Source organism: Harpegnathos saltator, unplaced genomic scaffold (assembly GCF_003227715.2).
Source record: "Harpegnathos saltator strain DR-91 unplaced genomic scaffold, Hsal_v8.6 scaffold795, whole genome shotgun sequence".
NCBI classification, from domain to species: Eukaryota; Metazoa; Arthropoda; class Insecta; order Hymenoptera; family Formicidae; genus Harpegnathos; species Harpegnathos saltator.
Window position 1 is genome coordinate 209,114 of NW_020230643.1, and position 140,887 is coordinate 350,000.

At 46.1% G+C, this 140,887-nt stretch overlaps 11 protein-coding genes across 23 annotated transcripts; 4 read left to right on the forward strand and 7 right to left on the reverse strand.

Moving 5' to 3' along the window:
* Positions 1-13: 13 nt before the first annotated feature.
* LOC112590364 (uncharacterized) lies at positions 14-476 on the reverse strand. Its single transcript, XM_025306650.1, has one exon. It carries the CDS (start codon positions 386-388, stop codon positions 23-25), a length of 366 nt encoding a protein of 121 aa, XP_025162435.1. The 5' UTR covers positions 389-476; the 3' UTR covers positions 14-22.
* Positions 477-45,152: 44,676 nt separating this feature from the next.
* Positions 45,153-66,128, reverse strand: LOC105186697 (DENN domain-containing protein 5B). 6 transcript variants are annotated; one of them, XM_025306657.1, is made up of 20 exons: positions 65,800-66,128; positions 56,930-57,039; positions 56,257-56,477; positions 55,472-55,666; positions 54,643-55,114; positions 54,098-54,234; positions 53,823-54,010; positions 53,578-53,750; positions 53,160-53,371; positions 52,863-53,069; positions 52,743-52,751; positions 52,337-52,511; positions 51,768-52,032; positions 50,988-51,095; positions 50,046-50,310; positions 49,403-49,670; positions 48,922-49,234; positions 48,572-48,748; positions 48,290-48,503; positions 45,153-48,180 (listed from the first exon to the last, which is right to left on the reverse strand). In XM_025306657.1, exons 1-20 carry the CDS (start codon positions 65,915-65,917, stop codon positions 47,991-47,993), a joined length of 4,017 nt encoding a protein of 1,338 aa, XP_025162442.1. In that variant the 5' UTR covers positions 65,918-66,128; the 3' UTR covers positions 45,153-47,990. The 6 variants fall into 6 exon arrangements, with proteins under 6 accessions (XP_025162442.1, XP_025162445.1, XP_025162444.1 ...); XM_025306660.1 differs by lacking the exon at positions 50,988-51,095 and adding an exon at positions 51,465-51,500 and having other exon boundaries at positions 65,800-66,127; XM_025306659.1 differs by lacking the exon at positions 65,800-66,128 and adding an exon at positions 64,770-65,085 and having other exon boundaries at positions 56,257-56,463.
* A 130-nt stretch (positions 66,129-66,258) lies between these two features.
* On the forward strand, positions 66,259-68,584 carry LOC105186689 (28S ribosomal protein S27, mitochondrial). 2 transcript variants are annotated; one of them, XM_011147070.3, is made up of 3 exons: positions 66,259-66,406; positions 66,513-67,753; positions 67,838-68,584. In XM_011147070.3, the coding sequence occupies exons 2-3, from the start codon at positions 66,689-66,691 to the stop codon at positions 68,132-68,134; spliced, it is 1,362 nt and encodes a 453-aa protein (XP_011145372.1). In that variant the 5' UTR covers positions 66,259-66,406; positions 66,513-66,688; the 3' UTR covers positions 68,135-68,584. The 2 variants fall into 2 exon arrangements, with proteins under 2 accessions (XP_011145372.1, XP_011145374.1); XM_011147072.3 differs by having other exon boundaries at positions 66,278-66,406; positions 66,601-67,753.
* Positions 68,565-71,709, reverse strand: LOC105186688 (coiled-coil domain-containing protein 22 homolog). Its single transcript, XM_019842996.2, has 8 exons — positions 71,572-71,709; positions 70,994-71,165; positions 70,614-70,914; positions 70,261-70,505; positions 69,757-70,173; positions 69,236-69,676; positions 68,954-69,141; positions 68,565-68,746 (listed from the first exon to the last, which is right to left on the reverse strand). The coding sequence occupies exons 1-7, from the start codon at positions 71,619-71,621 to the stop codon at positions 69,022-69,024; spliced, it is 1,746 nt and encodes a 581-aa protein (XP_019698555.1). The 5' UTR covers positions 71,622-71,709; the 3' UTR covers positions 68,565-68,746; positions 68,954-69,021.
* A 3,568-nt stretch (positions 71,710-75,277) lies between these two features.
* LOC105186691 (coiled-coil domain-containing protein 94) lies at positions 75,278-78,293 on the forward strand. The gene is made up of 4 exons (XM_011147075.2): positions 75,278-75,513; positions 75,600-76,307; positions 76,403-76,733; positions 76,976-78,293. The coding sequence occupies exons 1-3, from the start codon at positions 75,490-75,492 to the stop codon at positions 76,724-76,726; spliced, it is 1,056 nt and encodes a 351-aa protein (XP_011145377.1). The 5' UTR covers positions 75,278-75,489; the 3' UTR covers positions 76,727-76,733; positions 76,976-78,293.
* Positions 76,740-84,034, reverse strand: LOC105186690 (probable DNA double-strand break repair Rad50 ATPase). The gene is made up of 11 exons (XM_011147073.3): positions 84,001-84,034; positions 83,059-83,177; positions 82,435-82,656; positions 81,384-82,270; positions 81,087-81,206; positions 80,769-80,884; positions 80,441-80,583; positions 80,142-80,263; positions 79,630-79,969; positions 79,208-79,416; positions 76,740-77,063 (listed from the first exon to the last, which is right to left on the reverse strand). Exons 1-11 carry the CDS (start codon positions 84,032-84,034, stop codon positions 77,039-77,041), a joined length of 2,337 nt encoding a protein of 778 aa, XP_011145375.2. The 3' UTR covers positions 76,740-77,038.
* A 995-nt stretch (positions 84,035-85,029) lies between these two features.
* Positions 85,030-114,919, forward strand: LOC105186692 (spondin-1). Of its 4 annotated transcripts, none has more exons than XM_025306646.1 (17): positions 85,030-85,185; positions 93,285-93,486; positions 102,594-102,837; positions 103,526-103,712; positions 103,783-103,947; positions 104,064-104,187; positions 104,396-104,526; positions 104,893-105,109; positions 105,851-106,022; positions 106,363-106,684; positions 110,043-110,256; positions 110,700-110,870; positions 111,573-111,695; positions 111,876-112,024; positions 112,307-112,385; positions 112,582-112,683; positions 113,078-114,919. In XM_025306646.1, exons 2-17 carry the CDS (start codon positions 93,288-93,290, stop codon positions 113,254-113,256), a joined length of 2,778 nt encoding a protein of 925 aa, XP_025162431.1. In that variant the 5' UTR covers positions 85,030-85,185; positions 93,285-93,287; the 3' UTR covers positions 113,257-114,919. The 4 variants fall into 4 exon arrangements, with proteins under 4 accessions (XP_025162431.1, XP_025162433.1, XP_025162432.1 ...); XM_025306648.1 differs by having other exon boundaries at positions 106,363-106,585; XM_025306647.1 differs by having other exon boundaries at positions 104,893-105,082.
* Positions 114,920-115,043: 124 nt separating this feature from the next.
* Positions 115,044-116,286, reverse strand: LOC105186696 (mitochondrial translation initiation factor 3). Its single transcript, XM_011147082.3, has 3 exons — positions 115,857-116,286; positions 115,395-115,640; positions 115,044-115,249 (listed from the first exon to the last, which is right to left on the reverse strand). Exons 1-3 carry the CDS (start codon positions 116,142-116,144, stop codon positions 115,109-115,111), a joined length of 675 nt encoding a protein of 224 aa, XP_011145384.2. The 5' UTR covers positions 116,145-116,286; the 3' UTR covers positions 115,044-115,108.
* Positions 115,983-119,257, forward strand: xit (ALG6/ALG8 family glucosyltransferase xit). The gene is made up of 8 exons (XM_011147081.3): positions 115,983-116,099; positions 116,593-116,850; positions 116,938-117,210; positions 117,462-117,630; positions 117,693-117,902; positions 117,977-118,216; positions 118,384-118,529; positions 118,764-119,257. The coding sequence occupies exons 2-8, from the start codon at positions 116,705-116,707 to the stop codon at positions 119,197-119,199; spliced, it is 1,620 nt and encodes a 539-aa protein (XP_011145383.1). The 5' UTR covers positions 115,983-116,099; positions 116,593-116,704; the 3' UTR covers positions 119,200-119,257.
* Positions 119,258-119,297: 40 nt separating this feature from the next.
* Positions 119,298-121,504, reverse strand: LOC105186693 (abscission/NoCut checkpoint regulator). The gene is made up of 6 exons (XM_011147078.3): positions 121,063-121,504; positions 120,722-120,930; positions 120,408-120,645; positions 120,200-120,349; positions 119,990-120,136; positions 119,298-119,923 (listed from the first exon to the last, which is right to left on the reverse strand). Exons 1-6 carry the CDS (start codon positions 121,108-121,110, stop codon positions 119,726-119,728), a joined length of 990 nt encoding a protein of 329 aa, XP_011145380.1. The 5' UTR covers positions 121,111-121,504; the 3' UTR covers positions 119,298-119,725.
* Positions 121,505-137,057: 15,553 nt separating this feature from the next.
* Positions 137,058-140,755, reverse strand: LOC105188848 (DENN domain-containing protein 5B-like). Of its 4 annotated transcripts, none has more exons than XR_003114155.1 (10): positions 140,535-140,755; positions 139,522-139,658; positions 139,253-139,440; positions 139,008-139,181; positions 138,580-138,809; positions 138,269-138,475; positions 138,147-138,155; positions 137,689-137,911; positions 137,542-137,616; positions 137,058-137,431 (listed from the first exon to the last, which is right to left on the reverse strand). XR_003114155.1 is itself a non-coding variant. In XM_025306656.1 (8 exons), exons 4-8 carry the CDS (start codon positions 139,047-139,049, stop codon positions 137,836-137,838), a joined length of 564 nt encoding a protein of 187 aa, XP_025162441.1. In that variant the 5' UTR covers positions 139,050-139,181; positions 139,253-139,440; positions 139,522-139,658; positions 140,535-140,755; the 3' UTR covers positions 137,646-137,835. The 4 variants fall into 4 exon arrangements, 1 of the variants encoding a protein (XP_025162441.1); XR_003114156.1 differs by lacking the exon at positions 140,535-140,755 and adding an exon at positions 139,898-140,120; XR_003114157.1 differs by lacking the exon at positions 138,147-138,155 and having other exon boundaries at positions 137,064-137,431.
* Positions 140,756-140,887: the final 132 nt, after the last annotated feature.

Below are 140,887 nucleotides of genomic sequence, written 5' to 3' on the forward strand. Positions count from 1 at the left end.
TCTCTGGTGTGGTGTGATGGATTCATGTTTCGTCTACGATAACGAAACGGCGCAAAAACTCGTTTGGATTGCGGCTGAACATCGCCAAACACTCCTTTGAAATGGTCACACGGTTGCGCTTATGGTCGAGTGTGAGCAATCGCGGCACCCATCGCGCGGATAGCTTTTTCATGTCCAAATATTCATGTAAAATGTGATGTACCCGCTCAGTTGAGATGCCTACAGCCTCAGCCACTTCACGCACTTTCATTCTCCGATCGTCCAATATCATTCCATGGATTTTATCGACGATTTCTGGCGTGACGACCTCTTTTGGGCGACCTGAACGTTCGGCGTCACTTGTGCTGGTACGACCACAACGGAACTCAGTAAACCACTTCTTAACCATTGAAATTGATGGTGCAGAGTCCCCATAGTATTTATCAAGCTTTGCCTTGGTTTCGGTGATGGTTTTTTTACTCAAAACATAATGCTTAATCAGCACACGAAATTCACTTTTTTCCATTTTCGTTAAAATTCACGAGGTTATCTGCTTTCAATGGCTGTCAAACACTAACTAAATGGCGCAGCTTGCCCAAACTTGTACAGTAGTCTATTAATAGATGGCAGTTGACGGGAGCAGTGCTGCATTTAAAGTTACTGCGCGGAAAATTCAAAAAGTCACTGACTTATCAAACTGCCTTCGTACTTCCTGCCCTCCGTACTTTCACACCTCACTTAGAATTCCGTCTCCTCCGCTTTCCCATCTTTTAATCTCTTTATCACCCTCCCTATCTCCTCTTGCTCCAGTCTTTCTTCCCCATCCTCCTCCCCTACTCTATTTATTTCCCTCCTTATCCTTCCCTCCGCTCCTCCCATTATTCTCCTGAAATAATCCTCCCATTCTTCCATTTTTATCCCCTCATTCACTCCCCTCTTCCTCTTTCTTTTCCTATTTATCACCTTCCATACCTGCTGTTCTGTCCTAATCTTCCCTACCTCCTTTTCCCATTTCTCTCTTTGTTCCCTCTTCTTCTCCTCACATATCCTCTTGTACCTTAGTCTCTCTTCCTTATATCTCTCTCCCTCTTCCTCCTTTCGTCTCCATTCCCTTAACTCCTTTCTCACTCTCCTTTTCGCCTCCCTACATTCTTCATTCCACCATCCCCCTTTCTTCTTCTCTTTCCCTCTACCCAGTCCTCTCATCGTCTCCTTTATCTTTCCCTCTAAATTCCTCCATTCCTCCTGCACTCTCTCTTCCCTTCCCTTTTTCTCCTGAATTTTTCTCCAAACCCTTCTACCTCCTCCCTCGTCCATCTACTTTTTCCTCCTCTCCTCCCCCTCTTCCCTTTTCTACCTCTTCTTTCCCCTCTATCCATACCACTACCGGCTGATGGTCCGATTCCACTCTCTCTCCCACTTTTATCCTTTCTACCCCTTTCACCGTCTCTATGTTCCCAATCACATAATCTATCACTGACATCCCCCTTCCTCCTACATATGTCCATTCCCCTTCCTCATCCCGCCTTACATTTCCATTTAGAATCCACCATCCTCTCTCTCCTAAAAATTCGCATAACCTTCTCCCCTTCTTACATACTTTTCTATCCTTTGAGTTCCTACTCCCTTCCTCTCCTCCCTCCTCTTCGTCCCCTCCCACTACTTCCCCTCCCTCCCTCCCTATTCTCACGTTCTAATCTCCCCCTATTACCGTCTTTCCTTCCCCCTCTCCCTCTTCCATCCATCTCTTCATCCTCTCCATCTTTTCTTCTATATCTCCATTTATATATACCCCCACTACTCTCCACCATTCCCTTCCCAGCCTCACCTTTCTAACTATTATTCCTTCCACCTCCTCCTCTTCCTCTCTCCTCATCTCTATCTCCTCCCTCACTCCTACCACCATTCCGCCCATCGCTCTTCCCTTCCTGCTTTTTCTCCTTGCTTCCTGGAATTCCCACCTGTACCCCTTCGGCAACCTCCTTTTCATCTTTTCCCATCCCGTCCTATCTATCCATGTCTCACACAGTATCATCACATCCCATTCCCCTAATTCCTCCCAAAAATCCCCATCCTTATTTTCCAACCCCGCCACGTTCCAGAAAGCCAACTTATATACTTTTCCCACTCTTCCTCCCTCTCCCCCCTCCATCCTTCCTCTCCCCTCGTCTCACCCCCTCCTAGTTTCCTACCCTTTCCCACCACTTCTTCCGTATTTCATCCCATCTCTGCATTTTCCCATTCATCCACATCCTCATATACCCTACCTGTACCTTCTTGCCCTTCCTTCTCTCAACTTCTGCCTCTCTTTCTATCCTCCATTTTGTCTTCCTCTCTTCTGCTGTTAAATCATCTTCTATCCTTTCCCTTCTTCCTTTCAGTTTCTTCTTTGCCTCCATCACTTTCCTCTTCTCTTCTACACTTCCTAATTTTACTAGTACCATCCCTTCCCCTTTTTTCTCCTCCTTCCCTATCCTCTTCACTTCTCTCATTTCTACCTCTAGCTCCAACTTCCGCCATACCTCCTTCACTGCCTCCTCCACTCCTTTCTCCCCTATCTCCACCCCCCTTACCATTACATTCCTTCTCTGTTCCCTTTCCCTTTTATCTATCCTTATCTCCAACTCCCTTATCTTTTCTCTCTCCTTCTCCCTTATTCCTTCTGCCTTTTCCCTTTCTCCCTCTCGTTCCTCCAATCTCCTTACCCTTTCCTCTATTTTCCTTATCATTTCCACCCCCTCCCCCCTCTCCCTCCTCCATTCTTCCCACTCTTTCCTCCTATATTCTCTCTCTTTTCTCAGTTCCTCCCTTAATTCTCTAATCTCTCTTTCTCTCCTCTCTCCCTCCTTCTTCACTTCCTCTTTAAAACCTCTTACTTCTTCCATTAACTTCCACACCATTACTTTCACCTCCCCTTCTTTTATCCATCCTTCCCTCTTTTCTTCTCCTTCCTCTTTCTCTATCCTTCTCCCCCTCTGCCTCCTCCTCCTACCAACTTCCTGTATCTTTTGTATTATTTTTCACTACTCTTTCCTCCTCTCCCCTCTCTCCCTCTCTTGTCTTCCTTTTCCCCTCCCGCATCAACTCTATACTGCTTCCTATACTTCCCATGCTACTTGCACTGTCCCTTCTCAACCTTTCCGCATTTGTCGGCCTTCCCCTCCTTTTTTCCATCCTACCCTCCCCCTCTGTTCCTCCCCTTTCTCCACCCTCCCTCTTCGTTCCTCCTCCATCCTCTCCCCCTTCCCTTCCTCCTCAGCCTCTACCTTCCTTTTCTTCAAGTTCTCCGCTTTCTTCTCTTTGTTCCCCTTTCCGCCACCAGTCCACGCCACCTCCTTCACTCGCTTACCTCTCTCTGTCTTCCACACTCTCTCTCTGTTTCCTAACCTTATCTACCCACTCATTTCCTTAGCCCTCTATCACTTTTCCTCCACCTTCCCCTCCCCTTCCCTTATTCTCCCCTGTCTCTGCTACTCCCCCACCACATCCCTCGCCCCTCTCTCCACTCCACCACCCTCACGGTTTCCCTTCGAAATCCTTACTCACTCTCTGCCCTGTCACACTCAGCACACAATCCTTCGTCGCCGGAAACGGAAGTCCTATATATGTATATGTATATATATATTGTTACGTCTCAGCTCCTATTTTTCTCCCCTTTTTCTTATTTCTTTTTTTATCCTTATCGAGCAGTACATCTTGCAATCTAAACTTCCGGTTCTCCCCTCCCTCGTTCGATATGGACTAGGATTATATTATGTTGACATTCGTAACGGCGACCTATAATTGTGACTAGCATTTTATTTTAAGTTAATGCGTTAGCTTTAATGCCTTTTACTATTCCTTTGTATATGGAAAACCTTGTGTTAAATTTCCGACACCGGCATGTGTTAATTTGATATATCGATTTTGGATGACACATTTTATGTGCCAGACTCAACGTATGAATTGTGTTACTCTTTCCTGTTTTCTTTCTTTTCGGCACTTCTGTTCTATGTTAATTTGACACGTCGTTTTCTACAGCGCGCGTATGCTTTATCATTGCTTACGTAGTCTCAAGAATAACAGCCCGGTTGCGCGAGGGCTTGGCTATTATTTCTTACTATTATTCCAAATTATTTTTATCATAGCGGACAGACTATGCAGCTTCCCCATCTCTTGCTTCTTAACAATAAAAATAAGCACTAAGTGTGGGAAAGTTGTGTTATAACCGTTAACAACTTTTCTAATCGTTATCTTTATAACTCTGCAGTATAAGCATTGTGATTCTACGAATCTCATAACTGTTTTGCGTCAGCAGCACGGCCCAGCTTCGCTCTCAGGATGGAAGACAAGACATATCGCGTCGTAATTCTCCACCTTGTTTCTTTCATCCGACATCTCGCTAAACTTTACATATTATCCGGTTATTAGATCAAAGCGTTAGAAATGTAGTGTAAAGAAGTAAAAACCTATCATTATAAAATTGTACTACCCCCCCCGTTTGCTACTCTCCGTTAAAATTATTAAACTTGTTGCGCCGAATTCGCCAGGAACGCTTCCTTGGCCTATCATTGTAAAGCGTTGTACCTAAATTCGCGATTGCCGCATTATTGTCCACCCGCGGTTGACTATAAAATTGTAAACGTTTTCATTCTAAGATAACCGAACTGTTTAGGCGACACTTTGGTGGGGTTCTTATCGTTGTTGCATCCGGAGATCGAGTAACTCGCGTCTTGCTCCGACACAAAGAAGAAGGACTCCTCGGCCCGTCGGCGAACCGCCCGCTTCTTCACTCTCGTTGAGGCCGTCACACGTTTCGGACACGTGCTCACAAGTCTCTCCTTAACTATTGTACTTAAAGAATTTTCAAGTTCCATCATCTCGTGACGATCTCTCATATTCTCGTATATCTCCTTTTTTTTCTTTCTGGTTTTTTTCTCATTACAATTGTTGCAACCAAGTATATTCGTGACTTCAACCAATTTCACGATCTTCTTAATTAATTCGTACAAGAAAAGACAGACGAGACTTTCAGAAGCCGGGAGTGCAATATCGCGAATTCGACGTTCCGTCATCTCAGCTGGGAGGAACGCGGGCACGTACGAGAGCTCCTTCTCCCGTTCCGTCGGACGCCTAAACAGTGACGTTCCAGCCATCCGATCATAGTAAGCCTTTCGATATCCAAGTTAATAAACAATATTTGTCTTCCTCTATGTCGTTCGATGTGTTTCGCAAACCGTGTATTGTTCTCCGTACAGGGGCACTTTCCTCATAGTCATATCCACGTTATCAAATAAATTCTATTGAATCCAATAAAATTCCATGGGACGTAACAATATATATACAGGGTGCACGATTTATCTGAAGATATTGAAATATCTCGAGAACTATGCATTGGATAAAAAAAGTGGTTAATGAAAGTTGTTAGTCTCGAAGGGGGACATCCAATGATACCAAACTCGACCTCCCACCCCACCCCCTGGGAGTGGGGGTTGGGGGCAACTTTGAAATCTTAAATGGAAACCCCCATTTTTTATTGCAAGTACGGATTCTACGCCACAAAATACGTAAATTTTGTTCGAAACTTTTTTTTTGATTCGTGATAGATGGCGCTGTAATCGCAAAAAATTATATTTTCCGCAATTCTTCAGAAATGATCATTGAATTGAGAAATAAAAAATACCTGTTCAATATTTTTAAAGAACATAGAGATGTTCAATATTTTTAAAGAACATACATAAAGAACATTTTTAAAGAACATTTTAAAGAACGCCGGATTTCTTTCTGTGGGGTTACCTAAAAGATAAGGTTTATCAACAAGTGCCAACAACTCGTGAAAACATGGTAGAACGCATAAGAAACGCTTGCGCTGAAACTCCCGCAGATATGCTTCTATCCTGTGTACAGTCATTTGAAAAAAGGATCAATAAGTGTAATGAAGTTGAAGGTAAAAATTTCGAACACTTACTCTAATTAATTGAACAGTGAGAGGCAAGGGGACTCACAAAAAAGCACCCCGATCTGTGAGAGGCAAGGGGACTCACATTAAAAAAGCACCCGAAGGGAACATAAAACTACTACGTCCTCGTCGTTGTTCCTGTGTAACGCTAAAAGTTGTTTCTCGGAAAAATTCAACGCTATCTATCACGAATGAAATCAATTGTTCCAATAAAAATTTCACGTACAATCTAATTCTGCAATGAAAAATGTGGGTCCCCATTTGAGATTTGAACGTTATCACCCACCCTACCCCGAGAGGGGGGGAAATAACTTTTATTATGTTCTTTAAAAATATTGAACAGATATTTTTTATTTCTCAATCCAATGATCATTTCTAGAGAATTGCGGAAAATATAATTTTTTGCGATTACAGCGCCATCACGAATCAAAAAAAAAGTTTCGGACAAAATTTACGTATTTTGTGGCGTAGAATCCGTATCTGCAATAAAAAATGGGGGTTTCCATTTAAGATTTCAAAGTTGCCCCCAACACCCACCCCCAGGGGGTGGGGTAGGAGGTCGAGTTTGGTATCATTGGATGTCCCCCTTCGAGACTAACAACTTTCATTAACCATTTTTTTTATCCAATGCATAGTTTTCGAAATATTTCAATATCTTCAGATAAATCGTGCACCCTGTATATAGCGAGCGAGCTATAAGGAAAAAGCTATAAAGAAAAAGCTCGCTCGCTCCTCGTCGCGCGCGCTCGCCTTTTATCGTTTACGTTGCCCCTCGCCGCGCGCGCTTGCCTACCACCACTCGCTGACTCCGCCTGTATCAAATGTCTACGTGCTTACTGTGGTCGCCCTCCGCTCTCTACGCGCTCGTTGGCTCACATGTTTAATTAATAACTCGATAACTATTGGCAATTTGACATTATGATACATGACCTTTCTTCTCGGCTACACCCAATCTATCTCCAACTTTCGTCTGCATGATCAGCTATCAAACATCCTGTATATATATATATTTTATAGGTATATATTTTATTAAATATCTATATTTTGTAATATATATATATTTTTTATTTTGTACTAAATTTTGTACTAAATTGTGTAAAAAAAAATATATAATTTAAAGAATCTATAAAATCTTTTCGTATTGAATGAGTGCTCATTAAAGCTTTATTTGGAAATTGGACACAAACTTTTACATTTATCCAATATTTTCATGACAAATATTACATGATATTCTGTTCTACATGATATTGAAATTATTTTACTTATTGATTAATTAATTTATTTTAATAAATTACATAAATGAAACAATAACATTGAAGACAATTATTGGTTAAAATAAATTTATCTTTTAATAAATAAATTCTGTAAAGAGAAATATACGAGGGTGGTCCGATAAGTACTTAGCCTACAAAAGAAAAACGAAAATTTTGGAAACGTGGCGATTTATTTCTCAACATAGTCTCCTTTTAGCTCGATACACTTGACCCAGCGATGCTCCAACTTCTTTAACCCGTCTGAAAAATACGTTTTCTCGAGGTCTGCAAAGTAGGCCTCCGTGGCGCCAATGACCTCCTCATTCGACTCAAATTTCTGCCCGGCGAGTGACTTTTTCAAGTTTGGAAACAAAAAGAAGTCGCACGGGGCCAAATCTGGAGAATACGGTGGATGGGGCAGTAGTTCGTAGCCCAATTCGACCAATTTGACCGTGGCGAGGGCGGAGGTGTGAGCCGGTGCGTTGTCATGGTGGAAGAGCACTTTTTTCTTCGCCAAATGGGGCCGTTTTTTCTGCAATTCGGCGTCGAATCGGCCCAATAATTCGGCATAGTACAACCTTGTGACCGTTTTGCCCTTCTCCAGGTAGTCGATGTAGATCACACCTTGTGAATCCCAGAAAACGGTGGCCATCACCTTTCCGGCCGATAGGACAGTCTTCACCTTCTTCGGAGCACGTTTGCCGGGTGAAGTCCACTGTTTCGACTGTTCCTCGGTCTCTGATGTGTACCAGTGGATCCATGTTTCGTCGACGGTCACGAAACGACGCAGAAACTCCTTCGGATTGCGCTTAAACAGCGTCAAACACTGCTCTGAAGTGGTCTCACGGTTGCGCTTGTTGTCCGGAGTGAGCAAACGCGGCACCCATCGCGCCGACAGCTTTCTCATGCCCAAAATTTCATGCAGGATATGACCCACGCGGTCTTTTGAGATGCCTACTGTCTCAGCTATCTCGCGCACCTTCAATCGGCGGTCTGCCGATACGAAATCGTGGATTTTTGTCATGTTATCCTCCGTGGTAGCCGTTTTCGGGGCACCTGGGCGTGGCTCATCAAAAACCGACGTGCGACCACGTTGAAACTCGTTAAACCAATTTTTGACGGTCGCCATCGAAGGAGAAGAGTCACCGTACACAGCATCCAAGCGCTCTTTGATTTCGCTGCGCGATTTCCCTTCCAAAAACAAGAATCGAATTACCGACCGATATTGCTCTTTTTCCATTTTTCTAAAATCCGCGGACACGCCTGCTTCCACACGCGGTCAAAACAAAACTACGAGTCCGATTCGGCTGAAATTTCGACAGTAGCCGTCTACGAGAATGTACTACACGATAGTGTAGGAGTATAGAATATCCCGTGCATTTTGAGGCGTCGTGTCGTGGCAGTGGCACGCCCTACCTCCTCTCCGGCCCGCTGGTAGGAGGCGCGTGTCGTTTGTTTTTGAGAGTCGGCTTTTGTCAAGACCGCGAGAAGGAAAATAAAGAGAAGCTCCTCAGAGCATAGAGAGTGCATTTATTATTCGGAGAGAGCATTTATCTCTGTAGGAAGGAATTCCTACAGAATTCAGAAGTGGGATAACTCATGTGATTCTCGTGACTAAATTCACGCATTATTGGTACGAGAGCGACTGTTGCTGTGTGCAGAAGCGTAGAAAAGGCTGTGTGCCGGTAGAATACGCTGTCGTGTCGCGAGTGCCAGTTAGTGCGTTTGTCACAACCAAAATGGCGAGTCAAAAATACACTGTCGCCCAACTAAAGGAACTATTGAGGGAAAAGGATCTTCCGACGGCGGGCAATAAGGCCGATTTGATCTTACGGTTACGGGAAAGAGTTCCTGGTATATTGGATGAAGCGTGTCAGGTATCTGACGAAGAGATTGACACGGGAGCGGATATCGGTTCACGTAGACCGATGTCGGGAACAGAAGCTCGAATTGACAAAGTCAACTCGAATCCTCATCAGGTAAGAACTCGCGAGGATGATTACGAGTTTCAGTTCATCCAGCGCGATAGAAACTTGTTGCGACGTGAGCTCGAGTTGGTGAGACGCGAAGCCGAATTGGAAGGCCGAGCAAACGCGAGTGACGGCAGAAGCCCTGTTGCTAGCGAATATGGCGGCTACAACGTACGAATGATCAAGGACATGCTGAGTGAATTCGATGGCACCGGTAGTGAATATTGGAAATGGGAACGGCAGGTCGAATTCTTGCGCGACACGTACAATTTAGACGACCGTGCGACGAGACTGCTGATAACCTCAAAGCTCACGGGAAAAGCTTTGAGATGGTTCCACTCGAGGCCTGAACATATAAGACTAAGTGCCACGGATCTTATGATTGAGCTGGAACAGATGTTTCATCATCGCCCAAGTAAACTCACGCTGAGGAAAGAGTTTGAACGGCGAATATGGCAAATGGGCGAAACGTTTAACGAATATTGTCATGATAAAATAATTCTGGCGAACCAAGTACCGATCGAGTCTAGTGAAATTATTGACTATGTTATAGATGGTATACAGGATTCTAGGCTACAAGACCAAGCGAGGTTGCAGTGTTTCGAGAGCACGTCGAAGCTTACGAAAACTTTTGAAAATATTACACTGAGGGGTCATCCAAAACCCGAACGCAGCACTACGAGTAAGGATCCGATAAAACCGAGGAAGGATGTTAAGACAACAACACCTGAACGTATCGAGGCCAATCCAGTGCAAAAGGGGACCATGAAATGTTTCAATTGCAAAGAAAAGGGTCATCGCGCAGCTGAATGCAGAAAACCACGAGTCGTAGTCTCTGGAAAAACCAACGATCAAATCAACGACTCGAAGGGCGAGGCAGCGAAACTGTCAGTAGAGACAAATTTGATTCAGAAGTCTTCTAATATCGAACCGTATGAAGTATCTGTCCGCTATAAGGTATCCGATAACGAAAGTGACGCGCGTTTATACTGTTTTAAAGCTGTTGTAGACACCGGATCGCCGATTAGTTTGATAAAGCCTAAACATGCACCGATTAATTGTTGTCTTCCCGTCGCGACACATGATTATCGATACAATGGCATTAATAATTCGCAGTTAAAATTACTAAGCACTTTTGAAAAGGATGTTAGCATAAACGATATAGATGTACGTATTAAGTTTTTCGTTATACCTGATACTACGATGAATGCAGACGCGCTATTAGGAAGAGATTTCCTCTCGAATCCCGCAATAAAAGTAGAAATCGATGAGACACTACGGATCTCGCGGAATACGTTTAATTCTTCAAAAAAGGATGATTTCACTAAACAGATATTACATATCGACTATGTAGACCAAGTGAAAGATCAATTCGAACTAAATGTTAATTTAAATGCTCCTGGCGACGCAGTAATGAAAGTAAAAGAAATATATACCGATGAGTACCTTACCTTACTGGGGAAGAGTCATCTCCACCGGTATGCGAGCCCGAAATGACTATATGTTTAAAACACGAACAACCAATAAGTTTTCGAGCACGACGATTAGCACACGCGGAAAAATTAAAACTTAAGATTATTTTAGACGATTTAACTAAGGAGGGAATAATTAGAGAAAGTACATCTCCATATGCTAGCCCCATAGTTCTAGTTCGGAAAAAGACAGGACATGTGAGACTATGCATTGATTTTAGGGAATTGAACAAGATTACGATTAAGGACAATTTCCCTACTCCCATTATAGATCAATTGGATCAATTGAAAGATAAGAGGATTTATAGTAGTCTAGACTTAAAAAATGGATTTCACCATATAAGAATGGCTGAATCTTCGATTAAATACACTGCTTTTATTACGCCTCTAGGACAATTTGAATATCTAAGAATGCCGTTTGGTTTGGCAAATGCGCCCCGAGTATTTCAACGGTACGTTTATGCTATATTTAAATCGTTGATAGAGAAAGACAGAATTCTAATATATGTGGACGATATATTGATTGCCACGGAGAATTTGGAAGAGCATTTCGATATTTTACGCGAAGTATTTAAAATAGCGCAGCGACATGAACTTCAATTTCGATTGGATAAATGTTCTTTCTTATATCATAGGATCGTTTACCTAGGTTATTATGTCGATCAAAATGGCGTTCAACCGAGTGCAACAAACATTGAGTCAATTATTAATTACCCTGTGCCGCGTAATACGAAAGAAGTCCAACGCTTTATAGGACTGGCTAGTTATTTTAGAAAGTTTATTCTCAAATTTTCCATGATAGCGAAACCGTTATACGACTTATTGAAGAAAGGTGCCGAGTTTAAATTTGGAGTTGAAGAGAATAACGCACTTGATACGTTGAAAGAACACTTGTCTAAGAAGCCAACATTAGCTATTTATTGTCCGACTGCAGTTACCGAGCTGCATTGTGATGCAAGTGCGAGCGGATTTGGTGCTATCTTACTACAGAGGCAAAGCGATGGCCAATTGCGGCCGATATCTTATTTTAGTCATAGGACAACTCCTGCAGAATCTCGTTATTCTAGTTTCGAATTGGAGTGTCTAGCAGCTGTCTATGTGATAAAAAGATTCCATGTGTATCTGATTGGAATTCGATTTAAAATTATCACCGATTGTAACAGCTTCCGACTTACACTTAGCAAACAAACAATCAATCCGCGAATAGCTCGATGGGCCATGTTTCTACAGCAGTATGATTATGAAATAATACACCGACCTGGTAAGCGGATGGCACACGTAGATGCTCTCAGTCGGTGCAATAGCGTTTTAGTGCTGGAAGGTAATACATTCGAACAGACTCTTTCGATCAAGCAGGATCTGGACCAGAAAATACGTGAAATTAGAGCAAAGCTAGAAAAAACGGATGATAAATTGTACGAACTTCGAAACGGACTAGTCTACCGAAAGGTCAATAAGCGTAAATTACTCTTTTATGTACCGGAGTCTATGGAGAATAACGTCATACGGTCATGCCATGACGACTTAGGTCATGTAGGAACTCATAAAGTAATGTCGAATATCACTAAAATATACTGGTTCCCAGATATGCAACACAAGGTGAAAAGTTATATACAAAATTGTTTAAAATGCGTAGAATTTTCTCCACAAAGTGGTAAATCTGAAGGCTATTTGCATGTTATACCAAAAGGAGATCTACCGTTTCAAACATATCATATCGATCATTATGGACCGCTTGAAAAAACCGGCAAAGGTTATCGATACATATTCTCGATTATAGATGGCTTCACCAAATTTATGAGACTTTACCCATGTAAATCTACTACCGCTAGTGAATCCATTAAACATGTAAAGGAGTATTTCCGAGACTATAGTAAACCGCGACGTTTGATTAGCGATCGTGGCAGTGCATTCACGAGTGACGAATTTCGAAGTTTTGTTAAACAAGAATCTATAGACCATGTATTAGTTGCAGTAGGCACACCACGTGCTAATGGACAAATTGAACGGCTAAATCGAGTTTTGACTCCTATGATAGCGAAGCTGTCCAACGACCCGAAAAAATGGGATCAAGTTCTCCAATTAGTAGAGTATTCAATAAACAATACAGTTTGTAAATCCACTGGAAACACTCCTAGCAAGTTGTTATTTGGGATGGATCAACTCGGACAAGTCAATGACGTTTTACGTTTGATCATAAACGGTAGCAATGCGGAAATCCGAGATTTATCGGGATTAAGGAAAATAGCCTCGGATAAAATTATTGATAGTCAAGCAGCGAACAAAAAAGCGTACGATCACACTCGCAAAGAAGCGACTGTCTACGCGATAGGTGATTATGTTGTGATCGCGAATGTGGATGTTACTCCAGGGGTGAATAAGAAGTTCATTCCGAAGTACAAGGGCCCGTACATTATACATAAAGTATTAGGTTCCGATCGATACGTCGTGCGTGACGTCCCAGGATTTCAAATCACCCAACTACCGTATAATGGCGTAGTATCTACAGATCGCATGAAACCGTGGATAAAAGATTAGTTATCGCTAACATTACTTTTAGTTATATGTTAATTCCAGTCATATATTCTGATATTTCCTAATGTATCTAGTAGACGTAACCCATGATTTATTTTAGAATTGTACTCAGTGTTATACTGTGATGTCATCTGTTCAAGTTCACCTGTTATCAGATAGTATTTCATTTTAAGTTCAATTTATGTTATAAAGTCGATCGGGACGACCAACCCGTCAGGATGGACGAGTTGTAGGAGTATAGAATATCCCGTGCATTTTGAGGCATCGTGTCGTGGCAGTGGCACGCCCTACCTCCTCTCCGGCCCGCTGGTAGGAGGCGCGTGTCGTTTGTTTTTGAGAGTCGGCTTTTGTCAAGACCGCGAGAAGGAAAATAAAGAGAAGCTCCTCAGAGCATAGAGAGTGCATTTATTATTCGGAGAGAGCATTTATCTCTGTAGGAAGGAATTCCTACAATAGTAAATTTCTCTCGCGATAGTGGCGCCATCGGGCGGTGAGGCTAAGTACTTATAGGACCGCCCTCGTAGATGTACACATAAAATTTATTTAAAAATCAAAATAAATATATAAACTATATAGTTTATACATTTCAGATATGTATAAAAAAATACATTTTTAAATTATTAACATGTTGAAAAAGTAATATAAGTAATGTTAAAATATAGTAAAATAAGTTATATATTAACAATAATATTTCTATATTATTTTATAAATGTTGCTATATAATTACACATAGCAAGAAATTAATAAATAATTATTTAAATAGATATATATTAAGAAATAGAAGAATTATATCAGGAAGAAGAGACAATTATTAACAATAATTGTCTTGTAAGAAATTAATATATTTAATATATATATAATATATATATAAATATATTTAAGAAGAAATTTATATATTTAAGTAATTAATGTATTGAATATTATCTTAGATAGCAGTTATGATTTATGTTAATTAGAGAGTTTAGTAATAGAATTGTTCAAGAGTATTATAAGCAAATGATTAGAAAAATTTTTGTTTGAGACTTTTTAAGGTTCCTATATACAGGTATTAGGAGCAGTACTGTCTGACAGTATATCTTCAAAGAGAGAAGATAATGATGTAAAGAGAAAAAGAAAGACAGCAGATAGTTGTATACTCATTCAACATATAAACAGAAATAACACTGTGGTATGCGTAAGTGCATGCATTTTTTTTATGCTTGGATCTGGCTTTGAGGAAGACATTTTATTTATATGCCTGCTCTCTATATATACATATCTCATTCTTTGGCTTTGATAAAAAATAATTCTTCAAATTCGCTTTTGAAACTATCATATCGATTACTGAATACAAAAAGGAAAATTAATAACATTAATTGCCTGTGTGTTATATTATTATTTTTTGTGGATTTTGATAAAGAGTTTACAATTTAAATACTATTTGGGATAAAAGTGTATATCCCCTTATTTGAATAAAAATACAAAACACTTATCTATAATATTTTAAAGAATATTATATGAGTGTGGCAATTGTGACAATGATGTGCATCATTTGTGTGAGGATTGGGACAATAATATGCATTATATGTGTATATATGTGTGCATAAGGAGCGGAGATAGGTCGGTGAACAAGTGCTGACTTAGTAATGTTAAGACAGTCATGATACCGACTTTAAATATCATCGCTTCATCGCGATAGTTCCATTTTACCAAAAAGCTGTAGGTCTAAATAAAGATCAGAATAAGAATAAAGGGTAAAGCAATCTGTAAAGCCTGAGAGAATGTACCGACTAAATGTATACATATCGATTTAACATATGACCGATATATATATATCTTCTTTGCTACTGTCTCTCTCTATATATATAAACAAATAAATGCATATATACAAAGAAACATTAATGTATGTATATTAATGCTTGTGTGTTCTTCATAACTACTAATATCTACTTTATATAATACAAAATATTTACATTGTTTGGTTTTTTGCATATGCATGTACAAGCAAAAAAATTTTTGGGAGTTAATAATTTTTAATATTTTACAGGGTCAACGCTACAATGCAAAACAAAAAGCATTTGCTTTAACAATGTACAAGACAATGAGGAAGCGTGCTTACTTTTCTTTACGATCAATTTTTAAACAAATACCGAGCATTCAAACTTTACAGTCTGTTTTGCACAGAATACTTTTGTTCCCAGTATTGAACCCTTTCATTCTGAGACATTTGAAAAGCATAGCTTTAAACATGTCAATGAAGGAGAAAGTGTGTATCCTTATTTGGGACGAGGTATCAATACAACCAAAATTTACTTATGATATTCGAAAGGATATCATATATGGATTTGAGGATTGGGGCAATAACCGAACGCAAAATATCGCGGATCATGTTTTAGTTTTTATGTTAAAAGGAATTAATTCATCTTGGAAAATACCAATATCTTTTAATCTTTGTAATAAAATAACTAACACCACGTAATTAATTCGATGCATTAAAGAACATATTCAAAAAATAAAAAAAGCAGGCTTCCACATTGTTGCAAGTATTTGTGATCAAGGAATAAACAATATCGCAGCAATAAATGAATTATTACGGCGTACTAATATAACAAGACATAAAGAGAATAGAGCACAGAGTAAGTAATTATAAAATATTGTAAAAAGAAAAAATTGCAAATTCGGTTTTTTCTATTTTTTTCTATTTATTTTCTGTTTCGTAGGGCAAACTTTTAAAGTAGAAGATGCTGAAATAATACCGCTATACAACCCATCACACCTCATTAAAGGCATCAGGAATAATTTATTAACGAAAGATATAGCCATGTCTGTGAGAAATAATATTCCAGAGAAAATTGCAAGCTGGGATACAATTAAATGTGCATGGCTTATGGATAAACATTTAAATATAATTCATCCACATTTGAAACATTTGACACCGGAACACATAATATAAGAAAAAATTAAAAAGATGCGAGTGAAATATACAGTACAAGTACTAAGTGGGCGTATGGCAAGCGTTATAGAAACATTTGCAAGATCAAAATGTGAGTATTTTTTCAATAAAAACAGTAATCTAACATAGATATTTAATATATTAAATTTAATATTAAATGTTACATGTAATATCAAATTAATATCAAATAATTATATAATATTAATATCAAATAACATTTAATATTAAATTTAATTTCAAACATAACATTAAATTTAATATAAACATAATAAAATTGTATGTTACAGTAATTGTATTAATAGATAATGAAAATATGAGCATCGACGAAAGAAGAAGGACTTGCAACGATGGAAGTTGTGAATTTCTTTAATCAATTATTTGATTCAGTGAATGGAGACAATAAACACAACGATAATGAACTACGATGTCCAGTGACAGAAAATAGTAAACACCATGCGTTTTGGGTGAGTGCGAAAAATATATGAACACGTTGACTGCCACGGAATTTTTCATGATTCCGGTCTAAAGAGTCAATTTGATTTAATCATGTTATATTATTAAAAACTTTAATAATAGTACATAGTAATAATCAAAAAGCTTAAAAAATGTTTTTTTTTAAAAAACATTTTTTATTCTCTTTCCTGAGGCCATCTATTCATATTTACACTGTTATGCTACGAGTTTCCTCGTAGCTGTACAAATATGGCAAATAATGAAGAGACGAGATAACTCGTAGTAGGCGTCCTGGGCAAGTAAACAACCTACGAGATATCTCGTAGTTGGCAGTCAACGTGTTAAATAATATGTCATATGTCAATAAAGTGTCGCGCAGCGTATTAAAATCAGTGCTATCGTTAAGAAACTGGTTATTCACAGTAGACGGTTTTCAGAAACTATGGAAACTGCTTTACGATAAATTTGAATTTCATTCATTAAATACGCGTAATTGCAATCAAGATCCGTTAGGAAACTTTTTTGGTCAAATACGAAGTCACGCGGTACGTAATGTTAATCCGACACCTAAACAATTCGAGGAATTTTTTTTAACTTTGCTTATAAATAATATGAAGTCTGTTTCAATTAGACACGGTAATTGTGAGATATCCGAAGATAATTGTTCAATATTGTTCTCTTTAGACAAATATTTAGAAAATATAGCAAACGAATCCATTTATAATGATAATGAAGTTCCGGAATTACTGTCAGAAAATAATGTTTCGAATGATATATTAAACGTAGTATCTTTAGATAATCGGGAACATATAATTAGATCTAGAACATATAATTAGATTTTGAAGGAAGTTAATTTTTGTACAGAATGTGAAAGTAGTCTACTAAGTAGTGAATTTTCAGTTTGCATTAGACAAATTACAGGCGTTATGAATAAATTGTTAAAAACTAGAGTACATAAAAAAAATATTTTAAAAGTATTGTTACAATTTTTAGAAAATTATAATATTAATATAAGTTGGCATGAGCGTGTAGAACATAAAAATATATGTAAAATTATAGTACGTATGTTAGCTATGCAAATTATTATATTGTGGCGTGAGAAAAAAAATTCTGCGATAAAAAATTCTGATATAAATATTGAAATACTGCAGCGTAATGTGATCGCGAGTGTTAATAAAATTAAGCAGATGCGTACAAATTTTATAATAGAGAGAAGAAAAAGAAATATTATTTTAAAAAATTATAAAGATTATATTCACAAAAAACGGCGTGTGCAATAATATTGTTATATTGTTTTTTTAATTATTTAGGTTATATTTATTAATTATATTTAAGTTTTACTTATTATATATAATATATTTATTATATGTATTTTTTATATGTATTTATTTCTAATATATTGTATACAACTTGTAATTCTATTTTTATTGTATTTCATTTTTGTAATGGTATGTTGAGTGACAATTGTATGATAAAATTATGTATATTTGTATGACTGTGAGTATGAGTAGCTTATTAATAGAGATAGGTAGGTTCTACTCCGATCAATTATCTACCTGAAGAAGTCATGTTTTCCTATAAGAAGGCATGCCTTCAGGCAGTGGTGGTTAGTGGATGGAGATAAGATCGGAGGAAAGATGCGAAATTCTAGCGAAAGCAGAATATCGCATCTGAGAAGAAGTGTAGTGGTATAAAGGGAATGCTTCTAGGATAACTTCTGTAAACAATTTGTAATGTATGTTATTATTTAGTTATGTATGTTATTATTTTATATTGTTATATTAATTTGTGAAGTGTGTATGAATGATTGAGTGCTTGAATGCTTTTATGATGCGGTTGTGCACAAATTATGTGCTTTGCATCACATTTTTTAACTACACCGGATATTTTACATGTTTATATCCGACAGTCCGTAGTCTGTTTAAAGTGGGACGGGAAAATGTTATGTAAAGCATTTTTATATGTGAATTACATTATATATATATACAGGGTGATTCAAAACAACCTTCCATTACTAAAAGTATAAAATCCTGATAAAATTCTAAAACAACTTTTCCTCTTGCAAAATTTTGGCAAAAGCTTAGATTTTAAATTATTAACAAAAATAGTAGACCTATTGCGGGTCGGGTACGGGAGGTAGACAAGTGCGGCGCAACTCACCGTCAGACGTGGGCGCTAACGCGGAGTACCCGCAGCAATCAACTGATCACACTACACTACACTATATATATATATATATATATATATATATATATATATATATACAGGGTGTTTGATACATGCAGACGAAAGTTGGAGATAAATTGGATGTAGCCGAGAAGAAAAGTCATGTACCATAATGTCAAATTGCCAATAGTTATCGAGTTATTAATTAAAACATGTGAGCCAACGAGCGCGTAGAGAGCGGAGGGCGACCGCAGTAAGGGCCATTACACGTAGAAAAATGTTAACCGTAACTGTAAGATTGTAAGAAAACTGACCAATCACAGTCGATTATTATAATGTCACAAGAGAAAGGATCGACTGTGATTGGTCAGTTTTCTTACAACCTTACGGTTACGGTTAAAATTTTTCTACGTGTGATGGCCTTAAGCACGTAGACATTTGACAGGCGGAGTCAGTGAGTGGCGATAGGCGAGCGCGCGCGGCGAGAGGCAACGTAAACGACAAGAGACGAGCGCGAACGACGAGGAGCGAGCGAGCGCAAGCGACAAGAGGCGAGCGAGCGCGATGAAGAGCGAGCGAGAGCGAATGACGAGGAGCGAGCGAACTTTTTCTTTATAGCTTTTTCCTTATAGCTCGCTCCCTCCTCGTCGTTCGCGCTCGCTCGCTCGCCTCTTGTCGCTTGCGCCCGCTCGCTCCTCGTCGCGCGCGCTCGCCTCTTGTCATTTACGTTGCCCTTCGCCGCGCGCGCTCGCCTACCTTCACTCGCTGACTCCGCCTGTATCAAATGTCTATGTGCTTACTGCAGTCACCCTCCGCTCTCTATGCGCTCGTTGGCTCACATGTTTTAATTAATAACTCGATAACTATTGGCAATTTGACATTATGGTACATGACTTTTCTTTTCGGCTACACCCAATCTATCTCCAACTTTCGTCTTTTTTTTTCTTTTTTTGGTGACGCAGGGGACATCCATCATGGATACCCCCGACCCTTTGAGGGGTCGGGGGTTATGTCGGACTCTTACCGACTAAAACCCCTGCGGGATGCCTACCTGTCGGACCGGTTTGTGGGGAGTCAGGGGCATTGCTCCCGCATTCCCTCCCCAACACCCCGGCCCCAGGGCTCCTTTCCATGAGCCCCACGCCACCTGTTACCGCACCCTGTTTCGCAAAGGAAATCCAGGGCACGGTCCCGATCGGTCTAACAAGGGGAGGACGCATCGACCGGGAAACTGTTTGCAACGAAACTTACGGAGTTAATAGTACTTGACTACTAATAACTCATGGTAATAGCATACGACGCAATACTTCTTCATTTTCGAGAAAAAACGGTCTAAAGAAGAGAATCAACAAAGTGTACGAGTTAGTAAGAAGGTTATTCAACGAAGCGGCGTAGCGCAGCAGCGAAGGTAACGGACTATCGAGGTGACGGCTGAGGTTCGATCCCTGCTGTATGGTCTTTTTTAATTCTGTAAGCATAAAAATGAAACAGAAAACATTAATAAGTAATAAAACTCCGTTTCTTAAATATATTAGTGTTTGGTAAATATATTATTAATGATTTAAATTGCAAAAAGACCGTAAATCTTATCTATAAAATATATAGTGTATGAGAAAATTTTTATATAATAATTGCAATGGAAATAGGAATAAAAATATTGTTATGAAATATATAGGAATGCTACTAACCTTTTGCGGTCGATGCCGCCACAGTGGCAGCATTCGTAAGTCGTCGTAGAAGTCGATGCCGCCAGGCTGGCATTCATGATCGCCTGACGTGCGGCACGGCAAATGAGGCTAGCGATAATGAAAGAAAACTATCCTCCCGATGCTAGATTCAAATGTTTAGATCAACTTACAGATATCCATGTTTATCGATCTCTTCGAAATCAGCTGATCGCAAAGAGTAAAACTAGTATGAGATAATTTTTCGTAATCTTATATCGTATATATAAAATCGTATATATATCGTATATATAAAATATTTATTTCTGTTACAATTCTCTATGTTGTATTGAAGTCGTGTTGTGTTGAAGTTATGTTGTGTCTTTATCTCTTCTGGCAATCCCCCTCCAAAAACTTCCTTTGTGTCATTCTAAACGATCGTAAAGAATGACGAAATGATTCGAGCATCGGAACAGTCGTCAGTAAAACAAGCAGCAGTGTGCGTTTACTAGTGATACAGAGCAATTCGGTGATCATATTAGGTGCGCAACTAAGTTCCCGCTGTTTTTCAAGAGATGGCTCCAGTAGTAAGTGCTAGTCGATTGTGACATAACCAAAACATTATGAACCAAGCTTAGACATATGGTAAACAAACCGCTTTGACACATTAGTGATTTTGTTTTTGCGTCATATACTTTTGGTTGTGTGAAAATGTCTGATTTTGTGCCAAATAATCGTCATTTGCAGGAAGTGTTGCTTTTCTTCTTTCATTCGAAGAAAACGGTGGCTGAAGCCCATCGAGAACTCCATAAAGTTTATGGAGATGCTACTCTAAGTGAAACAACGTGCCGTGATTGGTTCCGTCGCTTCAAAGACGGTGATTTCGATGTTGACGACCGTTCGCGTGAAAGAAGGCCAAAAACCTTCGAAGACGCTGAATTGGAGGCATTGTTCGATGAGGATCCATGCCAAACGCAAAAAGAGCTTGCTTCAGCATTAGGAGTTACCCGCCAAGCCATTTCCAAGCGATTGCATGTGTTACGTCCTAGAGGAGGAACGCAACCCTTTCGTTCGCGAGTAAGGCGAACCTCGTTCGTACACGCGTGTCAGTGAACGGGTCAGGGACCAGACGGGTCCCTTTACTCGGGCACCGACGTACGACGAGCGGTCCGTTTTTCGGTCAGGGACGCGAATCCCTTTACCAGGGATAGGACCATGAGTTGACTGTTGGAAGGGTATATGTGATTTTGAAATCAATTGGAAAAAAAATGAAATATAACAGATTTATTAAAAATGAGTATAATAACAAAATTAATTACGGCGCGGTTTAATATAATTGTTGAATGACTGTGTATGTGTATGTGTGTGTGTATGAGAAGTGAAAGAAGGAGGAAATAATAAATAAAAAAAAGGAAGGAATATGAGTAAAGAGTTAGTCGGGTGAGGGGGAACGAGAGCGGTCAGGAGAATTTAAGGGGGTGGATAATTCGGAAAAAGAGACGAGAGAATACGATATTGAAGGGGTAGAAGGAGTAGAAGCGCGTGTAGGAGACGAGGGAGGACTAATAGGTAGACGTCAGAGTAGAAAAGGGGGTAGGAGTGTCGGGTCTGGGTAAAAATCTGTTTCAAATGTAATATTTATGATGGAACGGAGATATTGCAGTTGGTGTTCGAACTCATATAGGTCTCTAGTCTCGTACACCGTCTCAAAGAAATGAAAGACTTGTTGGATGGATACCACAGAACGACAATAATGACCCATTAAAAATGTATTTCAATAAACGGGTGAAACCAATAAATAAGAGTATATATATATAAAAAAAAACAGAACTTACTGCTGATTCGGGATGAGTTGACACAAGCAGAAGTGAGAATGGCGCAGATCTGCGTAGGTGCTCTCGTTTCTAATATTCGTATTCCGATTGAGGCACCAAATAGTCGTTCACTTATATAAAGAGGAAGCCCGCACTTTTTCCAAAATCCGAATGCTTGAATATTTGAATACTAAATATTTGAATGAAGTGAGAGTGCGAGTCTGAGCTTTTTCGTTTCCGTGTTCTTCTGTCTCTCAGAGTAGTAGTAACGGTAGAAGTAGAAGTAGTCGCGGAGGCGGATTACCGCGGTTTTTATAGTGATAATCGGAGGCAGAAGCTATCAGGGTGGGTAGAGAGATGGCCTTTGAGGAAGGGGTGGATTGGTCTTAGTGGGAAAAAGTCTCAGCCATTAGCAAAGTTAAAAGACATCGTGGGAGGAGACAGTTAGTTTTTGGAGATATGAATATGGAAAGGCTAAAGGGTGGAGCGTGAGTGTCTCATAGTTTTAGGTGGATATATGATTGGCTGAATGAGTTAGGTGCGACAAGCGTGGAGGTGATGGGTTCTTGAGATAGAGAAATGTATACAAGTGGCCGGCTGGAAAAATCAAAATGCCGTAAATCAAAGGCTGGGATCAGATTTTACGACTATCAGTGAAGTAGGCTTTGTTGGTTGACTGATTGGGCACATATGGTTTTGGATTGGGAAGATGTAAGTTTCAAGTTTTAGAGCAGGAATGCTCTAAGTTGCTTTGTTTCACTGAAGGTTTATTAGCGCGGAGTTTCAAATTTTTATAGCTGGGACGACGGACACACTTGGCGAACACTACCCAGATATAGATTTTTACAACAGGGCACTGTTTCCTGTTATGGAATTTTCCCGAATCGCCTTTCATTTGGCGCGACGGCTGTTCGCCAGATGGGTCTGTTTCCTAATTTATATTTATATATGTATATATTCCTATTATAGTTATATTAGGAGAATATAAATCCGCGAGAGGAAGGAATTTTTACTAATTAAATCTACAGGACGTAACACATGCGTTGGGAATGATTCAAAAACAAGGAACTTGGGTTCCTTATGATTTGAAGCCAAGAGACGTTGAGCGTCGTTTTTTCGCCTGTGAACAACTGCTCCAGCAGCAAGAAAGGAAGGATTTTCTTCATCGCATCGTTACGGGTGATAAAAAATGGATTCATTACAGCAACCCAAAGAGAACAAAATCATGGGGACTGTCCGGTCATGCTTCTACGTCATCGGCTCGGCCGAATATTCACGCTGCGAAGGTTTTGCTGTGTATTTGGTGGGACCAGGGCGGTGTTATTTATTATGAGCTATTGAAACCGAACGAAACCATCACTGGGGAACGGTATCGAACTCAATTGATGCGATTGAGCCGAGCACTGCGCGAAAAACGGCCACAATACGAGCAGAGGCACGAAAAAGTGATTCTACAGCATGACAACGCTCGGCCTCACGTTGCCAAACCCGTTAAAACCTACTTAGAAACGCTCAAATGGGAAGTCCTACCCCACCCGCCATATTCCTCAGATATTGCGCCGTCCGATTATTACTTGTTCCGTTCGATGGCACATGGTCTGGCTAACCAGCAGTTCCGCTCATATGAAGACATCTCAAAATGGCTTGATTCGTGGATAGCCTCAAAAGACGAACACTTCTACCATGACGGTATTCGAGCTCTGCCAGAAAGATGGGAAAAAGTTGTCGCTAGCGATGGGCAATATTTTGAATGATTCATTTGTAACCATTTTTTCACAATAAAGTTGCATTTTCATCAAAAAAACAGCGAGAGCTTAGTTGCGCACCTAATATTTAAATTACATATATCATAACAATGTCAGAGAATCCTTCAACAAGCAAAATAGTTGGTGTAGAATTGCTAGAAGAAAGATCTTTTGAAAATGAAGATTTTAAAGGTGAATTCACTAATGCTCTCGTATATGCGAATTCTATTTATGAGAATAATGAATTATTATCGAAAAATCCTCCAGCGAAAATATATATTTTTACTCCTATTTCCATTGCAATTATTATATAAAAATGTTCTTATGCACTATATGTTTTACAGGGTTGGAAAAGTTACTTTTTATAGTAACTCGTTACCGTTACCATTACTTTCGGTAAAAAGTAACTCGTTACCGTTACTCGTTACTGATCTTAAAAAATAACGCGTTACCGTTACTTGAAAGTAATGATATTTTATTTCGTTACTTTCCGTTACTTTTTTTGTTGTAAATCCAGGATTATAAGAAAGGTGCTAAGACAAGATATAAATCGGACATAAGACGATTAGAAATATATATATATATATTTATATATTTATATATTTAGAAATATATATATATATATATATTTAAATATTTTTATTATTTTATGTTATTAAGTATTGTACTTAATGAAAAGTTTCTTAATTAGTGGATATGAATTTAATATTTGGACATTAGTATCTGTTGACTTTAAAAATCTTTGCCATTCATCATAGGCAGATTTCTCATTTGACGTTTGCTATTTAAAATTAAAAAAGTCGTCGTTATTATTGTGCTTATCAGACATCAAAAATTTTTAATTGAAGGAATTCCTTATAAATCTTCTAAATACGTTTGCGCAAGTTTTCACTTATCTTCAGCTAACCAACTCAATTTGGAATGCAAACAGCTGGCAATTATCAATTCTTCTTTTTCGAGTGTAGTACAAAACCTAAAGTTAAATCAATAAAATTAAATATGAACATATTGATTTTTCTTTTTGATCAGATGAATGTTGTTTGATGAACATATGTATTGACCAAATTACACCAACTTACCTTTCTTTTAAACCTTTCTGTATAGCTATGGCCAATGGATGACAATATGTGAGTCCATCTTTATTGGTTCTCATTAAATTCAGCATAAAACAAAAAATGCATAGAAATTAAATACAATTAAGTTTAATTTTATAAAAATTAAAAAGTAACGATTAAAGTAACGGACGTTTTGTTACTCGTTACAAAAAAAATGTATCGCCGTTACTTTTTCGTTACTGATACCAAAAAGTAACGGCGTTACCTAATCGTTACTCAAAAAAGTAACGATATCAGTAACGGCGTTACAAGTAACGCGTTACTTCCCAATCCTGATATTTTAAGAAACGCAGTTTTATTACTTATTAATGTTTTCTGTTTCTGCCTCCTTCTGCGAGATGACCTCTCTGCAGACGGAGGCCGCTGCGTCCCACGCCTCCTCGCTCCCGCATATGGCCGTGACCATGCGCGGGAGCGAGAGCTTCCCCCTTCGGCACCCCACCGCCCCCTCGAGGACACGGCGCTCCCCGTCCCATGCTGAACATGCGGACAAAGTGTGATGTGCCGTGTCCTCGAGGATAGGGCAGTGGTGGCATCGAGTGGTGGGCTCCTTTCTTATCTGGTGCAGATACTGACCGAAGCAACCGTGCCCGGTCAGCATCTGCACCAGGTGGAAAGTCATTCCACGTCCCCTCCTGCCCGTCACCTCAGACAGGCAGGGGCGGCCAGCCGCGGCCGTCTTGGAACCGGACACCTTCGGATCGGACAACACGTCCTTCCACTTCCGAAGGGTCCGGTCCCTGGCCTGGAGTTTCAGGCCCCTCAAATCCCTGGCCCTTAGCGTCCCCTCCGCGCGGAGCACCTTCACCCGCTAATTGAGGATTGATCTCTCCTCGGCAAGGAGCTCCACGGGAGGGACGCCGGCCAGGGTGGTCGCCGCCATGTATGACACGGTCCGGTACCCTCGAATCGCCCTGATCAATACCGGCCTCAAGGCCTGCCGGAGAGAGCGTTTTCCCCTCCGGCAGACCAAGAGGCTAGGCGCCCATATGGGCGCCCCGTATAGGGCGATCGAGAGCACGGCCGTGACATACAGGCGGCGCGCCATCGATCCCGGGCCCCCCTGAGCACGCATAAGGCTGGCTACTGCCAGACCCGCCCTGCGCACCTGGGGGGCCAGTTTCCCAAAGTGGGGCCCGAAACTCCAACGGCTGTCCAAGGTCCACGTCAGGCCGAGATATTTTATCGTCGGCCCGACGTGGACGTGGACGCCATCCACAAGGACCTGAGTTTCCGGGGGCGCCCCTCGACCTCGTAAAAATATACGGCCTCGGTCTTCTGGGGCGCCACCGAAAGGCCCAGGTCCTTTATGGTGCCCACCACCGATACCAGTGCCGCCTCCGCGCGGAGGCGGGCTTCCCCCCGGCCACCACTAAGATGTCATCTGCGTAGCAGATGACGTGTCAGCCCGGAGGGAGCGGAGTTCTCAGCACCCGGCCCCAGAGACACTGGACCGCGTCCAGCATGGATCTCCCGGGCCTGAACCCAAATTGGCGATCGTGGAGGTTCGGCGCCTCCGAGGACAGATGCCGGACGAGGCGGTCGGCAATGATGCGCTCGAGCAACTTGCCCGCCTCGTCTAGCAGGCATATCGGCCTATAGGCCGACGCACTACCGGGTGCTTTGCCCTCCTTGGGGAGGAGGACCAATTTGGCCCTCCTCCACTCTGGGGGGAATACCCCCTCCCTGAGGAACCCGCTTAGTACCCTACACGTGGCCGCGAACAGGTTTCCCTCACCGAGTGCGAGGGCCCAGGCGCGGCCAGGAATCCCGTCGGGGCCAGGGGCCTTGCCTTTGACCCCGAGCCTCTTCCTGGCCCCGGTTAGCTCCTCCGGACTGACCTCCAGACCCTCGTCCCAGTCTCCCTCCTCCATTTCTGGAGGAGGGATCCTGGGTGGGCCCCCTTCTGCCCTCGGAAAGAGGGCGTCCAGGAGCCCGTTGAGGGCCTGGTGGTCCATCTGTTCGGTCGGTGAGGGCGTCCAAGGGCGAATCTTCCCGGTCACCCTTTTGTAAGGGCGCCCCCACGGGTTGTCGTCCAGGGAGCTCACTAGTTGCTCCCAGGCCGCTCGCTTTGCCTCGGCGATGGCGGCTTTCAGGGTGTTCCTCGCTTCGAGGTACACCCTTTCCGCTCCTGCGGCATCCTCGTCCTCTTCCCACCGGGCCTGTGTTAGCTGCCTTCTTGCAGCTATGGCGGAGCTTCGGAGCCTGCGAAGCTCCTCGCTCCACCAATACGTGGCCCGGCTGTGACGGGGGCGGGATCGGGGCATCGCGACGTCGCAGCACGACGTCACGATGCCCACTATTTCCCCGGCCCCTTTGCAGGGGTCGGGGTCCCGCACTCCTGGCACCTCACCCAGGTGCCAGGATGCCACAAGGACAGCCGCCCGAAACCTGTCCGCATCCAGCCGATTGAGAGCCCATCTCTTGGGGAGAGGGAGTTCCCTCTCCTCTGGGCGGCGGATGAGCATCCGCTCGGGTTTGGGGAGGCGGAGGGTCCACACTATATGTCTGTGATCAGACAGTGCTTCCCCCTCCGCCTCCACCTTCCATTCATGGAAGAACCCGGCGGCCGAGGGGGTCGCCCAGGTCAAGTCAATGACTGAGGCTCCACCCCCCCCCCGGCCGCACGTAGGTGCTCTCTGAGCCCTCGTTCATCAGAACGAGGCCCAGTCCCGCCGCCCAGCCGATCACAGTGTCCCCCCGGCGGTCCCGCTGCCGGGGACTGCAGCCCCACCCTTCCGAGTGGGCGTTGAAGTCCCCGGCAATTATGACTGGTCGGGGATGGCACCTTCGCACCAACTCCCCGACCCTGTCCAGGACCGCCTTCCAGGATCGGGGCGGGACGACCGAGACCGGCCCTGTTTCTGCGGTGGGGAAGGTATATCCCCACCACAGTGACGGGCCCCCAATCGACTGCCACGTATGAGGGCCTCGATTCCCTGAATGTACAGGGTGGGGCCCCCGTCGCAGGGTTTGCCACCAAAGCCACCGAGCCGTCCGGATCTCCGAACCAGTTCGCACTGCCGGGGATCCAGATCGGCTCGGTGACCACCGCCAGACCGGCGCCCAGCTCAGTCATCCTTTGCATATAGAGGTCCTGAGCCCGGGCACCGTGGCCGACATTGACCTGTAGGGCCCGGAGTGGCGTGAAGGCTAAACCGTTCACGCCTCCTCCGGGCTGCCTACTTCAGTCTCCCCCTGGTCATCCTTCGACGGCTGGGCCGTCTCGGATTCCCCGGGGGAGACTTCGGCCGTGGTGGCCCCATCAGCGAGTGCCTCCGCGGAGTGGCGGGGGGTCCCTACCTGAGCGACTCCTTCCTCTGGGGAGTACGAGGAGGAATCGGCTACATGGGGAGATGGGGGTGGCGTTCCCACCATCTCCCCATGTAGCCTTCTTCTATAATTGTTGGGGGTGGGCCCGTGGGCTCCACCCTCCTCACCTTTGAGTCCTCTTCCTCGTCCGTCGTCTGGGGATCCAGGTCCCCTCTCTCCTTCCTTTTCCTTCCTGCTATTGCTGGTGTCTCCTTGTCCCATCCCTCCACACCTGGCGTCGTTTCCTCCGGCCATTGTGGGTCGACGGGCATCTGGTCCTCCTCCTGGGTTTCCGCTGGGGTGAAAGCTGGCGCTTCCCTAGCGTTGGTTCCTCCCACCGGGTCCCTCCTTGGGGGAGGGGGGTCACTCACCTCCAGCAGGGATCGAACCTCAGCCGTTACCTCGGTAGTCCGTTACCTTCGCTGCTGCGCTACGCCCCTTCGTTGAATACCTTTCTTACTAACTCGTACACTTTGTTGACTCTTTTCTTTAGACCGTTTTTTCTCGAAAACGAAGAGGTATTGCGTCGTATGCTATTACCATGAGTTATTAGTAGTCAAGTACTATTAACTCCGTAAGTTTCGTTCCAAACCGTTTCCCGGTCGATGCGTCCTCCCCTTGTAAGACCAACCGGTTGGCCTTCTGGTTTCACCTATGTGGTAAGGGGGCATCCGCCCTCATCCCATACCCCCCTTCCCCGTTAGGCGGGGTGGGAGGGTTTCTGGGGAAGTGGGCCCGTCCCAAACTGGGACACCACACCCCCCTATCCCTACATGTTCGTGACAGGGGGATCCATCTTCTAGGTAGAAGAAGAGCCAGATTCCCCCTGTCGGCGGAGGCGGGCCCGAGGAGGCCGAGGAGGGCTTGGACCCCTGCTGTCCAGGGGTCCTTTCTCTTCCTCGGCCTGTGCCACCTCAGGCCCGCTAGCTATATCTCCCCCTGGGTCGCCGACCGCCCCGTCGCAGAAGGCGACGGGGTTCGTTCGGCCGGCGCTCCCTCTCGGCGGCCTGCCTCCTGGACATAACGTCCCTGCAGAAGGAGGCCGCCGCTTCCCACTCCTCTTCGCTCCCGCACATGGTTTCAACCATGCGCGGGAGCGAGATATCCCCTACTGGGCACCTCATCGCCCCTGTCAGGACACGGCGCTCCTCACTCCAGGCCGGACATCTCCAACTTTCGTCTTTCATTTTTTTGGTGACGCAGGGGAAATCCATCATGGATACCCCGGCCCTTGGAGGGGTCGGGGGTTATGTCGAACTCTTACCGACTAAAACCCCTGCGGGATGCCTACCTGTCGGACCGGTGTGGGGAGAGTCAGAGGCACTGCTCCCGCATTTCCTCCCCGACACCACGGCCCCAGGGCTCTTTTCTAAAAGCCCCACGCCACCTGTTATCGCGCCCTGTTCCTCAAAGGCAATCCAGGGCGCGGTCCCGGTCGGTCTGAGACCGACCGGTTGCCCTTCTGGTATCACCTATGGTGTGAGGGGAAATCTGCCCTCACCCCTTACCCCCCTCCCCGTTAGCCAGGGAGAGAGGGTTTCTGGGGGAATGGGCCCATCCCCAAACGGGGCACCGCTCCCCTCTATTCCTCTATGTCCGTGGTCAGGGAGGATCCATCTTCCTCTAAGAGGAAGAGCCGGATCCCCTTGCCGACGGAAGCGGGCCCGAGGCGGCCGAGGAGAGCATAGACCTCCGCTTTTCTGGGCTCCTACCACTTTCTCGGCTGGTGACACCTCAGGCTCGCTGCCTAGGTTATCCCCCCCCCATGGGTCGCCGACCACCCCGTCGTCGTCCGCGACGACGGGTTGAGCGTGGTCGGCGCTCCCTCTCGATGGCCTCCTTCTTGGATATATCGTCCCTACTGAAGGAGGCCGGCGCTTCCCAACCCTCCTCGCTCCCGCATATGGATTGGACCATGCGCGGAAGCGATATTTCCCTAACGCGAGACCCCATCGCCCCGACGAGGACACGGCGCTCCTCTTTCCAGGCTGGACAAGCAGCCATTGTGTGATGCGCCTTGTCCATAAGCACGGGGCAGTGGTGGCATCTGGTGGTGAGCTCCTTTCCGATCTGGTGTAGATACTTGCCAAAACACCCATGGCCCGTCAGTATCTGCACCAGATGGAAGGACAATCCGCATCCCCTCCTGCCCGCCAACTCCGGCAGGCAGGGGCGGACAGCCTCCGCCGTCTTGCGTCCGTACCCCCGTGGGTCAGACAGTTTGTCCGCCCACATCTCGTGGGTACGGACCACGGTCTGGGTTTGTAAGGCCCGCACGTCCCTGGTCCTTAGCTCCCCCTCCTCGCGGAGCTCCTTGACCCTCCAATAGAGGATTCTTCGCTCTTCGGCGAGGAGTTCCACGGGAGGGAAGCCGGCCAGGGTGGTCGCCGCCATGTATGAGACCGTGCTGTACCTTCTGATCGCCCTAACGTATATTGGTCTCAGCCCCTGCCTCATGCGACGTATACTATCGCGGCAGGTGCTGAGCTGGCGCTCCCAAATCGGCGCCCCGTACAGGGCGATCGACAGCACGGCCGTCAAGTATAGGCGGCGAGCCCTCCATCCTGGACCCCCAAGGTTACGCAGAAGACTGGCCACTGCCAATCCCGCCCCGCGCACCCTGAGGGCCAGATTCCTAAAGTGCGAGCCGAATTCCCATCGGCTGTCCAACGTCAGGCCGAGATATTTAATCGTCGACCCGACGCGGATGCGGACGCCATTGACCAGGACCCGGGTATCAGGCGGCGCCCCTCGACTGCTGTCGTGAAAGAACACGGCCTCAGTCTTTTGGGGCGCCCCCTTCAAACCCAGGTCGTCGATGGTTGTCACCACCGATGCCTCCGCGCCAGTGCAGCCTCCGCGCGGAGGCGAGCTTCCCCCCAGCTCTTCCCCCCGGCCGCCACTAAAGTGTCGTCTGCATAGCAGACGACGTGGCAGCCCGGGGGGAGCGGAGTACGCAACATCCGGTGGAACGTGATGTTCCATAGCAGGGGGCCGAGAACCGACCCCTGCGGAACACCGCGTTCCATCGCGCGCTGGCCTTGAACCCCGCCCTCTTTAGGGAAGGCGAGGTCTCTGTCCTCGAAGTAGGCCGCCAAAATGCGCCGGAGATAGGCGGGCACCCCGTGGTGTTCGAGGGCCCGTCCTATCTCCGGCCAGGGTGTTGAAGGCATTTTTGATGTCCAACGACACCGCCAACAACACTCGGCCTTCCCTCTCCACGACCGTCGCGGTAAGGTCTCGGAGGTGTTGGACCGCGTCCAACGTGGACCTTTCGGGCCTGAATCCATACTGACGGCCGTGGAGATCCGGCCCCTCCGAGGACATATGCTGGACGAGGCGGTCCGCAATGATGCGTTCAAGCACCTTGCCCGCCTCGTCCAGCAGGCATATCGGCCTGTAGGCCGACGCGCTCCCGGGTGGCTTTCCCTCGTTGGGGAGGAGGACCAATTTGGCCCTTCTCCAAGCTGGGGGGAACACTCCCTCCTTGAGGCACCCATTCAATACCCCGCGTAAGGCCACGGATAGGTTCTCGTCGCCGAGGGCGAAAGCCCAGGCTCGGCCCAGGCCGGCCCATTGGGACCGGGGGCTTTCCCCTTGGCCCCGAGTTTTCCCCTGGCGTTGGCGAGTTCCTTTAATCCCACAGCCAGGCCCTCCTCCCAATCCCCCTACCCCATTTCGGGGGCGGAATCCTGGAAGGGCCCCCTTTCACCCTCGGGAAGAGGGTATCGAGGAGCCCCTCGAGGGCCTGGCTGTCCAACGACTCCGTCGGCGGGGGCGCCCAAGGGCGGGTTTTACCCATCACCCTTTTATACGGGCGCCCACACGGGTCATCGTCCAGGGAGCTCGTCATTTGCTCCCAGGCTGCTCGCTTAGCCTCGGTGATGGCGACTCGAAGAGCCTTCCTGGCTAGCAGGTACTCCTCCTTCGCCCGCGTGACATCACCGCCTCTTCGCCGGGTCCGGTAAATGCACCGCCCGGCCTGGACGGAGGAGTCACGGAGTTCCGCGATCTCCTCCGTCCACCAGTATGCTACCTGGCGACGGCGGGGGTGGCCTTAGGCGCGGCGTCGCAAGCCGACGCCACGATGCCCACTAATTCCTCAGCCTCCTCCTGGGGGCTGAAGGCCCACTCACTTGGCTCTTTCTCGAAGTGCCAGGTGGCCACGAGGACGGCCGCCTTGAACCTATCTGCGTCTAGTTGACTGAGAGCCCATCTTCTGGGGAGGGGAAAGTCCCCCTCCCCGGGGCAGCGGAGGGCCCGCACCTGTGGAGGACTGGGGGGGCGAAGGACCCACACTATGTACCGATGATCGGACAGTGTCTCGCCCTCCACCTCCACCATCCACTCCCGGAATAACCGGGCGGCTGAAGGTCGCCTAGGTCTCCCCCGTGGGCGCCACCTTGTCGTAGTGGGGGAGCTTGCGCGTCCCAATGCAGTACAGAGCTGTGCCGGCGGGGGCTTCGGCCCCTGGCAGATTCTACCATGCCGGAGTGGTCTGTACGGAAGGGCCAGACTAAGAGCGTCCATAATACTCCTGGATGGGCAGCTGCCTCCAGGTTTTAACCAGGGTCTGGAGGGTCTCATTCGTGGGGCCCAAAGGACCCTACAGCGCGGACAGAGCGGGCTCGTTAGCCTTGGCAGGCAACCGGTCTAGGGGAAAGAAAACCCTGAAATTGCACCCATGTTGCAGGGGCACGTAAAACCCCTGCATTTATGGAGATATGTCGATTAGGGAGAACAGCGCCCCGGTACTCGGAGCCGGGGAACGACGGGAGGGGCGTACGGTCCCGGTACTCCCCCCCGTCGTCATCATGCGACCGGCCAGGCGGCGCGTGCCAGGCGGGCGCGCCGCCCGAAATGGCTACCGCCAGTAGAGAGGCGCTTTCAGACCTGCTGAGGCTGAGGGTGGGTCGGATGGACCCACCGTCGACCCAGTGTTGGGCTCTGGCGAGAATTTTCTCGCGCATGCGTACTGGGCAACGCTTAGAATCGTCACAGACGTAAAAATATTAGGTATCGCTAGGGCCCTGCTATATTATGCATTGTAATAGATATTGACAAAATATTATTATATTTTCGTTTCTTCTTTTCCACGATGTCAGTTGATGTCGACGGCTGTGGATCATCCATCTCCATTGCTTTCACTGAATTCACTTTGAACACACGGTAAAAGTACAAGAAAGGGCCCCTTTAGCGGCTTTAGCTCCTACTGTTATACCCAGCATACGACTGTGAACGCAGCTGATTTCTACCTCTGACGTCACGTTACGCATGCGCACGGAGGCTCCGTTGCGCGAAAAATCGTGCCAGAGCCCAACACTGCGTCGACCTTTGCCGGGCCGAAAAGCGCCAAGATTAGGAAGCGCAAGGCGGAGGAATCCGCCTCGCAGTTATGGCAGGAGAGGGAGGTGTACTTCCCTCCCCTCGGGGGCGTTAGTTCCCACCGAGGGGGGAGGTGCAGCTCCCTCTACGCGTGCGGGTGGGGATGACGTTTCCGAAATCTCCGCCACGCAAAAGTGGGAGGAGCTCTTCCCGGGGAGGAGTTCCCCCCGGTCGAGGGTGAAGAGCCCTCGGCTGGGGGGGCTCCTCTCCAAAACGCACGGGAGGGGGAGCTCTGGGAGGGCGAATGGGACATCAGCAGTGGGGTCTACCGCCCGTGCGGAGACCCGCTGTTGAGGCGGGCAGGGGACGGGATCTATCCGAGGGGGCCCTGGAAGGTATAGATTATCTAAGGACCCTTCGGATCGATCCGTCCAAGAGGGCAGCAAGGGGCTACGGAAAGCCCCTTGAGGCCCTCAACGAGGGTTTTAGAAATAGCATCCTCGACATTGAGGATGCTATTACTGATTACAGAAAGTTGGTGGAGGAGGGAGGCCCGGATGAACGACTTGAGGCCCTGGAAGTTCAGGTCCTGAGCCTCAAGTCCGAAAGCGCCCGCATTGGGCGGCTGCTGGAGAGGCTTCTGCCTTCTCCAGCAGCAGCAGCTGCGGGCAGCGGGGCCTCCCTGCCTCGCCCTCCACCACGGCAGCCGGCGGCCGATGGGGAGGGACGCGACGGGTGGACCCTCGTGTTCACCCGTAAGGGGAAGGGTAAGGGGGGAGGGGGACGCAGCCTGACCCTCCTAAACCAAAGGGTGGAGGTAGCCAAAAAGGCGGCACCCCCTCCCAAAGTAGGGAAGGCAGGGAAGAAGGGGGCCCCGAAGAAGGGATCTCCTCCCCCCAAGAAGCCACAGTTGAGGGTCCTCCCGCGCAACCCGGTCGTAACGGTGACCGCGTTGCCGGGGGGTCCCTTTATAACGGAGGTTATGGCCAAAGCGAGGCACTAGGTCGACCTGCAGGAGCTCGGCCTGGAGCCTGGCAGTTTTAAAATAAAAAGGGCCAGGAATGGGGGGGTCATTCTGGAGGTCCCCTGGTCAGGACAGTCGGGATAAAGCCGACCGCCTGGCTAGGGATCTCCAGGATGCTTTGCACAGAGATGCCGTATTCTCCAGGCAGGGGAAGCCGACCACCGAATGGGTGGCCGGGCGTGTAGGGTGGTCTCCCGGACTGCTCCGAGAGGGGGGGTTCCCCCGCGTCGAAAGAGGCGGAGGAAGAGGGCGGCACAGGGGGGGCTGTGGCTAAGGGACAGCCACCACCGTCCTCTGGGGCCTCCTCAAAATGTAAAGAAAGGGCTGTACACCCTGTCGCCGACCAAGAAAAGGCCGGCACGGTAGAGAAAGGGGTGACGGAGACTGGAGCGATCCAGCCTCCGCCACCCACGATATAGGCAGGACCGGCAGCGAAGGGAGCGTCGGACGCTCCCGGAGAGCCGAACCTACCCTCGGCGGATAGGCCGAGAGGGGTCTCCGAGGCGGAATCCGTGGAGGTGCAGGCCTCTGCATCCCTTCTAGCGGAGGAGGGATGGGAGAAGTGGGCGGCGTAGAGAGCATGGTGTAGCTCTCCCCGCACACTTCCCTATCCCAGGCCCTTGGGATCTGCCGGTGGGGTAGCGGCCATAGGCGGCCCCCTCACCGGGACTCATGGGCCAGGTAGGAGCGGTCGGGGGACCTACCCCTTGAAGGAACACCCCCGACCGCGCCAGAGGGACAGCCTCCCCCCAGGGTGCAACCCCCGAGTCCGTTTCTGTTACGGAGAAGAAGGGAGCCCTGGGGGGGAAGACCCGCCCCCGGGGGGGTGCGGCAGTTTCCCCCTCGGTTCCTCACCGAGGGGGGGGTAGGGGGGTCCCGTTGGGACTCCCATACACCTTTTCTCCCCCGTGGACGCCACCTTGCCGTGGTGGGGGAGCTTGCGTGTCCCTATGATGTACAGAGCTGTGCCGGCGGGGGTTTCGGCCCCTGGCAGGTTCTACCATGCCGGAGTGGTCTGTACCAAGGGGCCAGACTAAGAGCGTCCATAATACTCCTGGATGGACAGCTGCCTCCAGGTTTTAACAGGGTCTGGAGGCTTTCATTCGTGGGACCGAAAGAATCTTACAGCGCGGGCAGAATGGGCTCGTGAGCTGGGTGAAGGGAACCGTTCTAGGGGAAGGAAAACCCTGATTGCAAACCCGTACTTGTCAGGACGTATAACATGACACAATTGCGAGGGGCCAGGGTGCTTCGGCACTCTGGTACAGGGGACTCAGGCAACCCCGGCAGACCCTAGCCTACTACACCGTAACTCTAGGTCATGTCTCTGGGGCCGGGGGTCTTGCCTTAATTGGCCGGACCGCGAGACGGGTCCTCTATAAAACGTCACGTAATCCTACAGTTGAGGCATGCCACGCTTATGGGATAAATGGCAGGTGCGTGACCTGTCGCTAGTGGTTCCTCACCTTGGGCACCTGGCGAACCCAAAGGACATGCTAGCCTTACCCCGGGGGCTCTACCCGGGGTTGACGCCCACTTCCCGCCGTACTCGTGGGACCAGAAATGGGATCTCAATTAAAAAAACAAAACTTCTCCGAGTCTTCGAACTGAGTCCCGAAAAGGCGGGTGTAGCAACCCGCCTAAGGGCTCACCACCTGCTTCGGCAGGTGATTTTTTGTCAGAGGAAGAGAGAGGAGGAATGATGGGCAGATATCTGCCGGCGGGTGCCATCTCCCCTCCTCCCGGGGAGAGAGAGCATATGGACCTCGGAAGAATAGCCTCCGGGGGACCATCTAATGAGGATAGTCCATCTCCCTCAACGACCACTAGCGATAGTGGTCAGGACTATCGTCCTCACCGGAGGATTGATAGGGTGAGCTCTCCGCGGAGGATCACGAGAGCGGCCACCCAACGAGGGACAGGCACGTCCCTGGGGTCCGGGGTCCCTGAGGGCCAGGGGTCGCCGGTACCAGAGACCAACAAGCCCGGCCCCATCTGCAAAAAGAAGATACAGAGAGAGTCTGCTCCCAAAGATAATCAGGGGGCACATGGGGCCGACCAGGATGCGGGGACTGAGAAGAGGGAGGGGGTGTCGGTGGCGAGGATCGGGGGGCCGGTCGTCGTCACTGACATACTCCTCTCTCAGGGGTCTAGATACCAGGTCCGGAGAGCAGGGGGAAGGCGCTGCTGCAATCGACAGTGATCACGGGGATGAAGAGGGGAAGGTCTTCCACCAGCGGAGGATTCACATCGGCGGTGGAGATCGTGGAGGGCCTGGACCCGGCCCTAATACCAGAGGGGAAAAAGAGGGGAAGACCAGCCACGACCGGTGAAGGGGTTGGGCTAAAGGAGAGAAGAGAAAAGGAGGCGAGGGAGAAAAGAGAGGAGCGCCTCAAGAAGTTGAAGGACGCGTGGAGCCTCCTTGAAAAGGGACTCTTCCACATGCTGGCGGACAAGCGCCCGGCTGAACAGGTGTTCAGAGATGCCACCTCTCTAAACCTCCTCAGAGAAGCGGGTGCAGCAGAGCTGGCCGATGAGGTGGGACGGGCACTGGGGGCGGTGAAGTTGGTGGCAGTACGCTAGAACACCCTCAAGGGGACGTTCACTGGTTTACTTAACCGGGGTACTGCCACCACTCGGGCAGCTATGACAACTTTGATAGCCAGGACAGCAGCACAGGAGGGTGGAGGAGCAGAGAAGCCAAAGGTGATGAGGGAGATAGAGGAGCTTAGGGAAGGAATCAGGGCACTGCGGGCCGAAAATCTGAAGCTCCAGGAGGAGCTTCAGAAGACCAGGGCCCCGAAGGTCCCCACTCAGCCCCCTCTCCCAGAGCCGTCCAGGAGAAGGAGAACATATGCAGAGGTAACGAGTGGGGAGGCGTCTACCTTGGCGGAGGAGGGAGTAAGAGAGAAGAGGGAAAGGAAGAAAAAGAGGAAGAGGAGGAGAATGGCAAGAATCATCTCCTCTTCCTCCCATGGGGGAGAGGTGAGGGAGGGGGAGGCTCTTCCGGGGGTCTACCCCGTCTATGACGATAGACTCCCGGGGGAGACTCCCTCTCCGACATGGAGACCCGAGCCTGGGCTCGTACAGGGGGACCTGGATGCCTCCATGGCGACTATGGCCCGTGCATCCGGGGACGGGGTAAGGCGACTGATTGATCAGAAGCCTCACCTCGTCTACGGATGGGACGGGAGCCGGGTCACGGAGGAGGCGGTGACCCCTGTGCCGACCCAGGTTCACAAAGGGAAGGAGAGGGAAGAGGACCGCGGAAAGAAAAAGGGTCAGGCCCAGGCCCCACAAACTCCGGCGGACCAAACGAGGAAGATAGAGAGGGCCAAGGAGAAGAAGAGGTAAAAGGCGAGGGCTAGTTTCCAGAAGGAGAGGGAGAAGGAGCTAGCCAAGGGAGGAGGACCAGGAATCCCGGCCAAACAATTAGAGGGGCTGGGACTCGAGGAGGGACTAAGATATGCACTTCAGGTAGAGGAAAAGAAGGAAGAGGTCTGGTCCCGAGTACTGGGGAGAAAAGAGGAAAAGAAAGAAAAGGAAGAGGGAAAGAAGACTCCCACTCCTGCCCCTACCATCCAGATGGGGGCAAAGAAAGGGAAGAAGGGGGCGAGACTGAATCAGCCGAAGCCGTCAAAGAGCGCGGCCCTCGCCATAACCAGCCCCCCCCCCCCCGATCGCTATCGGGAATTTATGGTAGAGGCCAGGCGTCGCATTAGACCAGTGGATCTGGGTATTCAGGGTTCCTTGAGGGTAACTCAAGCCCTGAACAGGGATATGCTGGTCGATGTGCCTGGCCTCATCGCGGGGGCAACCGCCGACCGGCTTGCGGAACAGCTCCGCAAGCTGGCGGCGGAGAAAGGCCCCGGTTTTCGCATCCGCAGGCCGGTCAAGATCGCAGCTTTGCGACTGACCGGCCTCGATGCGACGACCGGGGCCGACGAGGTGGCGGCCACGGTGGCCCTTGCCGGGGGATGCACGCCGGAAGGGGTTTCCTCCGGCGAGATAAGCGTCTCCCGGTAGGGAACAGGCACGGTGGTGGCGCGGTGTCCGCTGCGGCTGCCGCGAAGGTAGCCGCGGCGGAGCGAGTTCTAGTTGGATGGACTCGCGCCGGGGTGGTGGCGCTGCCCGCTCGCGCAAAGCTATGCTACCGGTGTTTGGAACCGGGGCATGTGCGCGAGCGGTGCGATAGCGTCACTGACCGCAGCGGACTGTGTTATCGCTGCGGTAACCCCGGTCACCGCGCCAGAGGATGCCAAGGGGCGGCTCGTTGCCCGGTCTACGCCGAGGCGGGCAGGCTCTCCGATTATAAGATCGGAGGGCCTGCCTGCAAACCTTCATCCTCCAGGAAGAGGAGGGGCGTTAAGGCGCGAGAGAAGTAAAGGGCGGAGGAAGTGCTGCCGACCGTGGCCGAGGGAGCCGAGGAGGGGGAGGCCCCCCCGGAGGATCTCGTGGACCGGACCCAGCAGCCGGAGGAGGCCAGTCCGGAACCCTCTGCAACGAGGGACCAGGATGCTCCGGGAGGAGACTACGAGGAGAGGGACTCCTCTCTGGTGTCGTGGGGGCTCCCGGAAAGGACATCAACACCCGTCCAAATGGAGACCGAGCCGCTGTCGCAGAGAAAAAGGAGAGGGGACAAGCGGAAGAGTACCAGCGGATCTTCAGAGGACAAGACGACGAAGGTAAGGCGGGTGCAGTCCGTGGACTCTCCCCCAACCACTCTAGCAGAAGGGGAGACAGTGGGTGATACACCCCTGTCTCCCCTCGTGTTCGTAGACGACTCCCCCTCATACCCCCCAGAGGAAGGAGAAGTCCAGGTAGGGACACCCGAAAGGCAATCGCCTTCCGCGCAAGAAGAGGCACAGGTCATAGCCACCAAGGCCGAAGCCCCCTCTGGAGAGACCTCTGAGGCGGTTCAGCCGCCAGAGGTCTCCCAAGAGGGGGTGAAGGTAGACAGCCCGGAGGAGGTGTGTAAGGCCTATCCTTCACGCCACTCCGGGTGCTACAGGCTCACCTCGGCCGCGGTGCCCGGGCCCAGGACCTGTGGGTACACAAGATCCGGGAACTGGGCGCCGGGCTGGGGGTGACCGCCGAGCCGAACTGGGTGCCGATCAGCAGCGAATGCTGGTTCGGCAGCCCGGACGGCTCGGTGGCCATGGTGGCTGATCCTGCAGCGGGGACCACTCCCTGTGTTTTAAGGGAAAAGGGGCCCTCGTATGTGGCGGTCGATTGGGGGCCCGTAACTGTGGTGGGGGTATATTTCTCCACCACAGGAACAAAGCCGGGCTTGGCGGCTCCGCCCACGTTAAAGGGATCCTAGACAGGATCGGGGATTTGGTGCGCAAGTGCCATCCCCGACCTGTCGTGATTGCCGGGGACTTTAACGCCCACTCGGAGGAGTGGGGTTGTAGTTCCCGGCAGCGGGCTCCCAGGGGCGAGGTCGTCATCGGCTGGGCGGCGGGATTGGGCCTTCAGTTGTTAAACAGAGGGTCCACCGGCACCTGTATAAGGCCGGGAGGGGGGTCATCGGTTATTGATTTGACTTGGGCCTCCCTCTCGGCTGCAAGGTTGGTCTCCAAGTGGAGGGTGGAGGTGGAGGGTGCGACGTTATCTGACCATAGATACATAGTCTGGGCCCTCCACCTCCCCAAACCAAAACAGGTGTCGGCTCGCCTCCCAGGGGAGAGGAACTTTCCTCTCCTCAAAAGATGGGCCCTTAGTCGACTAGATGTGGACAGGTTCAGGGCTGCTGTCCTTGTGGCCACCTGGCACATAGAGCCAGGTGAATGGGACCCCGGCCCCCTAAAGGGGGTCTGGGAGATAACGGGGATAGTGGCGTCGGCATGCGATGCCGCGATGCCCCGTTCCCACCCCCGTCGGCGCCGGGAAGCGTATTGGTGGTCGGAGGAAGTAGCGAGACTCCGCAGTGACTCCGACCGCGCCAGAAGGGCATATACGCATGCCCGGTGACGAGACGGGGATGCCACAAGGGCAAAAGAGAACTACCTTGCCGCCAGGGTAGTCCTCAAGAAAGCCAAGCTTCCTCAAAAAGGCCAAGCGGGAAGCCTGGGAGCAATTGGTGAGCTCCCTGGATGACGATCCGTGGGGGCGCCCATACAAGAGGACGATGGGGAAGATCCGTCCCTGGGCGCCCCCGCAGACGGAGACGTTAGACCCCCAGGCCCTCGATGGGCTCCTGCACGCCCTCTTTCCGAGGGCGGAAGGGGGACCCGCCGTGATCCCTTCCCCAGAGATAGGGGAGGGAGACTGGGACGAGGGCCTGGAGGTCACTCCAGAGGAGCTCGCCAAGGCCCGGAGAAAGCTCGGTGGCAAGGCCAAAGCCCCTGGCCCCGATGCGATTCCGAGCCGCGCCTGGGCTCTTGCATTGGCCGAAGGGGACCTGTCCGCAGCCACATGCAGGGTCATGACAAGATGCCTCAGGGAGAGGGTTTTCCCCCCAGAGTGGAGGAGGGCCAAATTGGCCCTCCTCCCGAAGGAGCCCGGTAGTGCATCAGCCTACAGGCCGATTTGCCTGCTGGACGAGGCGGGCAAGATGCTGGAGCGCATCATCGCTGACCGCCTCGTCCAGCACATGTCCTCGAGTGGGCTGGACCTCCACGACCGCCAGTACGGGTTCAGGCCTGGACGATCCACGCTGGATGCAATCCAGTGGGTCCGAGATCTGACCCGGGCGGTCGTGGAGATTAGAGGCAGGGTGTTGTTGGCGGTGTCGTTAGACATATCTAACGCCTTCGACACCCTGCTCTGGCCGGAGATAGGACGGGCCCTCGAGCACTTCGGGGTGCTCGCCTATCTCCGGCGAATAATGTCCGCCTACTTCGGGGACAGAGACCTTGCCTTCACAAAAGAAGGCGGGGTTCAAGGCTGGCGCACTATGGAGCGCGGTTTCCCGCAGGTGTCGGTGCTCGGCCCCCTGCTATGGGACCATCGGCTTTGACCGGGTTCTTCGCACTCCGCTCCCCGACGGGTGCCACGTCGTCTGCTACGCAGACGACACGTTAGTAATGGCTGAAGAGGAGAACTGGGGGAAGCCCGCCTCCGTGCGGAAGTGACAGTGCCATCGGTGGTGGGAACCATCGGAGACCTGGGTCTCAAGGTGGCGCCCTAGAAGACTCAGGCTGTGTTCTTTCACGGCCGGCGTCGGGGGGCGCCGCCGGAGACCCGGGTCCTAGTCGATGGCGTCCACGTCCGCGTCGGGCCGACGATGAAATATCTCGGCCTGACGCTGGACAGCCGATGGTCATTTGGGCCTCACTTCAGGCAGCTGGTCCCCAGGGTGCGCAAAGCCGGACTGGCTGTAGCTAGGCTGATGCGCGCCGAAGGGGGCCCAGGATGGCTCGCCCCCTATATGTCGTTGCGGTGCTCTCGATCGCCCTGTACGGGGCGCCCATCTGGGCGCCCCAGTTGCTGGCCACTGCGGTGGCTAGACGGCTCATGAGGCAGGCCCTCAGGCCTCTCATAATCAGGGCGATTCGAGGGTACCGCACAGTGTCGTACATGGCGGCGACCATCCTGGCCGGCTCCCCCCATGGAGCTCCTAGCCGAGAAGGGGCGAGTCCTCTATTAGCAGGTAAAGGAGCTCCGCGAGGGGGGAGAGCTGACGGCCAGGGGCCTGAAAGACCTGATGACCCAGGCCAGAGACCGGACCCTGGAGCGGTGGGAAGGCTTGCTAGCCGACCCCCGAGGGTCCGGTCTCGCAACGGCCAAGGCTGTCCGCCCCTGTCTGTCAGAAATGACAGACGAAAGGGGGCATGGAATGTCCTTCCCCTGGTGCAGGTATTGACCGGGCATGGTTGTTTCGGGAGATACCTGCACCGGATAAGGAAGGAACCCACCGCTCGATGCCACCACTGCCCCTAGCGAGAGGACTCGGCGCTGCATACCCTGGTTGCCTGCGCAGCATGGGATGAGCGGTGCCGTGTCCTGCTCGGGGCGGTGGACTGCCGTGACGGGGAGCTCTTGCTCCCGCGCCTAGTGCGAGCTATGTGCGGGAGCGAGAGAACGTGGGATATAGCGGCCTCCTTCTGCAAGGAGGTAATCTCCCAGAAGGAGGCCGCCGAATGGAGGCGCCGGCTTCGAAAACGCCGTCGTAGAGAACGACGGGGCCGGCACTCCCCGGGAGGATCAACAGCGGGCCCGAGGTGGCATCGGACGAGGAGTGGCCGCTGGCCTACACGGGCCGGCGCCTCCCTCGGCCACCTCGGGCCAGGCTCCGCCACTCGGAGGGAGCGAAGAGGATACCTCCCGCTCCCCCGATGGGGTAGGAGGGAAAAGGGGAGGGGGACAATCCGATTGGGGTCGGGCCCACTTCGCCACTCCCACCCTCCCTGAATCTTTCAGGAAGGGGGGATAAGGAGGAAGGGTGGATGTCCCTTTCCTCCTAGAAGATACCAGAAGGCCAACCGGCGGGGTTACCCGCTGGGGACCGTGCTCCTCCCACTAATTCCCCGAAAGGGAAGGGGGGTGCGGTACGCCCCCCGCGGGCACCACCTTGTCGTAGTGGGGGGCTTGCGTGCCCCGATGATGTACAGAGCTGTACCGGGGGTTTCGACCCCTGGCAGGTTCTACCATGCCGGGGAAGCCTGTACAGAGGGACCAGACTAAGAGCGTCCATAATACTCCTGGATGGGCAGCTGCCTCCAGGTTTTAACCAGGGTCTGGAGGGTCTCACTCGTGGGGCCCAAAGGGGACCCTACAGCGCGGGCAGAGCGGGCTCGTTAGCCTGGTGAAGGTAGCCGGTCTAGGGGAAGGAAAACCCTGAAATCACACCCGAGTGGGCCGGGCTCGTAACAATCCGGCACCTAGATGGATTATACATGACGACGACAAAGACAAACATCTCGGTATTCGGACCCGAGAACCGGCGTGGGGAGGGTAGTGTCCCGGCCCTCCCCATGTCGTTATCGAGCTACGGGCTGGTACAGGGGTTAACCACGGGCCCCTGTACTGACATGGATACCGTGAAGCGTCGCGGCGGGAAACAGGACCTGGTCCTCGGCGTGTCGTTAAGACACGACAGGTCATCCGAGTGTAACAGCTCTGAAAGGAGCAAGAGTCGGACGAAGTGCGGTAATCACGAGAGTGATCCGCAGTCTGACGTGGACCACGCCAGCCGGTCCTTCTCCGATCAAATTCGGAGTGACCGTTCCCACCGGGGAGCGCGTCAGGTGGAGCCCACGGGTCACAAAGGGTTGCCACACACCGAGGGAGATTTCAACCCGGCGTCCAGCAGCCGGAAGGNCGACTCCGTGAGAAAAACGAGATACTTGTATGCATTACTTTTAACCCTTTAACTGCTACGGTCGAGATAACTCGAGTGTGGAAAAAAATGGCGGCCTTGCTACAATCGAGTTTATTCGATTTGGACTTTCAATGTGTAATACCCATTTAATTTAGTTTGTAAAAAGCATTTGAACTGAGCGGGCATATAGTGCCATCTCTTATCATTATAAAATATTTTATAATTGTAAAAATATCTCAGCAAAGAGGGTCATACTTGTCATTTAATATCTCAGCAGTTAAAGGGTTAATTGCCCTAGCACGTAAATATTTCTTTTTAATGCATAGGTGAAATAATTGTAATGTGTAAATGATTCGCCGTCTGTGTACATACCTTGCGTGTCCTTTTTTGCGCGGCGCCACAAAATCGATTGAAAAGAATAAAGTATCGATATTTTATGCAAATTGTCCGACTCGCGTGTCTCGTTACTTCATCCTGATGATCGCGTCTGTCCGTCCTCGCAATTTACTCTCTTAATCGAGGCGATCCGCGATTAAGAAATAACGCCGATAAATTACCGCGAGGTTCTAGGCTGGAGATCGTGTCGTCAGGACGTACCGCCGGAGGAGATTGAAAGTGTATGCATATCGATTACAAATCTCACCATTTTCTCGCAAGGGATTGCGATATTAATCTACCAAGAAGAAAAGAGAAAAAAATCGCTAAAAATCGCTAAAAAACATCAGTCGGTCTTTCCTCTTTGTCGGAGTCTCGTGATCTTGGAACTACTCCGTTCAGCTCTATCATTAGCGTTCTCTCGTTATTACCGTTTCATATTGTACCATTAACGCGAGCCGACCGCCACACGCTGACGCCCGCGGACGCGTCCGAGAGTCAGATTAAAATTTTGAATAACCAAAGTCACGATGAGTGCACGCACACATGCGCTTATGCCGCAATGCGTGTATTCGTTAGGCGCTTCTCTTATTAGCGCCCTATCGGCCCCCGTTTTCATTCGCGTTATGTGCAATTAGTTACGCTTCGCGCGCAAATTAATTCGACACGCGTCGAAATCATAGCGCGCTCTCGCCACTAACCCCCATCGCGGTGGTCAACGTGTCAAGGGACTCCCCGGAAAACGGGGCCAGCTCGATACGCTTGAAGCTCTCTCTCGCCGAGACACGAGGGGTCTAACGAGGTCTAACTAGGTCTAACGAATACCGCCATATAATACTCTCATGATAATGACTTATTCTACTGTACAATATATAATGTGTCTTACAATAATGTAATATATACACTTTACGCATGATGTATACGCTTTGTGAGAGTCCTTGTACATTACACGAGAACATTACTTGCTCTCTCTCGGTGTAACCCACGCATGTTTATGTACAAGAGCAACGACCTCGCGCGGTAAGGAACGAGTTTTGAACTAATCGGGCGGCTATATAGGCTACGATGAGTATTTAATCGGCGCGATCAACGCGCAGTCACGTGCGACCGGAACGATCGTCGCGGATTTTCGCGCTTCGTTTTTTCCTCTTTATTTTGTACTCACTCGAGTTGTTTGTACATGTATGTTACAAAGTGCGCGTGTATAATGATGCTAATAATAATGAAGAAGAAAGATAGATAGGCGAGAAAATCGAGGTATTTTTCGTGTAAAACGTTTGCCGCAAATGAAGAATCCTCCGATCGCAGCGACTTCGTTTCACGATCGACGTGACACCGCGTCGTACAACACGAGCCGTGAAATTATTATCAGGAGGAGATACGTGTGCAATTATCAAGATACGTTACTAATATTACTTCCTCAGTCTAAAAACAATCACAATACACGTAACATCAGGCTACGGGCTCGCCCGCTGGATAACGTTGTTGGCTCGAGGGAAAGGATTCTCTGTCTTTCTTTGCTTTTTGTGCTTTTCTCTATCTTTTCGCAAAGGTAACACAACGATCTACGTTTCTTTGTCCTTTCTTTGTTATTAAGACGACGACGATATGCCGCCGAGCGACTTGTGGTGAGAATGAAATTTCATTTCGCCGTGACAATTCGGCCTCGATGCGTAATGAGCATATTGTGACTTCAGAAAATTGTTATGCTCTTAAAACATCGATATTTTCTTTTTGTCCAGGACGATGCATGTCCGCCGCAATATCGCATGGAATCATGGTGAGCATGTTGAAAATTGAGAAATGTATCGTACAGTTCTCTTAGCTATCGAATGCAAAGTTGCGAGTTTACGTGAAACGCATGTAAGATTGTACTTTAGGAATTATTTCTCTCTTTTCCCTTTGTTTTTTTGTTTTTAGAGTAGATATTATTATCTCACATTGCTTACGAAGAACGGTAACGGATATACAAAGTCGGTAACGATACCTACACTTCCGATCGATGAAGATTCGATTCGATCATAAGACGTTCTTCATCTCCTCGTTTTATAAGTTAGACAGAAGAAAAACGAGCACAAGATTTTTCTACTCGACGTTACGCTCGGACTTACCTCTTTCTTGAGAAGGAGAGAGAGAGTAAGAAAGAGAGAGACGTAGGAATCTAATCACGAATATGTTGTTTGGTCCATTCGCGGTGCAATTTGACGACCTTTTGTGCTGTCGCCTCGTTTCCTTTCACTGTCTCTCTCTCTTTCTCTCTCTCTCTCTCTCTCTCTCTCTCTCTCTCTCTCTCTCTCTCTCTCTCTCTCTCTCTCTTCCTCTCTCTCTATCTCCCTCTCTCTTTCTTTCTCTTTTGTATCGCAGCTACAATTAACATACATATTTATACCGACAAAGTGTATTGTACAAAGAATCGATCGAGTATAAAACCGTGAATGCGTCAGATGGGATGAGAAAACAGGCAAAGAAACGGAATAGAAAGCGATCACTTGGATAAAATATCACGAGGTTCTCGTTACGTATGCGCGAAAGATTCTTGGGAAATATACACTTCGCCGAGGTCAGTACGTATACGGCGATGTAATACGCATTATCGTAATATAAAATTGTCATGTTAGTACAACACTCACGCTCAGGACAGTTATATTCAATCTCATAGCACGCAAGTATCGAAGCACAGCCATTAAAAAAATGTAATGTAACGTGTGTATGTGTATGTCATGTGAATGAGCGAGTGAGGGAGTGTGTATGGATATCTCGCGTACGGATTCCTTGTAAATGTTAAAATTTCGGAAAATAGTTACTCCATGAGCGAGTAAAACGTCGGGAGTCGGAAAGGTATCGCGCGCATGTCCGACCGAGATACACATACGAAAAGTATACAATATAGAGAAACTAAACGACCTAATGATAATATAACGGCAATATAAAACTGACTACTGGTTAAGTAGGATCACATCTTTGGTACATGAATCATCGTTATTAGATTAGAACAACATCTCAACCAACCACTTCACTATTCTTATCAAGTGGACAGTTACGGCAAGATGACCATATATTCTATTCTCGTATATACTCAATTAATTATTTCTCATTTCCCTTCCCCTTATTTTATCACCGGTCATAATATCGTAAGCTTCTGGAACAGGACAAGAAAAGGGTCTATGCTCTCTTTGTTTAACGTTATATCTCATAAATTCCCCGTTTAAACTCGCGTTGTTAATTTGTCATCTATAAACGTCTATTATACAGCTACATTCCCGGTAACAGTCTTCAGTTTTAATATATATGTATATATACTATTAAATCCTTCTTTAATCTCTCTTTTTCATCTCAATGATAAAACTTGTCGAGCCTATTCTCTATATCGTCCTATGTAATATAACAATCGAACTCGTCGCTTGTCGCCATTTCAAACGCGACGAGATACTACCGCGGCGCGGCCGAAAGAAGCAGATCTGTGTGTGTATATTTCCGACTAGGAAAAAATTTGATCATTCTGTGACCTGTCGGCGATCAAAAACACGATTCACGTGGTATAAATTCTATAAATTTACCTCTTTTCCTCTTTTTCCAGGGCATATTTCATCAAGAGAACACAAAAACATATTCGCGTTAAATTTTCAACGTACGCTCGTACGTTTCGGCAAGTACTAACAGATACTAGAGATTCCGTGAGTCAAGCTCTTTTCGAGAACAATGTGAAATTCGCTCAACGGCTCCAGAATGTGAATGAGGAAGGTCAATAGCGTAGGATTCCTTAGAAACGAGTTTTCTTCGTACATGTCTGTCGTGGAACGCACGTCGCTCATTGGCCGCAACATCGGATGAAGTAGCTGCTCTCTAAAACATTTCGTCGAATTAGCATATATGAACATATTTCTCTTCTGTTTGATTCCCGTTGATGTGTTGCGACGAACGAAATGAAAACGTAATGCGATTTTATACTCACCTCGCCGCCAGGCAGATGAATAACTGAAATTTACCGTCCTTTCCCAGCGTCTGACTGAACATGTTGATTTGATCGAGGAGATGACAATAACATCTCAAGATCGTCAATCTTTGGCTGCTCCCCGCATTGGCTCTCCTGTCGCGGTTGAGCCTCTGCTGCGAGTATTCGTCCACCTCCTCCAGCAAGGATATCTCGAAGTTTTCCTTCACGCGCACTGCAACGATTTCCGCTACATTATTCAAAGAATTTTCTTCTTGAAAATTATAATCGTGCTACACTTACGGAAATAGTCCCACACATAGAAGTTTCTCCCAAAGATTCTCTGATTTTTGAAACCGAATAAGAAGATTTGTTCCAATGACGGCACTAGGCCACCTTCTCCGCATAGCAGCGCTGTCAAGGAACCGTCCTGACATTCTCTTCTGTAGTGATACTTGACTATGGAGTTCACGGCTTCACCTTCACGCAATATGAATACTCGATGTTGTACAATTTCGTAATTATTGGTTCGGTCAAAAAATTTGGCTCGATTGTTAAATTTAATTTAATTTTACTACATTCACAATAAATTTGCATTTATTGCACATCGTGCTAAACTTTTTAACCTAATAGTATTGTTAATCAATGTATACCGAGCATGTGTTGCAGCTCAACTTGCGACAATATAGGGCGCCTTGGTATACTAGGCGATCTACACCTCGGAGGCGTGGAACACGATTCCACCAACTCTTCGCTGTCGATACTTCGGGGCACCAAGGCGCCCACTAATAATCGCTCGGTAGACCCGTCATCTATTCCTCGGCCCAGCCAACGACCGCAGGGAAATTTGAACATATGCCCTGTCACCTCGTTCCTCACCACGACGTGCTCCACCATCCACTTCGGCGACATCCCTGTGTTGTCGTGTCCGATCCGTAATGTCGATAGTACGCCTAAATTTTTATGCTGGAGAGAAAAAAAATCTGTACACAGGGATGTAAGCGCCGAGTGTAGTGTCCTTGTCTCCGATCTCGGTTCTCTACTATTTTAAACTTCCACATTGAGTAATCATTGAGCCATTAATGAAAGAAAATTGGTCAACCGATGACAATGCGTGAGTTATAGAGCGCTTACATGAAATACAAATTCAAGCGCTCCTTTCGGTATGGGCACCGGATTTGTCTCGCAGAGTGTGCCGGAAATAGCGATCCAGCTGTTAGCCGAAGTCGTGGCGGCACTCGCCTTCCGGCTGGGAAAGATCACGACGCGGTACGGTAGCTTCGTCGTCGGGTAGTTGTTTGTGAAGCAAAAGTAGTCGACTGCGTTGAGCGTCAATAGATGGTACAAAAATTGTTCCTTCTCTTCTTCACAGCGTAAAAAAGCCGACCGCTTGTACTGGCTCCTAATAGATCGCAATAATAACGAAATCATTAGTTTAGTAATACTCGGAGAGGCGGTAGCAAGATATTATCTTCGATATGATATCTTCAATGCGAGATCGCGAATCTTTTATATCGGGCGTTCCGTATTACAAGGCTCTAACCAGCATCTATCACGGATCTATCACCGTTGATGTATATTTTATATATGTACAATATTGCGTTCTTCAAGAGATTTTTAGAATAAACCTCACTTATTGAGACAATTTGAAAAATTATGAGCAAAGTATTTTACACATATAAATACGTGATGACAATATTTTCATTTTCTATTATTATGTTTCATTAACGTCTATTACTGTCATTTCATTTTCGTTTATCGTTTATTCGAAACGCACCTTAATAGAGCACTGTCGGACAGTAACGTCTTCAAATGACGCGACAGCAGTTTTTTCTCAAGCGCCAGTCGCACCCACGCCCTCGCGTATCCGATGTGCGTCTTGATATCGGTCATCGCTTGAACATTACGAATGTCGAAGATTAGAGAGTCCGGCAGAGGTCTCAGATGCTCCGGTCCTACGGTCTTCCTCTCGCCGGGCGACTTGTGTTTGTCCGTGCTTCTTGTGGGTGAGACGTCTGTCTCCAATTGTAAATTCGATAGATCTGTCGCGATATGAGATACAATTTAGACGTATACATTTCATTTCGCTCCCACCTAAGAATGCTCACAAACAAGAAACGAGCAAGAATTCTTTTCTCAAGAACGGTATTCTCTTCAACAAACACAATCATACTCATTTCGTTATATTCAATGTATATTTTTACAATAATGTACATGCAGATGCGAGATATCATGCGTCATACAACAAACACTCAGAAACACATATGCATATACTCTTCACACATTTTCGAAGATACGGGTCAGTCAAAAGGTTTGATTCGACTCTTTATTCAAATTTTTATACTTTGTTGCATTAAATAAAACTCAATTTATAATATTTGTCTATATTTCTTGAAACAACGTTTTGACTGGTCCGATATATATCAGGTACATAATAGCTTCACGGTAATTTGTCATGCAATTCTCTTTCCATGAAAGTTATTAATTATCGCAACAGAGATAAGTTCCTTTATAACATTATTATACGTTCGAATAACAGTAACAAATATCGTTGTAAATTCGTTTATTACATATTTGCGCAATCAAGCATTCGCAACGGAACCTTCGCAACAGAACTGATGAAGAGCACGCGACAGAATGTAGAAACAAATACCGCTTTCGTGCAGTTGGTCGGCCAGACTAAGCTTCCTCTTACAGGCAAGCCAATGTCGTGGCTTACCGTTCAAATTGTCCCTGATGTAAGAGGCAATTTCGAACATACTCTTGCCCCGCAGGGATGAAACCAAACGATCCGGTATTCCAAAAAACCTATTCGGCGATTTCTTAGCTAGTTACAACATAAAAATGCAACAAACATAAAGGAAAGAAACAGAGAAGAGGAACAAAATTGAAATGTAATTGTACGACTTGACGAATTGAAACGTAAATAATAATAATTAACGAAAGAAAAGAATTTACGTCAGCGCCAAAACACAAAACGACACTCTGCACCGACATCGACTCCGCTTGGTGCGTATGTCGAACATTCGAGAGAATAGCCCGCGAGTAACGCGTGCGAGGAAGCGTGAACATATATTACATATAAACAGGTGTGTATCTGGTGTATCACTTACAAAACTAATAGTGCAGAGTATCTACGTACGAGGAGAACTAATCTCTACTTTTACAACACTGTTTATCTTATCGTGAAACGTACAATCGAGTCGCTTCCGTAGCACGGACCACGCTAGCGCTGCATTTCCGCAAAATAGAAACATTCAGTGTATAATTCTCCGTAATATTTAGATTCTCAGACGTCTTTGAGATGTTTATGCTGTCTGGGAATAGTCTGTATTAATATTATAACGATCTCCCGCGGCACGACACGCACTTTGGGCAATTTCTTCGACGAACGTTAGTACACTGTACACAATGATTCCCTACTCATACGAGCCGCACGTGTGTCGTACTTTAAAGTCGTATCTTAAAGCATGCATATATATGTGTGTATGTGTCTTACCAGGGGACAGAAAGTTAGGGTCTATAGACTTGGTCGCGTCGTTACATTCTTCCGTCTCCTGGTACATAGTCAGATGTGACCAGAGCGCGCTTTTGCCTTGCTTATTTTGCAGCCCGTGGCTCCATACTCGCTCCAGCAGATCACAGAGACTAGCGACTAGAGTGTTCTCCTCAACATCGGACAGAGATTCGCCGCCGTGGCCCAGTGCAACGGCTTCTGACCCCATTTTCTCTACCAGCATCCTCTTCGTCTTAGATTTACAATCCTTGAAGAAGGAGGAACGATTATATATGATTATATTAACGATAACAATATCAGTGATAATATTAGATTGTGTAAAATTATTTTTAGATCTGTCAACAAATGAGATTGTAACTTACTATATAACTAATAACCAAGATATTCGATGTAACATCCAGAAAGTACAAATACATGAAAAGATGTCTTAGAGACATCTGAAAGACGTTGAAAACAGGTAGCATATATATCAAACGTTTCTAGGTCGACATTTAAATATTTATACCGTCTGAGATAATCGTCAAATATCTATCGTACGGCATAATGCATACTTTGAGCAATTTTTCGACAAACGTCCAGTTGGCTTGCGCTATCAGAGCCGGACTCATGTCTGCCGAGAGTTTAGTCTGAGGTCGAGGTGACTGAGATTCCTGAGGTGTCGCGGGCTTTCTGTTCGCATCCATGGATTTCATCTTGTATTTCCACTGCGTCTGGCCCCTCCGACTGCTACGGAATGGAAATGTGATCCACCATTAGTCCCCAATTATTAAAACTGATTATTAGATAATTCGCGACATATACAGTGTACATTCATAGATCTCGGAGGAATGAAAGTAGATCAAGTGCGTGATTAACAAGTAAAAACTTTTTCTTCTGTGTGAAATCGCACTCGACTCGCAGATTTTCGCTCCAAGACCTACGGTTTCACTCTGATTGTTACTGAAGGATATCTCTTACCGGAGAATACTACGTAGGAAGCACAAAATAAAGAAGCAGAGATTAATAAATTTGAAAACGTGAGATTAGTTTGTGGAGATTGTAACAGATTGTAAGTTCGCGAGAATCATTGTGACGCACCTCTGAGCGGGTTCTTTATTCAACACGACGCTATCCAGCAGAGGAAAGCTCCGAAAATATGCTGCTCGATGCGGGAGAATTTCCGCGGGCGGATTCGTCTCGAAGTCCACGTTTGTTAACCTTTGCTCCAGTACTTGTTGCGTATCCGCAATGCTCGTGCATGGCTCGTACCTCATCGATCGTATGATGCTCTCCCCGATTTTCTTCCTGAAAGCCATGAGGAAGAATGCGGATTAAATCCGGGTTAAAAATACTCATCGTCATACCCAATAAGAAAATAACTTAATCGAAGTTTACTTTAAAAGAGAGATCCTTTGGTCAAAGACCTTTATGTTGAAATCGAGCTCGCTCCACGTCGACATCACTTTACTGTCGACGAGAGAGGCGAACATCTGCGTCTCAAGGAATCTCGATAGAAATGGTAGATGCTGCGTAGGCTGGTCGGATAAAAACGTAGCCTTGTCGAAAACGTGCATACTGTCCCTGTTATTGATCCACTCATCCTTGTCCTCCAATGCGAGAGAAGCAGTATATTTAACATTAAGTTTAGGTGTATATTAAATATCAAACACATACGAATTACTAAATACGAATAATTTTCATCCTATTATGATAAAATAAATTTATAATCTTTTATAATTCTTTTCTTGCGCTTTTTACAAAATATTAATCTATAACCAACATCCCCAAATTCTTTTCAATGCAACACCCGTACCTGACTTGGCTGTATGACGAAGTGCTCGTAACTAGAAAACATTTGTACAAAACGGTTCAGAAACATCTCCCTGATAGCGTTATTGAAGACGAGAGTCTCTTGGTAGTCCTCCTGCGGTGTGAGTATCTTCTCGTTTGTAGTATCCTCCGCGGGATCAATATCATCTACGTTTACTGCAATTGGAAAGTCCGGACGGAGTTATAATCCGATTATTTAAGCCACCCTGATGGTGAAGATTATGTTACCTGATCTTTTAACAATGTCCACTATCCTTTGCAAGTTGTCCGACTGTGGGCCTAGCTCCGGTCGGTCCCAATCTAGTACATCATGCAGAGAATGTTTTCTGCGAGGAAGGTGAAAACCGGAACCAGGAAGCGTCAGGCTACTAGTCATGATGTCGCCGTTGTAATAATTTATGACCATGTTATCGGTCCTGCAAAACGTTCTTCGTGTTTGGAAACCGAATCACCAACATTTCACTCAGCTCTACTGAAGAAGATAAGGGTAAAAAATTACTTACTTTCCCGAATGTGGTACTTTGTACTTGTTTAGAAGCGCCCTAATCTCAGCGATAAACTGCACTTTGTGAGGAAACACAGGTAACTCTTCCGGGAATTGGCTACTTTGCTTATCTATATCTACATAACAGAGGTTCGCCTGCAACCAAAGATGATAAAATGTCACTCGAGCTCGATTTCTACAGTTTGGTTTCACGAACGAAGATTAGCCACCACTTAGCACAAGAAATGCTGAAACCGAATAGTGGTCGTTGGAAAATAAAATTAACTGATACGGAATCAGTTGTAGCAAAAGTCAACAAGAAATAGCAGTCGACCTGGATGTTAATTTCGGATGCTTCATTATTTCAGGTAATATCCGAGTGTCGGACAATATCTGCGAGCCTGACCACTAGATATTTGGATATAGAAACCACTCGGTTTAATCGGTATTTACCGATATGCTCGAAGGGAATTCGATCGTCTGTCGTTGTTGAAACTTGTTAAAGCACTTATGGTTTAATGGCGGCTAACATCGGACAGAGAGGGTGATTCTAGGGATATATACTTCGCTAGCGATCTTCAACACGCCACCCTCGCTGTGTGCATGCAGGCCCATGATGAAGGGCACAGGAGCGTCCAAAAAGTGGTGCAGACTGGCGGGCAATATCGGCACGTAGACATGTTGCCACGAAAATGGGAAAAGAAGCGCCGTTATGCACTCCGACACCACCATCAGCTTGTGGAAGTCGGCGCTCCTCAGGAGCACTTGATTTTCCAGCAGCACACATGTGAATAATTGTATCAGGCAGTCCGCGCCCAGCCATGTGAACACATCCTTCAGGGGGTAATCTAACATCGGTAGCTCCAGCGACGGCGACGGCTGGTGGATTACCAACTCCAGCGGCGACTTGGCGGGCTCATCGTTAGGTACGAAGAACTTCAAGGATTTACCAGGCAACGGCACCGGCACATTGTACAGTAAATTGTACACGTAGGATTCCAGACTCAGGCCGGGTCCGGGATGTCTAGGAACGCACCTGAAAATTTTATTGATCGACACGCTTACCACTCTAGGGAACTATATGCTCCAGGCGCCATTTAAAAATCCCATATTTTTCAGACGCCATTTAAACACTCCACGCATTGAAACATCAGCGTTAAAACTTTCCATTTAAAATTGGTATTTAAAGATCCCATTTGAAGATTAATTGTTATTTGACACCCATGCGAGCTATAGGATAACTCGACTTTGGCAGGGTGTTGAGAAACCGTCAATTCGACGAGCGGAAAAAAAAGAGATTTCGCGATGTGCACGCGATGTTAGTTTAGGACAACGAAAACGACCGGAGCCGCATGGAATTCGCCGCGACAACCCTCCTCTCTCTTGATCTTACTTGTAGAGATTATTGAGGAACGTCTTAGCCGCGTGGAGGTAGGGTTGCTGGCACAGCAGAGATATCGATTTGGTCACTAGCAACTTGTCTTTGGTAGAGTCGTAATACGCTAACGCGGCACCCGGTGAATGGGCCGACAGCTTGAAGTGCCGCGGCAATGATCTCGTGTTGTGTCCATCCTGGCCCTTCCTCGCGCTGAAAAGTCGGACCTTGTTAGTCGATCGTGAGTCATGCGCGAGGATATCGAATAATTGAGACAAATGAGGCGTTCCGAGCGCCAAAGGGGTGAGCCGGTTGTTCATTGTAGGCGCTCATAAATACAGATTTCGCGTCTACCGTCGTAGCGTAATATTAACGTGATTTTCGAGGAGGAACTTCAACGTGAAACTCACTTATCAAGAGAGCTAGCAATTCGGCAAACTTCTGTCGTCTTATATATCTATGCGCTTCACGACGGACAGGCACTCATCTCTTTTAAGCCTCAGACGACGACTCTTTCCTCGTGAAAAATGGCGACCTCATTCTTGTCACGCGGAACACCTCGGAACATTCATATGGAGATATATTTCTAAGGGGACTGCTTTCAAATTAGTCGATCGTGGGAAAAAGAGTTGTTCGGTCCTCGCGATCTCCGCCTGTGCGAGCGAGCGGAAAAAGAGACGGAGCGAGGCCATAACGCGTCCACACGCAGATAGGAACGATTAAAAAGTGCAATTACACACACGAACACGAACACAAACACACACACACACACACACACACACACACGGCTGGTGGACACGTACGTGGGTGGTGTGCCGTTTTGGCCGCTGCTGAGCTCCGTGATGTGCATCGCCTGCAGCGTTTGCATAGCGGCACATATCTTGCGATTGCGGCACTCTTCGTAGAAGACGAGACTGAATCCGTATGTTCGGTGGCCGTCTTCCTTCGTCAGCACGAAGGAGTGGAAGGTGGGCTCCACCGAGTGCTTCTGAGTACGGAATCGTAAACCGCTTGGCAGACAAAGCTATTATCAATGTAATCGATAAGTTACTCTCCCCTTGACGCTCCCCGCCGCACGCTTTGATATTCTCCGAGTTTAATTACCGACAAAGAGTGTTGCGCGAGGCGTCGTTAGACGAAACGAATTACGTTAAGGTGTAATATAATCTTACAACCTTACAACAATATGTAACTACGATTTTATTTAACAGCAACAATGTATACGTGACGTGCAGATGAATGTATGATATAATAACAAAGGCGGATAAAGAGTTTTTTGAATTTCTCGGGGCGGAATCTTGGAATCTTATTCGAAGCGATCATGAAAAACCGCGGAAATGGATGTTACGACGGAGAGCGCGATAAGAGCGCGACCGCGCGGTATCGCGCGAATAAAAAGCCACATCTATTGTCAGCTCATCGTCAGCTCGCGTTCATGCCGCAATGAGCGATTAGCCGTCGTGAATGGATACATACCATGCAGACGGCGTGCTCGTCGAAGGGATTCCATGGCACTGAGTCTGGATAATGTCCCAGCACTTTGCTCTTGTACGCCCGATCCAGCGGCGTGCATTGCAGTGAGTCACCTGCAAAAATAGCGAACAAGCCGCTTCGTACAACGATATGCCGCTTCGAACACCCGATACCCTTACCGCGGATATTAACACTTTCAAGGCGCTAGCCATCTACCAATGCTTCGTAGGAAGTGTCGTCTTCCTTTAAAGGGATCTGCTGCGGGCGCTACCGATGACTTCCGAGATCGGCGTGCGTCCTCGGTAGGTTTAAGAGCCGATTGTTCCAACTTCTTGGTAAGTTAACTGATAGTTATATCATATGTTTATCTTTGTTTTTCCTTCAATTTGAACGAAAACAGACATATGATTTAACTATCAGTTAACTTACTAGGAAATTGGAACAACCAGCCTTAAGCGCTGTCGGAGATGCATACTCAAAGTACTCGTTGCAAAAGAGGCGATAGAATCTAGTGCGGGTTTTAATCTTCCGCGAACAACAGCTTCCTTTCGCAATCCATGCTGCAAGCTACTATTTCGCAGCGGAATCGCCAGCAAGCTATGTTATCGAACGCGCTCGTCAACTATCCGGCGCGACATGAATGAGGCGGTTTAGGCTTTGGCTCCGTACCAACTCTTTGTCTCCCTCCCTCCCTTTCTCTCTCTCTCTCTCTCTCTCTCTCTCTCTCTCTCTCTCTCTCTCTCTCTCTCTCTCTATACGGAATAACTCGCCCCCTCTCTCCGCTCAACCATCGCGACAAATACAACGTAGCCCTATGTACGAGGTTAATCGTTCGTGATCAAAGAGCCAACCCGAGAGGGTGAATCCCGTGCCGTCGAATTCGCCGTCGCGACTCGCGAAGAGACGCACGAGAATTGCGAAACGTCCTTTGCTGCGCGATCAATCGCAGCCACGAAATAAATTTGCCAATTGAGTTTGCGGTCTTCCCATTAGGAGGGACGGTGAAGAGAGGCGAGATGCTGGCGTATATTGAAATGCAAAGACTCTCGGCTCGATTTCGATTGGCTGCGAATGTTCGCCTCGGCTGATTGATATTAACGAACGTGACGTATCGGTCCGCCTTGGAGATTCATTCAACGCTTTGAAAGATCTCTCTGTTGTGCGAAGTACTTTTTATACGCGTATCAATTACGTCCTCATGTTGCCGGGAGGAACGCTGCGGAGCGTTTAATGGATTCCAGCCTTTATTATATGGCTCATGTGGTGTTCAGTCAACGTGACATAAGTGGATCAGTCGGAGGAGCCGAATCGCGGAAGTCGACGTGTAATTTCGATCGAATTTCTCGAGATGACCAAGTCACAAGGCAAGTGGGTGCTTCTTCTGGTTTCCCGGCTAAGACATTTTCCGCGGTATCGATCTTCCGACGATTAATAGGAGGAAATGAGCGAGGTTGGATTTAGAAACTAACAAGGATGGAAGATTGGCGAAACCGTGAATACAAGCACGAAACGGCACGTAGGAACCTCGAAGACGAGAAAAATCGCACACATTCGTCTGATTCGATCTTCTCGATGAAGTCGATTGAAATCACGCATCAACAGCCGCGATTCAAGTCCATCATTGTGTAGGAATAAACAATTTTTCTTTATTGTGCAATGGAAACCACGCAAAATGGGAACACCTTCCGTGTGTGTGCGCGCACGCGCTCGCTTGTACGGAAACGTGCCTGTGCAATCGATTTTAATTTGGGATCATAATTGACGCTATCAACCGGCCTGCGAGTCAATCTCCGCTTGGAAATGATGTGCACGAAGTGATGGTGATAACTGAGTGAGTGGGTCGAGTGAGTTTGGCCGTCGTTGTCGTCGTCGTCGTCGAAATCGTCGGTTTCGATTAACGTGCCGATAGCTTCCCCTTGATATTTTTTATTTATCGTCCGTGCACACACGCGTCGTCGCACACGTACACACATGGAGTTTCCGGGCAACAAATCGCTGAATATCGGTTGCCTCGGGCGAGCCTCTCGGTGGACTTGTCACACAATCATCGTTTTGTGTTCACTTTAGAGAACGGCGCGTTTTATACATATATAAAGAGAGAGAGAGAGAGAGAGAGGGAAAGAGAGAGAGAGAGAGAGAGAGAGAGAGAGCACAGCTCGGAATTCCGTTTAAATCGACCGTGACGATAACGCTGTAAAAATCATGGCGAAATTTTACAAAACCAGAAAGCGATCAGCCAACTAACCGATGCGACGACAGGGCCGTACACGCGCGTTTCCCTTTCAGCGTATTGATCTGGGAACGGATGAGACCCCAGACGACGGGCTTTTCTCTCAGCGTAAATCGTCCCGCGATAAAAGTAAGTATATGGCGCAACGCGTTCGCCTTATCAGGGGAGAAGTAATCTACAATCTGTTGGTCTAAAATCATTACGTGTCCTCCGTGAAAAGCAGTTACGCAGCTCTGTCATCACCGTGTTTAATTAAGCGTAAAAAATCGTTGATCGATTCCTTAGTTAAACGCCTCTCGGCGCGGCGCTCCCGTGTGTGTGTGTGTATGTGTATGTGCGTGTTTATAATTTCGCGATATATTTACCGTGTGTGTCTTACGTGAGAGCGTACGTACGCGTGCTTGAAGAAACCTTAGAGAAAAACTTACTTTCCACGGGCATTTAATTATCGTACGAACGTGTCTCGCGCAACCGCAACGGTAGCTGGCGTATCGCCCGAGGTTGCGAGAGGAAGGGAAAGAGAGGGAAGGGAAAAGATGGCACGCTCGAACTCTTACCACACGTACGTCCGCCTCTCGTTCCAGTTATTACGCGAATATACTTATTATACCCTTAAATATACTCGTGCGTCGCGCTCTTTTTTGCCTCCCGTACTTTCTGTTCTCGTGTACGCATCGCTGCCGAGAAATGGTTGTATTACGAGTGCATAATCGTAATTACATGCTTACGTGCAACATAAAGGCGCAGAATGCACAACGCGGTTACCAACGGTAACAGAACGGTCGGTCGTAGAACTCTTCCCGATCACCCGCAAGTCTCTCTTTCGCAATTGGCCAATAATCAGTTTTGAAAAAAAAAAATATATGCGAGAAATAACAGAGATAACGATACCTCGCGCGTAGATACTGCACGTAAAAAATTGCAACATGAAAAATACGCGAATTATCGGCATTGTAATTTCTCAAAAATAAATCTCCGAAACGCGATTACGAAATTGCGAGTGGGAATGACCGTGCGTCGCGAAAATTTCCGTAGCGTTTTCACGCATGCGAAAATTTTCATCGGCGAGCCCCGGTTTCTCTCTCTCTCTCTCTCTCTCTCTCTCTCTCTCTCTCTCTCTCTCTCTCTCTCTCTCTCTCTCTTCCTTTCTTTCGACAGGATCGATGATTTCTCGCGCACGAGCGACCCGCGCATTTAACCCCGCGGATAAACGCTGTGCTGCGTAGATTTGCATTCAGGTTGCAGAACGGAGTACAAGAGCAAGAGCGAGTGAACGAGAGAGAGAGAGAGAGAGAGAGAGGGGGGGGGGAGGGAGAGGTGGGAAAGGGCAAAACGAGCAATAAAGCGGGCGATATGCCCGTGCCGCGGGAAATATTGATTCAGCAGCGCGATGCACGCACGAGGCGTCGAGCGGACGAATATTTTCTGTGAATCCGACTACGGTGCACGCGAGCACGCGCGTGCACCGTAGTCAGCATGTGTCACGTGTGTATGTGCAGGCGCACTCTTAGAAATGCGTGTATCAGGCGCGTGCGTCACGCGACAGGGCGAAAGAAGGGGTGGCGGATTGCTTTGCGAATATGCATGAGGCATAAAAAACGTCTGAAAAAATAGAGAAGGAAAATGAAGGAAAGAAGATGGTGCATTTAGGAGAACACATGTAACGTGTACGCAAAACTAGATGTATAACGAATAAAGAATAAGTGGAGAGGTATATTTTAATAATTTTAATATTTTAATAAAAATGCAAATGTATAATGGATGACAATAATAAACATCGCGAATCGTAGTTTTTGGAGGAGCAAAACTTTCGCGAACGAGATGTCACTCGCGCGACGGAGGGTACTTAGCGAGATTGCGCCGCTAATTAATCGAGGGCTTTCGCGGAAGGGCGAATTAAGTTCAGTGCTGGTAGCAGTGGGCGATTTTAACGGCATTGAAGTATACACCGTGTTCTTGTGGGATTTGCGATCTCGTGAACGCTATTCTCGGAGGTATCTTATCGGCGGCTAAAAAAGTAAAGGCAAAAGATTTATCGTCAACGACGAAAAAATTATCGCGTGTCATCGAGGGGGAAAACCGACGAACGGCGATTCCGAGAGAATTCTCTCGCGCGAGTACGCTCCGATACGCGACGATTTGTTTGAAGACGCGACGATGGTGAGTTGCACAGTTTTTGTTCCGCTCCACGGTGCACGGTGCAGACCTTCCCAAAGTGCTCTGTCGTCCTGCCCGAATAAGTCGCCTCTCCCCTATTCGTGAGCACATATGATGTCATCGTGTGCTGGGTCATTTGTAGATGAAGGGGCTACCGGCACTTGAGTGCGCACTTCAAAGGCGGAAACGTGCTTACAAGCTCAAAGCACACGGTGCATACAAGCGTAACAAACATTTCTAGCGGGCGACAAATGAAAAGGAGAAACGCGTCTCTCTCGTCGTCGACTAAAATTCGACTAAATCGAATCAAACTGCTTGACTGATTCGCTATAATTCACCCCGAAACGGCGTTCGTTTTACAGACAACGTAAAACGAACGCCGTTTCTTCTTTATCGATAATTCTTCTTTATCGATAATTTTAGACTGACTCCCGCTCTCCTCCCTCGAATTGTCGTCACGTATATCCTGGTCGAAGGACATCTCATTAATTAAATTTGCTTTACTTAGTATAGCTTTTCATAAAAATAGCTGTACTAAGTAAAGCAAATTTAATTAATGAGATGTCCTTCGACCAGGATATACGTGACGACAATTCGAGGAAGGAGAGCGGGAGTCAGTCTAAAATTATCGATAAAAAAATCCACCTGGATATTTTCAGCCGCAATACAATATGGCTTTTCACGTGAAATCTGGCGAGGGCTGGAAATAACTGTGTAAACTCGCGGAATAATATGATCCTTCCGCAAACCTCGCTACTTCTCGAACGTACGCAAAGAAGAGCGAGGTCCTGAATGAAAGGAACGCAGGATATCAATGGCTGATATTTGCCTAAAGGGGAGAAGTGAGCGACGAGAGGATCGGCTGTGAATTGTCGTGCTCACCACTTTTTCGACCGCTCTTCAGCGCATAATCAACCGTTTGCAACGACAATCGAAAGAAAATGCCGGTTGCTCTCTAATAAACGTATCATAATCGACGATATTTTACGTGCAACGCGAAATGAGGAATTTAGCCGCGGAGTTCCATCGCATTTGAAGCAAAGAGGATGGAGGACTGTCGTTGAAACTGGGTGAAGTGCTATCCGGCCGAGAATCGTCGGTTATTGACATTTATAAATGCACAACTCGGCAAGTTTGCTGTCGGCGGAGAAACCGACCGCCACAGTGACTGCCGCTAGTTTAAAGGGAAAGATACGGAGAAGACGATACACGATGTAATGCGAGGTATCTCGTCGACGGAATACGTCAAACGAAGAAGTTGCCACTAATAAAGTCCGATTCCAATTTCTTGGTAAGTTAACTGATAGTTCAATCATATATTTATCTTTGTTTTTCCTTAAATTTAAACGAAGACAGACATATGATTGAACTATCAGTTAACTTATCAAGAAGTTGGAATAATCTGTCCTAAGAGAAAAAGAAGTGAACGGTTGCTTTTAATTTCGACGATGATGAGACAGGCAGTTCCGTTTTATTTCGAGTTGCTCGAGCGTATCCGCCGATCGATTTACGATTGCAAACTCATCCCGAATTGATCGCGTTTTGCTTTTTTTGCTCAAAATAATAAAATCGCTTTTTGAAACACTCAGAGAGAGAGAGAGAGAGAGAGAGAGAAATCTCTACATCTGGATATCGCGACGTTCATATTTCATTTCAATCATCGTTTCACGGCGATGATAAATTTCACACAACGAGACTGTCGATCGGTTTCGTCGAATTTCAAAATCACGTTGGGCTTATCTTAATCCTCTGAAAGCCGTTCGCCACTGCTGGAATTCGACAGGAATATCCGGCGTGTGATGAAACGAAAACGTCGTTCCTTGTGTGCGTAAACTTTGACCTTATTCCTAGGCATGCGCCTACCGTGAATATTTTTACAGCGCGCATCTTGAAGGCTGCCAATCTCGTCGAGGGTTAACTTTATCCTCCGCGTGTGTAAACTTGATATTATTGGATTATATTATAAATAACGTTATATAATATCTCCTCTCTCCCTTTCGAGTCGATATCCGTAGACTGCACTGTTCGGCTTTAGAGGAAGCGCGCGTTTGCGAATAATGCAAATAAATAAATAAATAAATAAATAAATAAATGAATGTCCATGTCCCTCCATATTCGCGGGAGAAATCGCTTACCGGGTGTAAGACGCTTCTTCTTCTCCACAAAAGAGAGCGGGAAAGACAAGTATCCTGGCCAATTTATTCGCTCATTTCCATCGTTTTAAACGAATCGATAAACTTCTCCTCCGCCTCTCATGAATAATCTCGGCGGCTCCGGAACGACGAAGAAAACGGCGAGAACGACTACGGAACGAACTACCGCCTCGTGACGAAATAAAAGCGCGTTTAGGCTGTCAGGGGAGTCTTCTTTCCGGCGGAGCTATCTAGCCAGGGTGGGTCGTCGTCCGCGAAACGATTCCGCGGCGTGCTGTACTCTCGGAAAGATCGCCGGCCGCGACGGGTATATTGTTCGGGTCATACATATGGCACCAGGCATGCGAGGGCGGAAGCGTACGGGTGGTCTGAGCGACAAAGGACCACGGTGCATTCCGCACTTGCTCGGAAGCCTTATTACGTGGTAGAAATGCGTGTCCGAAGCTTTCACGGGCAAAAATGCTGCCAGATCGTAGTCCGACATGCGAACGTCTCACGGAAGACCGATAGGTTACATCTTCGAGGAAGACAAAAAAGAAAAAGAGAGAAAGATATGAACGGTGCGGGCCGTTCTGCGTATGTGCTCCAAGAGCGGACGGACGTCTCTTTCTGTCCAGGCAGCAGAAAGAAGCGGAACGCAGCTGCGAAGGAATCGATTGTCAAAGGCTCCTTTTTACGCGCTACAGCCTAAGTCTTCCTACCTGTGCGGCCTTTCAGCCGCACACTCTCCGCATTTCTGCTTCTTTCTCCTTGCTCCCTTTTTCGCCACCTCTGTCTCTCTGAAATGCCCGAATACACCCGCCCGTTTCTCATTTTACACGCGGAAAACTTCGTCCCGAATGCGGCGAGTGCGCTTGAGCGACTGACCGCGGCTGAGATGAGAAATGGCGGCGGCTGCGGCTCCTTTCTGCGCTCGGGCGCCTTTGGAAAACGGGACGCGCCTTTCGTGTCTCTCGTTCTAACGGCGATTAATTAATACGGCGCGAGGTGTGCGCGTTAATCCCCGTGAAGCTGAAAGAGGAACGAGTTTCGCGGCGGAACTTCTGGCCGCTCAAAGCCTAGCTCGCGCGAAATTGCCATCGCTTGGCGGCGTTAATTGATTCTTGCGTAATCTGTCGTCCGATCGGACTCGGTGAACGAGAGAAAGGGAGAGAGAGAGAGAGAGAGAGAGAGAGAGAGAGAGAGAGAGAGAGAGAGAGAGAGAGGGGGGGGAAGGGGTCCCGTGGAAATCAAGCCTTTAAAACCAAGCGAGGCCTTCCTGTGTCGCGCGTGTTTGCCTCATGCATGATTAATTCGCCCTTACGTGCTCGCTCGGCTCAACACAGCCGCCATCGTAGTCATCAGCGTGACGACGCCGGAGTGATCGGCCGTTTTCCGTACGTAAAAATCGACCTGCCGCTATCTTCCGCTTCTCTATCATTGAGTTGTTTGTTCGTCATTTATTATTCGTTATCTCGAAACTCGCTGTTGTTACGCTCGGCGAAGAGATTTCGTTCTTTGCTTCTTTCTTCTCCCTCGATCGACAATCAAGCTTTGTTTCAAGCAGCGGAGCACTCCCCCCTTTTTCCCCGATATCGTGCGCAGCACGACATTATCTATTTATTTCCACATAGACGCGTACGGTGTTCCAGCGAGAGGACTCGCGAGCAGCGCAGCGATAATGGAGCTACTACATTCTTGAGACGCGCCAATTGTCAATTCCAGTGTCCTCGACACTGCTCCGGACAAGAGGCTCGTTCATCGATTTGCGCGGCCATGACGTGTTGATAAATAAATTAACGCCAATCGGAGACTGCGACGCGTCGTTTCATCTCGTTAGGCGCGTTATCAGTCGCGTCCGTCGTGTCGCTGCGCGGGCGATCTGCATCACCGACGACGATGATAAGTGACGATTCGCGAGGCTAATAACAAGTCGAGCAAATGATGCTGTGGTCAGCCGCAACATCCCCCGCGGGTCCCTTCTTTCATCCACATGCGATAAACAACGCGGTAAACAACGCATCCCGACGAGACGTGATGCGGTATCATGAATGTGGCATTCGCGACTTTATCGAACGTTACGCAACGCAGATGAGATTTCGCGAATTCGACATGCTCGAGGGAGGCGCGCTCACTTATTTCCCTTTTCTTTCTCTCGCGTTTTCTGCCACCCTCTTTTTCTCCCTTACTCCCTCTTTAGCGCCGTTTTATTCCGCGTAGAGAGCGAGAAAAATGGTTCAACGGGTAGCAGATGGAGTATTAGTCCGCAAAGAGAAACAGAGAGAAAGAGGAAGAGAGGAGGATGAGAGTAAGAGAGAAAAAGAAAGGAAGGGCTTGCGGAGGCGGATATTCACCGAAGTATTTGTCTGGCTCCAGACCCGAATCCTTGTCCAGACCGCATATGACGAAGTAGTCCGCGAAACGCTGTGGATGTTGCTCTGAACCGCGCGCTATTCCCAGACTGCCGTTCATCTTTCCCGACGCCGCGAGTCTGCACTCTCCCCGTCCTCCTTGTCGTGTCCGTCGAGCAGCTCCGCGTCGCCACCGCTGCCGCCGTCCCTCACACTCTCAACACCGTCTTCTTCACGAAATTGACTTCCGCATCGCGCACCAGTACCGCCGCCGCGGCGGAACTGTCATTTCACAGCGAGTGCGAGACCAACAGCTGAGCGTGCTGACGCGACGCGCACGAAACGACCAGGCAGTTCGAACTCACTTCTTGCGAAACGGATGACGCTTTTTTAGCGCCACCTGCACCTGCACTCGGATATGGTTGAACTAAGACGGGTCACGTGACATGCAGTAGGGATGAATGTACATATATACATGCACGTATGTGGTGTGCGCCTGCTTTGAACCAGACCAATTCTGAAGTTACGAATAATAAAAAAATTCGATAAACTCTAATTGATTTAGAAAATAATGAGTCAAGTGTAAAGAGAAGTTTTGAGCACAGATAAGGTAAAAATAGACTGAGTCCAATACTTTGATAGCAAAGATCAGGGCCGCGTTCCGTTTCACGCAATACGCGCATTTATATATATAGTTCATGTTACATATACTGTAGGAAATGCGTGAAACGGAACGCAGTCCAAGTAGATCACAGATCACCTGATAATCAGTCGGTGTCGCTACTCTCGCTAATACAATCGCAGCCACCTACCGGTATCCGGATAGTTCGAATATTACAAATGGTAATGAAGAGAGTTATAATCACGTTGTGAAAAAATTATACTGAACAAAATGCTGAGGATACTTGCGTTGAGTCGTAAGCTCTGCCGAAATTGTCGTGGATTCAAAAATGTAATAGCACAAAGGAGGACGTTCCTATCGGAAGCTTATCGTTGCAATGAAGCGTGGAATCGCAGATTAGAGTCACCGTTGCTGCAGGAGGTTAACCACTCGGCGATGCTCATCATGCTCGAGCAAAAATTCGCGAGTGTCGGCAAGGTGAGCGCTGTCGACATTGACATTTTCGTCAACAGTGTCTCTGATGACACTTATGTCAATGAAGTATTAAAGATCCTGCACAACCTTCGTATGTCGCCGGAAGCGACGAACATACTCGAGTCCACACATCACGCTGTAATACGATATTTGTGGCAGCATAATTTTATCGAGGAGCTACACGAGATCGTCAACGACCGGATCAATTATGGCATCTTCCCTGATTATTTCTGCTACAACTTTCTCATGGACGACTTCATAAAGAAACAGGATTATGCATCTGCCGCGAAGATAGCAACCTTGGTCATGTTGCAGGAAGAAACGGAAAATCCTATCACGAACGCGTTGTGTGTTTACGCATGTCACAAGTACCTGGAGAATCCCGAAGAATGGAAAAAACCCGAAGTTCCTGTGGATACCTCCAAAGAAGAGATAAAGGTGGGCGTGGAATTTATAAGAAATCCTTTTTTCGATGACCACTTTGATCTTACTGATCCGAAAGATCTCGTCGGTAAGACATTGAGTTTTCATGGAAAGCACCAGGCGAATGTTCTGGGAAGAACCTGCCAATTGAGGGGTTTAATGTTGTATAAAAAATACAATCAAGTGTTGCACCTAATAAAAGAATGGATGGAGACAATACAGGATAAGATAGTTTATGATGAAGTGTTTGAATTAATAACCAAGGACAATAGTGAATCCCAAGATCAGAGTTCCGAGGAACTGAAACTTGTAGAAGATCAATTATCCATTTTAAAAGTGAAGCAAAATGATAAGGGAAATTTAGTCGAAGCAATAGAAAATGCAATTAGATCTGCTGTAACAAAAACAGCTGATAAAGATGTTTCTAAACTATATCAGGTAAGAAATATCGAGAGAATATATTTATTTGGGCCCAGTTAATTATAGTAGGTTATACTAATTAAATGTCTTATACTCTTTCAGGCTTATCTTGATTGGGAACAAGTAAGAACTTCCATATTGGAAGATCAAATAAAAGCAATAGAGACACAAAAAAAGATAGCGAATATGGAGAAGATAAAGAAGAATCTGGAAGAGAGAGAACAACTCTTAACATTCTTTGACAATGAAGAACAGATCGAATTGAAAATAGAGGAGATAGAGGAGTTAAATCGGAAGGAAGACAAACGTATTCGTGCTATGCACGGAAGTGAGAAGAAACTGAGAAAATTGATTGCCATAGAAGCTTATATACCACCAGATGTTAAAAATAAAAAATAAAGGAACCGACAAAAGTAAAAGACAAGTAGAGCGCAAATTTCAGGTTTAAATTGAAAAGAAAGCAAATCATCAACAGAAGTGCTGCTTATCATACTCTGACATTATGATATGTGTTTATACTTATTTTATAAAAATAGCTTGTACACGTAAAAAAATGTATATATATAAAATATTAGAAAATTAATTCTATCGATATTTCTTACATACTCTATCTTGTTCTCACGAACGACGCGACGGTTTTTCTCTCAGCGCTTTATTTTTCTTATAGCCATATCGGATCTTCTCAGAACCTCGAGAAGCACGAAAGGCATATTCGTAGCTACAAAAATTATTACTTTATAACAAATAATGTTCCTTTTAAGCATCAATGAATGTTAACAGTGTGTCTTTATTATACACTTGGCCCGAGGCTGTGGAAAGTCTATGATGCCTGCCAACTCCAGGCCAAGGCACATATATTTTTTGTATAACTTCTTTTTCCTTTAGCAACCAACTTAGAATCGATTCGTGAAGACTCTTATGGGCAATATTGCGTTATATTATCATACTGGTTGAATAGCTAAAAAAATGTTTGGTCTTCGATGCATTTGATCGTGTGTATTCGTTTATATCCTATAAAATAATGAAAGTATATCGATATTATTTACATACTACGTTGCGTTCAAATATTGAACACGTTCGTCACTAGTGTTACACAAAGGCAGCTAAAAATGCAGCATGGACTATAGAGAGCGACTTTCAGTTTAAGCACAGTAACGAACGTGTTGTAACAAAAGTCCCTCGTACTACGTATATAATCGTGAAAATCGTACTTTATACCTGTACTAGATTCCCATCTGGTCCTGTATATTGCAAACTGTTAAACGACGCCATGTTGTACATAACGATCACGAGGCTTTACTTTGAAGTTGTGCCGTTAACGCTGCGGTTTCCTGCTTCATCTGCTTCAAATCGGCGGTTATTCTCTCCAAATTGGCGCCTACATTCTTCGTGGACTCGGTATCGATCTGGATAAATGTTGGATCGCAGTTATGTAGGAACTCTACACAGACTCGCAAATTTGTTGCGAGTCTCGAAATCTTCGTTATTCCGACACCTTACCTGTTCTTCCAAGTCCCTGATCTCTCGTATCGTCGCGCCTGTCTCCTCAACTAGACTCACGAGTTCGTTGCAATCAGAATGTAGTGTTGCCAGCAACTTGTACGCTTTCCTCGACGCCTCGTTCGTTCTCGCATCTCTAAAAATCAGTTCATCAACGACGGTGAAGGACCTCTCCACTCTACCGGTAAGCATATTAATCTCCTTCTGAATTTCTCGAGTATCGGCTAGGACTTTGCTTATCTCGTCACGTTGTTTCCTGACATTATTTATTATCTCTAAAATTCGTTGAGTATATGCAGATCTGTTCACTTCTCTCGGAAGCTTCTGAACTTCCGCGACCAACTGCGAATACTGTTGATCTTTATTTCGGCATTCTTCCTGCAGCTCCTTCTCCCTCTCTTTCAGCAGCTTTATTTCGTCTAGTTTCTTTTGACTCGCGTTCTACGTTCGAAGTATAATAAACAATGAAGAGATATTGATCGCATCATAAACTTGTACATTTATGTTTTAGCCATACTTACAGCTTTTGTAGAGTGTTTCTCTCTCTCCTGCCTGTACCTTATGATTAGAGGTACTCTGTGCTTCTCCCATTGATTTGCTAAATTGATCAATTTATTTGTGCTAGCCTCTATTATGGATTCCAATTTCTTTATATTTTCTGGGCCGTCCTGTAATAGTTCGTATGTTCTTGCTTTGATTTTCTTTTGCTCCTCACTAGTTTTCAACTCTTTCTCTTCATTTTGGCTGGTTACAGTCGCTTGTGCTAATCTAGTAGTTAACTTCTTAATTTCATTCTGTAATTCTTCTATATTTAATCTAAGACTCTCGCACTCCACTTTCATGCTTTCTATCTCAACCTCTTGCTTTGCCACATTCTTCAATGTTTCTTGATCTGGAAGCACTGAATGTGTTGCAGATTTTGGTTTCACCTGAGAATCCTAAAATATAATAATTATACATTAAATAATAGGATTTGTCTGACAAGCTCATGTATGAAGAAATATATACATATTTTACATATTTACTTTTGAGATTTGAGCCTTGTTGTCTGATGAGAACTTACTAAGCTCACTAACAATGTTACTTGCATTAGGATAAACATTTTTTTCAGACTGTTGACTGTTGAGCCAATTTATGCGCTCTGTAATATCTACAGAGCAGGTATTAAGCGCTCTTGCGTTATACGATATTATGGAAGGTAAAAAGCATGAAATGTTTTGCATTTGATCAGGCACTGGTTGTAAATAGCGCATATTATAGTCTTTATAATCTATAACAGAAAAATACTTTAATTATGTTTTTACAACAAGAATGTTTTTCTTTTCTTTCTGACACAAAAATAAAGATAATTTAATTGTATATATCAATATTACATTACCATCTTCTACACTTGCTACCGGTACTTCGATATTTACAGATGTGTAAGATGTATTAGCTCTTCCTCTATTTCTAAATTCCCTTTTGTGACAATAATGTGGTAACCATGGTATCAAAAGTCCTTGTGATATCGCAGATGCAATCAACTTTTCTAGCAATGCAATCTTACTCATAGACTCGTTTATGGTTTTCTCACTTTCCTTTGGCAGTTTTTCAATAAGAAACATGAACACCCTCCGTAAATCTGCTTCTGAGTTGTATAGAAATGTTTGATAGCCAATGTCACCTCGGTATCCAAGTTCCTGAAATTTTTACAAACTGATATGAATTACAAGTAAAATTATATTATATTGTTTAAGTTCATATGCTGTGAAAAGATACCATGCATGTCTGCGCAAGAGTAGCACCCAGTCGAAAACGTGCTGCCATGTTTACAGGTAATACAGTTGACAATCCTAAACCTGGTCTTATCGCTTCTAAGCATCTTACTGTTGCTTCCACAACTAATTCGGTATTAAAGCCACTTAAGTTTGTTACACTCTCTTCAATGTCACTAAAAGCAATATATTTATATTCTATAGTAATAGTAACGTGAAATTTCTCAATGATACTAAAAGTATTTCTTGATAATTACGAAATAAGTAAGTCAGAAACTGACTCAACGATATATATTTCAACTTCAATCTAAAAACTTTCCAGAATACAAATAAACATATATGTATTTTCTAAAACATTTCAATCTGTTCGCCGATATCTTCTAAAATAAAAGACTTGTAGGAAACGCCTGCTTCACACACTCGTCGGCGAAAATCAAACGCGATGACAGTTCGTAAAGTAATCATCGCCGATAAACTCACGTGTACAAAAGCCGCAAGGGTAATCACAAACACCGCCCATCTCGATACATCAGAAAATACGGCGAACGTTATCATTCATTTTTATATTCGAACGCAACTTACCAGCCTATTTGTCGCAACGAGTGTACTATTATATTGTCGATCTCCTCCATCCTAAGTAAAAAGATGAAAATCCTGGGAGCCGCTCTACCGCCCCGTCACTATATCGCGTGTTTAATATCACTCACTCACTCTCTCTCTCTCTCTCTCTATCTCTCTCTCTCTCTCTCTCCCTCTCCCTCAACCCTCTCTCTCTCTCTCAATGTTGGCTACAGGCGCCTAATAAGACGATTTCTCTTACGCCATTCTTGAATGTGTTTGTGAACTGTTAAATTACAGGGATTGGTTGATTTCGATAAGGTAATCTTTTGGTCTGTTCTTTGTAGCTGCACTGTTGAACTGCAGGTGCAATAAGTTAAAGTGAGACAAATATAGGTTTTTTCATTCTAGCTTATTGCACCAGTTCAGCAGTGCAGCTACATAGAACAGACCAAGAATATGTCTCCAGTTTTATCTTTCCCGCATTCACATAGGGATGTGTCCTTTATACATTTGCTGGCTAAGTGCAATCCTGTGCATATATGGATTGATCGGATTCTTGCCATTAGAGCAGTGATGACAAGTCGTAGGAATTTTTCTCATATGGGAACCGTTGTGCGCATGCGTAAGCAGACGTTAGAACTCGAGACGCAAGCGTTTCCAAAGAATGGATTCAATTCAATTCAATTCAATAAATGGCTCTGGGTAAAATAAGGTACTGCTTAAACGCCACTCTTACGGTGTAGATAGATTAAATTCTGTAAGGCTATTTTCCAGTAGTATGGAGGTCAAAGAAAAACAGAAACAACGCGTACGCAGTCCCCACGATCAAAAAATATGCATAGTTAAGCTAAGACTCCATGCATGCGGTGAGCTGCGGCAAATGCTGCGGTGACCAATCAGGAGGGAGGCGCAAGTCCGGTTGCGGCAAGCTCCGGCATGCGTCTGTCTCCTGATTGGTCACCGCAGCCGTTTGCCGGAGCTCACCGCATGCATGGAGTCTTAGCTTTACAGGAACCACATCCAACCGCCACGGAGGCGAACAAAAGACTTCTGGTAATGGATGTAAGCGCAGATAGTAGGCGCAAACATAGACATAGGAATATAGGGACAGAGCATAGAGTTGCGGGAGGATAACCATTGCGGGACGGCGCGACGAGGTAAACTGTACCTAAATCTAATTGGTGGTTGTGCCGTGTGTAAGTATTTGATACATACATAGATGTGTATGAAGTTGTGTGTGAGTGAAATTATGAAAAAAAAGACACATGCATAACCTCTGCAAAATACTGTCAGTGTAAATAGTTCTTATCATTTTGTTACATTTACTATTTGACAGTGACAGCCAAGTTGTTGCATCACACGCTCTGAATATGCGCTCTATTGTAGCCAATAAAACTTAGGTACAGTCGCCCCCTGCATTTCAGCACAACTCCCCTCGCCTATCTTATGGGCTTATACTCTGTCCCTATATTCCTATGGCCAAGAGCACAGGCTTTTGCATAACGCATAACACATAACGCATAAGAGAATAAACCTTTGGGCAAGAACCCAGGCTTTTGCATAACACATAATACATAACGCATAAGAGAATAAACCAATTAGTTTTCTTCATTTCCCTTCTCAGGACAGAAATGAAGAACTCTGATTGGTTGATTCTCTTATGCGTTGTGTATTATGCGTTATGTAGAAGTCTGTGCTCTGGCCCTATGGGCGTAAATAGTGCGCGCGAAAGGTCCCGTGCGTCTGTCCGTCAAAGTCCCTTACAGTTGTTCCGTGTTTCTCCCGCGAGTACTTAGGTTATATATTCATAATGTAAAATGTTATAATAAATAAATGTAACGATAAATATAGTGATAAGTTAAGAAAGAGCTGTGATAATAAATGCAATAGGAATAATAAATATAATATATTGGCTGTAGATGTAAAAAAATTACAAATTAATAAGTTTTATTATTATCTTTTATTATTCATATATAAACTACATTATATTTATTGAACAGAAGCTTTTCTCCTTCCCTATAATTTCCTTCACATTCCTTTCATAGTGGGGACCTAACGATATCTTCGAATATATATGTCGTGGACATAAAGGTTGTCACTTTTTCTTTAATGACTTTCGGGACGCATCCCGACTCGAGAAAGAAGAGAGCTGCTGCTCCGCCTGCGGAGCACGCCTGCGCAGTAACTCACAACGAAAGGCGAGAAATGAAATATACGTGGTATGACATAAGTATGTCAACAATCATTGCGTTTAGCTGAGGAAACCGCTTAATGAGCGATTAATGACTATTGGTCCTTACTGTTAGATCCTTACATTCAGACCAATAACGTTGACAAATTATTCAACAGTTGCTCAACCGTTGAGTGTCGTGAATGTACCTAATTCTTACATTTTGAAAATTCAGCAGCGGAGGGGTAGATACATAGTGCAAATCATTCAAATGGCAATGCGTCTTTTGCAAGGTATTGAACAGGTATGTATATTAAATTTTAAGTGAAATCGTATTTATTTCTCTAGTCACTAATTGCTCACTGAGCAGTTTTCTCCGCTGAATGCAATGATTGTTGACATACTTATGTCACACCACGTATATTTCATTTCTCGCCTTTCGTTGTGAGTTACTGCGCAGGCGTGCTCCACAGGCGGAGCAGCAGCTCTCATCTTTCTCGAGTCGAGATGCGTCTCGAAAGTCATTAAAAAAAAAGTAACAACCTTTATAACTCGTCTACAATAGAAGTCGTAGAGTCATAAGTCGTAGAAATTGACCAATCATAGTCCGGTAAGAGAAAAATAATCGACCGCGATTGGTCAATTTGTACGACTTATGACTCTATAGGCTCGTCTACAATAGCTGTAAGAGTAAGGCTGTAAGGCTGTAACGTAAGCTGTCAGCGAATGAAAATATTTCATTTCGTGTCTTGCAACCTTACAGCCTTATTTTTCTTTTATGACTTCTATTGTAGACGAGGTATTATGTCCGCGACCGTCCGTGAAGCTACCACAGAGCTTGTTCAGTGCGCATGCGCGACTTTTTCCCACGACTTAAGCCAGCGGCACACGGTGCTTGTTTTCGTGCTGGATTGCTTGCTGGATGAAAATACTGCCTTCTGATTTCCGAAAATGCATGGAAATGCACCAGTCAGGATGCAGTATTTTCATCCAGCAAGCAATCCAGGGGCTGTATTCCGTACTCGCGTACCGATATTTGTCGATGTCGTTAGCAGTATTGCGCAGCTTTTTTGTTATATGAAAAACCTGCGCAATGCCGCTAACGACAGCGAGAACTATCGATATGCAGATACGGAATACAGCCCCAGCACGAAAACAAGCATCGTGTGCCGCTGGCTTTATCACTGTCCCACGCAGTGTTGGGCTCTGGCGAGAATTTTCTCGCGCATGCGTACTGGGCAACGCTTAGAATCGTCACAGACGTAAAAATATTAGGTATCGCTAGGGTCCTGCTATATTATGCATTGTAATAGATATTGACAAAATATTATTATATTTTCGTTTCTTCTTTTCCTCGATGTCAGTTGATGTCGACGGCTGTGGATCATCCATTTCCATTGCTTTCACTGAATTCACTTTGAACACACGGTAAAAGTACAAGAAAGGGCCCCTTTAGCGGCTTTAGCTTCTACTGTTATACCCAACATACGACTGTGAATGCAGCTGATTTTTACCTCTGACGTCACGTTACGCATGCGCACGGAGGCTCGCTGCGCGAAAAATCGTGCCAGAGCCCAACACTGGTCACGTCACCTCATGCATGCGCTGTAGCGTCGCAATGTATTGCATCTAGCATCACTTGTACCTCGCTTGTATATGCTAATATAACCTAAATTCGAAAGTTCTATTGCTACTTGAAATATTCGAAAGAAATATTTGCAAATATTTTATTAAATTTCAATACATACATACAGTGTTAAAGCTACAAGATGTCAGAGCGCAAAGTATTAAACGTAAGTATGAGAATGTGAGGCGAATAATTATTTTGCATAACGTACTATTTTCTCCAATTTAATCTATCTGGGTATTACAATTTTAGAAATACTATCCACCGGATTTCGATCCGTCGAAAATCCCGCGCATGAAATTGGCGAGAAATCGTCAATACACCGTACGATTGATGGCTCCGTTTAACATGAGATGTAAAACATGCGGTGAATATATCTACAAGGGCAAGAAATTTAATGCACGTAAAGAGGACGTCGAGGGCGACGATTACCTGGGCATACGCATTTACAGGTTTTACATCAAGTGCACACGTTGTCTGCAAGAGATATCCTTTAAAACTGATCCAAAGAATACAGATTATGAGATAGAGGCAGGTGCCACAAGAAATTTCATGGCATTAAAGTTGGCAGAGGAACAAGCTCAGAGAGAAGAAGATGAAGAAAAAGAAGAAGAAGCCACTAATCCAATGAAACTTTTGGAAAAGAGAACCCTCCAGTCAAAACAGGAACTAGAACTGCTGGAGTCTCTGGAAGAATTAAAGGATTTAAATCGCAGGCAGCAGACAATAGATTATGATCAAATGTTGCAACAATTTGACACAGAGTCTAATAGACAACGAACAGAAAAGGAACAAGAAGAATTAGATGAGCAATATATTAAATCTGTATATGGTAAAAGACAAATGACAGGAACTATTGTAGAGGAAGAAATTGAAGAAGTAGAAGGAAAAGAAAAGGAAAGTAGAGGAGAACCTCCTTTAAAAATGCTTAAAATAGACGAAGCAAATGGAAAAGAAATGGTAAGTGTTGACAATGTTTTTGATAAATTTGCTTCCAATTAAAAATTGACCTTTCTAGTATGTAAGTACTAAAATAATCATTTATTGTTACGTAGGAAGATTCTGGACATACCGCTAAACTTACTAAGACATCATTATGGTCAGGAAGCGCAGGATCATTGACCAACAAAAAGAATACACCCTCTTTAGGCAAAAAAAGCAATATTGGAATAAAGATAAATGCAAAACTGGTGCAAAATAAAACCATGTCCGAAGTCATGGTTTCCAATGATAAAGAAACAGTCTCAGGATCACAGGAGACGCAAAACACCCCAATGAGTATCTCGGATGCAAATACAGGCACTAAATCAGATAACACAAGCAACAGTCTCTCACTGTTAGGTGCATATTCAGATAGTAGTGACAATGATAGTGATTAATAGAGAGGTAAAAATTAATATATTTCTAAAATGTACATATTTTTATGCAACAAGATAAATGCACAAGATAAAAACATTGTGATATAAAATAAATGGGATCTACAAATAGTAGGTTATAAACACGTTTTGTTAAACATTTCAAAACATAGAAACAGTAATCGTATGAAGTTTTAAACTATACACACAATTTTTGCGAGCGTAGCGCTTTATATGAAATTCACGATGTACATGTTAATGATTTGTTGTTAGATCCGATCTGCGAGTTATGGATTGATACGTTAAGTGGACTGTGGTGACGAGTACAGAGATTTCTTACAGGATGCCGAAGGCTCTATTCCTAAAACATAAAGGAATAAATTATCAGAAACGTAAAGCGATTGGAACTTGGTCTGTTTAGTTGAAAGGCTAGGCACTCTGTAAGAAGCTCTGTTGTCGAGATACATAAATACTAGTACAACGTAGCAGGGAGCACCTAGCCTATCGATACAGACCATTTAACACATTCGACGCGAAGACAGAGTTGCTAGATGCAATATATTGTGACGCTACAGCGCATGCGTGAGACGACATAGAACACGCTGCTTGAGTAAAAGTCTCAGTATCGTATCTTTTTTAAGGTATTATAGCGCCCGTATTATACTATGCATTGAGAATTGCAATCGAGTAAATTAGATAATCTAAATCGTGGTTATTTTAATTGGTCCGATAGTAATTCTCAATCTACATTACAATTTTTCACTTAACAATGTTATTGTCACATAATACAAATATTATATAACGGTTATATAGTCGAGTGAGAAATTATAATGTTAATGTAACGTAACTGTTAATATCCACTGGACTTAATATCCACTGGACAACATAATCTGGTATAAGGCACTCGCGCAAGAAATGCAGGAAAACTATGCGGGAAGACAACTGATCGGACAGCGTGGGTCCCTCCATGGACCCTGTGATGCGCTTTATTACCGTCATTGGCATGCTTTCTTAAGCGTGGTCTACAATGGCCGTAAACAGTAAGAAGCGTGAACACTAAGAAATGGACCAACTACAGTTGATTATTTTTGTCATAATCGACTGTGATTGGTTTATTTCTTACTGCTTACGTTTACTTCTTACTGCTTATTGTCATTGTTGACCACATTGTAGAGCTCTACGTCATCTCACGCATGCGCTATAGCGTCGCAATATATCGTATCTAGCAACACTGCGTGAAGGAGTCGAAGAATTTTTTCAATTCCGTTACAATAGAAAAAATTGTATATTTTACCGTAAGAAGAAATTATAAAAATATAAACGTTATGAAAAAAATTGCAATACGGATTCACAGAGAAGATTGCCTCGAATGTGTTAATGACCTACTTATTTTATATTTATGATGGCAACGAATAATTTATTAAATAATGTAATGCATATTTGCGTTATAACTTATTGGATTAATAGATTAAGTATTGACTAATGTTGGGTTAACGGTTGGTTATTGCTCTTCAAGAGTGATAACTTCAACATACATCAAGAGAAATAGAAAATCGATCAAGCTTAATTTAAAGAGCTTTCTTCCAAGTCACTTTAAATCTTTGTTTTAAATTCCCTTTCCGTGTGACATTTCCCATCTTTCCCGGTTTTATAACATATGTGATTCTTTTTCCAAGTATAAATTATAATGCTTTAAAGAAAGGAACTATTTGATTCAGGACATGAAACTTTGTAAGAGCTTAAAGATCTTAAGAATTGCGCAATCAATTATAATACTAAGAGTATCAATAATTATCTCGTGGCGTAAGCGATCAATGTATAAAATCACGACACTACGTCATACGAATAATCGAACCGCACCGCCGAGGGAACGTGCCGTAGAGAAATCGCCTCGAAGAGCGTCTACGACATCGTCGTTCGCGATGACGCGTCTCCCTGCTACAATCCCACCCGTCACCGCTCGTCACGCAAGGATTAACGATCCTGAAGAATCGATCTACATTTTCGTCAGTCGTGCCAGACTCAGGGAATTCATTGAAGTCGGTCGTTGGCTCGTCGAAGACTTCCAAAGCCGAGGAGCCTACGAGCCAACCGTAAAGAGACTTTCGAATGGGATCACAGCGACCCTGCTCGACTTGGCGGGCCGTGTCACCCTTGAACTTCTCATCACCCTCACGTCGGCATCGTTCGCAGACGAAAGCCTCTTCCTTGTCGGAGGAAATGCGATAGCAGTTGTCAGCGTGGAGTCTCGCGAACCTAGTGCGACACGAGACGCCGGTCGAGTTCAGCGGAAGATTCAGGCTCTTCGAGGGTGAAACGCGACGACGTAGGTATCGCGGGAACCTTTGTCTCTTCCGCGACCGCGGATGAACCAGACAGAACGCCGGTGTGGACTCTTCCAACAACGTTCGTTGCGACTCGCGAGGGAGAGCGTGCGACACTTGGTCGTCGACGACGGACGATCGATCGGATTTGTACAGCGAGTTGTGCTCGCTGATAACGTACCGATTACTGTTCTTCGCTTTGTCCCGCAGGTTCATTTCCAGCTGAGCGATGCGATGCTCGAGCCGCGTGCGTTGCGCCTGTGCTCGATCCTGTTGGTCCTCCAGCAGCTTCACCAGTTTCTCTAGTCGCATCACCTGCATCTGCTTGCTCTCCAATGTGGCGTACAGTTCCTGAATCGCTTCCGTTTTCGCCGCGATCTGCCTGTTGATCTGCGCACATAAATTGAGGTCATGGTGGTGAATTGAGGTCATTAAGGTGATCATGCAATGGAGTGAAATTTAAGAGAAGATGGAGAAGGATCTCGAAGGTGAATGAAAAACAGAAAGAATATGCGATGCAAGAATAACAATGTGGAACGGATGAGCTTTGGACGAGCTAATCCAGTCCAGTCGAAATTTTTGCAGCCTGCGCTGCGACGTTACTTCGTCCATGTCTTCGTAGTTCTCATTAAAGGGATTGTTGTCCACGCTTGTCTGCTGCTTCCCCTTGAGGATGGTCAGCAACTCGTCTCTGGCCTTGAGAAACTTGCTTTGTTCCCGCATCACGCGATCGCGTTGCTCCAATTCTAGTTGCGTCTGGGTCAAGCTGGTTTCCAGCTCTTGATTCTGTTGTATGACCTGAGCCAGGCTGTTCCGCAGGTCGCTGACTTGTTGTTGTAGCTCGATCGCTTCGAGTCCCGTGCTGCCGCCCTCTTTTGATTTTGCATGGAGGCAATGTTGAATCTCGGACAACTGTTTCTCCAACTCATCCCTCTTCTTTTTCCTGCAACATTCGTCAGAGCATTCTGAATCGCTTCGGCAAATGGTAGAAAGAAGAAGAACACGAAGAAGAGAGAAGTAGAAATCGAGTGGAGCGCATCTTCTGGAAAGGCGCAGAGATCGGAGCACCGCTCGATAAAATGAGAAATGGCAGGAAAGAATACGGAGAGGCTCACGCGAATTCGACTTCCTCCCGAAGTAAACAATTCTCCAGCACCAGGTTCTGAAGCTCCTCGGTCTTGACCATAAGCTCGACGGCCAGCTTGTCCTTCGTCTCGTTGTCGTCGTTGTCGCGGCTCTGCGTGCGAACAAAAAGGAGGAATAATCGAGACCGATCCCAGAGGTGAAGGAGGCGAAGGAGTAGAAGACGCGGTGAGTAGAAGGAGAATCACGGTTTTATGAGCGAGGGGCGCAACAAATCGAACGGTGGTTAGTTCTTATACAAGCAGAGCTCCCGAAAGTAATGCAAACTAACGGCCGCCTTGTGCATCACGGCGACGATCTCTTGCTTCTCAGCCTCCAACTGTTCGATCTTCCGCTGCTGCTTTTCCATCTCGGCTCGGGCCGCCTTCAGATCGTTGTACAAATGCACCTCGTTCTCCGTGTGTAGGTTGTCATCTAAACATGTCGATGACCGTGTGATAAGAACGAGCGGTCGAGACATGTCGCGATGGCGACGATGTTGACCCCGATATTTCCGTCGTTTAAGAGAGAGAGAGAGAGAGAGAGAGAGAGAGGAAGAGAGAGAAGGATGAGAACGTCGAAGGCGTCTCGATACCGCGGAAATTGCTGAGCTTACCTACCTGTCACAACTAGATTGTTGCTCTTCTCGCTGGCAAGGTCGCAGAGCAGCTGACTCTTCTCCTCGAGGCGCTTACAGCGTTCTTCCATCTCGATCAGAGCGTTCTTAGCCTGTTGCCTGAGAAATAGATTTTTAATTGGAAATTGTCGATAAAGAGAAAAGAGAAAACTGTCCCCGTCGCACAAGGGATGAGGTCAACCGAGAAGATTCTCCTAAACCGTAAACCAAACTGTAAACCCGAACTGTAAACCTCAACAGGTGTTGAGAGTTCATCGTGGAAAAAAATGGAAAAGCGGAGCTGAAGAGCAAGAGAACTCGCCTCTTCTCTCTTTCCTCGTTGACCTCCACGTCGATCGTCTCGAATTTCTCCGACAACTCCTTGATGATAGCGCTTGCCTCGGCTTCCTTGCAGGCCATCTGTTCTTTGAGTTCCAGCATCCTGAAAAGAAGCCACGTCGAGGAAACGTCGAAAAACAACGAGTTAATCTTATCTATGTCCGAGTGATTCCTTAGCGTTCGCTTATCAAACTTGAAGGAGATCTCTGACATCTAAGTTCGCGCTTTCGAATCGCTACAAAAATATCGAGAGAACAGAGTGTTCGACGAGAAAGAGAACCGTGTCTCGAGGGTGTCGCGCTGCTTCTCTATCTTCGACACCAGGTTCTCGCTGCTCTTCATCGCTTTGTGCATATCTTTTATCCTCTGCTCCATCGCTTGATCCTTTTGCCTTAGCTGCGCCTCCAGCGACTTGACGCTGTTCTGCAGCTGCTGCAGCTTCACCTCCTCGTTCACCACATGGCCCTCCAGCTCGCGAATTTTGGTGCGCGCCCTCTGCATCTGCAGCTCCATCATCCTCGCTTTGTCCTTCCCGTGATTCGCCTTGTCGCGCTCCGTCCTCAGCTCCTCCAGAGCGGCACTCAGTTGCTCCCGCAGGTCCCTCCGGTCGCCGCTCGGCGGCTCGTCTGCGCGCCCGCGACAATTGTCGCACTCGCCGCTCAGGCTCGAGGATCTCCTAGCGAGCTCGGCGACGAGGTCCTTCTGGATCGCCGCCAGCTCGTTCAACCGCGTCCTCATGTCCTCGTTGTCCCGTCCGAGGATCGTCAGTTGCGTCTCCAACTCCGCGTCGAGCGGCGCCAACACGCTGCCCACTTCGTATCGACTCGATTCTGTCATCCAGGATTTGACGAGGGACGCGAACGACGAGCTCTTGTCCAGCGCGCGCTGACACAGCTGTTGAGAGTGATCGCAGAGATCCTGCAGCTGATTCTGCAGCAGTGACACGCCGATTATCGCCGACTCGTCCGCGCTGATCGCTGCCAATCGCTTCTCGGCCAATTCGTGCGACGAGTCAGTCTCCATCGGCGGCATCGGCGACTTCTGCTTGGGACCGTCCACCAGGGGAGGCGATCTCGGGTCCTCGATCTTGCCGGGGTCTTTGCCGCCGGCCGCTATTATCTTCTCGCGCAGAGTCGACATCTCCTTGTACAGATCCTCCGTCGTTTTCTAAAGACGCGTGACAGAAGTGAGTTCGATTTTCGCGCGTTCCTTCGCGCTCTCGAAAGAAATTGAACTCGGGAAAAAAATTAAGCTTTCCTCTCTCTCTTTCTTTCTCTTTTTTATTGAGCCGAAAATCCTCTGCAAGAGGCTCGATATCGCTCGATAATTACTTCCTTGTCGGCTAATGTGCTCTTCAGCATCTCGTATCGTTTCTTCTTGCTGTTGAACTGAATTTCCATTTGGCGTTTATCAGCGGCTATCGCGGCGGGTGGTTTTTTGCTAGACGACGGTGGAGCCAAAGTCTTCATGGTTGGACGGCGAGCGGAGTTGTTGTTGGAGCTAGTTCCGTTGGTGGACTCCTCGCACGGTGAGTGATGGTTTGACGAGTCACCCTGTCGAAGGAGCGGAGACTCTCTCGCGATTAATGTCGCAGGAGGGAAAAAGTTTCGCGCCCCGGGGAGACGCGCGCAATTCTCGATTCGGGCTGACGTTCGCGCGATGCAAATCGCGCGCTGCGCGCACAAAGCGCGCGATAATTTACTGACGTCGGGCAGCCGCTATTTTTCCAACGAATTACGCGCTTATCTTGGCGCGCAGGGGAACACACGTCCGCGTTAAACACCGCGTTACTCTCACCTCGTCGCCTGGTAAATTTAATCCGAGAACATTAGAGCGCGGAGGTCACTTCCGCCCCAGCGGGCGCTAGCTTATACGCCGCGACGGCACCGTGAGTAACACCAAACATCGCGTTATACGTAGAAAACTATTTGGTAATCGTGCGGTCATTAACATACTTGCGTGGCACTTCGCCCGAGCCGGGTCGTCGGAATTCTACTCCTGGCGTTTTTATTTCCGGTGCTCAACGTCGCGGACTTTCCCGAGCAGTTGGACGGCGGACGTTCCTCCGTTTTTTCTACAAACACGCGAATATGACGGGGGATGTGATTAAACTGATCGAAAAGAAATATCCGAGACTCTTAGATACACAGTCGGACGGCGAAGACGAGCGAACGAGAGAGAGAGAGAGAGAGAGAGAGAGAGAGAGAGAGAGAGAGAGAGAGAGAGAGAGAGAGAGAGAGAGAGAGCCTGGGGTGCGGTTCATATAATTGAAGGAGTTTTCCTTTTACCGGAAGTACAAATTTGCACAGTCGCGTGCACAGGTAAGCAGGAGCACAGTCGTGTGCTCCTTTCAATTCTGCATTTTTATTTTTTAGCACTCTTGACTGCTCATTCTTTTCCTCTGGCTCTCGAGGACTGTATTCTCTCTTGGTTGCGTCTTAAATGTAGGAAATGTCAGAAGACATACAAAGAGAAATACGAAAAGGCCAGTTATAAAGTACGACGTGAAGAGTACGCTTTGAATTACATATTGTAACTTGGTTGATCTCATAACCTATAATATTTAAAACACAAGGAAATAAAAGTTGCGCGTGTGATTGATTCGACGTGAAATTTATTTATTTATTAATCGGCATTATTTCACGAGACAAAATGAAAGTGAAAATCAACGAGAATGTCGAATATTCGGTTAAATCAAAATCATAGGAGAAACCATACGCAATACGGAATAGGGCACGTTATGATTTTGCAAAACTCTCTCTGCGTAATATTTAATAATACTACGATGTTGTGCTATCGCGCGTTAAAAAATTGCGCTCGCGAAAAAATATGTGACTGTAAATAAAGATGTCACGCGAGTCCGTATGATTTCCGTATTTTAGGGGTACCGGCACAACCTGAGGGATTTATCGCAACCACTTCGTTCAGCATCGTTCGGGCGGTGATACAACGCGATCGGCAACGGCTGAACTTGCAAGGAATCTATGTGAGATTTTCGACCGGGCGACGAAGAGTTTCAATTTCGTAGTCTTGTTAGTCGGACAGCGAGACGACCGAGCGCTGGCTCGCGCGGAGACAGTCGACGATTTCGAGCTGTCACGAAAACGCGATCAATTTTACGCCGGATACCTCGCGCAATGACACTTCCGAAGGCGGACAGAATGCACTTCACGCTTATCCTTGAGGCACGGAAAAGAACAAATAACGTTTGACTCGTGAAATCGAAAGATCCGCATGGACCGAATTGCATTCGAAGAAGAACCATTCAAGAGACATTTCAGCGCAAAAATGCATACACAGGCTTCATATACTTATCGTTTCACTTGTCATATACCTTTTATCTATTCTCTCTCTTTCATATCGTATAATTATTATTTATTTTTCGATATTTCGATAGTCGGTATTTCGTGAGAAACACGTCCATTCACACAACGAGTTGGATTATGACGGGCAAACAGCGCCGTTCTTTAATTACCAAAAACAGCGCGAAGAGTTTCGTCGCACCCGAACGAATAGAGTCATTCAGAGCAGCGGACAAGGTCAATTAGCCAGCTTAATTCGGTCCCTTTTTCCGAGCGCGAACGTAGAGCAGAACGCGGAGTAACTGTCGGTGTACTTTCTACAAACATGACGAGCTTACGAGTTTGCCCCGTAATAGGAAGCAATTAGCAGGCTTCAAACAGGAAGCTAGTGAAACTATCTCGCCAGACGTTCCCGGGAAAATTACCAAATCTGTCGGGGAGCAAGGTGTGCGCGATTTTCGGACGAATACTTTCACACACAGAGTCACACGCAGAGAGCTCGATCTCTTTCGCGGTCGGGAAACATTTCTTCGGGGAACGCGCGATGCGCACGCACGGCCGCGGGCCCGGAGTAGTTACCGCCGCCGATATTAGCCCAAGCCGGAGTCAGGACGGTTGTCAGTTTGCCGCAGCTCCGCGACGGTGTCGGACGTGCAGGGTGTGCTTCCTCGGGGTCGAGCTTCGTCGAGCTGCGAACGCACGTGACTCTCGGCGAGTCCGCGACGAGACCAAAGCAAGCGAGAAGAAAGGTGCGTTGAAGGTCGCACGAACAACGTCGCGGTGAGTACCAAATTGATTGTCAAATTTCGAGTCGCGAATTTCGCGCGGGTCCACACGCAATTTTTACGATGTTTCACGCAATCGGACGTCGCGCGTCGGTCTGTCACAAGCAGGATGCTTCTCGGTCGAGGGAGAAAGAGAGAGAGAGAGAGAGAGAGAGAGAGAGAGAGAGAGAGGGTGCAGGACGATTGCGATGCTTGAACGCGGGGAATTGAATAAGTCGGAGTCGATCGATGCTCCTTTTTGGCTTTTTCCTGCCGTCTTTTGTATGGACGAGACTCGGTCGGTTTTAGATGACGGGAAGACAGCACGCGAAGTCGATGGCTGGCAAAATACAAGACACGCATGACATGACGTCATTTATCTTGAAATTAATGTATTCTTTACTTTGAACCGTAAGAGCGCTCATAAATGTAAAGGGCGACTCCGTGCGAAGAGACACCGCGCTGTCACGCTCGCAGTATATCGTTTTGTCGTGCAAGATTATCCGAGATTATACGTCTTTCGTACATTGTTATTGTCGTCATCGTGGATTAATAATCGATAATCTCAGGACTTGTTCGAGTCACTGCAAGCGCACGGGCCGACAGTGCGCTTCGTTTAATTATCGAGCTGCTAATACGAGGGCGAGGAAAGAAATTCATTAATCCGAGACATCACTTGTACCCAGGCGAGAGTTCAGAGACGCGGAAACTATGGAAGACTCCGACACGTCGGTGTTCTTTTTGAAATTTAATTATTTCGCGCCGCGGTACTTCGCTCTAGTTTGCATCACCGGAATGTTCATAAAACAAAGCGCGAAAGAGAAATGTCTATTTTTTTTTTTGCAGAGAGGGACACATAATTATCATCCTCGTTCTCGCTCTTTCTCTCTCGCGCTCTCTCGCGGACCTCTTCCACTGTCTCTCCTTTATAAGTCGTCGAACGCGCTCTACTTCACCTCGCCCTTTCTATCTGCCGCAAAATATGCCACGTCGCGCGTCCGAGACGGCTGATTAAAGATTGAAATTTTTGACGACCGTACGTATCAGCAGATACGCAATTACGCGCCTTCGTGAAAAAGCATCCGTCAGCGCGTCTGCCCTCGGCGACGAGCTGTTTGCGCGTCGCGCGTTGAATGCTTCTCTCGTGCACGAACGGGCACGTTATATTCCGACTGTATTGTCAGGTCGCTCGCCGGAACAGATAAGGGGCTGACGGGACAAACGGGGGCGGCAAGGGTTTGCGTCCGCAGTGCAACCCGTGGATAAGTTGGATAAAAAGCGATCGAACCGCGCCGGTGATTTCCGTGCCAGCGGCGGCACGGTGCACAAGTGCATTTTCGCTTCTTACGAGGCGAGGGCGCCGGGGACGCGGCCCGCTCTCTTTTTGCGAGCCGACGAGCTGAAAATTTGTGCAAGCCCGGCGAACCGTGCGGGATAACGCTCGTCGGCGTGTTTTTTTATCGCGACGCCCATTAAAATAGAATGACTCTAGGATAGAATGCGGAACATTCGACCGGCAGATCTGCAGATTGGTAGCAAGAGGAGAGAAAGAGGGAGAGGAAGGGAGACAGCGAAGAAGGAGAGCACGCAAATTTCGCGACGCATATCGTTTGGTCTCTGTCTGTCTCTCACGAGTGTTTACGAATTGATAATCGATATTACGGACGATTATAATTTCAGGAGGAATGGAAGACTTCATGGAAACACTTCGAAGGTCTTCATGAAGTCGCGTTTCATTCCCGGTGAGAATTTTGCTTGAATATCTGAAATTTCGTCGAGACTTGAAGCAGCAACGGAGAGGATTTTGAGATGCAACACTATTCGAGCTCTATTATCCCCCTCCACTGCTACAAATGGTTACTTATTGCGCAGCTAGTTAATCACTGCCATTTTCTGTGTTGAGGCCTAAAGTAAGATCTGCTAAAAGCTTACGGAATAGCTCGAGGCATTATGCTCTCTTTCTCTCTCTCTCTCTCTCTCTCTCTCTCTCTCTCTCTCTCTCTTTTTCTATAAATATTTTCAGGAAACGGATATTCGGAGTTATTGTTAATATTCAGCCATTACAATATTCTGCCTGCATCTAGCCTTTGTAAGACTAAAGAAATTTAAACGATTAAAACGGGTGGAGAGAGAGAAAGAGAAAGAAACATAATTAACGGATAGGTGAAACAACAGACTTTCTTTTCTCATAATTTCTTTGTTATTATTTTTATTGACGTTGGAAGCGTCGGTAGGGCTTGGAAAAAGAGCTCGCGATAATAAACAACAATCGTGTGCCCGAAGCGGCGATAGAGATTTAAATTTAAATTTGCTACAATAACAAGGTTAAACACAAGCGAAAAGAGGGCATTGGCAAATTCGAAGTGCTACTTACAGTCCAAGTGACACTATTAGAGACGCAAAACAGCACTTGCGGGACTTACATCGCGTTACATTGCGTTGCGCTCGAAAATTTCGCTCCGGCTTCTCTCAATGTGTCGAGACCGCTCGTCGGTGAGATGCTCTCTATTTTCGACAAATTTTACTTGACCCAATTTGGACGTCCGAGTTCTAAATCGAGGTTGCGATTAATCAACCGTTCGAGAATGAACTTCGGACGAGCGTCAATGAAGCAACAGTCTGAGCGAACGCTGTAATCTTCGATAATTATCCTCCTGGTTTGGATACCTACGTCTCTGGCTGTTAATGAATCGCAATGTGATTAGTGCGACGCGGGTCTCCTGCTCTAGCGGTTTCCTCTAAAGTTAGCGTGTGTGTGTTTATTCAGTTTAATGCCGCGGCTGCACGCCGAATCGAATCGATCCCTCGTCGATGTACGATAGACAGCACGTTCTGACTCGCCAGAATAATGCCGATGACGGGATTTACTACGGGCGGGCTGTTTTGAGCGCAAAATCAATGCTTCACTCGGGCAGTAAACGCTTTTCGAATAGCTGGACATGCTTTTTTTATACGAACCTTTACCCAATACTAGGGTGACGTAGATTGGCAGAAAAGCGTCAGCTTTTATCATTGTTCGTGGAACAGCTTTCGACCTTTCTCCATGCGAAAAACGAGCAACGATTCTCATCGAGACGAGTGTTGAGGGGAACGTTCCTACAATCCGCGCATCCGCGTTATTTCTCTTTTCAGACGCCAAGACGCTATTTTCGCCAAATTAATTTCCACTGTAGGCACGCGTGAGACAGGAAAATAAAATCGGATCACTTTATCGTATTTTCTTGTGAGATGCGTGAAAACTTCCCGTGTTCGCTGTCAATTTTTCATCGGGAGAAATCGGTACCCCGTAGGAGTTCAGACCGCGTCTGCAACTCACGCTTCGTGTACGTGTATGCGGCGGGCATACATTACGGGAAAAAATATTCTGTCACGCCGTAACGTCACTGGAACGCAATTTCCTTTGGAAAGCATTCGGTAAAGCAGAACGTGTTCTACGGGGGTGTAAAATCTCCGGGACCGCGTCGCGTTTTCGCGCGGCGCAAACATTTACGCAAATAAAAAGAAAAGTACGAGAGCGAGAGAAAGAGGAAAAAGGAAGGCGAATAAACGAAGAGAAACGGGAGACGGGGGAATACGGTAAACGCGTATCGGCCGCGGTAGACATTACGGATTACGGGCACGCCGTTAAGGATTAGATCGTCTATTTGACGGAAGCATGAATTCACGGCAGCCGCGCCGCGCACTTTCGCCCCATCCACCCCATCGCGCACGGTTTCGATCCTCGTAATATCGCCAAGAGAAGGTCCTCGCTATTCATCGCGCTCCTCGTTTTTCTCCCAAAGTTCCAAACCGACATATTGGCGTCTCCGGCAATCCGTCGTTCGAAGTTGCACTTTCCTCGATACGAGTCTCTCCCCGGCGAATCCCGCCGTGTCCTTCTTACCGTCCCGCGTGCCGGCAGCATTCGTCGTTTATTCATCCGGCAACCTCATTTACCTCGACAACTCAACGATCGCTTTTCATCCCGATTGGAAGTCGAGCACCGCGATAGTGCTTTATAAAATTTAGATAGACCTGCATGAATCCGCACACGTGCACGCTTAAATGGAGGATGTAAAATAACGAGAGGAGATGCTCAAATCAAAATCTCGAAGATAGCATCTCGAAAATGAGATTATTTTCAGCTTTTAAACTCACGGCGCATACACGCGAAAATCTCGAAATTGCCAAACGACATGACAACACATATCGCAATTTTATTACGTGTAGATCGATTATGACCGCGTTGGCCGGCGTAAAATAACAATATCAGGTATCAGCAGCGATTTTCGTCCTAAATTTAATATCTATTTCAAATTAAATCGTACTACAAAACACGTTCGGCTTTAATCGCCCGTTTACCTGCGCGGCCTTTGTGTGTGATACATAAAATCATTAACAGTTTATAACATCGTAGAATTAAATTAAATTATACAATTGAAACCGACAGGCGACCCGAGCGAGGAAAGAATGGTGCGCCATAATCTTTTAAACATTAAAACTAATTCGTTAAACATCCAGTACCAGTATCAATTTTACAAAACCTTTACCGGAAAGCTCTGATTATATTCCATTTTATCTTTCTATTTCTCTCTTTCTCTCTCTCTCTCTCTCTCTCTCTCTCTCTCTCTCTCTCTCTCTCTCTTTCTCTCTCTCTCTCTTCCTCACTCGTCACTTTTTTCTCCGAAGCTTGCGGGTCTACATAAATCGAATCGACTTTCTTTCGAACGAATCGGGGATCCGGTGTAAAATAATTTAATTTTAGCGATTTAAGCGTTGTAGAGAGGAGAACCGTGGCCGCACCGTCGAGTCTCTCGATAGATATTGTTTGAGTTCCTGTTGGTGTACCGTGCGCTCCGAAGGTACAACGAACATGGCACGGCGCCAGACAGAGTGAAATGCCATGCCCTATATACACCGGCTTGGAGCAATATATTTAGGCACTTGGGATTTATGGTTAACCAGCTTATTAGAGGCCAGTGATGCTCACGGGATCGACATGTCGAGCACGCGTATCGTGTTCGTCGCGTCTCGCACGCGTACGATGCGAATTCGTGAGGATCAGCTTTCGCGCCGCGCGGAAAAGCACGACCTCGCTTAGGAACAGCGTCGCGCTGCTATCATCGGCTTTTTTGCCGCGGATGATTACGGGACGTGTGAGATTTTACCGTGTTTGGAAATAGTCGCGTGCGTGCATGTATGGGTGGATGGATGGTAATAATTTATAGGAACGTGGAGTAGTTAGTAGGCAATTAACCGCAACAATTCATCGTTTGAATGTTTCATCCTCATGATCGATATCCTGATTGTGTCTAGTGGAATTTAATAAATTAATATAATACGACTGCACTGTGTTGCATACAGTGTAGCGTAACGCATTTCGTTGAATATGTAATTAGGATAGCTAATTAAAAATCGCTATCCCGAGCTCTGATCGAACGGCATAATTTCCATGCATTGTCGGAGTTTATTGAACTTAATTTGAGTTTCCGAGCTTTTTTCTAACTATCTTTTGAGAATGATGCTTCGCGACTCTTGCCCTTCCTCAGAGATCCACCAAAGATAGAGAGGAAATGTATTTCTTTTTATTAGAATAAATTCTCGAATATATACAGGATGTCCCATTTTAACTTTCGCATTAAAAAATCTCGAAAACTATGAAAGATATTAAAAATAGCTAAAATATGTTTTCCATGATTTCGAAGGGGAAAGAGAATGGCATTATCAGTTTTTTATCTGGAGGGCATTTTCAAGGTCAGTTGAAGATCAACTTAATTTTTTAAAGTAGAAAGCCCAATTTTTTATTATATCTTCTTTTTCTACCAATTAATTTTAACAACTTTTGTCTAAAACATTTTTTTATTTGCCTAATATTTTTTTTAATATTTAGGGAAAACTTAGTAACTTTTTCAACATTTAACTTACGATATCTCGTTAACTATTCGTCGAAAGGAAAAATAGTATTAGACTTTTTTACTTTATTTACTATTAAGAATATATTACTATAATAGTGTCCTAACTTTTGTTAATTTAATAATTATGAAATTTCCAAAGGTTGATAAATTAACAAAAATTAGGTTACTATTATATTAATACACTATTATAGTAATATATTCTTGATAGTAAATAAAGTAAAAAAGTCTAATACTATTTTTTCTTTCGACGAATAGTTAACGAGATATCGTAAGTTAAATGTTGAAAAAGTTACTAAGTTTTCCCTAAATATTAAAAAAAATATTAGGCAAATAAAAAAATGTTTCAGACAAAAGTTGTTAAAATTAATTGGTAGAAAAAGAAGATATAATAAAAAATTGAGCTTTCTACTTTAAAAAATTAAGTTGATCTTCAACTGACCTTGAAAATGCCCTCCAGATAAAAAACTGATAATGCCATTCTCTTTCCCCTTCGAAATCATGGAAAACATGTTTTAGCTTTTTTTAATATCTTTCACAGTTTTTGAGATTTTTTAATGCGAAAGTTGATGGGAAAGAAAATGGGACACCCTGTATATTATCGATACCACGACGGTATACCGCGAGCTCAAACCGTCCATGCACTGCTTTGAGGCTCCACTTTCGCGGCCCAGTGCATCACTTCCGTCAGCACACGGTACGTCTCGAAAGCACGGTCGTTCAATGAACCGGGGAAAGTGCGAACAACCTGACGTACCCCCGTTTCGCCGCGATCCTGCCAAGATCGCTGGGCATGATGACTCAGTCGGCGATGCGCGCATTTAAAAGCGACGCGTTGTTGCACCGAGCACCGTGGCCAATTGTCTCACGTGTTGGCATCGCTCTACCTCACAGTGCTCACGTGCATTTATCCGCCTCGCGAGTTCTCGTAGCCGTTGTCGTCGGCGTTAGAGACTTCGTCTCTTCCTGAGGGAGTCGGTTCATCCATTCGAGCGAGACTCAAGAGATTCTCCTTAAATCTTGATTTTCCGGGTGACATGTGTTTCAATCGTGATGTTTATCCCGATATTTCAGGCCGCTGAATCCGCTGAAACGGCTAGCTGAAGAATCACGGTCCGTCGCTCCTCTTCAATCACCTTGACAGGACCGCGAGCTGAGCTTGCGATTCAGACGGCGAAATGTTGAAACGCGTCGGCGCGGCCATGTCGGTGCGAGGGAAATGAGCAGATTATTCGTTTCGTTTAAATTTTAATTAAAGCGCATAATGGGGATATAAACGGGAATAACGTGGGGGCTGTGACGCGCCTTTGAATGTGGAAGGGACCGGGATCACGCCTCTCGTCACTCACCCTCCCCCGCCATTCCCAAAACTGATTTCCATTTTAATTTCGTCTATTCTCAGTCGCTCCGAGCCGTCTTCCTTCTTTTATGCTGTAATCGACTTGCACGTCGTTGTAATTCCAAACTTGACAGCATTCAAGACACAAATAGTACAATCAGGAAGATTGCAAAGAACAGTGATAGAGAGCCACGACTTGTCGGACTGTTCGATATACGGTAGCGACGAGCGCAGAACGTCGCACAGAGAAAGAGAGAGAAAGAGAAGGAGAGAGAGAGAGAGAGAGATCAACAAATCTAATTTTACGATATCACAAAGCGAAGCGACGATTCGAAGAACGGCTTTTCTACGCCAAAAGAGAGCCAACGAAGCCAAGTGAAAGATACGTCTCGAATTGTATTTATTTGCCGCGTCTTCGTTGGATTCATCCCAGTTGAGCTCTCGTGCAATCGACGGAAGTTCGTCGTCCGCGATCAACGTGTTAACGAACTCTCGTCGCCGACGAAAATCACGTCGTAAACGCGTAAACATTCTCGAGCGGCCCGACCCCCTGTGACTGTAAATATTTGTTGGACGGGTGCATCGCGCCCGCCTAACTCAACGGCAACGATTAAAAGTGATTAAAAATCTGCGACTCGTTTTCACGCGCGCGTCCTTATCTCGCCGAGTGTTATCCGCCGACGACGCGCGCATTTTGCCCCCGGCGCGAGAAAAAGAGGATGCGACAAGCCGGAAATATCGAACGGCGTTCAACACCGAAATATGGTCCTCGTCCGCCGATGTGTCCGCCGCATAGCCGCCGATACACACGAGCGACGCTAAAACTGTTGCGGGTTCATCGGATATGGGCGTATTGTTATGCCGGTTTTTTTTCCTCGTTTGCAGACGATGCGCAGCGGCAGGATTGTGCACGGCGCTTTGTTGCTGCTCGCCGCGGTAACGAGTGCGAATTCGACAAAATGCAACCGGCTCATAGACGGCGTTACCACGCCGCGCTCCAACGCCGAAGGCAGATATAACTTTTTCATGACTCTGTACAACAGGACCGAGCTGGTTTACGCTTACATGCCCAACACACGCTACAGCGGTAAGTACACAGTCGTGCGAGCGAGGCCGGCGCTGTGTGCGTGCCGCGTCGACGCGAGAACTCGATTTTTCCGCCCGCCCGTGTGCGGAAGAATTGAAAATGCGCGTCCGTAGCGCGCGCTGCGATTCTATTATCGCGAATGCACCCGGAGATTGTGCTGTATCTTTGCGCGCCGGGATCTAGGTTACATCTGGATAAATTACAAGCGAGACCTTTCCTTTATCCCTGAGAGTTTGCACTTTCCAGGATTCGCCGATGAGATCTATTAGAGAGCTCGCGTCGGGCTCGTATTTTCAGCATAATTTGACTTCATTGCACATTCGATGGAAACGAATCCCTCAGCGATCGAATAATTGCGATGCCGTTTGCGATTATCGCTGGCGGAAAATGGCCGATTTACCGTGCATTATCGTCTCGGAAATCGAACGGATCATGTTGAATGGTTCAGTGCACTTAGAGCGCATCGCTTTTCCATATCAGGAATATTTTTCACTGCGAGCCGTGATTTTTAACGAGATATGAATTTCTCGGATCACGTTCCCGGATTTGTGTTTGATCCAGACTCCCATGTGAAATTAATCGAAGCGAAATTAATCAAAACAAAAATTAAGAAAGAAGCAATCCAGTCAACAAGAGCCAATGCGAAAGTATCGATGGCGAGTACTTGATTAATCATCGTAATTTAATCACGCAGTAAACATTCGCAGTAGTATTCGCTCAAAGTCAACGGAACGTTTCGGTCGCGTCGTTTCCTGTATTCTCCAGTGGCTCACGTCGCACGGGGACTCTCAATCGGCATTTGCAAAATGAGAGATAAATTAAAACGACCGATCAATTAAAATGACCGAGTTGCGCGCGACTCGTCGCCGGTGACGCGCGGCCGAGGATATATGTCGTTGGCATATCAATTAGCGGCACTCCTACAGTCGCGCAGGCACCTCTGAAATTCGACGCGCGCTGATTTCTCCGCGCCTTCGACGGTAATTGCGGCAATTATAGGGGAGAATCGAGTCGGCGAACGTGGCCGCTTTTCCGCGAATCGCAACGTCTCGGCGGAAACCGCGCTTTGGATTGAAAGGCCGGCCGGAGATTCGGGAAGCACGATTTACGACTCGAAAAGGTCATTTCGCCTCGAAAGTCGGGATAAATGCCGCGCGACCCGGCCAAGCCGCGCGGTGAACTTTGACCGATTAGCTTTGCGCGGCTACAGCTTCCTAATCATCCTTCGTCGTCCCGAAGACTGCGCGTTTCGCACAGAGTAGCGAGTCGCTTGGCCGCTTACATTCTTCGCGCTAAAATTCCGCCCTTACGGTAATATTAATGCAAACCTCGCTGGCTCTTCCGTGTGACGAGCGGAATGTAATTTTGATGTTTCAAGCGCGGTTCCGGATATTTTCATTCATGGGCGAAATTTGCGAAATTTTATATTCTCGTTTCCTATTGGCATTTATTTGATTGGTCTTGCGTATGTGTGTATGTATGTGTATATGTGTATCAAGACCATCGAGATTTCACAACGCGTAAATATATTATAAGCATGTAAATATATTATAAGCACACTTAATTACGGGATAACAATGAAATCACTGGCGCTTATTATTTACTGGTGCGATACCTAAACACAATAGCGCGCGTAGCGTCGGTGCCCTCGGTACATAATGTATCGTTTGTCCTGAGTATATATACATACATAGTCCTTTCGCGCATAAATTCGCGTTTTATTTGCTTACTTCGCCCCCGGCACATTTTTCCAGCTCGACTGCACAGCCATCGTCTCGCAGCTTTTTCGCGTTCTTTATGTCGAGTATCATTAACTCGCGCGGCACGGTATCATTACCTCGATCGATAACCGTAGTCCCAAGTCCTCGACACGACGAGCTTAGATAGCCCCGAGAGCGCCGATACTACTTCCCCTTCCCCTCGACGAAAGACCTCGCGAAATAAAACCGTCCGATCAAAATTTTACGGTAGGAATTTTACGTCGCGTCGGCGGAAATGGCTCGGATTCTCCTGTAAAAATCCGTCGTCGTCGCTCGTGCCGCGGAGACTTTCTTTCAAAAGCTTTTCTCTGATTTGCCGAAATGTGTGCTCAGACGTTTAATGCCGTAGGTTTACAAGATATAAAACAGTATAACGAAGCGACATTGTACGTTTTCGATTAATGAGAGGCTCCGTCGAACGAATCAAAGCGGAAAAAACTGACGAGAGCTGATGTGTGCGGGCATTATATTACATTCAATAATTAACAGGCAGCGTGCAATAGTTAATATGCAATATGCGATACTCGAATGCATCGTACCTAAAAAGTAGTTCCCATAAATAAATAAATGAAGGAAAATACGAATGAAAATTCATTTTGGCATCCCCTTCGCTTGGATTGATTTCGATTTCAACCCGAGGATCTAATCGGTCCTTCGCTTTAATTTGTCACAATTTCCGATTACTCGCTCTCTCGCAGGAGGAGAAGCGAGCGGAACGGCACGAGTGTACTTTTCGGAACGGAGCACTCTCGTACGCGACAAAATCTTAGGTCAGTTTCGCGAGTTTCGTTTAAGAGGAGCTTCGCACAGTGGAGCATTTCGCGAGTGGCCATAAACCGGCTCTGCGCGCCGGTTATAAATTCCGCTGTCTCCTACGGAAACGTCTCTATTTGTCCGGTCTCGGCGATCCGACGCAATAAAGTTCGTTTTCTTCTCTCTCTCTCTCTCTCTCTCTCTCTCTCTCTCTCTCCCCCTCTCCCCCTCTTCTTCCTCTTCTTCTTCTTCCTCGCTCCTTCGTGAACATCTCGCGAAACGCAACTCGTTCGTACGACACCTCCGGCGTCCACTAACGCATGCAAATCTCGCGGATCCATTGAATTAATGCCTTACGTAATGCTGGCGGGACGCCAGGTGTGAGGCAGCGCGTCGACCCGCAGATTTAATGCGAACGGATTCAATGGCCGGTGGTCGGTCCGATAAAATTCTATTAAATCGCGCTTGTAGGAGACACAGAGCACGGCTTCGGTTCGCCGAGGTTAAATTCCACGGAGGGAAAGGCCGCCGGCCGTTGAAGAGCGCGACGAAATTATCGCGTCCGTCGTTTCGTCCTTCGTCGCAACGGGAGGTCGCGAAACAATGTGATGAGAGATAGTAAAGGCGGCTAATCAACATATATATTAACTGTGAATAGACGCAGACCTCAGCCGTGAATGGACTCGCCTTCTTTGTTCCGTAGACGCGAGGGTGTTCCTTCCTCCTCTACGCGACGCGGCCCGAGAGGGCGGGAATTAATAGTCGGGATTACAGTCGATTAAAAGGCCTCCGTGGCTCGATCCTCGCGAAATTAGATCGACGCTAATCGCGCAATTGATCCTACGTTCCGAAATCTGTCAACATTACAATGGCATATTCAGTCCCTTCTGGATTACTGAATCGAGAGTGCGGAATTCCAACCACCTGGATGTCTCAGGTATTACCTGGATAGTCGAGGCATTCAAGTGCTGCCCTGAATACCTGGGTATCCGAGAGTAGCTGGTCATTTCAAGTGCTCGCTGATTATCGATTTTTCTAACGACGCATTGCAAACTCGCGACTGATCCGCTATCCGGGTATCCTGGTAGCACTCGTGTCTACCTGACTGCGAAAATACCAGGTTGTGATAGCCGTGGTCGAGAGTAAAACGCAGCAGGAGATCCTTGCGACTCGCCGACCACTCGTACCGATCGTCGTTCACGAGCAGGGAAAGGCTCCCAAAGTCGAAGCGTATTTGCGAATTAATGGAAGTTACCAATGCAATTGACATGGCCGCAGATCAGCCACGTTAATTGCCTTTAAGCGCGGTCGGCCAAATGTTCATCCTCTTTCTTGGTTGTTCCCCGCCATTTCCCTCAGTGTATACTTATAGCGGTGTTGCCTGCCCAGCGGCGGTTCGTTAATTGGAATTAGTTAACTGCGCGGTCGATGACTAATATCACGGCGCGTCGAGGCGTCGATTCGCGCGCGTTTTCGATTGAGTCAATTTTCCTGCCGTGTTTACGCGCCGTAATTAGCGTGATATCAGAGCTTCAAGAGATCGCAAGCGGGCGAAACGATGATGAACCGGCGGAAGTAGCCGCCGCGACGTATGGTCGGACGCGTCTCCGCGGCCGCATGCTGCCCTCTTTTTCCACTTTTCTCTCCTCATAACGTCGTTCGAGGCCACCCGGCTGGGACTTTACGCTCGTTTCTACGAGCGTCGATTAAACCTTGACCGCGCGGAGTTTAATTAAAATCTCGACTCGGACAAAGACTTGAAACTTCGGAAAATGAAAGGAAGTCGAACTTAAAAATAAAGTAAGACTCTCCGAGATAAGTCCGGGCTCATCGCGGCGAAGATCGCGCGCTAAGTCAGCCCGCGAAAGACTTGCAGTGCATCGCGGTGTACGCCGCGTTCTTATCGCGTGGGTTTCTCTTACCTGCAATATTCTCAGGTATGTCGGTGTACACAATCGTGGACAGAGATGTTGTCTCCGTCGATTTTTACGTTTCGGAATGCATCCGTCTCGTCCCCTCGCGGAAGAATTGTTTCGATGGAAGACGAAAAATAGCGGGCGATCTCTCTGCCTACCATCATGCGAGAACGGTAGAAAAAATTGCGCGCTAATGGAAAGTGCTAAACGCTGAAATCTGAGTCCAAAGTCGCGCGCGTTAATTGTGACGTCCGCTTAATACGAATTTCACTTCTATCTCGAAACGATCTCGATGATTTTAAACAACGGTATAAACGATTTAGCGGGACAGAGCCCGCGTGTGCGGGCGGTTACTGCCACACCGACGGCATCGATTCTATGTCGGCATACGGGCAAATTTGTATAGATTTATTTCCACGGGAAAAATTGCGTTAAGAGAAAAAGGGAGCGTAACGGCTAACAAAAGCGCCACTATTTTTCCTGCTCTCTGCGTCGCGCCGCGACACCGTGAATCATGCAACCGCGAGCTTCATTCGCGAATTTGCCATATCTCGACATTGGCGAACCCTCGTCGACGAGAGAACGGTTTGCGCTGTTGAACTAGTCGCCGAATGCTTCCGAAAACTATCTAACGTCGTCGTTTCATTCCTCGCGATTGTATGAGGAATTTCAACCACGCGGAATTCAGAGAGAGATAGGTAGATAGATAGAGAGAGAAAGAGAGAGAAAGAGAGAGAGAGAGAGAGAGAGAGAGAGAAAGAGAGAGAGAGAGAGAGAGAGAGAGAGAGAGAGAGAGAGAGAGAGAGAGAGAGAGAGAGAGAGAGAGAGACAGAGACGCGACTTTATGCGCATTATGTACTATAAAGCTCATATATACTATAGCTGCTGTGCATTATTATTCGAAATTAATTAATAATTCATCCTCGTCGTTCCATAGCAACGCGGGAGAGGCAGCATTACGCGCGAATAGATGAACTCTATTGTTCTGCTTTACAAGTAATCCGCTTTGTTATGGATGAAAAATCGGATTCTCTTCCCCCCCTCTCTCTCTCTCTCTCTCTCTCTCTTATCCGCTCCTGGCGAAATGAGTCTAGAGCTGCAATCGCGCGTATTCACTACGAAGTTGCAAAATGCAAGCCGCGAGCCCAATCCAAGCTTTCACGCCGACTTCGAGCGTCCGATAAACTTGGATAATTCTAAAATCGTCGCGAAGCCGAGATTAGTTGGCTATCGACTGTCTCTCAAAAGCTTGCATTTGAGATAAGGAGAGAAGGAGGGAGGGAGCGAGAGAGAGAGAGAGAGAAAGAGAGAGAGAGAGAGAGAGAGAGAGAGAGAACGCGAAGCAGGAAGTGTATCCGACGATGAAATCATCGGTTTCGACGCGTTCGTGCGATCGGAAACATGCCCGATGCAGTTTGCGAAATTAATTAATGCCGCCGGCTTCTCTCTCGAGGTCTTCGGACGCGATTACTCGACGATATGGGAATCCGGACGCTCAAAGAAGACGCTCTCGGCGCGAAGGTGCGCGCGTTCACCTTTAAACAGACGGACGTGGATCCCGACGCGAAACGCACGGCGCTACTCCTCGGGCGGTCTCTCGAATGTTGAGGGGCTCGTTGCGTGGGAAACGCGATATCCCGACGAAGGTCTCAGTTAACTGCGTTTTTGCCGTTAATTCTTCTAATTCAGGGTTATGGGAATGATCATGCGGGAGGTGAACGCAGCCGCCGTCGCCGTCGGCGTCGTCGTCGCTCGGTGAGTCATTGTCGCTGACGCAATAATTTGTCGCGTCTGTTTGTGCGTCGATAAATACGACGCTCTTCGATAGAAAACGACTGGAAACAGCGACACGCGGGAGAAAACGATCCGTTCACTTTTCCAGTGATGGGATTCATCACTCGACGGCTTTAAATCGACGCGGAACTAACGGGATGAAATTCTGTATTTTTTATATTTTCCTGCTATGTAGATAACACGAGGGAAGGGGGGGGAGGAGCTGCGATCGCGGAAAATTCGTGCAATCTCTCGTTTCGAATCAAAAGATGCGGGTATTCGCGCTATTTCTCGTCCGCGATTAGTGATGTCGTGGCGCAGAGAATGCCGCGCGGCGGATTGAAACGTTATGCTTTTTCATTCACATTTGTACAATGTATAAAAAATCCCCGTTTTCGAAGCGTTTTTCCACACGGGAGATCCGACATGCAGTACATCTCACGCACGTAAAGAGACGTGACCCGAGAAGACCCGTAAAACACCAGAAGCCATAAATGGCACCAAACAGCTGAGTATTACGTGCTTCGATGCAGAGAGAGTGACCTACGAACCGACAACCTTGCGACTGCAACATTTCGTAATATGCCTAAACGCCTTTTATCTAATTGTTTACGCAATTCCGCGTTCTCCCGATTATTTCATCCCTTCGGCGAAAGGAACCATCCGATCTGATTTCTTTATCTCTAAATATTGATTAACTGCATTTGTATGCGCTGGAGATGTATAAAATAAATTAATATTAATACATCGATGTTAATATCGATTATGTTGACATTAATTTCATGATATAATATAATTAATATAATTACCCGTTACTTAAGTAAGGAGAAAAATTAGTAGAATATAACATACACGTAAATTTATTATTGGCGAGAATTGAATAAGATCTAAGGTGTATTCTTTAAATAAAGTCGCACGCAGAATGTGTAGCGCTCGTTTACACATGCCGAAGAATATTTCGTAATAGGAAAAGGAGTACGCGAATCCCCTTGAACACGCGGCGCCGGATTCACGGTGTGTCGTGTTTAATCCATGCTATAAATAGCGGGTCGGTATCCGGGCTGATATATTTCTATTCCAAGAACACGAATATTCTCCTCCGATATAAATGGAGAATCTATAAGCCGATATTTATACACGTTCACTCTTTCTTTCTCTCTCGTTTTCTCTCTCTCTCTCTCTCTCTCTCTCTCTCTCTCTCTCTCTCTCTCTCTCTCTCTCTCTCTCTCTCTTTCTCTCTCTTTCTGTCCCTCGCTCTTTCTTTTTTTCTCTTCCTCCCTCTCAACACCTCAAATAAGAAACCGAACTTCTCCGCAAGCTTCTTCAGGTTTTTTTTCATTCGTTAGAAGAGCTATTAAAGGATCCGCTGCAACCGACAGTCTAACCTACTTTCGCACGTATTTCGTAAAAATATGAGAGAAAATAGAATTCCAGATTGAGGAGATTTAATGTTTGATATCGTTCGATTAATTTCTATTGCGCAATTTATACACACATCTCTCTCGTAAGAGTTGGTAAATTTTAATATTTGATGTGTCATTGAATATATATCATTGGTTAATTCAATCGGATAAAAATGCAATTCGTTTGCACACATACGTTACATACACACGCGCACGCTTTAAGATTGCCTTCGATTCAGCGAGAACTTTGTTCAAGTTCTCAATTTACACGGGCTTCTCTCAGTCACGCTCGAAGTACTTTGTGTTATACATTTTATACATTTGTTAACTAAAAACGCATAATCCTCATGTGAAACTATCGATCGTACGTGTTGACGGTGCAACATGGCTGCCGGGAATTTCAGCGAGTAAATCCCAGATTAATACCGATCGATTAGCGACCCCCACATTATGCACACATTTTCGGCATTGCGATTAGTTCATCTGCAATTACGTAATTCCAAGCCCCGTACACAACAGTGGAATTTTCCGCGCTTCGGTTATCCGATCAATTATCGAAGCACGAAATGTGGAATTCGCGGTCGCGTGTTTCGGAAGTAAGAGTAATTTTACTTTTGCTGTCATTCCTATGTATTTTGTCTACAAAATCGATTACGAGAAGAGGACGGGAGGTCGGCACACAGTTTTCGGGCGCATTATACATATTATTCCATTTTTCAGAAGTTCTAAATTCTTATCCCGACTTATCATCAAGAATTCAAGCGTTCGCGAAATCGCATTCTCTCTGAAAACCAGGTGGGTCGTACTTGGCCGTCAAAGTTTTCGCTTAAATTTTCCATTCCTGAAGCGGGTCGTGTGAGATTTTGTTCTCGCTCGCGATTAATTACGGAATACGCGCGAACAAAACGGAAGTTCCTCGTGTTCTTTGCCTGCTCTCTTTTCCCGGCCGAATTATTGGGAAAATTTTTATAGACACGTTTGATCGCGCAGAACTTATGACGCGAGCAATTCCCGACAAAATAGCTCATCGCTCCGCTGTCTAATTACGGCGATGTATGGGACGTTGTCGGGAATTCTGTGACGTTATAGCTATGGCGTGAAACAATGTACAGGGTGCTCGCGATATCTCGTCGTTTCTCTCTACGGTTATTACTCGTGTTTCACCGATCAGTGGCTCCGTTCTCATGTCTGGTCATTTTCACGGACGGAGAATAATTCCGTTTCTTTGTGTTATGACATTTCCCCGCGAGCACGTAGACCAAAACAATGAACTTTTCTCTAATAAGAAAGGAAGAGAGGAATGACAGTATCACAGAGAGCAAATGTTCCGCCGTGTTTCATCTTTTAAACAAAGGAATCGCCTTTTCATCACCGTCATAAATCATTTCGAAGCAACGGTGCAGATATGAGATATCTCGCGGCAACGGCGCGACACATCTCGACCACCCAGTAGAAAGTGTTGCAATACGGCCGTACCAAACAGAGATCGCCGATCATTTCAGTAACCCTGCAGATCGACGGTACCGATCAGCTGCATCGGAAGTTCACGAGATTCCTAATATCCGCCGAGGCCGAAAATGCAAACGACACCGCGGACGTCGGGGTGTTTGATCTTCAGGACGACACGATGACCAAATTTGCGGATAATTGCGCGAACGCGGTCGTGGAGACGTCCAAGGTGTTGAAGGAAGAAGTAACCGTTATCTGGACCAGTCCTCCCGAAGGTAGCGGTTGTATACTCCTCAGGTGATGGGATACTCTTGTTAACATTAACCCAGCGCGCGGAAAGAGAGAAAAAGAGAGAGATCACTCTCTGTCGCTCGTTTTAGCTCACTGCTTTTCTCGTTGCGAGATTTTATGAAACGTACTCGTATATAATAATACATACAAAATTATCCGGGGATTCCGGGTATTTTTAAGACACCCTGTATGAGATCTCACGGAGAGAAAGAAACGTCCATCATAGCAACCAGCAAATTTCATTAGCTCAAAAAATATATCTTTTATTTTCGACAAAGGAGAGAAAGAAACGTCCATCGTAGCAGCTAGCAAATTTTATTAGCTCAGCAAATATATCTTTTATTTTTGACAAAGGAGAGAAAAAAACGTCTATCGTAGCAACTAGCAAATTTCATTAGCAAATTCATTAGCTCAGAAAATATATCTTTTATTTTCGACAAAGGAGAGAAAAAAAACGACCATCGTAGCAACTAGCAAATCTCTCATTAGCTCAGAAAATATCTCTTTTATTTTCGATAAAGGAGAGAAAAAAAATGTCCATCGTAGCAATTAGCAAATCTCTCATTAGCTCAGAAAATATATCTTTTATTTTTGATAAAATACTTTCGTTGTGAAAAGAAATTTTGATAGACTTTCCGGAGCCTTCCGGCCAGTCGGTTTTCCTTTTTCGTTTCTGAGCCGTTCCGTTACACAGAGCGACGGTAATGGAAACGCCGGATACATGGTACATGGACGACTTCGACCTGATCCTCAACATGTGTCAAGACTCAAAAGCGGAAGCAGACGATCAGGGCCCGGTGTTGGCGGAGTGCTGCGCCTGCGAAGAGGCAAAGTACGAGGTCACTTTTGAAGGGCTGTGGTCGCGGAACACTCATCCAAAAGTACGTGAGCGTGAGCGTCGGCCGCGAAGTGAGAGAGCGCGTCTATTCATTATTTTCCATCTCGGTGCAGGATTTTCCTAGCAAAAACTGGCTGATCCGATTTTCCGACGTGATCGGTGCGTCGCACACGGGAGATTACAGGTTTTGGCATTACAACGGCATGGCCAGCATCGGGCTGCGACAGGTGGCCGAGCACGGCGCCACGCGAAAATTAGAGGGCGAACTGAAAGATCGGGTGAGAAAGAGAGAAGGAGAAAGAAAGAGACGCGAAATGTCCGCGGCGACTTTTTCGTCTTATCGGCTTTGTTGAATTTACGAAAAGTACACGTATCACATTAGCCCTCGTTGCAGAGCGAGCACATCAGGACTATCATCAAGGCGAGAGGGATCAGTTACCCGAACGTTACCGGCAGGACTTTCGCGGTGTTTCGCGTGGACCGCAGGCACCACTTGATGTCTCTAGTGTCCATGATCGGTAGGACTGATTATGAAAAGAAATATTATAATGGAAATAAAGTGAAACTCTGTCCCCCCTTTCCACTATACATAAACCCTAGATGAACAGAACGAGAAAAGCTCTCGCGAGATCGATCTCGCTGATTTCGTTGTTTGCCAATAAATAAAGACGATGAAAAACACACCGTCATAAAGTCTCGCGTGACCGCAGGAATAAAAATTCGTAGATCCATCGCCGGATTGGATCGTCGGCGTCTCCGGCCTCGAGCTCTGTCTGTCTAACCGCTCCTGGATCGAACATAAGGAGCTCAATTTGTACCCGTACGATGCTGGTACCGACAACGGCATCACATACTTGGTGAGTGTGAGCATCGCATTAATCGATCGTTATATATTAATTAATCATACTCGAGAGGCGTAACTGGGGGAAAAACATGTATTTATAGAGAAACATTGTATTTATAGATACGTGATTTTTGCTCGTAGCGAGTTCTCTCTACATATTTGAAGCGCGATTTCGATATTTTGCTTTTATAAGCTATTAGTTTTTCACCCTGCTCGAGCAATTTGCGCGATAATTGGTAGCATTTGAGTGCCGATTAAAAACAATCGAAAAATTCGAATATCAATGGTAATATTTAATTGAACGTCCGGGTACCCGGATGTTAACATCGCCAGCTAGCTAGGGTTTAGCGCTGTTAATTGCCCTCCTCTCGATTACTAGTCGCCCAATTCGCCGACGGTGCCGCAGGAACTGATCCGACGTATCACGTCTACTTATCCGAACGACTCCAGATCGCCCTTTTACGATCCAACGGGTCTGGACATGAAACCCCTCGCTAAGCTCTATTTGAACAGGCAGAGATTATACGAGAAGACTTGCGACGAGGCCGGCGAGACGCTGGGCGAAACAGGTGCATTGGCATCGAATAAGAAAAATAGCAAGTATCGCTTTGTTTTTTTAGTTTCTCTTAGTTTTTTCCATCGTCGGCTTGCCGGCGCCGATATTCGCGAGGGAGATTTGCGACGACTATCGACTATATCGCGGGTCGAACAACGAAGATGCGAAGAGATGCGAGAACATAACGAGGTATTATTCTCTTTCAACTTTGCAAAAAATTTCAGAGCAGAGCATTGCTTTCCAAACTGTAATTCCCTTGATTGTGTGAAAAATTCATGTTCGGCCGGAATTAAACGCGGCGGCTTCAAAGTGCCTCGGTGGCTTTGAAGCGATTCTCGGACGAGCTTTTTTTCAACGATTAAGCGATTAACGTGTATAAAAGCAACATCCGTCGTTCGAATTTTCGTTCTCGCTTACCGACTCGCTTTAATTATTTCTCGAGTCCTCTGCAAAAAAGAGCTCTTTTAAATGGGACACTCGTAAAAATGCGTCAATTCACGTTTCGTTTAACGACACATTTGTTTCGTCTTATTTGAGCGAGTCTTTGTTTGCACTGCACGATAAGTCATATTTTTGTTTCGTGTCCATCGCGATTAAAAATCATAGGAACTAGACAGGGGGATCTGTGCTTGGCAAAGAATATTGCATTTCCGCCGTTTGCCTGAAATTTCATTTGCCTGATTTCGACCGCGCGACTTTTGCTGGCAAAATTTATAGTTCGCGATTGCGACTGACGCGTAGACGCACGCGTAAATAACTGACGTTTCATGTACATGTACAGAAGTGTGCAGAGTCACCGCCTGGGGCGAATGGGGCCCGTGTTCGGTAACCTGCGGCAAGGGCAACCAGCTGAGACAACGTCATTTCCGCGACGAAGTGGCAGCGACCGCGAACAAGTGCAACACGGAGCTGACGGATCGAAAAACTTGCTTTAACGAGCAAAACCGTTATTGGTAATAAGTATGACGAGGCGTCGCTAATAATTATGACGCGCGACCGCGACTAATGACAATCACGACGGCCATGGTCGGATGCTCTCCGTATTTCGCGCGTGTTGGAAGCGCCCTTTGAAGCTCACTTCCTAGCATTCCTCTCGTTATTTCGCCGCTTATTTCGCTCGCGAGGATTTTCCGACCTACTGTTCGACTGTTACGTCCACCGGAGATCTCCACTTTTGCAGTCGGTTTCTTTTCACTCTCTTTTACCGCGCATCGAAGAGCGCCGTAGAGCGCGCACGACGGAGAGAGCTCGTTTACTTTTGACCGTTGAGATCGCGTTTCCGATTCGCCGTAGCGCCAGTTCCGGTCGTTACGACGGCACGCAGGACAGCGAGATGTGCCAACTGACCAATTGGGGCGCGTGGAGCTCGTGCTCGTCGACCTGCGGCGAGGGCAGCAAGACGCGGTCGAGAAATTTCCAACAGAAGAAGCACCGGAAGCAGTGCAAAGCCGTGCCGAATTTGCAGCAGACGGTCAGCTGCGAGAACGAGCCGTGCGAGGGCGAGGACGCGGAGGAGGTAAGAGAAGATTCGAATCGCGTGAGGAACAGCTACGAGGACGAGGACTATGGCGAGAGGGCGGACTGGACTGGAGAGGTAACCGAGGAATGGCTGCAGGTACGAGGTATCAGGATTAGGTGGTCGGGCGAGAACGAGTTTTCCGACGAGAAGCCGCTTTAACGAGTCCGATACGCGAGCCGCGTTTGCACTGCGCGCGTCCTTGCACGCGGTTGTTAAATTTGAGTAGAATCAAGAAATAAAGGCCAATGAGCAGGATGAAATAAAATGAAATAAAAACAGGTGTAAAGTGCGCGGGAGCGTGCAAGCAACCGCGCCAAATTCGCGCACAAATTTACACACGTGGCGCAACATTTACATGCGTGTTCGCTCTTTGGATAATTTGTCCCCTTTTCTCGTCGCTACAAACTTTTGGTTGCATTCGCTGTTTTCTGCAGACCGTCCCGTGACACTTTGTGATAATCGTGAGCGTGATGTTAATATATATTTATTTTTTCTTTTCTCCTTTTTTCAGCTGTTGGTCACATTGTTCTTGGTCGGGCTCGAAATATCTCTCGCGGAACGTCCTGAAATATATATTCGATTCTCTTGCTTTGTTCGTCTTCTGTTTGTCATTTTTTTTAAATTTTATATTACGGGAATGTTATAGACGCGGACAAAGTGTCGAGTCAGAAGTAATCAGAAAGGCAGAGATAGACTTCTTTCTTCGCTCGCGGTCCGATACGCCGAGATCTCTTAATTTGCAATGTTAAATAACTCTGTAACTATCGATCCATTAAGAGCGAACCACCGCTGGATTCGCGCGCGAATCCCCGGCTTTATCTAATTGATGGAGTCGGATACGTTTCCTAAGCTTCGTTTAATTCAAGGATTGCAGTTAATTTTCTGAGCTTTACTCAGGCATAAGATATGTTCAATTTGGTGGTCGACCAGCTTCGGATTCGTCGAAAAGTTCGCTCGCGCACGACTAACCATTCACGTATGCCACATAATAAATATCGAGCGGATATCATTTGTTCGATATTGTTGTCTCGAAATTATTTTTGTTTCGATATTGTTGTTTCAAAATATACGTCTCGAGTCGGCTTAACAAGGTACAATAAATGAATGGCTTTTTAAAAATTAAAAAAAAGAAAGGATGCGAATGATATCATTAAAAAATAATTCTTTTTCGTTCTTTCTATGAAGTAACAAAAAACTTACACGCGATTTATTCATACGATCTCGCTTGTAACTTGAAGAATAATTTCGAAATCGGAAAATTATGCGAATCTTTTGCACGTTAACAAGAATAAAAAAGTTCAAGAGACGAAAACACTCGCAATTGGCGAAATCACAGTTACGCAGCATTTTTTTTCACCGACGCGCGCCAAGTTCTCCTGAAAGTTTTCCGAAATCAAGTTAAACAAAATTCACTTAATACCTGAAACGATGCAAAACGGAAAGCGAAAAAGTTTACCAGAGAGAAAGAGAGAGAGAGAGAGAGAGAGAGAGAGAGAGAGAGAGAGAGAGAGAGAGAGAGAGAGAGAGAGAGAGAGAGAGAGAGAGAGAGACGCTACTCAAACTCTGCGTTGCCGCTTTGAACTTCCGCTATCGACTAATCTCGAACTTTTATCATTTAAAAACTACCGGACGTAATAATCCACGCAGAAAAGGAAAGGCGGAAATGCCGGCTTTCATCACGTTGTTTCATTCCTCACAAGCCGTCGTTATTGTTATCGTTATCGCAAAGCATGCGGATACGAATGCGCGTACGAAGAAAAAACAAGCCGCGCTCGTCAGATATGCGCACAGATCCGCTCGATATTCATTATTGCTACGAAAATCCAACAGCTTTCGCTAAGTATTCAATCACCAGCCAGCGGCGACAGCTTCGCACGAGTAAGCGATACCTGCACCGTTTCTCGTAGAACCATCCATGGCACCAGCACCTACACGTAAGTCACACACGGATATCTGTCTCGCGAAAATGAAACACGCTCCATTTCCCATTTCGTTTGCTTGCGCGAAGAGAATTTTAATCACATTTCTTCGCTGTTTCGATGTTTCTGGGAGGGTGCGGGCTCATCAAGGTATGCAGCGAACGAGCGAAGCGCTTGGAACTCAAACGCGACGAATTAATTCTATCTCATCCCGAACGTTGCTTCTTTTAACAATCGTGCATACGAGATTTCACATGTGACGTGATGTTGAGTTGCTAGAATTCCATGTACAGGATCGGCTTGCACACAAAACTATCGCGCGTCGCTTTAACAACGTTTTCCACAGCTTAATTCGTCATTTGTAGCGACCGTCCAATTTTTAACATCGCCCATCTTCGCGCGTGTGTGAAGCTGGCATCTCATTTGGTGCAAACTCATAATCTATTGAGCTTCACACACGCCATCTTCGCAAGTAAGCTTCAAGTTGAAATTTCACTCAAGTACACTTCACCTGAAATTAGCTGAGAAGAGTGCAATTCTGTCATTCCTCGCTAATTTGATCATTCTTCGCTCGAATCCGCGTCACTGAAGTGGAAATGAGCTACGAAGGAGAAGAAAGAGCTCAATCAATTCATAAGCCGCGTAATCTTCATCTCTCAAGATACGAATTCAAGACGCCTCGCGGAAGTAAGCTTCTTCTGCATCGTCGAACGCTGCTGCGTTATATCATCGGCTAAATGCGCTTTCGAGTGCTTTCGGATTCGCTTGATTCACGTGACGACAGCTTTACGAACACGTAAACGACCGCTCGTTTCATCAATCCTTCCCCTCTTTTCTTCCTTCCCGTTCTCCAACCCGTTTACGCGCTGATCGAAAAATGAGCAAACCGGCACTACAAAATCAACATTCATTTGCGCGGCGGGTCTTTCTCGAAACGCCGAAATGTCACGAGCATGTAACCGACCGAATCGACGAACCAGTTTAACAACAGCCGCTAATGAGCACGCGGCAATCACTGCACTTGTGTCAGTACTTTACACGCGTAATTATCGTATCGCGATTGTTACAATCATGCGTCATTAAGCTCCTACATGGCGTTGCACGGCGCAGCATAGCGCGACTAGTGAGAATTTCGGACGATCGACGGAAATTCGCACTAACGAATTAAACGAGCGACGCGAACGGGCGAATCTCTCGCATTCTCTCCGCATTCCACTGATATCGCTCTCTAAGAGAAAGAGAGAGAGAGAGAGAGAGAGAGATAGCTTATCTTATGTCGTCTGTTAACGTGCGGTCCTTTCCGGAGCGAAGCCGGAGGAGCGCAAATCTGATGTTTGTTACACAATCTCGAAGCAAGGAGGAATTCGATGGGTTTGCCCAAATTCCTCGCGTAAGCGAGAGAAGCCGATTTTTCTCAGGCTCGTCGCAAATTCCGCAAAATACGAAGAGAAAGAGAGAGAACTTCGCTTTTTCGCGCTTAATCGCCACGTGTTGATCCAACGCGCTGATCGACCCTTGACCTGCGTTGACCGCAGAAGTGTCCCAGTGATCATTACACGAAATGGTCCATGTGGTCGCCGTGCAGCTCCAGCTGCGGACCCGGCGTCAAGTTGAGGTCCAGGTTGTTGAATAAAAACTGGAACACCATGGGAAAGGACGACGACGACAGCCACGAGGAATGCAAAGTGCAGCAGGCGTCGTGCACGGCCGAAATACCGAGCTGTGACTTCACGAAGGACGAAGCGGAAAGTAAGTGAAAATGTCGATCCCGGGCGAGAGACTCGTCGAAAGAAAGACTCGTGTGCGTGCGGGTGAATTTAAATATTTCAGGAAAATTTTCGCGTGGTACATTTTCAGATAAAATCTCCGACATTAAAATAGCTGACCGAGCCGCAAGATTTCTTCCCTCGAGTCGGTACATGCGCTTGTTGGCGAATTAATTAAATTGTAACGTAAAAATGTGAGAAAGATATTTATTTCATCCGTTGTCCGATGAAAGGATTATTTCCTGTTCCTTTTAATTTCTCGCGCACAATCAGTGGCCATTCCGCTGATCCGCCCAGGATAGCTCGCGGCTGGGTTTCTCCGTCGGCGAGAATTCCAACGAAATTTCGCGTCGTGCTCCGGCCGCCCGCTACCGCTCGCTATCGCATTATCTTTCTTGCTGCACAGCGGTTTCGCATTGATTATAGAGATCTGCAGTGAGCCTATGGAGAAGGGCCGTTGCACCTCCAACATATTGCGAGCCTATTTCGACAAACAAGCCGGCCGCTGCCGTTTATTCAGCTACACCGGGTGCGACGGCAATCGGAATAATTTCCCGACCGAGCAGGATTGCAACAATGTTTGCGGTAACTTTCAAAGTAAGTCGATATTATTCAGCGCCGAGTGCGTTATATTCACTTTACAACAACACCGCAACGTATACCGCACAATTAATATTATTAATTACGGAGCCCATGCGAATATGAAGCACAGAACTTTCCTCGGCTCGCCTTGTCTGCATCTTTCTCTCCCTCTCTCTCTTTTTCTCTTTACCTTTATTTACCTATCTACCTTCTCATCGTAAAAATTACAACTTACAATTACAGCTATCGAAAGATTTATCGCATGCAACTGCACGTCTCAGGCCGAATCTCATTATCGATTGCGTGTTCTATAAATTTCTTCGAGTGACGAAATATTCGCATAACTGGATCAAGGGAAATATCCTACTTGAAGAACATTATTAAATAATCAAAAAAGAAAAGATTTTGGAAACTGGTGAAGTCTGAAAAATAAACGTAGATGTAATCATAAATTCGTATCTTCATTGCACAGACCAAGTTTTCGCGATTCTCGATCGAGCTCGATCGGAACAATTGGTATCCTGTTGCGTTCACATTGTTCTCTTAACCTCCTCTCCTCTTCAGCTTACCCCCCTCGCACCCCTGTCACCCCGAACGCTTGTTTCGCCGACGATTTCGCATTGTTAACGGCTTTCGCATCGCGAGCAAGGTGTTCCCCTCTCACTAAATAATCACTCATTATTGTGTTACTTTGCACACGCTTGCTAACCGATTCAGGAGAATTGCGGGCGAACCTGTCTGCGATCATGAAAAACTTTAAGGTGTCCCTTAGCAGCGTCCTCAGCTACCACATCCCCGTGAAGGAGCAGCGCCGCACGAAGGCGAAGAGAGCGCAATACGGTGATGAATCTGCTTTACGCGAAAGTTATTGCCGGATTATGTGCCATTTCACGACGGCTTCGCGAAAACGGTTTACGCGAGCTTAAAGACCGTTAGCGACGAAGCGCGGCGTATAGGCGTGCGCTAATACACGCGGGCGATTTCGCCCCGCTGGAATAATTAAGTCGCGTCTCTTTACAGAGAAGGCAGACTTCAGAAATATCCAAGCGAGCAGCCTGGTAATGGAATCGAGCGAGGACAGTAAAGTGGACTGTCAGATTACTGGTTGGAGCAAATGGACGAGCTGTAACGGCTGCTACGGGTACAAAACTAGTACCAGGGAGATCATGGTAGACCGCATTATAAGTTCCTTCATCTGTCCTTCTTTCTCTCTCTTTCTCTTTCACACATATATTTTCACACTTTCACACACACACATGTACACAAAGCGCGAATTGAATGTAACAATAACGAAGTTGTTGCGTTGAATGACGAGCGATGACATCTCCGCTGCAACTCGCCGCTCGATCGATGAAATTCAATACGCGTTATGTCGAATCGATCACACAATTGATTGATTGATTGGTTGATTGCAAAACGGGGAAATGTGAATGTAAAAATCTCATGAGCAGGTCCCGGCCAAAGATGGAGGTAAGAGCTGTCCGAAGAGAACCGTCCGAAGGAAAAAGTGCAGCAAGGTTCCACCGTGCTGTGAGTATAAATAATGTAACACTTTGTCGTAAAATGGTTCGCCGCTGAGATTACGATAGTAAAGAAATACGATTACGATAATAAAGAGATAAGAAAGAAACTGGACTTGTAATTAAACGAGCGACAATCGAATCTTCGAATTTCGTCAATAAGAGAGCGTCTATCTAATTCTAACGAATATTAAAAAATTTGGCAGCTGAACAAGGCGACGGGAAAAGTCGACGATCCTCACGGGACCAAAATTCGGAATACGAAGTCGAATACGGAACCAAACACGACGCCATACTCAATAAATACAGTAAGCTTCCAAATAATGCCGATTGCGAGTGGACTTAAGATCGACTCGCACGATCGCTCGATCGACAGGCGTTAGTCTGCCGCGAACTCGCGCGAGGAAAATGAACGAGCAAACGGGAATAATCAGACTAAGACAGGAATGATGAAAATAAAATTAATCTGTCGATCTTCATTTTTTGTATTTAAAGTTATTTTACATAAAAATCATTTCACGTAATTAAAATCAAATTATAAAGTCGTTTTATATAATTAAAGTCATCGTGCGCGAACATTAGATTGCTTCGATCGATTGCGAGATTCTGCGCGTCGATGGATTTTTTCACGTTCTCCAAATACGTTTCTCTCTCTCTCTCTTTCTCTCTGCATTTACATGTTCACCGCTCTTTCGTACGAAGTTTCAGTAAACTGCAAAGTGACACACTGGTCGACGTGGTCAGGGTGCAGTGCGACCTGCGGCGACGCGATGCGGCATCGTGTTCGCAGTGTGAAGGTGAAACCACGAGGACTCCGGGCCCGACTTTGTCCACCTCTGGTGGAATTCAAGAAGTGTCCCGTGGCGGAATGTCCGAAGTAACAAAGTGCTCGATGACTTCGTTACCGCCACGACGTTTCGCCGTCGTCCGCTCTCGCCATCATCGGCGAGAAGAAAGTCGGGCAGAAATTTACATGCCGCAATCTATCAATCCTCACGGATCCTATCCCGAACGGGCGCAGCGCGTCCGTTCGGATACTCGAATTTATACGACGACTCTCGCTAGACCTATTATAGATTAGCGACCCTCTCCTTATCCTCTCTCTTTCTCTTTTTCGAACGTGAGGCCATCATGAAGCAGAGATAATACTGGACAATGATCTGATAAAATCTAAGCCGATACTTAACGCTTTAGTACTTAAGATCGCACGTAGGATTCGATAGAATTTTTCTAAGAGTCTGTTATTGTCCTTCTTCGCATGTCTGGAAGGCATTTTCATTGACTTATCTAATTCTCATATTCGCCCGCGATTGAGCAACAATTTTATAGAAATATATTCGCAGAACGTAATATTATTATCGACGCGTGCACCATTTGAAAAAAAAATGCCGGGTTTCTTTTTCACAGATCTCCGCATAAAATCTCGTATTTTACACAATGAGGACTTTCGATACTCCATTTCCGTATCTGAATTATCACACGGCGTGATTTAGTCACGTGTCATGATAAGAACACACGCAATGAAATTTTGGCCAAAGATTGACGATAACAGATCAGTCCAGTGTTGGCTCTGATGCAACATTCTATAATTAGTTTGAGCATGTCAAAGTAGAATTTATTATCGTCGTATGATTTGTTCTTTCTCAAGAGGCTACAGCGGGGAGATAGCGAGGATATATCGGGGAGTTAGTTCTATCTATCGCGTAATATTATTATATACTCACCTTATGTCCTCCAGTGTGACTTATTACGCACAGGAAAGTCGTGCCATTAATAATAACGCTGTCGCATTATTTAGCGATTCGTTGTGTCAATATCGGAGTATTCAATGATAGATTTAACGCGATGACGTATATAATACAATATGCATTCGCTTCATTCGACTCACAATTGTTAAAAAAGAACACACAACGTTACTCGCGCGACGTGGTTAAGTTAAGATGAAATCAATTTGCATTCCAACGCGCGTCGTGCTTAGAAAAAAGAAAAAACGAGAAGATGATTCGTGCGATTAATATTACTCGCAACAACTTGATATTGTGTTTCCGACGTCGATTCTGACCGTTAAGAGAGGAATGAAAAAGATAAAAAGTCAAATAACTTGTGACAAGGTAACGTTACGTTAGATAAGAGATGAAACCGGTCCTTTTTATCGCGGGAATGAGAAGCGCGCGAACATTAAAAGGACCACTCGTTTAAAGATAACGTTTGTTCACAATATGCGCGTATTATATTCGTAGCATTTATCATGCATTACAGATCTCAAAGTAAGACCAAAAGAGCTCGTAATAGCTTCAGTTTGGAAACTGAGAACCACACACGGTATTTTGAAAACTATGACTGTAAAATATGACGTAGACATATCAATAGGTAGTAAAAAAGCCGTTTGTTTAGCGCATGAGGAGTTTCCTTAATCCGCAATTTTCTTCACCCTTCATTGACAATAAATGAAATCATATAGGTGTATGGTACAAAGAAGGAAACAAACGTCATTTTTTGTAAAGGCATTATAATATTCATAATAAAGATGATCGCTATAATTAAGTACACAGTACTTTTTTATTTGCTCTGACTGTTCATACAATATATTCTTTTTCCCATACATACTCGTGTAAGGTATTGGAGAAAAATATATTTTATCATTATTATATGTATAATATATATTTATATCATTAAGATTGACAATAAATCTCATGTAATCTATTGCTTTAGCTAATTAGATACAGTAGTTGCTTATATGTTATTTACAGAGTTGTTTGCATCCTTTCTATTTAAGGGAGTTATTATAAGTAAAATTATGTTCTTCTTGGAAGGTTGCTTTAGAATACTTCCAATATCTTTCACCATATCCGTTATAGTGGGCAATATATTATTCTACATATTAAAAGAAAACATATATGTAATTTTTTAGAAATATATCCTTAATCTCTTAACAATTTCTTTCAACTTGACAATTAATTTCATAATTCCATTCCATTTCTGTATCACATAAAAACTGAAAGAAAATAAAGAAACTCACATCTTTGGCATCCTCCACACTGATACAAATCTTAACCTTATTGCCCTTGTTTAACATTTTCGTCACATTCTTTATCTTTGTTAACAAATCGTGCTTAGTAATATTTGCAGATATGTAGAGAAGTTTAGGACTCTCTGATTTACATTGGATATTGCTGCCATCGATCTGAACGAATTCTGTTTCTTCCAACAAGTTGTTTGTGAGTTTGTAAGTAGCTCGAGACGATTTGCTATCAAGATCATTGACCTGTTTTTGTCCCAAAAAAGCCATTGGATCGAGTGTTTTTTTTATTACTTGAACAGATCCTAATAGTATAAATGTCTCTATTTTTATCTCATTAAATAAAGATTAAACATTTTGCAAAAACATGTGACATTACGTGGAATATTCGTAGAATATATCATGTTATTTATAGATCAAATGTTCATGTTGAAAGATCAACTTCTGAGGTCTACAACTAACCTTAATGAGGTTGAGTTTTCGGCGTTTCGCTATACGCTGGGCGTTCTCCAAATTGGTCACTATCATTGAATCATCTGATAGTAACAACGTGATTTTCGGCACCGGTACCGTCTTCGGTCTCTCTTTTGGTTTGGTCGGAACATTTTCGTTATCCAAAGTGATCGTATTGTGATCACTGAATTTTCGAAATTGGTACACGCCAAGCTTATGTGCCACGTGACGTTGATTGAAATCTTGAGTGAAGTACGTGGCTCTTCGTAAAATTGTCATTAATCTAAGAGTAGCCATATAGTGACAGCTGTTTTCTATTCGTTAACTGAAATATAACCTATAAATTGCGAATATAACCTACAACACCGACGAAATACTAATAAAAGGCCTGTTCGTTTTGTCTGCACTGCTGAACTGGTGCGTTAAGTTACAGTGAGACAAATGTAGTTTTTCTCACTTCAACTTGTTGCACCAGTTCAGCAGTGCAGACAAAACGAACAGGCTTAAAGATAGTGTTAGGGTGCGGTCCATCAATCGCTACAAATGCTTCGAAGCGTTTTTACTTCTCTCTCTTCCTTCGTTTGCATCCGAGAAATAGAACGAGAAAGAGAAACGCTTCAAAGTATTTGTAGCGGTTCCCGGACCGCACTCCATGACTTACGGGATTTTGAACGCTAACGCCCTCTTAGAAATAACGTAGTTGGAATACAAAGTTGTAGCTCGAAATTAACATAAACATAAATAGTAACAGATATAGGGTAATAACACCGATGAAGTAATGCTAAAGACTGTCAGTCCCGGCCTGATCAAAATTATGAGTTAATAAATAATAGATTGTAAATAAGATTACGAGCAACATGTCTACTAAAGACAAACACGCCTTGAAAGAAGTAATCAAAACACCAGAAAAGCAGAATGATACAGTGACCTGGAATCTGGACAGTGTGCTGTTGCGAACATTTTTACTAGTCACTTGCATCAAGATGCTCTTGATTCCTACTTAGTGAGTGATTTTGTGAGGTTTCTTTGGCAGCAAATCCATGTCGAGATTCATCATTATATAAATTATCATTGTAAATTTAATCCACAGTCATTCCACTGATTTTGAAGTACACCGTAATTGGCTTGCGATCACATATAATTTACCTCTTAAAGAATGGTATTTAAATGCACAATCTATGTGGACTCTGGACTACCCTCCTCTGTTTGCATGGTTTGAGTACTGCCTCAGTCAGGTAGCAGTGTTCTTCGATCCTGAAATGGTCAAAGTGGAGAATTTAAATTACTTATCATCAAATACTGTATACTTTCAAAGAGGTAGTGTTATACTAGCTGATTTGATGTTTGCATATGGAGTAAGAAAGTACGTATGTTTATGGTTGAATTGTACTTTCAGAATAAGATAAATATTTCTAAATATTCTTTGGACATATACAGCTTCTTCATAGGATTTGAGAAAAAACTAAAGAATCCACAAACTAAAACAAAAATATTTGCTATTGATAAAATTCATTAATATAAGAAATATAGCTTAGCAGATATATGGAAAGATCAATAAAGATAAATTCTTAATTTTTGCATAATCTTGTAATCTCTAACATATTTTCTTTCCAGAACAGGTAGAATATTTTTTAAATCCACAAACAGTAATGTAGTCTTTATGCTTTTATCCCTATGCAACATAGGACTATTGATAGTGGATCATATACATTTCCAGTACAATGGCTTCCTACTTGGTATCCTGTTAGTGTCAATGGCAAATGTGTCAATGATCAGTGAGCAGGTAAATTCTGCAATACATTCTTGGGATTTGCTCACAGATGTAAAAAGTAATTTATGTTTTAGATGTCTATATTGCAAGGTGCTGCATGGTTCGCTGTTTTACTCAACCTAAAACACTTGTATGTTTATGTAGCACCAGCATACATTGTCTGGCTACTAAGGTCATATTGCTTGAACAGTGGGAAATTCTTCAAACGTATATTCATGCTCAGTCTTATCGTTCTGACTATCTTAGCAGTTTCATTTGGTCCTTTTGCAACTCAATTACCACAGGTACTGAATATTCCTTTAACAACTAAACTTTTTTTTTTAATTTTTCTGTTTCATAACTTGAAGTTTCTCTTCAGGTGATTTCCCGTTTGTTTCCGTTTAAAAGAGGTCTGGTACATTCATATTGGGCTGCAAATGGTTGGGCTCTGTATATTGGTGTGGAAAAAGTGCTATCTGTGATATGGAGACATTTAGGATGGTTAAAAGATGTTAAATCAGCAGTGATGACTGGTGGTTTAGTGCAGGAACAGGTCTTTCTTATATTGCCCACTCCAACCCCTCTCGTTACATTCCTCTTGACTTTTTTGGCAATACTTGTGAGTTCATTACGATTATTTAGATCTGGGAAATATAAATGATATAATGTAGTGTAATATATAACTCTTGTTTTTCCATTACAGATATTTTATATTTATCAATATATTTTATATAATTATACATCTCTTTATATAAATTATATTAAATAATTATAATTATATTGCAGCCTGTGCTATGGTGCCTATACTGTAAAAAGCAGTACATGAACTCGAAATATTTTGTTAGATGTATTGTTCTATGTGCTTTAGGATCGTTTATGTTTAGCTGGCATGTACATGAGAAAGCCATACTGACCGCGATCATTCCTTTGTGGTGAGTATCGAATCCTCAGTATCGAACGTCATATTTTATCAAAAGTTCACGATTACGTAATTTAAAATATATGTTTACTGAGTTCCAATCTCATGAAAACTAAATCGATTATAAAATTTTTACACATTAATTTTCACTATCATCGGACCATTTCAATAAAGCAATAATTGTTGATATATCGATAGAACAGTAGTATTATATATGTGATTAAAACCAATCATAATGACTTTCCAGCGTTCTCGCGGCGATAGACGAGGAAGATGCGAGGACTTTTATAATCCTAAGTAGTGCCGGACACACCGCTATCCTGCCATTATTATACCCCGATAATCTGTCCCTATTAAAGATAATATTGTCGCTGACATATATGTTCGCATCGATTACAGTTCTAATGAATCACCATGGCAGGCCTTTGTTGCGATTGCACGAGTGGTTGTATGTAATTCCTCTGCCGTTAGTCACGATCTACGAAACGGTACTGCACAAGTTGCTGTTCGCTGACAGATTGCCATTCTTACCATTAGCATTTACTTCCATATACTGCGCGATCGGTATTACTTACTGTTGGATATTATATTACTGTATGTATCTGCGAGTTAATGTCCACACCGATGAAAAAACGACAGTTAGCAAATTGAGACGTCAAAGAATGAAGGATAAACGATCTTAAAAACAATCGCGAGAGGTCTATATGTATTCTCGAAATAAAGTTTATACATTCTATACGAGAGGTGCGTTGTTCTTTTCGTAAAAAAAAGTACTCTTAGATCCACTATTGAAAGCATTGAAAAGCTTTATTGAAAAGAACAAACATATGTATATCAAGCATTCATGTTACCTGCGTCGTGGCAGCGGATGAAACTGGAAATTGACGATGAAAACAATTCACTTTGATCAGGTATACTGCTCTTACTCACGTCACAGCCATGAAATGCCACTATCACAAGTCAGAGTAGGAAAGTGTTGACCAAGGCAAATTATTTCTCATCAATTTCTGATTACATTCCGCGGACGAAATGCTCGATCAATGTTTTGTTTGCGTAATTCTTATAAGGTCTCTGTAAAATTCCTGTAAAATATCTCCTCATATCTAGTTTTGGATAGATGCAGCTTGAAATACATGAGTGATAAAAGTTTTAAGAAAATTAGCGTTACACGCATTATATCACGCATTTATACCACTTTTGATCGGTGCTTTAATCATCGAGATTCATTTTTGTTGGTTGATAACGAATCGCCTTGTGCTTCTTCATTTCGAACTCATCGTGATTATCTTCGAAGCATACAGGACAGTATAGATCGCCGGTGCAACCCATGCAATGCACAAGATCTGCTGTCTGTTCACACATCACACATGTAGGTTTCTCATCTTCATCTTCGCCCTCATGCGGAACCTACGTAATTATTCACATTGAATTTAGAACGACGATATACATTCATTCATCTACCTATATATTTACCTCAGAGTCCATTGCCTCTACATCTTCCAATTCTTCCTTCTCATATTTAGCTTCTAACATTGCTTCAGATAAAGCTTTGTTAATTAACTTCTTTGTCACTGCCTCTTCATCATCGTCAATTTCTTCCCTCTTACTTTCATTAACATCCTGTAAAATGTACAATCGATGGTCATAACTTTATATTTTAAGTCTGTGCTTTCATCTACTTACTGTCTTATCACCATTGTCCCGCAAGGAATTCAGTTTTTCTTGGATCTCCTTGCAGGGGTCATCAGTTGAGGATATCTCCAGTTGATCCAAATACTCCTGGATCAAATCATCTGTTTTCTCTTGGTCAGTTCTTGTATCTACCTGATGTATCTAAAATTAGAAATCAATAAATATCTGTTGGTGAATATATAATATATAATTTACATACATTTGTGACATTACTATTCCCATTAGCTTCTGGATCTTGATCTTTTAACAATGCCAATCGTCTTCTTATTTCATCAACACTAGGCAATGGAAGGTTTTGTTCTTTATTTTTCAGTTTTTGTAATCGATCAACAATTTCTTGATCAGCTGGTTCTAGTCCTTTCTTAAACTGATCCCAGCGATTTGTGTGCTTATATATCACTACTGGAGGCCTAGTTGGGTTCTCTAACGAATCCAACCTGATAAAAAAAGAAATATTACGATGTATTGAATTTTTTAAGTTATTTTATATGTAATAAGAATTCATTTTCTTACTTCCTAGTGATATCAATCGGTGCAAGTGGCTCTTCACTTGCTTCAGGTGGTGATGTGTCACTCATGGAAGTTTCAGGACTTGATTTTTTCATATTGTTTAATTTACTGTAACAACATCCACAGATCTTTTTTGTTCCTAAATTAGGAACATTACACTTATATTTGAGGCACTTGTTGCAGTAAGAAAAGCCACAGCTTGGACAACCAATCTATGCAACAGGAAAAAAATAAATAATTGATGATAAAATATATATAACAAATGGTAAAAGGACGATTTCTTTTTTTTAACAAAATTAATTCGATGAGTTAGTAGTTATTAGACTGAACATACTGATACTTACGTTTTTTGTGAAGAATGAAAATTTTGCTTGGCAAGTATTGCAAGACATTCCCTTGACTCTTTATCGATATATTTTTAGCATGACAAAGAAGTATCATATAAAACAAGAGTACACCTTAAGGGTCTACAGGAGCCAGAGACAAATCCAGCGTTGACTTTGGAGGCTTCGTGCGGCGAGATCGCGAACCAACACCGTGCGCGCGAGCGCAAGAGCAGTAAGGTTGGGTCAAGTCAGTTTGACAAGGACGAACAATCGATCACACTGTCCTTGTCTTACTCACTCGGGCATTTCGCTGGCCGATACACAGCGAGAAAACGCTTTTCAGGCTTTTGGGTGAGTGAGCCAAGCGTCGCAGCGACTCACGTGCAATACCATTTTACAAATTGACGTATTTTGTCTAGCTGACGTTATATATCACCGCCAAATTGTTATAGCATGTTCCTTATATTATTCCCGAGATCCTCACAAAGCCAGATTTTGCAATCCGACCGTCCAAAATTTATGAAAAATAAATGAAGCGTCCGCCGTACGAAGCATCGCAGCGAATCACTCCAAAAATTATCTTACAAGATGCAAAATTTCGCCTCGTTGACGATACGTATAACTGCTAAACTGTTACAGCATCTTCCTTGAACTATCCCCGAGGACCTTACACAGCCAGATTTTACAATCCGGCCGACCAAAATTTATAATATATATAAATAAAGCATCAGCCGTACCAGGAGTTGCAGCGAGTCAGGTGGAATACCATTTTACAAGAAGCAATATTTTGCCTTATTGACGTAATATATGACCATGAACTTGTTATGGTATCTTCCTACAACTATTTCCGAGATCTCTACAGAGATAGATTCTACAAATAGGCTATCAACAATTTATTATACATAAATAAAGCGTCAGCTGTACCAAATCGCAGCGAGTCAGGCGGAATACAATTTAAATACAAGAACAGATATATTGCCTCGTTGACTATATATACAACCGCCAAATTATTATGGTGTCTTCATTGAACTATCCCCAAGAACCCTACAGAGATTTTACAATCCGGCCGTCAAAAATTTATCATACATTAATAAAGCGTTCGCTGTACCAAGCGTCGCTGCGAGTCACTCGAAATATCATTTCACGACATGCAATATTTCGTCTCTTTGACGATACGTATTATTACCAAATTGTTGCAGCATCTTCTTCATACTATTCCCGAGATCGGTACAAAGCCAGATTTCGCAATCAGGCCGCCTAACATTTATCGTATATAAAAGACTGTACCGAGCATTGCAGCATGTCACGTACAATTTTGGAACATGAGAAATATTGCCTCGTTAACAAGTGCGCCGACTTGGGAAAAATATTGGGGGGGCAAGAGGTCCTTTTTTTTAGTAATCCTTACATTACCAGGGGGAGGGGTGAAAGTATTTAGAAGTATAGAAGTAGGTTATATAAGATGTTAAAAGTTAACTTATAAAGTAGGATATTTTGGATTAAAAAAAAATTATCATCTTACAATTTTGCGTTGTTGTTTACAAAATGATAAAGGTCTTTTGATACAAAATGACTTAATTTATAAGTATGCGAGAGCGTTGAACTTAAGTTTTAACCTTACATATTTGCATATGTTACGTCCTAGAAGAGGAGCGCAACTTTCCGTTCGCGAGTAAGGCGAACCTCGTTCGTAACCGCATGCCATCGAACGGGTCAGAGACCCGACGAGTCCCTTTACTCAGACACCGACGTACGACGAGCGGTCCGTTTTTCGGTCAAGGACGCGAGTCCCTTTACCGAGGATAAGACCATGAGTTGACTGTTGGAAGGTAGGGTGATTTTGAAATTAATTTGTGATAATAACTATTAACAGATTTATTAAAATAAAGATGACAAAATTATATAACGGCACGGTTTGAATTAACAAATTTATGAATAATAGGATATAACGATGCGGATTGAATTTTTACAGGTTTATTAAGATGAATAGCGACCCAAAATGATGTAATTGAATGGTTTGAACATGACAATTATACTTAGATGAATGAGTGTATGTGTGTGTATAAGTATATGAAATGGAAAAAGAAAGGGATGGGAAAGGGAACGAATATGAATAGGAAGTTCAAGGGTGGAATAAATAAAATAGAAGTAGGAAGATAAAGTAAAGAAAATAAAACTTACTACTGATTCAGGATGAGTTTACACAAGCAGAAGTGAAAATGGCGCAGATCTGCGTAGGTGTTCTCGTTTCCAATATTCGTATTCCGATTGAGGCACCAAATAGTCGTTCACTTATATAAAGAGGAAGCCCGCACTTTTTCCAAAATCCGAATGTTTGAATATTTGAATACTAAATATTTGAATGAACTGGAATTATGAAGATTTGAATCTGAGTCCTAATGCTCAAGATTTGAATATCCGAGTTCTGAATATCTGAGTTTTGAATATCTGCGTGAGAGTGCGAGTCTGAGCTTTTTCGTTTCCGTGTCCTTCTGTCTCTCAGAGTAGTGTCGCGGAGGCGGATTACCGCGGTTTTTATACTGATAATCGGAGGCAGAAGCTATCATGGTGGGTAGAGAGATAGCCCTTTTAGGGAGGGGTGAAACCCTAAGGAGAATCCAATGAAGTTAAAGATTTTGTTACTAATTTTTATTATTGGTCCTGGTTGACAGTAGTGGGAAAAAGTCTTAGCCATTAGCGAAGTTAAAAGACATTGTGGAGACAGTTAGTTTTTGGAGATATGAATATGGAAGGGCTAAAGGGTGGAGCGTTGGTGTCTCATAATTTTAAGTGGATATGATATGATTGGCTGAATGAATTAGGCGCGACAAGCGTGGAGGTGGTGGATTCTTGAGATAGAGAAATGTATACAAGCGGCCGGCTGGAAAAATTAAAATGCCGTAAATCAAAGGCTGAGATCAGATTTTACGACTATCAGTGAAGTAAACTTTGTTGGTTAACTGATAGGGCACATATGGTTTTGGATTGGGAAGATATAAGTTTCAAGTTTTAGAGCAGGAATGCTCTGAGTTGCTTTGTTTTACTGAAGGTTTGTTAGCGCGGAGTTTCAAATTTTTATAGCTAGGACGACGGACACACTTGGCGAACACTACCTAGATATAAACTTTAAACGAAGACGTAGATTTTTACAACAGGACACTGTTTCCTGTTATGGAATTTTCCCGAATCGCCTTTCATTTGGCGCGACGGCTGTTCGCCAGATGGGTCTGTTTCCTAATTTATATTTATATATGTATATATTCCTATTATAGTTATATTAGGAGAATATAAATCCGCGAGAAGAAAGAATTTTTGCTAATTAAATCTACAGGACGTAACACATCATTGATATATTTGTCTTGTGGACGTTGAAGATGTTACCACGTTGAGGTTAAAATGACGATTGTGCATCTCACAGCATAGCAAAGTCGTTAAATCCTTTTCTGTATCGTCCGTCGGTCATTGAGCTATCCTTATCAATCACTGTGAAACCATATTTATCCTCCCAACATTTGCAACACAATGTACTGAAATCCTCATATGACATGTCAGTGTTCACATGATCGTTGTACACATGTTTCAAGTTGGTACCATCCTGTTTAAGGAGAATCAGAAGATTTGCATTGTCCCGTATAAGATGCTTGGGTATTTTTGCGTACGTCTGACAGAGATAGAAACAGTCAACGCTCGAATGACGACCCATTGCAAAGTATTCTCTTATCGTATCTTGTTTGTCACATGCAACGTCATCAAAGATAAAAATAGAATTTTTGGGCGCTTCGGTCGTTGGAATCACATCGCTGTTATTGGAGAATGTAAAGTATCCAATTTCATCTATTGATTTCAGCAGATTTTCCAAGTAGCGATATTTAGGTTGTTGCAACGATTTCGAGTACACGTACAAGTTCTCGAAACGTAGACCGTGCAGACTTTCCAACAAGCTGATGAGAATGTTTGTCTTGCCGCAATTCGAGGGACCGCATATGATGCCGCGTATGGTGTTCGGAAGCATGTTTCCATGCCTGCGCGCCTCTTGCTCAAGCATTGATTCCGTTCTATTGTCGAAATTTGTCACGTATATCGACGTTGGTTGCTTCACGAACCGCATGTTTCCCCCGTGAGTCGCAAAATAATTTAAATGTGACGCTGATTTAACTATATATATATAAGCGCATCAATCTTGGAAACACTCAGTTTAGAAAATGTTCCTCCTGTTAACAGATACCCATGATATTCGAGAGCTAACCTCCGAACAACTGAAATATATACCGAAGATTGTTCTGTTACGCGAATTTGCAAAGTATATTGACGATTTGCAGGATAGACTCCCGGAACATTTAAGAGTCGATCCAGAGGTTCAGCAGTATCGTCGGTGTTTGGAACATTACAATCGTCCGTAGCAGCAAACACATATCGACGGTCCAGCACCGCTGATCAGGGACTGTAGTGAATGTCGTCGACAAAAGTCAAAGTCGGCAGTGGTCTATTGAATCGCGCGATAAATGCGCTTCCTATCGAACTACACATTCCCGGATATCAATTTTATGGTCCTGGAACTCGCTTGGTAAAACGATTGGTCAGAGGTGACCAAGGCATTAATTCATTGGACGCGGCGTGTCGTGAGCACGATATAGCCTATTCGCGTAGCAACAATCTCACCGATCGGCACGCGGCGGATGAGATTCTCGCTGTGAAAGCGCGGAAACGCATAACTTCGAAAGAATCAACTCTAGGCGAGAAAGCTGCTGCTGCAGTCATTTGGGTTGCTATGAAAGCCAAAATGAAAATCGGCATGGGCATGGGCACGAAGAAAAAGAAGTCGTCCAAGAAAGAAATCCGAAAACGAGCACTTCCAGTAACAAAACGGGGTGGTATTTTACCAGTTCTAGCATTACTGGGAGTTCTCGGTTCACTAGTCGGTGGAGCGGCGGGTGTCGCAAAAGCGGTGAATGATGGCAAAGCCGCGCAACGCCAGCTGGAAGAATTAAAACGTCATCATCGCGCAATGGAAGGTCGCGCTACGAAAGGTCGCAGAATCTATCTTGCTCCATACAAGCGCGGGAAAGGCGCTGCAGAAAAAAAAAAAACGTCAAAGAAACGCTAAAATTATCCACGGGTGCAATGACTAATGTACAGTTGGAAAGACTAGCGAGGCGTATGCGTATATCTTTTTTTCGAGGTGTTTTCATGCGTGACGCCTTACCCATGGATGGAGTACGTCAAAACGAGAGCGGTATTGTAAATTTAGACAACACAGAGGGACCAGGTACTCACTGGGTGGCGTATGCGAAAAGAGGAAATCGCGCAGTATATTTTGACAGTTTTGGTAATCTTCGACCACCCAAGGAATTGATTCGATACCTTGAGAAAGATGTAGTGAAAATTTTGTACAATCGCACATCATATCAACATTACAACCAGAGCATTTGCGGACAATTGTGCTTGTAGTTTCTTCAAACGGTAGAGGATCAATTTAAATGATGATGACATTCCACTAATAGCAGTCAGTATTCGTTCGGCAGTTTGCAAACATGTCGCTAACGCTTACGTTGACTGGCAACAATAGCACCCTTACGGTGAGCTACTTTCCCGCTATAGATTTGAGCGATAGTGATTAGGAGCTCGGTTTAACGGATTTCGAAGCATATAATACGATACCAAACGTAAATTCGTCGAATAATAAATTTTACTATGATGCTAACGATGAAGAAATTACGATTCCTGAAGGATCGTACGAATTGCGCGCCATATACGAATATCTGACGTGCAATTTTACATTCTCCAAAAGCAGTGCGTTCCAAAAATAATCCATATAGAGATGACGAGAATGAATATCCTATAATAATTCGTGCCAATAATAATACGATGAGGAGTGAAATAAAATGTGCTTATAGAATAAATTTTAGCAAATTAAATAACATTGGCTCGCTATTGGGATTCTCATCGAGTCGTATATTAGAACCGCATCGATGGTACGAATCGGACGCACCGATTAAGATTATCAACGTGAATATCATTCGTATAGAATGCAGCGTTGTCAGTGGTGCGTACAGTAACAGTATGCGTGTACATACGATACATGAATTCTCGCCTAAGGTGCCACCAGGATATAAGATATCGGAAACACCGACACATGTCATTTATCTTCCAATCATCGCACGGAACATTACAGATTTAACGGTGCGTGTAGTTGATCAAGAAGGACAATCGCTCGATTTTCGAGGAGAAGAGATTACCGTTAGATTGCACGTACGACGGCGACGATAATAAACGTAATCTATAAAATGCTTGTGGTGAATCAATCCCTCGTTCGAAAGAAACTCAGCGCGTTGAACGTTGAATTTTTGAAATCTCTGGGATTCATCGTACGAAACGATTGAGAAAGATGATTGACATTTTGAACATTGGAAGTGAACCGGTCTTTGACGCGCACATTGTCAAGATTGAGACACATACGTACAATCCATACGCTAACACAACGTTTAGACATAGCGACGAGATACGAATACCCATACAGCAGCAGGATTTATACATATTGCCATGTGAGAGTTATCTCTATGTCGAGGGGAAGGTGACGAAACAAGTTGCAGTCGATGGTGCGACTGTAACGTTGGGATATAATGGCGTTGCATTCATGTTTGATGAGATCCGTTATGAACTGGATGGTGTAGAGATTGATCGTAACAGAAACGTGGGAATAACTTCAACGCTCAAAAACTATGTATCGATATCTTCAGACAAAAATGCCATCATGAAAAATGCCGCGTGGGATACGACTGACACTATTTCGCCGGGTACTTCAACTTTTGTGTACCGCTCAACGTTTTGCTAGAATTCTGTGAAGACTACAAACATATAGTGATTAACGCGCGTCACGAATTGATTCTATTACGATCGCGCAGCGACAACAACAGTCTACTAGGATCTTCAGCGCTGGATCCCAAGATTGAGCTATTCAAGATACAATGGCGAATGCCTCACGTAATCTTGAACGATATCAATAAACTTTCCATGCTGAAAACTTTGGAGGATGGACGATACCTGAGTATGAGTTTCCGCTCGTAGGATCTGTATGAATTTCCTCTACTGCAAAGCACGACCAAACACTTGTGGACCGTCAAAACTGCTACTAATTTGGAGAAACCTCGATGCGTTATCTTTGCGCTGCAGACTGGCCGGAAGAATGTCATGTCGGAAAATATAACTCGTTTCAATGACTGCAAATTGATCAACGTGAAGCTCTATCTGAATTCAGAGTGTTATCCATATGACGACATGAATTTGGACTTTACAAAAAATAAATACGCCGTACTTTACGATATGTATAGACGTTTTCGTAAATCGTATTATGGATGCGACAATGCTGAGGCATAGTTAACAACTACCGACTTTCTGCGGCTAGGTCCTTTTGTGATTATCGATTGCTTGCGTCAAAATGAGTCCGTCAAGAGTACCACTGTGGATGTGCGCATAGAATTTGAGTGTAAGGAGAATATACCGGCGAATACTACCGCATATTATCTCATCTTGTATGATCGTGTAGTTGAATACAGCCCGCTAACCAACATGGTGCGCAAACTTAACTAACATCAGAAAGTATGTACGAGAAAAGAATAATACATGCAACAAAGTGCTATAAACAACATTTCTCTCCCGGACGTGTCGAAGAATATTTCACCATGGATGTGCCGACTTTTGTGGATCTACAAGGGTACATGGTTAGAAAGAGATTTATTGTAAAAGAAGCGGCGATACTGAAGAATGGAACTATTCTTTCACACTACATCTTCACGAGTCCGATGCCATGGCATCTGCTCACAAGATCAGACAAATCGAGAGCCTACTGGTTAACGGCTAATTATCATAGATTACGATGGGAAGATGGAACCGTCAAATACTGCAGAGCTGAACATTTGATTACTACCGTTGTAGTGGGTGATATGTATGGCGAGCTTGAAGATATCGCATCTCAACTTGTGTATGTAAAGGGGCATGAGAAGCGGGAATGGTTGTTACATTTTCTGGATGACAATGTGAGAAGCAACGTGATCATTAGGACCGTGGACACCGATTATGATGACATGTCTTCTCTGCAAAAATTGAATAATACTTTTCAATGTAATAATCATATGAAAAATTGTGCCTTACAGAACGTACTAAACATTTTCAATTGGTGGTCTTGGAGAGAATTGTACGACGCTTAATAATATTATTTCAAATGTACAGATGTTTCTTCCAACACACTTATTCCCTTTCATCTCTTAGGATTTTATATGATAATTGTGTTTGATAAAAAATACAGTTCTTTATTTGCGGTATGATGATTATTAGACGTCCGATAGACGTTCGAGAGACGTTCGAGAGACGTCCGATAGACATTCGATAGTAATCGCGGGGCCCAGGTTCGACCCTACCTACACCGCCGTCATGTTTGTTCTTTTGACGTATGCGTGACGTCACGGTCGCCATCTTACCTGTAACGTGACGTCTACTAGCAATAGGCGATGGTGGTCCAGAAGATTCGAGCGCTCGATAGCAACCGCGGGATCCAGGTTCGAGCCTGGCCTACACCGCCGCCATGTTTTTTCTTTTGACGTATGCGGACGTCATCACACACATACTGTAAGAACCTTCACTAGACGTCTACTAGCAACAGGCAGCAATGGTCTAGGAGGTTCGAGCGTCCGATAGCAACCCGCGGGGGCCCAGGTTCAAGTCTACCTACAGCCCGACGCGTTTTTCTCTCGTAACGTCACGGCCGCCATCTTGTTCATTGAATCAAAAATTCTGGGGTGGAGCAGGAGCTTTCGAAGTGACGTTACCTCTGAATTTATCTTTACTATGGAAAAAAGTGAATTTCGTGTTTTGATTAAACATTGCTTCCTGATGGGAAAAAACACTGTTGAAGCAAAGGCATGGCTTGATAAATGTTACGGCACATCTGCCCCACCGAATTCAACCATCAAATATTAGGTTGCTGAGTTTCGTCGTAACCGTACGAGCACAAATGATGCACCACGTTCAGGAAGGCCAAATGAGGCAGTTACTCCAGAAAACATCCAGAAAATCAGTGAAATCGTGTTGAATGACCGCAAAGTGAAATTGAGTGAGTTAGCTAACATCATAGGCATCTCAAAGGAACGCGTTGGTCATATCATTCATGAATATTTACACATGAAAAAGCTTTGCGCGCGTTGGGTGCCGCGTTTTTTGACAATTGAGCAAAAAGCGGAACGTGTTCGACTTTCAAAGCAAAATCTGGCCCTGTTTAACCGCAATAAGAAGGAGTTTTTGCGTCGATTTGTCACAATGGATGAAACATGAATCCATCACTACACACCGGAGTCCAATCGGCAGTCAGCGGAGTGGTTATTGCCTGGTGAAAGCCGTCCGAAGCGTCCGAAGACACAACAATCAGCCGGCAAGGTTTTGGCCAGTATTTTTTGGGATGCGCATAACATAATATTCATTGATTATCTTGAACATGGTAAAACTATCAATAAAGAATATTACTGTACATTACTGGATCGATTGGATGACGAGGTCAAGGTCAAACGGCCACATTTGGCAAAGAAAAAAATTTTGTTTCACCAAAACAATGCTCCAGCTCACTCAGCTCGCTATACGACCGATAAATTAAAGAAATTGCGCTATGAATTGGTCCCGCATCCCCCGTATTCTCCAGACCTGGCCCCCAGCGACTAGGGGGGGGGGGTAAGCGAGCCAAAGCTCCTCTTCGACCACCGCCCCAGGGGAAGGGGAAGCCAGCCAGATGCTCGCTTCGACCGTCGCTCCCCTTTCCGCCCCTCACGCCCGCCTCTAAGGCTGGGTAGGGGGAAGCCGACAACGCCTGCGCTTCGACTTCCGTTCCCAACCAGGAGGGGCGCCGCCAGGACATGCTGTGCGGACGACTAATCCACCTTCTCAGCCAGCCGCCCTACGTTTGGATGGTTTGTTGGGGCACCGGGAGACCCCGCCCGATGCCCCATACTCCCACCCGGCGGTTACAGGGGGAAAAAGTCCCCTGACCGCCGGGCGCTCTCTGCCCTGTGGGAAGAGGGTGTAAGGGTGGTTACCACCCCCCATCCTTCACACCAGATTAATTATTGCGGGGAGAGCTGCTGACTGACCGTAACAATGCCAAAGTCGTATTCTCTCCACCCCTTATCCTAATGCTACTGCCGTTTAAGGGGGATAGGTGATTGACGGAAGAGGTGAGGTGGGTCACATCACAACGCCATTCTCTTCCTGCCATTGTGTGGCCGGCTGTGTCGTTGCCGTCGCTGATTACTTCCCATGACCGGTTGCCTATTACCCGTCGTTGCAGTTGGCGTACGTCTGGGTGCACTTGGTCGAGCGTCGCGGCGTCCCGCTTGCGCCCCATCCTGGGGGGCATCACCCCCTTGGAAGGGGAGGAGCAGGCTGAGGGAGTGACGGTGACGTTGGTCGCACCATCCTCCGTAGTTCCTCCTCCTCGAAGAAGTTGGCGTCCCCATTCCTGATCCTACTCCTCCCTGCTCTCCATATTCGGTGGCGTTCCCTCCGCCTCCGTACTCTTCCCCGCCCTACTGCCTCTCTGCGGATCTCCTCCGCGGCCTCCTTCTGCGACAGGACCGTCTCGCAGAAGGACCACAGCACTCACCGCACCAATCGCACCCACCGCACACACCACACGCATCGCAACCAACGCAACAACCGCAACCTCCGCACCCACCGCACGCACCACACCCACCGCACGCACTGTACGCACAGACACCAACGAACCTACTGCACGCACCGCACCCACTGCAAGCCGCACACCCACTGCACCCACCTAACCCTACACACACACCGCACGCTCCGAACGCACCGCACGCACAGCACGCCAACTCCCACCGCACCCACCGCACCCTCCGGATCCTCCGCACACACCGTATGTACCGCACGCACCGCACGCACCGCACCCACCGCATGCACCGCACGAACCGCACGAAACACAACCAACGCACCAACCGCAAACTGCGTACCCACCGCACGCACCGTACGCACAGACACCAACACACCAACTGCACGCACCGCACCCACTGGTAGCCACGCACATATCGCACCCTCCTCACCCTCCGCACCCGCCGCACGCACCGCTCTCACCGCACTCACTTCTCTCACCGCACACATAATATGAACCGCACCCTCCGCACGCACCGAACGCACCGCACATTCCGCACGCTCCGCACGTACAGCACGCACGCGAATTCGGTACGCGCAGTACCGAACGCAGCGTACGCAACGCACGCCCATTCCCACCGCACCCACCGCACCCTCCGCACCAGCCGCATCCACCGCAAACATCGCACGAACCGCACGCACCATACGCACCGCACACACTGCACCCACCGCACGCTCCGCACCCACCGCACACACAGAACGCACCGCAGGTACCGAACGCAACGCACCCACCGCACGCACTGCACCTACCGCACGCAACACACGCCCCGCACCCACCGAACGCACCGCACCCACCGCACCGACCGCACGCAACGCACCCGCCGCACACACCGTACCCACCACACCCAACGCACCCACCGCACGCACCGCATCCACCCAACGCATTGCACCCACCTCACCCGCTGCACCCACCATACGCATCGCACGCACAGCAACCACCGCACGCACTGCACATACCGCACGCTCCGCACGTACCGCACGCACCGCACTCATCGCACGCACGGCACGCACCGCACACAACGCACGCTCCGCACCCACGCAACCACCGTGCTCACTGCACCCAACGCACCCACCGCACCCACCGCACGTACCGAACCCACCGCACTCATCGCACGCACTGCACATACCGCACGCACCACACGTACCGCACGCACCGCACGCTTCGCATGCACCGCACGCACCTCACGTATCGCACGAACCGCAAGCACCAAATGCACCGCACATACCAAACGCACGGCACACACTGCACGAAACGCACACTCCGCACCTACCGTAACTACCGTACCCACTGCACCCACCGCAACCACCGCACGCATCGCACGCACCTCAACCAACGCATCAACCGCAACCTCCGCACCCACCGCACCCACCGCACCCATCACACGCACTACAGATACCGCACGCACCGCTAGTACCGCACGCACCGCCCGCATCGTACGCTCCGCACGCACCTCACGTACCATGAAAGAAGGAGGGCGTACTAGGTGGCGACGGGACGCCGTGCGTTCGGGACCTGTATCTCATTTTTCGTTCCGAGGAGAGAAAAACATCGAGAGCGCGGTAGTCGACCGGGAATCGAACCCGGGTCTTTCGCTTGCCGGGCGACTGCTCTAGACCACTGAGTTATCTGACGCTCCGCGCTCACGTACCGCACGAACTGCAAGCTCCAACTGCACAGCACGTACCACACGCACCACACGCACCGCACGCAACGCACGGGGGGCATCATCCCCTTGAAAGGGGTGCAGCAGGCTGAGGGAGTGACGGTGATGTTGGTCGCACCATCCTCCGTAGTTCCTCCTCCTCGGAGAAGTCGGCGTCCACCTTCCTGATCCTACTCCTCCCCGCTCTCCACAGGCGGTGGCGTTCCCTACGTCTCCGTATTCTTCCCCGCCCTACAGCCTCTCTGCGGATCTCCTCCCCGGCCTCCTTCTGCGAGAGGACCGCCTCGCAGGACCACCGCACTCATCGCACCAATCGCACCCACGGCACACACCGCACGCACTGAAGCCACCACACGCACCGCACGCAACGCACGCAACACACGGGGGCATCACCTCCTTGAAAGGGGAGCAGCAGGCTGAGGGAGTGACGGTGATGTTGGTCGCACCATCCTCCGCAGTTCCTCCTCCTCGGACAAGCCGGCGTCCCCCTTCCTGGTCGTACTCCTGCCCGCTCTCCACAGGCGGTGGCGCTCCCTCCGCCGCCCTATTCTTCCCCGCCCTACTGCATCTCTGCGGATCTCCTCCACAGACTCCTTCTGCGAGAGGACCGCCTCGCAGAAGGACCACAGCACTCACCGCACCATTCGCAACCACCGCACACACCGCACGCACTGCACGCACCGCACGCAACGCACGGGGGGCATCGCCTCCTTGAAAGGGGAGCAGCAGGCTGAGGGAGTGACGAAGATGTTGGTCGCACCATCCTCCGTAGTTCCTCCTCCTCGGAGAAGTCGGCGTACACCTTCCAGATCCTACTCCTCCCCGCTCCCCACAGGCGGTGTCGTTCCCTCCGCCACCGTATTCTTCCCCGCCCTACTGTCTCTCTGCGGATCTCCTCCGTGGCCTCCTCCTGCGAGAGGACCGCCTTGCAGAAGGCCCACCGCACCTACCGCACCATTCGCAGCCACCGCACACACCGCACGCACTGCACCCACCGCACGCACTGCACCCACCGCACGCACCGCACGCATCGCACGCAACGCACGGGGGGCATCGCCAACTTGAAAGAGGAGCAGCAGGCTGAGGGAGTGATGATGATGTTGGTCGCACCATCCTCCGTAGTTCCTCCTCCTCGGAGAAGCCGGCGTCCCCCTTCCTGATCCTACTCCTCCCCGCTCCCCACAGGAGGTGGCGTTCCCTCCGCCTCTGTATTCTTCCCCGCCCTACTGCCTCTTTGCGGATCACTTCCGCGGCCTCCTTCTGCGAGAGCACCACCTCGCAGAAGGACCACCGCACTCACCGCACCTATCGCACCCACCGCACACACCGCACGCACTTCACCCATCGCACGCGCCACACGCAGCGCACGCAACGCACGGGGGGCATTAACCCCTTGAAAGGGGAGCAGCAGGCTGAGAGAGTGACGTTGATGTTGGTCGCACCATTCTCCGTAGTTCCCCCTCCTCGGAGAAGTCGGCGTCCCCCTTCCAGGTCCTACTCCTTCCCGCTCCCCACAGGCGGTGGCGTTCCCTCCGCCTTGTACTCTTCCCCGCCCTACTACCTCTCTGCGGATCTCCTCCGCGGCTTCCTTCTGCGAGAGGACCGCCTCGCAAAAGGACCACCGCACTCCCCGCACCATTCGCATCCACCGCACACACCGCACGCACTGCACCCACCGCACGCACCGCACGCAACGCACGGGGGGCATCACCCCCTTGGAAGGGGAGCAGCAGGCTGAGGTAGTGACGGTGATGTTGGTCGCACCATCCTCCGTAGTTCCTCCTCCTCGGAGAAGTCGGCGTCCCCCTTCCTGATCTTACTCCTCCCCGCCCTCCATAGGTGGTGGCGTTCCCTCCGCCTCCTTACTCTTCCCCGCCCTACTGCCTCTCTGCGGATCTCCTCCGCGGCCTCCTTCTGCCAGAGGACCTCCTCGCAGAAGGACCACCGCACTCTCCGCACCATTCGCACCCACCGCACACACCGCACGCACCGCACGCACCGCACGCAACGCACGGGGGGCATCACCCCCTTGAAAGGGGTGCAGCAGGCTGAGGGAGTGACGGTGATGTTGGTCGCACCATCCTCCGTAGTTCCCCCTCCTCTGAGAATTCGGCGTCCCCCTTCCTGATCCTACTCCTCCCCGCTCTCCACAGGCGGTGGCGTTCCATCCGCCTCCGTATTCTTCCCCGCCCTACTGCCTCTCTGCGGATCTCCTCCGCGGCCACCTTCTGCGAGAGGCCCGCCTCGCAGAAGGACCGCCGCACTCACCGCACCAATCGCACCCACCGCACACACCACACGCACTGCACCCACCGCACGCACCGCACGCACGGCACGCAACGCACGGGGGGCATCACCCCCTTGAAAGGGGAACAGCAGGCTGAGGGAGTGACGGTGATGTTGGTCGCACCATCCTCCGTAGTTCCCCCTCCTCGGAGAAGTCGGCGTCCCCCTTCCTGATCCTACTCCTCACCGCTCTCCACAGGCGGTGGCGTTCCCTCCGCCTCAGTATTCTTCCCCGCCCTACTGCCTCTCTGCGGATCTCCTCCGCGGCCTCTTTCTGCGAGAGGACCGCCTCGCAGGGCAACCGCACTCACCGCAGAAATCGCACCCACCGCACACACCGCACGCACTGCGTCCACCGCACGCACCGCACGCAACGCACGGCGGCATCACCCCCTTGAAAGGGGAGCAGCAGGCTGAGGGAGTGACGGTGATGTTGGTCGCACCATCCTCTGTAGTTCCTAATCCTCGGAGAAGTCAGCGTCGCCCTTCCTGATTCTATTCCTCCCCGCTCTCCATAGGCATTGGCGTTCCCTCCGCCTCAGTATTCTTCCCCGCCCTACTGCCTCTCTGCGGATCTCCTCGGCGGCCTCCTTCTGCGAGAGGACCGCTTCGCAGAAGTAGCACCGCACTCACCGCACCATTCGCACCCACCGCACACACCGCACACACCGCAGGCACCTCTCGCACCGTACCCACCGCACTCACCGCACCCGCCGCACCCACTGCACGTACCGCACCCACCGCATCCACCGCACCCACCGGTCCCACCGTACCCACCGCACGCATCGCACCAACCGCACCCACCGCACGCACCGCACGCACCGCACACACCGCACCCACCGCACCTACCGCAACCATCGCACCTACCGCATCAACGGCACTCACAGCACGAACCGCACCCACCGTACCCACCTCACCCACCGCAAGCATCGCACCCACCGCACGCACCGCACGCACCGCAGCCACCGCACGCCCCGCATGCTCCGCATGAACCGCACGCACCGAACGCACCGCACGCACCGCACGCACTGCATGCTTCACACGCAACGCACGCACCGCACGCAACATACCCTCGGCACACACCGCACCCAACGCGCCCACCGCACCTACCGCACACACCGCACGCACCATACTCACCGCACCCACCACACCCACCGCACGCACCACACATACCGCACGTACCGCACGCAGCGCACCCACCGCACGCACCGCACCCACCACACCCACCGAACCCACCGAACCCACCGCACCCTCCGCACCCACCGCACGCACCGCATGTACCACACACATCGCTCCCACCGCACCCACCGCACCCTTCGCCACCACCCAAACAAGAAACGAGCAAGAATTCTTTTCTCATAAACATTATTCTGCTCAACAAACACAATCATATTCATTTCGTTATATTCATTGTATATTTTTACAATGATGTAGATGCAGATGCCAGATATCATGCGTCATACAACAATCACTCAGAAACACATATGCATATACTCTTCACACATTTTCAAAGTAACGTGTCAGTCAAATGGTTTGATTCGACTCTTCAGTCAAGTTTTTATACTTCATTGCCTTAAATGAAGCATGGCTCCACACTCGTTTCAGCAGATCACAGGGACTAGCGACTAGTGTCCTCCTCAACATCGGACAGAGATTCGCCGCAGTGGCCCAGCGCAAGTGGCTCCCGACCCCATTTCCTCTACCAGCATCCTCTTCGTCATAGATTTACAATACTTGAAAAAGGAGGAACAACCGTATTAAGTTAACGATAACAATATCAGTGATAATATTAAATTGTGTAAAATTATTTTTAGATCTGTCAATAAATTAGATTGTAACTTACTATATAACAAATAACCAAGATATTCGATGTAACATCCAGACAGTACAACTACATGAAAAGATGTCTTAGAAGCATCTGAAAGACGTTTAAAACATATAGCATATATGTCAAATGTTTCTAGGTCGACTTTTAAATATAAATTTATACCGTCTGAGATAATCGTCAAATATCTATCATACGGTATAATGCATATTTGAGCAATTTTTCGACGAACGCCCAATTGGCTTGCGTCCAGTTATCAGAGCCGGACTCATGTCTGGCGAGAATTTAGTCTGAGGTCGAGGCGACAGGTTCCTAAGGTGTCGCGAGCTTTCCGTTAGCGTCCATGGATTTCATCTTGTATTTCCACTGCGTCTGGCCCCTCCGACTGCTGCGGAATGGAAATACGATCGACCATTAGTCCTCCATTATTAAAACTGATTATTAGATAATTCGCGATATATACAGTGTGCGTTCAGAGATCTCGGAGGAATGAAAGAAGGTAGATCAAGTTCGTGATTAACAAGTAAAAATATTTTCTTCCGTGTGAAAACGTAATCGACTCGCAGATTTTCGCTCCGAGACCTATAGTTTCACTTTTACCGTTATTGAAAGATATCTTTTACCAGAGAATACTACGTAGGAAGCACAAAATAAAGAAGCAGAGATTAATAAATTTGAGAAAACGTGAGATTAGTTTATGGAGATTGTAAGAGATTGTAATTTCGCGAGAATTATTGTGACGCACCTCTGAGCGGGTTCTTTATTCAACACGACGCTATCCAGCAGAGAAAAGCTCCGAAAATATGCCGCTCGATGTGGGAAAATTTCCGTGGGCGGATTCGTCTCGAAGTCCACGTTCGTTAACCTTTGCTCCAGTACTTGTTGCGTATCCGCCATGCTCGTGGAAGGCTCGTACCTCATCGATCGTATGATGCTCCACCTGATTTTCTTCCTGGAAGTCACGGGAAAGAATGCCGATTAAACCCGAGTTAAAAATACTCATCGTCGTATACCGAGTATAAAAATAATCGAATATAAAAATTAATCGAAGTTTACTTTATAAGAGAAATCCTTTGGACGAAGACCTTTATGTTGAAATCGAGCTCGCTCCACGTCGACATCACTTTACTGTCGACGAGAGAGGCGAACATCTGCGTCTTGAGGAATCTCGAGTAGATGAACAGTAAATGCTGCGTAGATTGGTAGGATAAAAACGTAGTCTTGTCGAAAACGTATCCTGTCCATCCTATCTCTGTTATTGATCCACTCATGCTTATCTTCCAATGCTAAAGAAGCCGTATATTTAACATTAAGTTTAGGTGTATATTAAATATCAAACACATACAAATTACTTAAATACGAATAATTTCCATCCTATTATGATAAAATAAATTTATAATCTTTTTATAATTCTTTTCTTGCTTTTTACAAAATATAAATCTATAACCAACATCCCCAAAGTCTTTTCAATGCAACACACGTACCTGACTTGGCTGTATGACGAAGTGCTCGTAATTAGAAAACATTTGTACAAAACGGTTCAGAAATCATTTTCCTGATAGCGTTATTGAAGACGAGAGTCTCTTAGTAGTCTTCCTGCGGTGTGAGCATCTTGTTGTTTGTAGTATCCTCCACGGAATTAATAACATCTACGTTTACTGCAATTGAAATGTCCGGACAGAGTTATAATCCGATTATCTAAGCCACTCGATGGTGAAGATTATGTTACCTGATCTTTTAACAATGTCCACTATCCTTTGCAAGTTGTCCGACTATGGGTATGGCTCCGTTCGGTCCCAATCTAGTACATCATGCAGAGAATATTCTCTGCGAAGAAGGTAAAAACCGGAACCAGGAAGCGTCAAGCTACTAGTCATGATTTCGCCGTCGTAATAATTTAAGACCATGTTATCAGTCCTACAAAACGTTCTTCGCGTTTAGAAACCGAATAACCAACATTTTACTCAGCGAGGAAGGTAAGGTTAAAAAATTACTTACTTTCCCGAATGTGGTACTTTTTACTTGTTTAGAAGCACCCTAATCTCAGTGATAAACTGCACTTTGTGAGGAGACACAGGTAACTGTTCCGGGAATTGGCTACTTTGCTTATCTATATATACATAACAGAGGTTCGCCTGCAACCAAAGATGATAAAATGTCACTCGAGAGCGATTTCTACAGTTTGCTTTCACGAACAAACAGATTAACCATCACTTAGCACAAGAAATGCTGAAACCGAATAGTGGTAGTTGGAAAATGAAATTAGCTGATACGGAATCAGTTGCAACAAAAGTCAACAAGAAATAGCAGTCGACCTGGACGTTAATTTCGGATGCTCCATTATTTCAGATAATATCCGAGTGTCGGACAATACCTGCGAGACTGGCCACTAGATATTTGGGTATAGAAAGCACTCGGTTCAAATTTAGCGATATGCTCGAAGCGAATTCGATCGTCTGTCGAAGCGTTGTTAAAACTTGTTAAAGCACTTATGGTTTAATGGCGGTTAACACCGAACATCGAACGAAGAACTTCAAGGATTTAACGGCAGCGGCACATTATACAGTAAATTGTACACGTAGGATTCCAGACTACAGGCTATAGGGCTGGGTCCCGGCCAGCCCAGCCCTATAGCCCGTCTAGGAACGCACCTGAAAATTTTATTGATCGATACCCCCACCACTCTATGGAACTACATGCTCCAGGCGCCATTTAAAAATCCCATATTTTTCAGACGCCATTTAAATATTCCACGCACGACGCCATTGAAACATCAGCGTTAAAACCTTCCATTTAAAATTGGCATTTAAAGATCGCATTTGAAGATTAATTGTTATTTTTACACGCAAGCGAGCTATAGAATGACTTTGGCAGGGTATTGAGAAACCGCCAATTCGACGAGCGGAGAAAAAGAGATCTCGCGATGTGCACACGATGTTGGTTTAGGACAACGGAAGCGATCGGAGCCGCGTAGAATTCGCCGCGACAACCTTTCTCTCTCTTGATCTTACCTGTAGAGATTATTGAGGAACGTCTTGGCCGCGTGGAGGTAGGGTTGCTGGCACAGTAAAGATATCGATTTGGTCACTAGCAACTTGTCTTTGGTAGAGTCGTAATACGCTAACGCGGCACCCGGCGAATGGGCCGACAGCTTGAAGTGCCGCGACAATGATCTCGCGTTGTATCCGTTCTGGCCCTTCCTCGCACTGAAAAGTCGGACCTTGTAGTCGATCGTGTGTCATGCGCGAAGATATCGATTAATTGAGACAAATGTGGCATTCCGAGCGCTAAGGAGATGAGCTCCGGCTGTTCATTGTACTAGGGCAGTCTAAAAAATTCTCGGCGTGACACATAGATGGCATTA

Excerpts from the sequence above, each read along its gene's own strand:
- LOC112590364 (XM_025306650.1), bottom strand. The coding sequence starts at position 388 with ATGGTTAAGAAGTGGTTTACTGAGTTCCGTTGTGGTCGTACCAGCACA.
- LOC105186697 (XM_025306657.1), bottom strand. The coding sequence starts at position 65,917 with ATGAACGGCAGTCTGGGAATAGCGCGCGGTTCAGAGCAACATCCACAG. Across the intron at positions 56,478-56,929 it reads ACGAGCACGCCGTCTGCATG|CTTTGTCTGCCAAGCGGTTT; the intron begins GTATGTATCCAT and ends CATTGATAATAG. Across the intron at positions 54,011-54,097 it reads AAAGTACCACATTCGGGAAA|GACCGATAACATGGTCATAA; the intron begins GTAAGTAATTTT and ends AACGTTTTGCAG.
- LOC105186689 (XM_011147070.3), top strand. The coding sequence starts at position 66,689 with ATGCTGAGGATACTTGCGTTGAGTCGTAAGCTCTGCCGAAATTGTCGT. Across the intron at positions 67,754-67,837 it reads ATGTTTCTAAACTATATCAG|GCTTATCTTGATTGGGAACA; the intron begins GTAAGAAATATC and ends ATACTCTTTCAG.
- LOC105186688 (XM_019842996.2), bottom strand. The coding sequence starts at position 71,621 with ATGGAGGAGATCGACAATATAATAGTACACTCGTTGCGACAAATAGGC. Across the intron at positions 70,915-70,993 it reads CTCTTGCGCAGACATGCATG|GAACTTGGATACCGAGGTGA; the intron begins GTATCTTTTCAC and ends TAAAAATTTCAG. Across the intron at positions 70,506-70,613 it reads GGTAGCAAGTGTAGAAGATG|ATTATAAAGACTATAATATG; the intron begins GTAATGTAATAT and ends TTTCTGTTATAG.
- LOC105186691 (XM_011147075.2), top strand. The coding sequence starts at position 75,490 with ATGTCAGAGCGCAAAGTATTAAAC. Across the intron at positions 75,514-75,599 it reads CAGAGCGCAAAGTATTAAAC|AAATACTATCCACCGGATTT; the intron begins GTAAGTATGAGA and ends TTACAATTTTAG. Across the intron at positions 76,308-76,402 it reads AAGCAAATGGAAAAGAAATG|GAAGATTCTGGACATACCGC; the intron begins GTAAGTGTTGAC and ends ATTGTTACGTAG.
- LOC105186690 (XM_011147073.3), bottom strand. The coding sequence starts at position 84,034 with ATGCTGAACGAAGTGGTTGCGATAAATCCCTCAG. Across the intron at positions 82,657-83,058 it reads TCGGGCGAAGTGCCACGCAA|GGTGACTCGTCAAACCATCA; the intron begins GTATGTTAATGA and ends CTCCTTCGACAG. Across the intron at positions 79,970-80,141 it reads CGGGAGGAAGTCGAATTCGC|GAAAAAGAAGAGGGATGAGT; the intron begins GTGAGCCTCTCC and ends CGAATGTTGCAG.
- LOC105186692 (XM_025306646.1), top strand. The coding sequence starts at position 93,288 with ATGCGCAGCGGCAGGATTGTGCACGGCGCTTTGTTGCTGCTCGCCGCG. Across the intron at positions 104,188-104,395 it reads GTCTCTAGTGTCCATGATCG|ATCCATCGCCGGATTGGATC; the intron begins GTAGGACTGATT and ends AAAAATTCGTAG. Across the intron at positions 112,025-112,306 it reads CTAGTACCAGGGAGATCATG|GTCCCGGCCAAAGATGGAGG; the intron begins GTAGACCGCATT and ends TCTCATGAGCAG.
- LOC105186696 (XM_011147082.3), bottom strand. The coding sequence starts at position 116,144 with ATGGCTACTCTTAGATTAATGACAATTTTACGAAGAGCCACGTACTTC. Across the intron at positions 115,641-115,856 it reads GAAAACTCAACCTCATTAAG|GTCAATGATCTTGATAGCAA; the intron begins GTTAGTTGTAGA and ends GGACAAAAACAG. Across the intron at positions 115,250-115,394 it reads GTGTGGAGGATGCCAAAGAT|AATAATATATTGCCCACTAT; the intron begins GTGAGTTTCTTT and ends TTTAATATGTAG.
- xit (XM_011147081.3), top strand. The coding sequence starts at position 116,705 with ATGTCTACTAAAGACAAACACGCCTTGAAAGAAGTAATCAAAACACCA. Across the intron at positions 118,217-118,383 it reads TGACTTTTTTGGCAATACTT|CCTGTGCTATGGTGCCTATA; the intron begins GTGAGTTCATTA and ends ATTATATTGCAG. Across the intron at positions 118,530-118,763 it reads ACCGCGATCATTCCTTTGTG|CGTTCTCGCGGCGATAGACG; the intron begins GTGAGTATCGAA and ends ATGACTTTCCAG.
- LOC105186693 (XM_011147078.3), bottom strand. The coding sequence starts at position 121,110 with ATGTCTTGCAATACTTGCCAAGCAAAATTTTCATTCTTCACAAAAAAC. Across the intron at positions 120,931-121,062 it reads TTTCATTCTTCACAAAAAAC|ATTGGTTGTCCAAGCTGTGG; the intron begins GTAAGTATCAGT and ends CCTGTTGCATAG. Across the intron at positions 120,646-120,721 it reads CCGATTGATATCACTAGGAA|GTTGGATTCGTTAGAGAACC; the intron begins GTAAGAAAATGA and ends TTTTTTTATCAG.
- LOC105188848 (XM_025306656.1), bottom strand. The coding sequence starts at position 139,049 with ATGTTTTCTAATTACGAGCACTTCGTCATACAGCCAAGTCAG. Across the intron at positions 138,810-139,007 it reads TCGTCATACAGCCAAGTCAG|CATTGGAAGATAAGCATGAG; the intron begins GTACGTGTGTTG and ends CGGCTTCTTTAG. Across the intron at positions 138,476-138,579 it reads CAAAGGATTTCTCTTATAAA|GAAGAAAATCAGGTGGAGCA; the intron begins GTAAACTTCGAT and ends CGTGACTTCCAG.